The sequence below is a fragment of the Vidua chalybeata genome, chromosome Z (genome assembly GCF_026979565.1).
Source record: "Vidua chalybeata isolate OUT-0048 chromosome Z, bVidCha1 merged haplotype, whole genome shotgun sequence".
Taxonomy (NCBI): Eukaryota; Metazoa; Chordata; class Aves; order Passeriformes; family Viduidae; genus Vidua; species Vidua chalybeata.
This window is the reverse complement of record NC_071570.1, coordinates 32,709,387-32,831,282: the sequence shown is the minus strand read 5'-3', so window position 1 is coordinate 32,831,282 and position 121,896 is coordinate 32,709,387. Positions and strand designations below refer to the sequence as shown.

The window sequence follows — 121,896 nt, the reverse complement described above, 5'->3', positions numbered from 1 at the left end:
CATTAAGGCCTAAGCCAAGTAAAATTTTTGTATTCACAGCTGTAATCTAGCTTGATGTGAATTTACGAGTTTGGGTGAGTTTTCTTTCCCCAGAAAACAGGTATGTGTTCCATACAGCACAGGTGTAGTCCAAACACTGGGTGACACTGCTGCAGTGCGTTACCTTGAAGCTACAACTAAGTCCCACCTGAGATTTGCTATACTTTAGCCATGTTTCAAAAGTCTGATGGAAACCACAACTCATTAGCTACCTGCATATCACTGCATGCTGTATTTTTCACTCCTCTGTGTATCTCTACATAGATGGCAGCATGTACAGAGTTCCTAAAAGTGCATTCAGAGTTACTGCTAAATATCCCTGGAAATGAAGTAGCAAACACAGTGCAGATGCATGGAGAGCTTTACAAATAAAGAAAGGTTTCCAGACATTTATTTCTGGAACTGTACACCAGGTATTAAAGTACAACAAATACAAAATAATGCTCAAAAAAAATCAGTGTTTATGTACAAATATTAAAACCAATGCAACAACAGCGACTTCCTCTTGAACATCTGATACTAAAACATGTTCCGATTGTCACTTGATTTGTTGTTATGCACAGGGTAGTTATTTTAAACTGAGAATAACTGCTATCTATGTTTTATTAGGAAGACTATAACCATTCCTATTTTATTGTACAATTGATAGCATCTTCCTCCTTCTTTCAATGAAAAATAGGAATAATAAAAATAGTAACCTTGTCATTATCTTACAAATAACTGTATTTCATTTCCGTGTCTGTAGACGATGTGCTTGTAATGCTGGGCAAATGGCGTCCCTGTTGGTCAGTTTATCCATTAGTTTACATTCAAAGTTGAAATACTCAATAGAGACTTTGGTTAAATTAAGTAGTATCACTGTATCCTACTTGAACGGAAGTTTTCCTATATTTTCGACTCTCAGTTTTAATTGCACAATTCATTGACCTAATTGTACACAATTTCGTATTCTTCAAACAGTATTGTACATCCTTCAAGTAAATTCAGCAATTTGACCATTACAAGAGGAAGACTAAACACTCAAGAACCTAGCATGGGAAGATGACGTGTGACCAACTGTGGTATTGCTATAATCACAGCACCAGTTACACTTCTACATTAATCTGCTACCCTCTTCAGATTCCCTGTACATAAAAAGGATACATTTACCAACACTGCAATCGCCCATTATGGATTTTTTGGTTTGTTTGTATGAAGAAAACACGTGGCAAAGGACAAAGAACTCATCACAGTTTGTTACAAGAACTGTGCTTCACTGTGTAACAGCCAAGGCATTGTAATTTCTTCACATGGTTGCAATTCGGTTAACTCCATGCTGACTTTCAAAACACAATTCTTTTAATAAACAGTAACAAGTTCTCCATTTAAATGTTTTAAACTGAGAGAAAAAAAGTAAGTCCAGCTTTTAAAAGTAAAGTTCAATAAATAGCTATTTTACATGGATAAAGTCATAGTGGTACAAATCTATGGATGTCACATTAAGCATGCACAAAAATGTTACTATACACAGAAGTAGTCAGAAAATATTGAAAGAGATATCTAAAAAGATATGAAGAATTTACATATTTACGAAATCTTGCAAATTATTGCCTCATTTTAACAAGGAATTAAAAGTAAACAATACCAGCCAGCTAGCCAACAGGCTAAATAAGATCAGCATTTATATTAAACTACCCAGAAATCATTTTTCTCTCATATCATTTTCTGAATTTTGGTCAAAGTCTTTATTAAATAACTAAAGTGTCCATTCAACTTGCTGACAACCCAAACCTTAGACAAGTCTCTGCCTACTTTAAGAGCCCAGCAATGCATAGATAAACTGAGTATATTACTGCATCAACTAATGAAAATGGGCATGTTCATTTAAGTGCAACTGGTATAAGCATTCAGTCATCTGCATGATTTTTATACAGACCAGCCACTCACTGTAAACCCATAGATAAACTTGAATGTATAACAATGGAAGATTATGGCCAGAATTCTACAAAATTACTTAAAATGGGTTGATTCATAAACAAAGGAAACAAGGTACAAAGTTCAGCACAAAACACAGCAGTAAGAAGCTGAGAACTTGGCTAAAAATGTCAAGAGTACAACACAGGGCCAAGGCTACCCGTTATTTACTGTGTACTTAATAAAGTTAAGTATTTCAGATGTTTAAGTTAAGAACTGATTACAAAATTGTATCTACTTTTGTCCACTGTGCTAAACTAATTTGTTTTTAATATGATAAATGTGCTATTGCATAAACACTTCAAAGCAATCTTCATTATAATGCTGTAAAGAAAACTCCATATGCTGCATCTGAAACTTGGGATATCAATGCAGTTCACAGTATGCGTAATAAATACCCTTTTCCCTTTCAAATATTAAAGTCACTACTTTCTAATTACTCAGCACAACCTTGAAGCAACTATTGAAAATATCAACAATGCAAACTTAATTGCTTGAACAATGAAAACAAATTAGTGGCAATTAAACTTGTAATACAAACAGTGCAAAGAAAAAGTATGGAGGGACAGGAGTAATCCTACTGAAGGGAGGTTCAGGCTTTCATTAGAACACCCTGCAAGTTGTATGCTACAATATGTTACAAGCCAATACTATGCTTGGTTCCTGCAGTAATTGGAGCAAACATTTGCAAGACAAACGTCCTGAATGGCTAAATTGCACTCAAGGTTCAAAATAAAAAAAATGTAATGAAGTTAAATAGTTGCTTTTATGGGATGCATTTTTACTCATCCATTCCTATTTGACCAAAGAAGTGCAGTGCCATTTTGAATCCAATGACTTGCCAAAACAAATAAATGCAATCCATGCTAAATAAAAACTTTCAAGTGTGTACTTCAAGGTTATACTATTACTATATAAACTAGATAGTCCCTCAAAACTTAGTAACACTTAGAACTGCAGTGCTCCAAACAAATTAAGATGTCTTCCAAATGTAGACTGTTTAGTGGTAAATCCTAAGCTGTTCAGACTGTAGCTTTTAACATCAGCTGCCTTAGGAAAGTTAAGGTACACGATTGCATCACTCTTCAAAGTTGTGGACAAACCCCTTCCAAATACAATATAGCCTAAAACTCATCTGTATGAGCCAGTAAGTTTGAAGTACACAGATGTCTATGGCAGCATGATTACTTCTGTGTAAGGTAGCCATGACCTTTAATTTTGCAACAGCATTCAAGTGTAGATCTTCACTTTACTCATCTTAAGTCCCTTGTGCTAGCTTCCACATACATGAATTTGCTGCTTTGTAAACTGAAGTGCTTTAGTTTAGTATCACATGAGAGAAGGTTCCATTTAAAAAACATCCTTGTATGTTTGTGCAGTTTAAAATAAACAAACCCATCCCTGCCTTTATAAGGGGGGGAAAAATGCTACATTGAGCAGGGATCAGGATCGGTAAACCTGTAAACATTGTTATTCCACTGCATCCATTACGGCAAAAGTAACTTACACTAAAAAAGCCACTCCAATCCGTTCAGAACTTCTGTGCTGGTTTTGAAACAGTGGCCTCCGTCTACAGGCTTTAGGAAAAAAAAAACTGAAGCAGAGCTTAAAGCTGCATCACAGAGTTCTCTTAGTCCCAAACTCTGCCACATATCCTATGACATTTCCACATTTATGGACTGAAAAAAGAAATTACTCTTGATAAATCAAGATATAGTTCTATACATACAAAGACATCACTGATGTCATAAAGTTCAAACTTCCAGTGAAAGACTAAGCAAACCTGATAGTTCCCATCAAGTTTACTACTACTGCATAAAGTACCCATTTGTATTTGTTTAGTTTTCCACAGTCATTCTGAATGAAGGGCAGCATGTTGGTGGAGAGTGTGGGCATTGATAAAACCATTTGTCTCATTTGCAGATAGACTGCTGAAGTCAGCCACTGAAACAGCCATTTTGGCACTGGTAATGTGGTGTGTGTGGTTCTCAAAGTCCACACCAAGGTTATTTACAGAGACATCATTCATGAAAGATTCTGGGACAGCAATCCCCATTTTCAATCTTTTTGCAGGTCTTTCTGCCTCCTCACTGCACATGTTCATTTGGTTTAGCTCTGAATGATAAAAGCCAGTCTCAAATAAATTAAAACAATCACTTTCACCATTGCTAGGCAAGTTAAGCAATTCTTCTGTTCCAACAGGCACATGATTAACTGGTGCTCGGGGTAAGCTATCCATGGGAGGAAAAGCGTCATCCAGGCAGTTCACATCTGAAGTGTGGCAGACTGTAGCTACACTGTTTGTCAGTGCTGGAAAACAGATGAACACAAATGCAAATGAAATAGTTGTTTGCGTACTTCCAACAAAGGTTTTTTTTTTTCTTGATTTACCTGTCAACTCATTGGCAGTGATAGTGTTAAGAATGCTTAGCTGTTGATCAGGAATGGTTTCTGTTCGACTATTAGATGTTAAGGCTGAAGAATGCACTGCTCCTCCAAGGGATTCTGCTTCATCTACCAAACGATCCATGTAGTCCCTAAAAGAATATTGCATCCATAATGTATTATATAACTAGAAAACAAGACCTATAACTTATGATAGATTTAATTTCAGTTGCCATAGCCACTGAAGCTTTACATTGCAATGACAGAAGTGGGGTGGGGGGGAAATCTTCTGCATTTACGATTTACAACAGAAACACATTCCAAGAACATTTTTTTACTTACGTAACTCCTGGATGATGGTTGTATTTCTTCTTTCCAAATCTTGTTTGCTGAGCAAAGTAATCATAACGTTCCGACTTCTTCCACATATAGTAGAAAGCCACACACTCAGCAACTGTTCTGGTTCTTACCTAAAGGGCAACAAAAAGAATTGACAAGATTAATGCAAAGACTTAGGTTTTGTCATCTTCCCAATTCCCACTCCTGCAATATTGTTAGTTTTTATTGTTCTGGAACAAATCTTTGTAGACTTCAAACTGACCTATAGTTTAAGTACCACATTTGTTCTACTCATTGCATTATTGGATTTTTTTTTAAACTAGGTTTAAACTCTCTCTACATCTGAAGTACTGAGACACATATATATAAACATTTTTAAAACGGTCAGATATAACTTTTCTTACGATGGAAAAAGCTGAGCAAATGAGTGATCTAAGAAGAATGAAGTACTGAAGACTCTGGGTATGTATTCCTTTGGGGAAAGTCCAGAATTGCGGAGGCTTTGGCAACAGAGTTGTCAAATTGGAGCAGCAATAAATGCTTAAACAAAATAAAACTGTAGTCTTGTTGAGAAGGTAGTAAGGACCAAAAAGACTTATTTTGATCTACCACTAATTGTTTGTCTCTTTCCCTAAAATTGAAGTGCTATGTGAAATCAGATTCTTGGAGAAAAAGTCATTACTTCCACTTTTATGTACTTTTTGATACAGAAACATTTCACATCATGATCACATCACCCACAGTTCCAGTTTTACAACTCTATCCAATACAGTCTGGCAGTAAAATACATTTGAGTGTTTTCAAACATACAGAAACATCGGTGGTGAATGCAAAATGCCTTGGGGCAGTAGCCTAACCTTGCGAGTTTAGGTACAGACATACCAGGAAGGGGAGGAAATTAACAGATGTCCATATGCTAATGCATGAAGTCCCAGTTAACAAAGCTGTGCACTGCAGTGACAAGGGAACACATCTAGTTAAGCTCCTCCGCACACTAAACCTTGTCTAGCTGATACCTGCTATATAAAAGTGACATCACCTTATGCTGGATCCCAGAACTTTCCCTAAACTTTCTTGCCTTTTGCCTGGGAAAAAACCCAGTAGACTTTCTTAGACAAATTCTGGTCCGTAGTGACAGACACATCAACACATGTTTTGTTCCATGTTGGAAAATATATTTTGAATCTCTGATGTGTTAATGTTTATTGTTGAAGTCCATTTAAAATCTGAACTATCCAAATTATTTAGGATGGTATTGGGCAGGTATTGGTCAAGACCAGCAGACTGTTGTTGAACAGCAACCACAACCCTACAAAGTTCACCTGAAATACAATAAAAACACCAGACTCCTAAGGAAAAAAACCTTTAATATAGTATCAAAAGTATAAAGGAGGTATACAAGAAATTTGGAAACATTCATTTGTTAACTACTGGTTTTTGATAAAAGTAACAAAAAGGCCTGCCTATTCGTCAGGCACAGAGAAGTCAATCAGAAGCAATCCAGACCAAGATTAGAACTCATTTTTGGCTCAGAAAAGAGAGTATTATGGATGAGTATACCTTATGAAAACACAGAACTCAGCCTGATTCTGTAAACTTGCACCTTCCTGGTGACAGAATAAATTAGGCAAAGATGCATTCTCCCCTCCTATAGCCATGGTATAGAAATACTGTTCACTTCTAGGAAAGGCATGAATTTAAATTGAATTGTAATGCACATGCATGAATAGAAGTAATGTCAATTTAAGTTGATTTAAGAGATAATATATTAACTCATCTCACAATGCTTAGTACTTCCAATGACACTTGGAAATATTAGTGCAAAGAAAGGAAAAATTGGTTCCAAAATGCCAAATTTATTTTAATATAGTTCTTACTTCCCTCTTCTGTATGGCTGCTGACAAACATATTGCCTTCGCATAGTATCATACAATTTACCAACTCTTCCATTTAACTGTAGAATACTAACCTTGTTTTTCTGTATGAGATGAAAGTCTTTTCCATACATCAGAAGTGCATTTTCAAAGCTTCTGCATTCTTCTTCTGTCCATGCTGTCATCTCTTCTAGATAATTATAAAAGTAGCATGAGAAACTTGATTTCACTCATTAACCTTTTACAAAGAATAAAAATTTTGTTCCTAATGGATGAATATCCAAATGCATTCTAAAAAAAAGTAATTCAGTTATTTAGATCTATTTTATTTCTCCTACTGAGAAACTATCCTACCTGAAATTTAATGTTCTTTTTTACAAAAAATGATCCAGAAGAGTTTGATTTCAGAAATCTTTTATCTTTGAAGGCAAAGGATATTGCAAAGGTTTATTGTTCTTAATATATTTGTCATCAAAAAATAAGTATTTGATAAGCATCACAGAGGTGATAAGTGTGGTAATTTTTCTCAATATTCTTGTTACACAGGTCACAAGGAAAAGTGGTTGTTGGAAAAAAGAGCAAGGAAAATCCTGTTTTGACAGATGGCCCTGTTTTGACTGAGTGAGCATCACAGACACGAAGGCCTGACAGAGCTCAGCCCTGCCGTGCAAACCACAGGAACAGTGCTGGGCCCATACCCTCCCAGGCACTCAGCAGTCTAGGCCATGTCTTACCCAGAAGCTAACTACCAGCCTGGATGCCAGCCTTAATGCATGGCACTGTAAATCACAGATGAGACACAGGGTGGGGATGAACTGTCATCAGGAGGGCAATTCCAAACTGACACTGACAGCCAAAGGGATGCAGCATGAGACAGACTGCCCAGAACATACAACACCTTGCCTGATATCATAAACTCCCTGATGAGGTAGTGCACTCCTGGAAAAGGCATAATGCACCATGGAGGAGGGCCTCAGCACTAAGCCTAGGTCAAAAAGCTTTACAGGACAAACTGACTGGGACTACAGTTAACATGATCCAGGCTTTTGAAAAATAAGGGATATCGGGGAATCCAGAAAAAAAACCAAATAACTACCTGGTCCTAAAGGGCCACAGATCTCTTCTAACCCCTTCAGATCTCTTAAGGAGAAACTGCAAATTTATTTTCTACTTTTTTTTTTAATAATTAAGCCTACATTTTCTAAAATTGATTTTGGTTTGACAAACAACAACAATAATAATTCAAGACTCTTGTTAATTTCCTATCTTGATTGTAGCTTTGTAGGTATATATAAAAGGAGAGATTTTTTCAGATATCTTACATTCATAATGGTGATCCAAAAAGTTTTCACTCAACTAAAATTTAAAGCCAGTGGGGGAAAACGCATTCACACATTTCCAAGTATCTCTGGAAGCAGACACTGAAAACTAGACCTTTCTGCTCCCAGATGAAAAGTGATAATCACTCCACTGCAGAGCTGTTTTTTTCTTTCTTAACCCCATCAATTTTGCATTCCTTACTACAGAGTTCTCAGCCTTTGAAGAGGAGAAAATACCCCCATGTAAAGTCTCACTGCTAAGAAACTCGCCTTGGAGTGGTGTATTTTTGATTTCCATACTGAGAACAGTAGTGAGCTTCAGTGGGTAGAGTAGATCACAGTATAATGGCTACTTGAAGAGAGAGACACTGACAGCATTACAGAGTCATAGAATCATTAAGGTTGGAAAAGACCTTCAAGATCCCTTCAACTTATAGCAGAGCTCATAACCCAGTCCACTTCACACAATATATATACAAAAATCAAAGACAAAATCTCATCTTTGTTAAATGACAGACTCAAGGAAAGCTCTCCATGCCCTATGGAACTATACAATAGAGCCCGTTTAGGGCTGGCATAGCAAAAATGTTAGCACAGGGTAGGGGCTTATTTATGTACCCACCTATATTTTCCTGATTTTGGTACAAATGTTATCAGACTGTAATCAATCACTATCTCAAAGTGATACTAAATAGTGGGTGAGAACTGCTTTACAGCAGCAGAATCACGTCTCTCCCCACCCTTCTCCTCAATCTGTTTCATTGTTACAACAACTGTGGATGAAAGAAGGGAAAATCAAACTCAAACCCTCAACCTTTCTACAAACTGTAAACCTCTATAGCAGAACCTTCAATTGGCCAACTGTCAGATTATACCTAATTTGTGCTAAAATCATTATGACAGGGATGTGCTTGATAATGTGATTCCTACTCAAGGATTTTCCACACAACTATTTTTTTTTAAACCACGCTTTCCTGAAAAACAGGGATTCTCTTACCCTGAGATGCCTTTCCATTTGAGCAGTATCTCTCAATTGCTTCTTTAACGTTATGGCTACTTTTAAGAAGTTCATACAGTGCCTACAAAATAAAAAAAAGTCTTTAGAAAAAGTCAAAGTTTTCTAATATCCAATCTAGACCTTCAAAACTAATCTTCCAGTGAACATATGTAGTGTAAAAAAAAAATAGAGGATTTATTTTTACATATGATGAAAATTTAAAAATAAGAGCCAAAACCAAAACCGCCCAAAAGCTGAGGCAAGATTTACCTAAAAAAATGTAAAACACTATATGCAATTATTAAAAAGGCTAAATTTGTCAACAGTATGACCATCAGAAACATCACAGATCACAAGGCTGCCCACATTCAAACACTCAAGATTTTTAAGCATGTACTTAAAAATTTTAAGTAACGTCTTGACCCCATAATATCCAACATTGAGTAGTAGTGCCTTTATAATACAAAGCAGAAAGAGACCACGTGTTAATTACAGAGTGTTGTGTCACAAAATGGAACAGGATATAAAACCTACTTGTTCATTGTCCCGTGTATGTAGTCCTTCAGGAATTCTGCCAATCATTTTTTCATTTCCTGTTCTTAAGGAGGTTTCAAAAAGGTATTCTTTAACTTTACTTTCTGAGATCACATCAGGTTTCCAAAGTAAATGGTCTTCATTTTCATAAGCTGATAAAACAGAAATCCATTCATGCCATGTATAACATTTTTAAGGCTGTAACACTAAAAGCTATTTCACAAATACGAAGAACAGGAACACAGAAGTAATCAAATCAAGCCATACCACTTTTAAACAGCAGATCACTTTGGCTATTTAGTAATTTTCCACAAAAATTTGCCAAAAAATTATGTAACAAAATGGCAATCTATATGGCAATATCATGCTTTGTTTTTTCATTCAGTAGCAACTGAATGCTGTTAAGAACTTGGTATGTTGAATGCTTTCAGTGATTAGGATGTACAGTCCTCCACAGTACATTGAAATGACATCTGCAATTCTCAGCTTACTTCAAGGACAATACAACACACAAGAGCTGACCTGAACCTTTGTCAGTCTGTGCATATGTTTCAATACTAGATTAAACTATAAATCCTTCACTCTGATCAACAGATGTGATTACCATTGCACACCATGTTTCATGTACTCTCTTGGCAATATAGAATTTGAGTTACTTAATTCAAATTAATTAATACATAATCCTAATGGCTGTTACAGCAGAAAAGATGGAGATGCTCAAAGCTCCCCTAAAAATGCAGGAAACAACATTAGGCTAAGATGAAGAATAAAATGACACCTTTGAGAGTTTTTTAATGGCTTATCAACACAGATAAGCTTTCAGTCAGACATGTTCCCAGTGTAAAGTTTACAGGAGTGCAGAACTGCTTAATTCTGGTAGCTGGACTACATAGCACAAACGTAAGCCCCTATTTGCCATCTCTAGTTCTTCCAGGTGTGCAGAAAAGGCTTTCATAGAACTCTCCAGCCCTACTACGAAGCCCAGCCTTCCAGAGTGCTGGTGATACTCCTCATCAGTCTTCTTTATCAACCAAGACATCACAGTGCTTTTTACTGGAGTCCATTACTAATAACTTCAAAAGATGTTCCTTGAGCTCTCTGATCTGGCAGCTACCCCTTTGCTCTTGGCCATGCTATCAGACAACACTTTCACTGGCTCTCTCTACTACCAGTTAATTAAGAGAAAATCGTCAGATTCCCTCTTTGGTCATCCTCTGGTTATAAGAACTTCCTTAGTTCTTGGCTAAGGATAAGTCAAGATTTGGAAATAGTAAAAGAACTACCCACATAAATCCAGTCCTTCCTTCTCCACTTCTTGCAACCCATTAGCACCATGCTTGAATTTAAAAAAATTGGAGGCTTTCCTGTATCTTAAGCAACACAAAGATATTCACTTCCTAACACTTCCAGCTCCATCCCTACCAAATATTCTTCTTCTCTCTTGCAAAGGACTTTTCATCAAAAGAACAGGTGGCATTGTTGAAAAGATTTAATACAATTCACTAAAATAACATCCCCCTTAAATGTTAAAGAAACTTACAGAATATAAAAAATTTACAGAAAAAAAAACCCCACAGAATGCCCTTTATTTATTATTACATCACCCTACCCATTTCTTAATTTCACAGCTGTTCCACCCATGAGCAAATTTTTTTGCATTACTTGCCTTTTTAATTTCACAGCTATATCTGCTGTGTTTCTAAATAAACAAAACTCTATTAAATAAGGCTGGTTTTCTCCACTCTAGCACAACTGCAGTTTTTAACCTAAATTTGCACTGGAGTAACATCATATTTAAAACACCTCATTTTTAAGACACAGTATAACAAGACCTATACAAGGAAATTTAAAATAGCTTATTGCTTTGTTTTCCATACCGATTTTGTAACTCACATGGCTTCACTTGCCAAAAAGAACAAGTGAGGAAAGAGACTGTTTTGAACAACTTCAGTGTAAACTAAGTTACCTGCTCACAGACCAGCTATGGTTCTCCAACAAAAGTAACTCCTAACTCCTACAGTTAGTTGAAACCTGGTATTAGCAGACACTTCAGAGTTAAGCATCTAATTTTGTCATAAGAATGTCCTCTCTAAGTTGGAGAGTCAGACTTCTGAGATGTAAGTATACAGTTTTCAATTTTCTAGAACTATTTTAATGGTCTCTGAGACTTTAGCCAGGTAATTGAATTGATCTTACAAATTTAAATAACATTTTTCCATCAAGAGCTATGTATAAACATAAAATAAGAAATAAAACAATTATAAGAACATACCCTTTTCATCATCACTGCATCTGCCAAGGTAAGCTGGAATTTCAGCCTGATACTGTGAACCAACCATTATTTCCTGAAAATATAATAAAAATGAAGAGAAAAAGTGATCAACAATGTTTTGTGTATGCAAATATAAAAAACGTCATTAACCTAGCATGTGACATGGAATTCCTGAATGAAGGTACAATTTTAGGTACATACTAAAAATCTTACTTTTTACATCTTTTTTTAACAGCAAAGTTCTAAACTTTAAAAAAACATAATTATTACCTTTCTCAAGTCTTCAGATGAATTACCATTGTCTGCCTCTACATCTTCACCATCAGATTCCTTATCTCCATCACATGTGGTGTTTGCTTCAGAAACAAAGAAGTTTGCTTTCAGCTATGAAGAATTTTCTGTTCAAGCACAGAACTACAAGATATCATTTACTTTTTAAAGTAGCACCTGCTTTTATTCAGGGAGACACTTTTTGCGTGTCTTTTGATCCAGATTTCTACGAAAACCAAACCAGAATGAAGTCAGAACACTCTGGTATTTATATACTGCAGAACTGAAACATTTATCATCATTGCAAATGACACGATCTATTACATTTTTTTTGGTTGATTTTCTCAGTAAAAGCTTATACATAGAGAAAAAACAGAAAACTTCCAAGCCTGTGACGCAGCCTCAGGTTAATTAAAGCTGAAGGCATGCCTTTATTACCTGCTAAAACCTTTCAACAGAAGTTTTAATGGGCATTCACAACATTCCTTTAAACCAGGCTGCCTTAGCACAGAATGAAGATACAAGAGAGACATACAAAATGGAGTAAGTAAAAGAGAGCAAAAGACTCCTTATTCCTCTTATAGATTTTTTTTTCCTTTCCCGTAGGAAGAAATACAGCAGAGCCCTCCAAACAATTCAGATACATTACTCCATAGAATAACTCATATTTTAGAATCTGGAACGATGTGGCACTGGGTTCTGAAGCAGTTCTATTTTTATAGTTGTATAATCCCCAGCAAAAGGGAATCTACATTTGTGACACAATTCCACCTATATTGTATTCTCCAACTTCAGAAAAAACATACTCATAAATTGGGCTGAAATTTTAGCTTCATCACAGCTAAAACACCATGAATATCAGAGACAATATCCAAGACTAAATGGACTGAGGGTCTTCTTCCATAGTAATTACTAAAATCATCAGTCTATCTCTTTTCGGTTTTACGAGTAGCAAGCAAGGGGTTAATCTGAATGAATGGAACAATATGCTTGGACAATCAGGCAATTATTTTGTCCAACTAATGTAAACTTAAGGAAACTGTATTATGTATTAGATAATGCATATCTTAAAACTTAATGTTATCTTAGAATCTGGGAAATGGACAAAGACCAGAAAAAAGATGGAAATGCCAACAGCACAGAGAACTGACATCTCCTTCCCTGAAATGGTGGACACTTGATCTTAAAATGTCCAGCTTAATGTTCTAACAAGTAACATTTTGAAAGAAAACCGCGACAGCTGAGAACAAAGATGACTGTTTCCTAATCCTCAGTACAGATGAGGGGCTAAACATATTTCTCTATGAAGCTGCCACACTTAAAATGTCATATTCATTAACAGTTCCCAAGTGCTAGCATGTTTTGGAGTTTAACTGAAAAAGGGGCATTACAATTTTTAAGATTTTTGTATCTCTCTTTCAATACAAATGTCCTGCATTTATCAGACAGCAGCATGCAAATGGCTATGATTGCTGGTGACTGAGGCAGCACAATCCCTTTATTCCCCCCTCCTCTACAAAAATTAAATCCCCCATGGAATACCTTAAGGTGTTTGCCAAATTAGAACTGTGATATAAGTTCTCCACACTGCTCTAACTCTAGGACACCAGTGAACAAATGAGATGCAACAGGCAGTGAGGAATATCTCATTCAGGTTGGATAACTGAACCACTGGTTCTTTCCCATAACAGCTCCATGGATAGTGAAATTTTGGTGGTCATGGGTTTACAGGACCCATCCCATATAAAACTACTTTGGCTCACCCCATGAAGTCCTATGGAAAAGTGTTGAATGTGTGAAGGGAAATAATCACAAAGACACTGCGTCCCAGTTCACATCCACAGGCTGCACGGAGGAGTCACTGGCTTAAAAGCAGCAGCAAAAATTTTAGTACAGAAACACTAATTTAAAAGAATGTTCATATAATTCACTAACATATTGAAAATCATGAAGAGTGTTCCTCAATACAGTATTAACCATTGCCTATGAAGTAATTGTATTTATAGAGACATGTATTTTACTTGTGCTTTGAGCAGAGAACCAAATGTAAGTCTTTTAGGTACTCAGTAATGCCAACCAAAGGTAATGTTCATGTACAACATCCTGCACAACATCCTGCAAAGCACTGTTTCTCAACTCCTGGTACAGTGAGTAGTACTCCTCAATTTTGCTATTTTAAGGTACGAAGCTATATATAATGCTACAACTTTTTGAGTACTATTATAAAATTAGGTTTCCTACATCTTAGTGGCCGAGGAAAGAAGTCAGTAGCCTCATGTGAAGTAACTGATGGTGTCAAGTCATCAGCAGAGGACTGTGTTTCTTCATCGTCACCCGACAAGAGGTCTTTAGCGATTTCCTCCTGTATCATTAAAATAAAAAAAAATGAAACCTCAGAGTGACTATAGACTGGTAAGCACTTAGATTCAGCCAATTGTAAGCCTCATTAATTAAAATGAGTTACCTTCCCGTAAGAAAATATAGCAGACCACATGGTTTGCTACTAGTAACTCTAAGAATATAACCTTTCATTTCGGAGTCAAACATAGTGGTTCCCCTGTCTTCTATTAAAACAAATACACACAAATTAACTTCTGCAAGTATCAATCTCAGATGTTCCTCCAACTGCTTCCAGTAAGAAACACCAATGTAAACTGCCTCATGTACTTAGCATTCTGTTATTCATTGCATGGCAGATATACTGAAGCTTTAAAAGCCTACTACTGCCTCCTAAATTCTGGCAAAAAAAGCCAATCAACCGAAAAAAAAAAAACCTAGCCCAGTTTTTTGTAGACTTTTGCTGAGAAGATAGTTCTGATGTTTTCATAGGTTAAAGAAAAAATATTAAGAAAGAAAAGGTGCACACTTCCTCCACTCGCAGACATGTTTGAACCCCTCTAACAGAGATTTTGGAAGGAAAACAACTGTATTAGACAATAAGCCAACTACATTTTTGTAGCCTCAACACAATCGTGAATCCTAATGAGAATCAGATGTGCAGAGCCATCATTATATTCTTCTTTCTGTGGAGTTTATCATTACATCATACTCACAGGGAAAAAAAAGACATATACTTACTACTTGCATACTTTTTAAGCTCAGCTACAAGCTGCACATGCTTTGTGGCCAAAAATCAGAATAAAATCTCAGAATTTTAAGTTAACTTGTAAACCACAAAAGCTGAAGTTTCAGGGTTTTTTATTAGCAATGCAACACGTATAGTCACAACACATAAAACAATCTCTCACCCCCCATGGCTGATACCTTTCTAAAAGATACGCATTTGAAAATAAAATTCCAAAGCATTCAAGAGTACATTTTCAAGTTATTTTCATAACATTTTTTGGTACTTGATGTGTGGTGGAAGTCAGAGATATTTCTGGACATTGCATATATTATCAAAAAATCCCACTTCTTAACTAAAAAAAAACCCAAAACAACTAACAAACCCCCTACTTAAAAGTTCTTCGCATGTGTTTTAGAACTGTTGACATATTTAGTTTTCTTTTGTACTAATATAGTGACACTAAAGTTGCTGTGCATCATTATTAGAACTAGATGCCCAGTGTCCTTGAAAAGGTAAGATCCCAGAGTGACAATATATATCAAAGTTAACAAAGGTATGTATTTTGTAACATCAAGATCAATATGACATGTAATTTAAAGCCACCTGGATTTCTGCTTTTAAACAACAATTCAGGTGAAAATTATTCTGACTTACTTTATCTAGAGTCATATCTGGAAGTTCATCTGCAAGTTCACTTGGAGAGCTGTTCACACTGGAACCTGGCATAACTGGAATCGTAGGTTCATAGCCATAGAATGCTAGTAAATCTTCCAATGGCATGTTTCCTTCCTAATGCAAGAAGATTTGTAACACTTCAACATATTGCCAATTACTTGTAAACAGATCAGGCCTAAGAGAATAAGACATATTTTGAAGAACAGAAATAAAAAACAAAGAAAAACTAAGCTAAAAGCAGGAATGAGCAAAGGTTTAAAATATTGTGATTCTATAACAGTTACTGTGATAACAATTCATAAATATTCTCTTGGCATATAGTGAAATTCTGTCAAGCTGTTGGGGAAGACATTTTACTGGATGCAACTAAAGAGTAAATATTAAAAATGTGCTCCTTATCTGATTGATACTGTAGAACATGATTTGTCAATATTTCTTTAAGAGAAATATACAAAACCTTGAAAATTTCATTCCTACATAGCTACAGCTGCACATGTGAAAACCCCCACAGAAGTAAACCAATACAGCAATTTCTAAGCCCTTCCTTTCATCTCCTGCACAATGTATTTTATATTAACCACTGAGAATGTAGCAAGAGAAAGATAGCCAAGAAAAGGCAAAAATCAAGAGAAAGGCTTGATTTTAAATTTGTGTTTTCCAATAGCTTTTGATCAAGTGATTCTAGTAACTATCATCATACTTGCATCCTAATACAATTAATAAAACAATAAAAGTAGTGAAGATTTTTTTTTCATTACCTGGTTCAAGACATCAGAGTATGAAAAATATTTTCAAATATTTACACCTTTAGAAGTTATACCTCTAAAAATTTATTGTTTAACTCACACACTGATCAAATTCCTTTTTTTCTTTAGCCATGCAAGGTTTCATCTTGCAAAGACTTTTCACAATGGGTAAACAGAAACTCATGTCCAAGTCTTTCCAGGAGAAGGACTTAAAGTAATGAAGTATTTAAGATGAGTGTTTCTCAGTTCTTCTTTCATCTATTACAGAAGCAGTAAGAGAATTTTGTGGAGTAAAAACTCCATTTTAACCATTAGACCTGGCAAACTGCTTCACTACTACAACAGCAAGCTCATAATCAGCAAAAACCTAATTGTAAAGGCAGTAAGGCAAGAAAAAAAAATCAGGAGTACAAACACTGTGAACTCCATATGCAGAAAATTTGTTTTTACATGGACTACATAAATACAGCCTTGTATCTGATGCTAAAAACCACATTTTTTTAGCATAACCTGCAGTTATGCTAAGTGGTGTAAGTGGGTTTCCAAACAGTAATGCAAATAGCATCAATTTCTGGGTGTACACCATTTGGTGGGCATTTAGAATGCATGCTACACTGCCACGGATGAACAAGAGGTGTAAATATGAAAATCTTCTTATTAAGAAGTGTAAAATGGACTAGGAAAAGCCAAAGAGCACACTGATCACTTTGTACATCCACTGAATGCTAAACTGATTAAACTAAGACATAGAAATACCATTTATATAGCAAATCAATGTGACCCGTTATGCCTAAACCAGGATTGTTTGTCTGCATATTGGAAAAGTAAAACCTGACCAACATAATGAAACACAGCTAGATGTCATTTTAATAGTATGCAAAATGTACAGTTTCAACGTACAAGTGACCTTAGACAACAGGCCTCTAAAACCTATGTCAGTGATTTCTCTACCAAAGAAAATGTGCTACTAAATAAAAAAAAATATGAGACCAATACATTTAAGAAGCTAAGTTCAGCCTCTTCTGTGATGATGCACTGCTACATCTTAACCTGACATATTTTCAAACAAGCTGCAAATGCATTTTTGCAGAAAACTGCACTATACAATACAAATTGAAGGGCAGGTTGAAGGGTCTTTTCACTAGGAAAGTTACCACGTGTATGAAAAGTCAAATATGGATACAAAAGTACAATATGTACATTCACAAGGGAGAGAGTTTCTCTTACCTTTTCTAAATCTTCAATTTCAGAGCTGAAATTTTTGCTTTCTTCCATCATTTCCTCTTCTTCGAGAGTTCGCTCATCATCATAATCATGTACAAGCATTTCAGCAGATGGGTCAAAGTCATGATCCTCAGATGATAAAGAGCCAACTATCAAAAAAAAAAAATTAATTTGAGAGATTTTTTTTCCCCTATACCAACACAAGAAATTAAATCCCAGCAAAAAAATTGCATTAATTCTCTTACAAACAGGATCACAAATCTCAGTGGAGTAACAAATTTATAACTACTTGACAAATTCAGCTGCTTTAGATGACCTTTCTTCTTCATATTTTTAAGTAATAAGGACTGCTTTCTCTCTTGCTACAAACAGAATAGCAGGAAGAAGTACCTAAACGAGCAAAACTACGTTTCAGGAAATACAATCCCGAATTAATATTTTACTGAATAAAAGATGTTCAAAACACTCTTGAAATCGTCATTAAGATATAAAGCCCACACATCAAAAGATATCAGAAGCTGCAAGACTGTCATCTATAGACTCTGATTTTATTGATCTGATTTATATGGTAACAAGCATTGCTTTTCACTGGCAAACAGGTAACTTAGGCTATGAATTCACATCCTACTAATAGCAAAATAAAGTGAGACTCGCTTCCAATTGCTTTAGCCTCACAAATGGATCTTCCAATAAAATTAATTTGTAGCACTAGATCTAGAAAAATAAACAGCAGAATTTCAAGAGATACTATGGAAAATACACTAAAAATAACAAAATGCTCCTAATGGATCATATTAACTAACAACACAGTGTGATACCTCTGTGGTCCAACAGACACTTTTTAATTACTGAAGACAATACTCAGTAATCAAAAAAGTACTATTATTTTAAATGCACTTTGTCATGTGGAAGATTATCACTAGAGTAAATCAGTTTTCACGACTAAAATATTCTGCATCAGTAGTCACTGTTCTATAGTCAAGAATCACCAAATTACAGGGTTGCTTTGCTCTTTAATGTTCACTTCTTTATGGCTTTCAGGTTGGAGGAAAAAGACAGATTAGTATATTTCTCTTTCACTTCTGGTTTCCCCTTATATACTAGTGGTCTGTTGCAATCCTTAGCTTTCAGGCATCAAATAAAATGTTTATCAAGAATTATTTCTATCAAGGAACTTCTTCAAAAGTTTTGAAAGAAATAACTACAAATTTTCAACCCTCTTCAAAAAATAATAAAATATTCCTCTTTGCACTGCTTTCAGCCTTGAGACAGCTGTATATACCAACACTTCTGAAACTTAAAAGAATGCAACTTCTCATCATTTATGCTAAGTATTCATTCTGTACATGCAGATAATTGAATTTGTTCAGCTTGCCTAAGAAAAGCTGTCAAAGTTTGTAATATCATACTATAGAGAAACATTCAGGTCAAAAATGCTTTTTATTCCCATGCTATTCATATTATGGTCTCACAGAAATTTCAGCATAGCAGACAACAATACTACAGTTCCCATAATGACATTATGTGTTTAATCCTCCTGCTGCTGGCCATCACATCCTGCTCAAGTTTTAAGAAAATATCAAGTGCCTAAATCTAACATGCACTTATAAGGGCGTGATCAAGATTATTGCTTCTAATTGCTCTTCTAACTCATTTTCCATTTAAGTCAAGGGGAAGTTCTGTTCCACAGACTTTACATTAAAAAGTCACACTTCTCCTATAGTTCTGAATGCTCAAAACACCATTTAAAATATTCAAAACTATACTGAAAAATACAAGCTCAACAAATTTCATAATAGTTAAAAATGATGACAAACACTGCAGAATGCATTTACACAGAAGCAAGTATGTTCCCCAGGTATTTGAGAATAGCCCTGCTGATGTTAATGATGCTTGGTTAAATAATGTATTCCAAAGAACATTAAGAGCATTCAGTTACAGCCTTAAAAATTACTTGTTATGAGTTTAAACGTTTTCTGTTATTACCAAGAAGTCAAAAATTTAGACAAGCCTGTATTTATCAGCAACAACAGAAGCTGTCTCTCTCCAGGCTATCTGGCTTTACTGAGATGCTGACTTAAAAGTGCTACACAACTTTGATATAATTTTTGGTTCCGAGGAGCCAATTTCTAACTGCAACTGGGCTTAAGTGAAGGATTCCGTAGCGCACATCTCCTCTTAAAAACCTGGCAGGCGGTTAACAGCGTGCACACGAAGTCTTAGGAAAACTGCGAGGGGATAAATTTGGGAAGGAGCAGCAAGGACAGAACGGCGTGCGGGCGACAGGCCGGGTGCCGATAAGGTGGGCGAGGACGAACCTGGGCTCGAACTCCCAAAGGAAGCCTGCAGGGAAAAGAGAGCGAGATAAGAGCGGGCTCCCTGCGGCCCGGCAGCAGGCAGGGCCCTTCAATCCACGCAACAGTCGGAGCTGCCCCGTTTCCCCACCACCCTGCTTTGCCCCGCTCCCCACCAGCGTCAGCCCCAGCGTCCCGCCCTGCTGGCCGCTCCATCCCGCTCACCCTCGCCCATCCCTCCTTCCCTCGCTCCCGCCTGACGCCCTCCGGCCCTCCTCCTCCTCTGGCACAAGGCCCCCAATCCGGGGCCGCGCCAGGCCCGGCCGGCGCTCCCGCTCCCTCCGGCCCCGGCCAGGCGGGACGTGTCACGGACTGGACCGGCCGCCGCCTCGTCCCCGCTCCCAGCCCGCAGCTTGCTCCTCCTCCCTCCCTTCGGGCCATTCTTCACGGCCCGCGCCGCAGCGGCGACACCGCCGGCCCGTCCCGGCGCCCCTCCGCCTCCCGCGGGCCGCGCACCGGCACCGCGCCCGTCCCGCGGCCTGGTCGCGCAGGTCCCACCGCCCCGACCCCGCCGCCCCCGTCGGTCCCGCCGAGTAGCCGCGGAGGCGCCTCCCGGGGGTGCCGGGGCGGCGCGGGGCGCTGCGGGCGCGGGGCCCCGCGGGGTGCCGGGCGAGCCCCGCGCCCGGCCCGCTCTGCCCGCTCACCTCCGCCATATTGGGACGATGGGGCCGAGCGGCGGCGCCGCGCCGAGTGCCCGGATGGCGCCGTGAGCCAATGGCGGCCGCGGGCCCGCCGGACCGTCCGTGCGGGCGCGAGGGGACCGGGACGGGCCGGGCCGGGCCGGGCCGGGCGGGGCGGCGGAGGCGGGGCAGCGAGCGCCGGGGACCCGCCGGGACCCTCCTCTGGCGGCGCCGCCCCGGCCGGCGACGGCGCTCGGCCCGCCCCAGCCCGGCCCCGCCCGGAGAGGGCGCCCGCCCCGCCGGCGGAGTGGCTGCTGGAGCAGTCGGCGGAGCGCTCAGCGCCGGGCGGAGCTGTCTGGGACACCCCGGGCCGGGAACGCCGAGCGTGAGTGGACCCGGCCGTGTCACCTCGGTACCGGGTGCTGGTGTGCAGGAGAGCTGGCGTCACGCTGACCCCCACGCCATAAGTGTCAGGAACTTGAAACAGAGCTCCAAAGCCTTCAGCCTTTCTCGTGTGCGTTGACTGCTCTGGCAAACAGAGAAAGTAAAATTTAGTTTGCAGTGTTTTTGTCTAAAACGTGCCATGTCTGTTACATGCAAGTTATATCTACTCCTTTTTACAGAATCACAGCATTGTCAGACTTGGAAGGGACTTTAGGAAATTCCCTGGTCCAAACCCCTGCCACAGGGTGGGTGTTCATGGACTCAAGGACCATGACTCGCCAGGCCAGCCTGTTCCAGTGCACTGCTACCCTCAATGTAAAGTTCCTCCTCATATTTAGGTGGAATTTTTTGTTTTAATTTATGGTCATTACATCTTGTCCTGTTGCTGGGCACCACTGAAAAAAGTCTGGCACCATCCTGTTGGCATTTGCCTTGGAGATATTTATACACATCAATAAGATCTCCTCTCAGTCTTCTCTAGACTAAACAGGCCCAGGTGCTGTAGTCTGTCCTCATTAGAGAGATGTTCCAGTCCCCTCATGATCTTTGTTGCCCTTCACTGGACACTCTCTGGTACTCCTTATCTTTTTTGTACTGAGGAGTCCAGAATTGAGCACCATTCTCCAGATGTAGCCTCACAAGGGCCAAGTAGAAGGAAAGGATCAACCTTCCTTGACCTGTTGGCCATACTCTTCCTGTTCTCTTAGTGGCATTTTTTGTACCTCTATGCATAAAGTTGGGTTGGGCTGTCTTTAGTTTGATTCCTTCATCCCAGGCTATAAACACCGATGCTTTTAATTTTGGATTCACAATTTCCTGCTTCTGGCCAAATTTCCATGGCCATACTTGCTTATATTGAATATTGTTCTGCTGGAGGGGTGGTGTGTGTCACAGCAACACTCACAGACAGTAGTGCCCTAGGCTGCGTCCCGTATGGGGCATTTGGGAGGCTCAAGGCTGTACACAAAGTGAATGGCTGCTTTGGATGCGTCCTAAGTTCGGTTTGGAGACAGTGTAGAGATCTCAAGCTAATTTAGGTACTTGAGCAGGAGAATTCTACAATGTTCAACTCATTCTGCTGGCACCTGTTGCTCTGAGAAACAGAGTAAGTGAAATGCTGCACTGCTGAGTCTAATATAATTCCAATACTCAAGCTGTTCATATGCCTTCAAACTACACAGCAGCTACAATGTAGTCATACTGCTTTCAATGTTCCTGTGGTAGAATGCTGACAACATAAAAATCATGCGAATCTTTGCAGAAACACATATTTTAGGAAAGTTATCACAGTCACTGGCAGCTTCATCAGTACCTCAACCTCTGTAGCCTGATCAGCCTTCGTGTTTTTTGAAGTTACCTAGTAAAAATGGTCAGCAACAGACAGATGAGCTATGTCAGGGGACACTGCACATGCTCAAACATTCAGAAGAAAGAGTCGGTCCTTTCCACTCAAAAATTAAGAAAGCAGATTTAATCTTGTCAACCTCAGACTGATCCAGAATATCATTATAACCCACTAACGCTACTTAGCCTAAGTTTTGTTCCGTCTAAAAACAACAAATCCAGTTCCCTATTCTCTTGAGCCTCAGGTTGGGTAAGGCAAATAGCTTCTCATGAGCTCAGAGTGTGTAACATATACACAGGCCTGTTCATCTTATCAATAAAATTGCAAAGAAAATGCATCAGGAAAAAAAAATCTCAATTCAGGAAAGTACATATTTGCTACTATATACATTTTATTAATAGGAATGCTCTCCAATTTGGATGTAAGTACCTATTTCCTAACTCCTGAAGTAGATTACTTCAGAGTCATTTAACTGTTTAACATGATTAAGCTTTTAAATTGTGTGCAATTTTACAGAAAAATTGATTGTTAATTTGCTAGTTAATATATTTTATCAGATTTAGAACTGAGTTTTTAAATTATATTTAAAAACTGAGATTTTTATTATTAATTCAGTACTCTTTGATAAAATAGCATGAGCTCATAGCTCTATTACAGCATGTCATGATGTGTTTTCCAGAGCTGCCATGTAAGGTGCAGGAAGTATTCTGGAGAAACTACTGCTCAGAGCTGTGGACAGGGGGCTGCAAGGAAAATAAAAATCACTGGATTCTAAAGCATAACAGCGAAAAGAATTTTCACTGAGATTTAGTTTTGTACTTGGAAATTTTAGCTATACAGAAAAACATACAAATATTTGCACATTCCAATACTTAAGATAAAGAAAAGTAAAAAAATCTGGATCTTGAAGATTTGAAAAGAACTGCTGTGATCCTGGATCACAGTGAGGGTTGGATTGTAATATTTATAATGCACTTGTATTCTATGCTGTTACACGATGTTTTGCCTCCCAGTGGTTTTTACTGAGTGCAGATCAAGATAAAGAGTGAGGATGGTGAATTACTGGGCTAGAATTGTTCTTAATGGAAATGGAAAAGAGCAGGGATGTGATTGCATCACTGCTTTCTCAGGTTTTCTCCAGGAACAGGGGTGAGAACCTGAAATGCTTATAAAATGTAACTTGGAAACAAAATCTTGTACTTTGGTGGAGTCTGGTATGGCATTGGTGTGGAGCTTCTTCCGGAGCCCAGTACTATCACAAGTGTGTTTCTGCCCTCTGCCCTGCCTCCCTGAATAGAAAGGCAAGGTAAGATTGCTCTTTCTACTTTACAAGGACTTAGAATTAGACATGGCAGAAGAAAATATACCTATGCATATACAGAACAAATCAAATAATTGCATCAATGCAGATGTAGTTTTCCATAGCTATCATGCATTTTAAAACCCATGGAGTTCTGTATTTCAAGGTGTCCTTTCTCTTGAATTGGAATCAAGAAGATGGGACAAAAATCTGCCTAAACTGTACTTTATTAAGTAATGGAAGATGATACATTATATATATATGTGTTTTGGCTATATTTTATCATCTGATTTAATATCAAACAAAAAATTGTTCCAATTAATTGAAACAGTAAAGAAAGTGGAAACAAAACAACTAAAATTATTTATAAAAAACCTGAAACTAAAAACCCCCAACAATGCAATGAAACTGAGCAGTTATAGATGGGGAATTTTAAGACAAAGAGGGCAGAAGCTCTAGAAAAAAATCTCTTGATATGTAGCAATTTTTTCTCCATCACTCCTAAAGAAAGGCAAAATTTAGTCTTTTGCTTCCTGCACTCTTAGTGTGTGCTGTCATGAACATAGATGATCACATGATGATCAGAGATTATCATAAGCATATTTGTAGTCTTACTTTGTGTCTAGGTGGTGTGGATACGGTGCTACTTTTTTTACTTCAGTCCACACTCTTCCAGCAACCCATTGCCCAAAGCCCTAGAGTAATGTCCTCAAATAGCCTTTTCTATAGGCATAAGGAAAAAAAAAAGCAAATGTTCAGGAAATGGAGCTGGTCTTGGACCTTTTTTTTTGCCTGTATCTGTGCTAGTAAGTTAAATATGCTCAGGGATGTTTGCTTGACATTAAAACCACCAAGAAGCACAGAACTTCTGTCCAGAATACAGAATTTATGTCCAGACTTGCACATATCTCTGCACCCAAAACTTCTACTTCTGTCAGAGACCAACTGTTTTAGGTGGACAGTTGAACTTAGTAACCTAAAGGGTAATGAAAAGGAAGGCTGCTGGTCATGAAACACATGGGAACCATCCTAATAATTTGATGTCAGGGATGACCGATCATGTCACAGCAGTGTTCAACTTATTGGAAAAGAAATATTATAAAAATACAAGGCACTATCTCCCACCAATCTATATTCTTTGAGCTTTCGGAGGGGAGGATGAAAGGAACCTCATCTGTGTATTAGGCATATCGCTTACTACTCATAATCACATTTCTTGTTGTGCAGATGCTATCAATTTGAGGATTTTATTTCAACAGAGAATGGATGTTCTGAGTAAGTTTAAAATCTCCTAGTTGTTTGTCATCGATTAACTCAGTTGGCATCTAAATACTGTGCAACTGCCTGCTCGTTTTCCCCAGGTAGGGAGAAAAGTCAGGAACAAAAAAAGTAAAATTGTAGATGGAGATAAGAACAGTTTAATTATTGAAATAAAATAAAATATAATAATACAAATTATAATGATATCAATAATACCTTCATCATCAACAACAATAATGAAACAGAGAGAGAGGAATAAAACCCCAGAAAGGCAAGAGATGCTCAAATGTAGTTGCTCACCGCCCAATGACAGATTTCCAGCCTGTCATCCTGCAGCAACAATCAGTACCTCCCAGACAGCTCCCCCCAGTGCACATCCTGGCCATGTCCTTCTGTATATGGAACTTTGGCCAGTTTGGGTCAGCTCTTCTGGCCATGCTCCCCCAGCCTCTTGTCCATCTGAGCGTGGGACACTGAAATGTTCTTGGCTATGGCAAGTATTTAATGATAATAAAAAAATAATAAAAATAGCAAAAACCAACAATAAACAACAATTTAATTTTAGTAGTGAGCAAAGGAGCTTACTTTTGATGAAGCTTACAAAAATGGAAAGATTTATAGCAAGATGTTTTTTCCAGACTTACAGATATATGACTTACACGTGCAAATAATTACAGCACTGTTAATTACACAAGAGATGTGCACAAGAGGTGGTATAATGTGAATACTTTAATTTAGGAGATTTTTACAGAGGTCATCCAAGGAAGGCTTCCTAACAGGGGTCTACCTTAGGCTGCAACCTTCAGCCCTCCTTAGATTTTAACACCTCTGGGATGGATAACCCTGGTGTGAAAGAAATAAGCCCTATGCTCCGTTAAAGGCACAGCTTTCCCAGGAAGGTCTTCTTGCTTAGAGAAAGCATCCTTCTGATCATCTTCATGCTGACATGGGACTACCCTTGCAATATAACTGAAGACAACTGTTACTCAGCTATGCAAAGAAAAACAGATGATCAAGTACCTCCTCTGTATGTCCTACTATTGATCAAGGAGGAAGTTTTTAATGAAAAGGTAAGTATGTCATTCAATTACAAACAATTGTCAGCCTAATAAGAAACAGTTTCTCCTCAATATTGCACATTGCTAGTTTTCATTTTATAACACTGGCAGATGTGTCACACATTATGAAGGAAAAAACCCATTGTGTTTTTCAGTGTCTCTCAAAATGTTTTAAATGCATACACAATAGACATCACAATTTAAAAAATATTTCCAAGAAACTTATCTTTACTTATTAAAGCTATGTTATGAGCCTTTCTGGCAACATTGCTATAGTGTAGTAAGATATCTTTGTTTTGTGAGAATTGGGGGGGAGTATTTCCTAAACAGGAGGCCTGGTACTTGTGTTTTGAGGGTGTTTTGCCTATTTCTTTTGAGACACTTTGTAATAATTACAGAATCACAGAATCCTTTATGCTGGAAAAAACTTCTGAGATCATAGGATCCAACCTTTGATCACCACCTTGACAATTAGAGCAAAGTTCCATGTCCAGTAATTTCTTGAACACCTCCCAGCTTGGTGTTGCTCAGGCAGGACCTGCCTTTCCTTGACCCGTGCTGGCTGGGCCTGATCCCTTGGCTGTCCTGTGTGTGCTGTCTGATAACACTTTAGATGATCATCTCCATGACCTTGCTGGGCACCAAGGTCAGGCTGAGACGCCTTTAGTTCCCTGGATCCTTCTTCTGGCCCTTCTTATGGATGAGCTTCTCATTTGGCAACCTCCAGTCAACTGGAACGTCCCCAGTTAGCCAGGATTGATGATAAGTGATGGAGAATGGCTTAGCAATCTCTTCTTTCAGGTCCCTCCATGAATGACCAAGTTCACAGCAAATATCATCACTGTCTTTCAAAGAGTTCACAAAGATACACATACTTTCAAAAACTTTGTACTGTTCACATTGATGGGCAAAACTTGCAGAAAATCCTTACAAAACCAGTTTTTTTTCACTTCACATGGATATGCAAAGTTTCTAAATTAATCCAGTAATTAAAAAAGGGAAAATTGGCAAAAGTTGGTGCCAATACAGATTTTGTAAAGAAAAAAGGGCTAAAGTAAATAAAATTGGATATGAAATGAAACAGCATTAAACTGAAATCTGCTTATATTTAGGAATTTGCAAGATCCTGATATCGTACCAGTTATCTGGTCTCCTTATTTCAAATTTAATATGCTTTATTAAATGTTCACAAGGTAGCAAGGCTACTTGCAGGAAAAACACAGAAATTTCACTTTATAGAGAAAAGAGTAGGGTAGAGAGAAGCATCCAATTACTCACTTGGTATTGAATGTTTAGTTCATAACTCCTTCAACGTAATTCCTTTTTTAGCTAAAGAGTTTATTGTCATTAAGAGTTAGTATTTTTAGTTTTTTTTTTTTTTTTTTTTAACTTAGAACAGTGAATATTCACTTGCTATTACTTCATGGGTGACAGGAGATTAGTACATTTAGAATTCAGATGTTTAGTATTTTGGAGAAGATGTACACCATGACTTTCCTTCAACAGAAGAAATGTAATGTAGGCAGTGTTCATATGGGACACATCTGAAGAACAGTTGAACCCTTTTAACCTCTATTTATTATCTCTCATAACGAGGAAGGAATACTACTTAATGGAGATAAACCATTCAATTGGCTTCAAATAGCCCTTAGCTTCATACTGCACAGTGTTTATGGAATGTGTTATTGGAGATGAAAGCTTCTACTGCTGAAGGGGAAAAAAACTACTAGTCAGACTATTTTCAGTTACAATATATGTGAAAAACTTGAAACAGAGAAGCTGCTATTTTAAAAGCTTGGCCTAAAAGAGTTTGTGTCTCTAATTAGCATAAAGAAAAGCATGGCCTCCCAGTTTTTGTCCTGGCTTTTCACTAGTGTCACCAAGATACTGATTATTTGAGATAGGAACAGACTGACATTATCTTGAGACAGGTAAAATGATCAATTTATTTCTATAATATAGGTCAAATTTATATAATTCAAAATTAATGGTATTTTAATTCAAAATGAAAGGTATTACTTCAAAATATGGACTGTTAACTACAGCTTTATTGAAGTCTTTGCCCAACATTCTGCAATGGTAATTTTAATATACAAGTTCTTCAGAAATTAAGGACTCAATAGACACTTGTGTTTTAATTTCCAGACCTGTCTAGTACTTGCGTATTATATGAAATGCATTGGATGCAGAGATGCTCAGAACTCTTGAAAAATCAAATAACTAGAGGTTATACATAACATAATGCAAATAATAATAGCCAAATATTTAATATAGTCAAATCCCATTGTCTTATTTATGTAGACAGACCCACTGAAATCTGGAATAAATTGGTAAAGTCAACTTTCTTACCTGGAAGGCATAATACATAAAAATAGACAAGCCCAGATACTTTACACTAGTGTTCATTACGTTACTGCAAATGATAATGACTAGATGTTGTTGTACACTTTTGTATACTGCTTCCATTCTTTTAATTTTCCTACTTAAAATAGAAGTGAACATGCAGCTGAAAGATACTTAAAACTTTGCAGTTAGGATGGTTCATTAGAACTGTGTTTGTATTGAGGAACTCTCACTGTGTTTAGGAGCTAATTATACGAATAATCATTTGCTGAGAAGAACATACATTAGAATTGGGGTTTTTATTATTAGCATTAGGTGGCCATTTGCTTTCTAGATTTTAAATATTGGGCTCCCTGCATCAGAAGCTTTCTGGATCAAATTTGTATTAATCAGATTTAAACCTCTTACATGGAAATTTTTATTTTGGCTTTCTGCATGATCCTTTGGTTCAGATTGGTTGTATATTGGGCACATTGGGTTTTTAAGAAAAGATGAAGTATTTTGTACATCTTCTGGAATGACACAAGAATGTGTAATAGTAGGAAAGTAATTATGTTTCTATATTTTTCTGTAGTATTTCCTTAATTAGCAATCTGAGTGTGTACTCTACTCATGTAAGTATTTTGTATTCCACTACTATAAATGAGAGCACATTTCAAGTACCTACCAAAATACATTTTTGGTCTCATACTTCATCTCATTAGCTGAGGTGGTGGGGTGTCCTTGTACAGTAGGGATTGTTTCAACTGTATAGAGTTCAAGGATAGTGATATTGTAAGTTTGAGTCCTGATGAGTAGGAATCAAGGGGATGGCCATCAAGGCAGATATCCTAGTGGTAGCCTGTTCAAGACCACCTAACCAGGATGAAGAGGCAGACAAAGCATTCTACAGGCAGCTGGAGGATATCTCATGATCACTGGCTCCTGGTAGTGGGATCTAACAAGAGCCAGTGATCTGTTGTGGGAGACTTTGCTTTAACTTGCTGGATCTCTGCTGGAAACTCAGCACAGCAGAGAAGAGGCATTCTAGGAGGTTCCTAGACCACATGGAAGACAATTTCCTCACACAGATAGTGTGTGTGAGCCAGTGAGGGAAGACCTCACTCAACCTGCTGTTTATGAATAGAGGGGGATTGGGGGTGATGTTGTGGTCAGAGGCTGTCTTGGGTATAGTGACCACGAAATGATAGCTTTCAATTGGTGAAGGAAGAGAAATTATAGCTTTCTTGAAGGAAGAGATGGCATCAACTAAACTTTTGCCTTGGCCTACCAGAGGGCAGACTTTGGCCAGTTCAGGACAGTGGTTCAGAGAGTCCCTTGGGAAACAGTCCTTAATAACAAAGGGATCCAATAAGGCTGAACATACTTTAAGGAAATCTTAAATTCATTTAAAGAGTGACTCATCCCTATTTGCCAAAAGACGAGTTGGAGGGGGCAGAGAGAAAGAAGACTGGCCTGGCTGTATAGGGGGCTTTTACTGGAACTCAGGCTAAAAAAGAGATTTTATGACCTTTAGAAGAAGGTCAACTCGGGAAGTGAGCAAGGATATTATTAGGTCATGTAGACTGAAAGTTAGAAAGGCAAAAACTCAGCTAGAACTTAATCTGGCCACTCCTGTGAAAGATAATTAAAACGGTTCTCATTAAAAAAACAACAAAAGCAGGACCAAGCACAATCTCCATACCTTATTGGATGCAGAGGGAAACATTGTACCTAAAGATGAGAAAAAGGCTGAGGTAGTTAAAGCCTGCTTTGGGTCAACCTTTAACAAGAAGACAGTTATTATCAAGGCAAACAGCCCTCTGAGCTGGTAGACAAGGACAAGGAGCAGAATTGAGCCCCTCTCCAGTAGAAGTTAGTTAGTGACCTGCTGAGCTGCTTAGACATCAAAAGTGTAGAGGGCCAGACGGAATCCACCGTCTGGATGGACAGCTCACTGAGCTGTTCTCCCTCATTTACCAATGGCCCTGGCTAACCTGTGAGGTCCCAGGTGACTTGAGTGGACATTGGCCAATGTGACACCTATCTACAAGAAGGGTTGGAGGGAGGTTCTGGGGAGCTACAGGTCTGACGCTGGTGCCTGGCAAGGTTATGGAACAGATAATCTTGAGTGCTATAATGCAATCTACATGGCATGTGCAGGACAGCTAAGGGATCAGGCCCATTCAGCATGGTGTCAGAAAAAGTTGGTCCTGCTTGGTCAACCTGATCTCCTATGACCAGGTAACTTGCTTAGTGGATGAAGGAAAGGCTGTGGATGTTGTCTTCCTAGAATTTAGTAAAGCCTGTGATACTGTCTCCAATGCCGTTCTCCTGGAAAAGCTGGCAGCCCATAATTTGGACCGGTGCTCTGTTCACTGGGTAAAAACTGCCTGGATGGCTGGGCCCAGAGAGTGGTGGTGAGTGGAGTTCCATCCAGCTGATGGCCGGTCATGAGTGGGGTTCCCCAGGGCTCAGCACTGGGGGAACTTCTGTTTAATATCTTTATCAGTGATCTGGATGAGGGGATTGAGTGTGTATCCTCAGTGTTAAAGACAACACCAAGTCAGCCTGTTGGAGGGCAGGAAGGGAGGGATCTGGACAGGCTGGATTGAGGATGGACTGAGGCCAGTGGTGTGTGGCTCATCAAGGCCAGCTGCTGGGTTGTTGGCTCATAACTGGGCCAAGTGGCAGAGCACTGCCCTGCCTTTCCTGCTCATGGTTTCAGGTTTGGCATCCAGCTATGCAAATAACTAAGGGATACAGGGAATGCTCTCACATCCTTCCTGGGAATCCTTGCTTTTGCAGCACAGGCAAATTAAAGAACAAACAATTTCAAGGATGAGGAGAATGGAGGTTTCACTGCAGTCAAGACTGTAATGAATATTGAAATCTTGAACTTAGAAAAACACTGCTGGTGTTAGAAATCAGAACTGGGGTTTAGCTACTCAGAGTTGAGCTGAAGATTAATGTTTCAGAGCTTCTGAATTGTTTCAGAGCTTCTGTCAGTTTAAAGATGAAATTATCATGTGCTTTTTCTACTTTATTTTCTCAGTTGATGATTTTTAGTCAAGTTTCTGTAAAAAAAAAGGAATTGTTGCTTTCTAGTGATTTTTATCAAGTTATGAAAAATAATTTACTTTGGCCACATATACATGCCTGTAAAATACACTTAAAAGAAGAATCCTGAAGTTTGAGACAATTTTTGTCAAAAGTCAGTGCATAATCTCAGTTTCTACAATAACTTAAAACTTGTGGAGGAAACTTCCAAAGAAAATCCAGAATCAAATGCAGGCGCTACAAACACTTGCCTGCGTTCTTTCTAACTACATCTAAATATAATTTTGTAAATTTACTTTTTTTTTTTTTACCTAATTATTTTAAAAAACAATTTTGATTGCATTGGTAAAAGGATTTCAGAATTGCAAAACGGTGATTTAGGCATTTAGATCCCAGGCAGTAAGAATCTACTCATCACTTTTCTCTCAAAACTGCACACGCGGACCTCCAGGGTATTTCCACACGTGCGCTTGTACAATGAAGTACATGTCGATTTAGCGAAGATTCTATTTTGTTTTATTAATCGGTGGTTATCGGTTTTTACTGGCCTCGGGCCCCACCGGTGCCGCGATTAAACCGCGCTGCGGGTGCGGGCGGCGCTTGGCGCTGCGGAGCGCCCGCTCTGTCCGCAGCAGCGGGCACCGCGAAGGGACCTGCGCTTCCCGGTGCCCGCTGCACCCTGCTTCCTCATGGCGGGGATCTCACGGGCACCAGGCTGATCTAGGGCCGCGCTGGGTGGGCGCTCTCGCACACATACGCGGCGTACGGACCTTCCAGCCGAGCTCCCGCGGCGCCAGCCCGGACCGGTCCGATTGACCCGCGGGCCGAGCCCGGCTCTCGGTTTGAGCGCGCCTTGCCGGCACCGCCTCGACGCTCGTTGCTTTTGCGCCGCTGCACGGTTAATTACGGCGGCGCCGGGGACTCCCGCCGCGGGGGCGGGGCGCGCTCTGGGGATTCCCAGTCCAGCGCGGAACGTTCGGGATGGTTCCCGTGACGTCACGGCGGGGGCGGAACCGGGGGCCCCGCCCGCTCCTCCCCGGGCTCCCGCGCGAGGCCTCGCACGAAGCGTGCGCGTGCGCTTGGGGAGCACTGCGGCGCGGAGCGGCGCCATTTTGAGGGAGCGGGACGAGCGGGCGGTGTGCGCGCGCCCGGGGTGGGGAGCGAGCGGGGCATTCGGGACACCCCCGAGACACCCCCGGGAAAGGGCGGACACAGGGCAGCCGGACACAGGGCAGCCGGGACGCCACTCTCCTTCCCCCGCCGTGCTGCCCCGACTGCCCTCGGGGCCGGCAGGGGGAGCCGCCCCCGCCGGCGGGAGCGGGGCGGCCGGCGGGAGGGCAGAGGACGAGCACTCGGCGGAGCCGCAGCGGGACGTCGTGCACCCCGAGAGGCGGGGTTCTGTGTGTCCGCGCACCCCGGAGCAGGGTCTGTCTGTCCCCTCACGCCGGGAGAGGAAGCATACCCCGGGCGGCGCACCTACGGCGGCTCCCGCCGCCTGTCCGGGAAATGTCCCTGGCCCAGGTCAGCGCTTCCCGCCCGGGTGCTTCCTGTATATCTCTTCAGCTTTCCCAATAAAACGAGACATGACCCTTTCTTTCCCTGTTTTCACCCCTCCTCTTTACTCCCAGCCCCCACTGCCTGTCACCCGTCGCTCGCCCAGTGTGTTTTTCTCCCGGGGTTGAGAGGCAGGAGGATTTTGCTGATAGGCTGCGCCCTCCGTCAGACACTCCTGCCGCCCTCTCCGCGCAGTGACTGGAGGTGTAACCGAAGCTTCCGCTCTCGGGCTCGGCTCCCTGACTCCATCTGTGTTTGCTCTTTAGGATCCAGGTTTCTGTCTGTTTTTTGTTTTTAAGATTCAGGCTTTTGGGTTTTGTTTGTTTTGTGTTTGTCTAACGCCAGCCCGGATTTCATAAGGGAAAGCTGTTTTTTCTGGTTCTTTTTACATTAGGTTGCTTGAACGACAGAGTCAGTCCTGGATGTTTGCAGCCTTTTGCTTCAGCTGGCAGAGAAGAAAAAAGGTGGACCCTGACCTGCAGCAGTTGCTTCCTGTGAAAGGAAAGAAATATCGGACACAGTTCTGGGATTATTTGTGCGTGCTTTGTCCTGAAAATGCCTCTGAAACAAGCAGTTGTCACCTAGGAAGAGAATTGAGGAAGTCGTGAGGTTTTTTCTTCTACCAGTGTCGAGCACATTCCCCTTGGATTCTTTTGTCCGCGTAGCATGGATACGTAGCTAAATTTATGAAGTTCTGAATACTTCAGCTGCCAAAATAAAGTGCTTTCCTCTTTTTACATACTCTTTTTCTTCTCGGCAACATTCTTTCTGAGTCAGAGGTTTAACCAGTTTTGTTAACTGGCCCCGGGTTAAATGTGGCCTGAGTAACTATGGGACGTTGCTGAAAAGTTTAATGGCAGATTTTTTTTACCCACTTATTTCATTTTTTAGATTTTCTGACATAATCTTCTCTCGTTTTGCAGTGAGACCGATTTTATAAATGAAGAATTTAATAGATGTATGTTTATACTTTTTTCTTTTGTATTTTATTTAATATTTTTGTTGAAAAATGTTGCCCAGAAGCAGTACGGAGGTATCCAGATAACTGTTTACAAATGCCTCTGCTACCGGAAGGTGGGAAATGTTCTACAGTTCATATGTGAAATTCGGGGTTTTGACGTCACAGTTTGTGGAGTAAAACCTATATTTATTTCACTTGGAGCTGATGCTGCATATAGTGGTATCTGCATGCAATAGGCAAGAGAAGAAACTGACAGAGAAAAGGAAAGGTTTTTAAGACAGACATTGGCAGAGTTCGTAAATACCCTTGCAGTATCTGTAGGCGAGAAGGATGGGTAGCTGATTTCTGTGAGGTCAAATCTATGTCAAACTGCCACGAATGTAGTACCAACAGGAACTCGGGATATTATCTCAAGGAAAACAAACTGGAAAATATAAATCACGCAGCACTAGCACCTTGTGTGGTCCTCTTGGATTAGGTAAGTGTCGTAGTGTTCATAAATCAAATTACATTTGAAAAAAACATTTTATCGGTAGAACAGTTAAGCCTGTAATTTTTACTGGTTAGAGGTTCTTTGGTGTTTTTTAGGTGGTTTTTTTTTTTTTTTTTTTTTTTTTTTTTTTTTTTTTGAGAATGTTGAACCTGGTTGATTTTTACTTGCTGGCTTTTATAATTAATGGAATAATTCCTTAAGAATTTGAAGAATACAGGTACAAGGAGAAATATGTAGATAAGAGTGTGATTTTTATGTGAGATTAAAAAGTAGCTATATCTAGACTAAATCCATAAGGTATTTAGCCTTCATCTTAATGTTGTAATCTCAACAGTGAATGTTATTTCGTTTTGACAAAGTCTTCTGGATAGCTTGCTTGTGTTATACCTTCCAGTTGTGTTAGATATGTTTGCAGCTTCAGGGTAGTAATAATATAGAGGGTTTTTTACTCTTTTTTTTTTTTTCCTTTCGACTATTCTTTGTCACATACGAAAGCCAGAGGGTTTCTTTTTACCAAAAATTATTTTGCTGTCTATGCAGATTAGCTTTTTTCTGTGTTGATATTATAAGATTGACTTCAGTGTATTTTCCTGTTCTGTAATGGGAATGAATTAGACTGACTGGTCTGCAAGTATAGCACTTCAAAAAAAGCTCCTTCTCCTTGGAATGAATCAAAATTAAATCTAGTGGTGAATTGGCTTATTTTCCTTGCTTTTTTTCAGATGTATTGTAGTTTTCTTCATCCCACAGTGATTGAATAGTTTTTAATTTTGGCATTAATGTGTTTGTAATAATTTTTTGTAGGTTTGCATTCAACAGAACTGCCTGAAAGAAAATTAAGATGGACAGATCAACATAATTCAAAAGTCAGTGGTGATTTTACTGAAGTTCTCTATTCCCTACCCCACCCCGGTGATTCATAAGGCTTTAAATAATTAAAGCATTATTGGGTAGACTTTAAACTGAGCGTCTTGTAGAGGTTGCACATTTACCTCAGTTGTCACCTTTTAAAATACTTTTGAGAGCTTCTACAATACTGAAGTATTAGTAGTAGTGAACTAATTAAAAAAATGCTTTCTCTAAGGGCAGTGTAAAGATATTTGGGAAGATTGCATGTGTTAAAACCTTGTAGAAAAAGTGTAGTTAAGTATGTGAAACTGTATTTAAAAATTCCTGCAGTGTATTTTAACTCCTGTAGCTTGTTATTTTGACTACAAATAAAGTACTTGCAGCTACATAAATTTTGTAAATTCTCAGTCTTACTAAAGTTCTTATCTCTATGTTGTCAGTATCTAAAAGTTGAACTAGCTTCATTTTTCTCCTTTGGATGCTCTTGCTGCTTTGTTATTTTAACTTCTGTTTCAGTTTTGTTGTTTTGAAAATATGGAAACTATGGAACTTGAGTAGGGGTCTGTTGCTGTAATTTCTGGCTATGGCTTGTGGCTCTTCTGTATTGAGTCTAGGTGTGGTTCGGGTTGACTGGTGAGCTGAGCCACTTGTTAAAGAACCAAACCAATAGAAAAGAATGATCTTGTATGTTCCTTTACTTGTATGATTTTTTGAAAGCATTTGGTAGATAGAGAGTCCTGGTGTGAGTGGCCATTTCATTTGATTGTTGTCTACTGTATGTGCATGAGAGCAATAGAAATTATTCACTTCTTAACTCATAGAAAAAGTGACATGTTGCTTGTTTTTTCAAGCTATTAATTTTCAGTGCTGAGATACTTTTATTTCTTTTCAAGATGCTCTCACTGAAATCAAGTAGTTACATCCCCCACTTACTATTTTGGGTGGCATCTTTTTCTAGACTCTTCTCCTTCTGGGAGTTTTAAGGAGTTTGCTTTTTAGCTTCATTAATTTAATTCTATATTTACACCTCTCTGTAGGATAATTCTTTTATTCCTTTCACAGTACTTAGACTTGGGAAGTTGTAGTGTTTCACACTTAAGGGGAAAGGAGCACCCAAGATTCATAAATGCTTGTAGTTGAAAGGGACAATACAAGTTGGAGGGTCTACAAAAAAATCACCAGGTTTTATACATAAATTGCACACTTGGTATTGAAATGGGTATGTCAGTCCCTTTTTATGGATAGTTTCCTTGCCCTGAAGCTAAGGTTTTAATTCTTTATGTAGATCAGTTATCTTGCATGGTTCATTCTTTGAGGCCTTTCTGGAAATGGCTTGGAGGGTTTTGGGGGATTCCTGGTGATCTCATTGTCCCCCTATTGTCAACAGTCCATGCTTCTGTGCTGGTGCTATCTTTTGTTTGTTGTGTCTCAGTGGATTAGAATGAGGATGTTTGTCCCAGAAGAGTGCTGTCCTACTTCTGCATGACCCCTTATCCGGCCACATCCCATTTACCACAAACTGTTGGTTGGCTCTGCAGTTATCCAGCTATTGGTGTTTGAGATACACATGTTAGCCCCTTATCCTCAGGGATTCTGTAGAAGTGTATTTTTTTCTTACTTGTGTGCATATGTGTTTGACAAGGATTCAGGAACGTTTTACAGCTGTGCCCTTGTACCCTAAACAAAATTCATACCTAGTAAGGAGAAAATGCCAGATGTGCTGGTCCACTTTAATTTTTTCCCTAGATTTTTGTTTTTCCAGTGTTTACAGTCTGTTAAATGCTTTGCAGACAACTATAATGTCATTTCTCCCAAGAGCTTATACTTTAAACCTTAATGTAAACATAGCTTTTGTAGTGGGATAACTGTCAGCAGGTTATGTCTTTTACTGATGTGTTTATTCTGGTAGGTTCATAAAATGGGAACATTTGTACTTGTTAATTCTTCAGAATGGTGCAGGTTGCTCTACTGTGTGAGAAAACTGTTGGTGGAAACTTGAGAATAAGTACCCTTTAATCCAGCAGCAAAACTGAAACAGAATTACATTGGTAAAATGATAGAGGAAAATTGTGCAGATATTTAGCGTTGTACAAGTTAATGTGCTTTGTGCTGCTTTTATTTTGTCCTCCATTCTAATGAGGTTATTCTGTTTAACATGTGTGGATAGAACTGTTACCGTGACAGTTCATCAATAATGTCTGAGGAAGTTGCTTTTATTTCTTTGTTTTTAGTAGTAGGAATAAATTCTGTCCTGCAAAGACAGCTATTTGCAGACCTTATTATAGACAGACATGAATGAAATTTGTTAAACTTTTTGTTTTGTTTTTTTCTTACTCTGTGTTTGAGTTACTGAATGTGGTACCTGGTGATGATGCCCTATGGGATGCTATCAACTTTTCCACAGTCTCCTCCTTTTATATCTTAGGTAACAGTCCAGGAAACAGCTGAAATGGGGAGATGTTTATCTGCTTTATATGCTCAGCATAGGGCAAGACTTCTACCTTTATCAACTGCGCCTTCTTTCTTGTGACAATTCTCAACTGCTAAAGAATTCCTGGTGATTTCCTGCACAACATATGCTGACTAGGGCAGTGATGTAATGTAATTCAGCTCACACTTTAGCTTTTGAATTTGAATGTTGTTAAAGGGCAAGAAATGAGCATCTATCAGGATTTTGCTAAATGGTCAGTTACCATTTACTGGAATCATTACGCACCAAAGTGTGTTATACTCTCGAGGAGAAACCTGGCTGCAGTGAATTGAAGTTACTCAGTTGAACCTGGCTGTAAAACTGAAGTAATTTCATGTTATGAAATAGCTTGCATTTTTTTTAAGTCTTCTTGGTACAGTGCAAAAACAGAAACTTTTTTTTTTTGTTAAAAAGCCATCATGATGTTATCCAAAGGACTTAGCAGCTTCATCTGTATCTAAAACACTTCTTAGAAGTTGTTTTGATTGTTCTGACATTTATATTTGATTCACAGGTAATGTTAAAACCTGTTGCTTGTGAACCATAACTGTATAAAGGAAAGGGGATCATATAATAAAAAGTAGCGCTCATATTCTAGATACTTATGCAAAACACAGTGTGCTTTAGTTGGCTCATTTTCCCATAAAGAACTTGAGCACAAAGTAGAAATGAAGGTGGATGATTTTTTTTTTTTTGGGTTTTCTATATTTTGCTAAGTCTCTGTAAAAGTAAGTATTAAGTCTGTGGCTGTACTAAAGAACGTGTTGGCTTTAATTGGTTAAAAAATGGACCACTATATTTTGACTCTGCATACTCCTCATACATAAGCTTAAGTGCTCAGATCTAGCAGAGGACCTTGCTCCTTCCTTAGTGATCTGCAGGAAATCTTGGTTTTTATACTTCTTTTTAAAACATGAGGCAAAAAGGTAAATTATAAATTGTATGGAGATCTTCTTTTGTTCTCCGGTATTGTCCAGTAGTAGAATATATATGAGGACAGTTCTGTATTGGATGGTGGGGGTATCAAAACTAAAACTAGAGGTTTTGCTTGCTGCGCAGTAGCATGATTGAGAAATAAGAGGCTGCAGTTGAACTGTTTCAGAATTTTTTGTTTAATTGATGGGAGAGACCTTCAAAAGTTCAGCTCCTTTTCCTTTCTGTTGAAGGTGTGAGTCTTAGGCAATAAATTTTAGAGAACCAAAAAACTTGAGGGAATTACCATACCCAAGCCTAATCTTTTTTAAAAATAGTTTTTCATTGAAATGCCACAAAGAGTGACGTGGCACTCTTTCCCTTCAGAGTGTTAAAAGTTTGACTGTAAAGATGTAAACTTATTCTGTTGTTGTGGCTGTTCATTTACACAGAGAGGAAAGAAAGAATCTTCAGTTGAAGTGTTTGTCACGCTTTTGCAGCAATTGATCAGTAGAAATGCTTCTAGTTTCAAGAGCTCATAAAGCTTGTGTGAGGGTTTGAATGTTATTTTCTGTTTTAGGGACATACAAATTTTGAATAGCAAAATAACTTGAAGTAAGCTTATTTTGATTTGTTGGAACTACATGAATCACAGAATAGTAAGGAAGGTATTGAATAAACTGTGTCTTTGGGGAATGAAAATTGAGGTTTATAGATTTTAAATAAAAGTATTGTTTAGACCTTATATTTAGCAACTTGATTTCAAATTAGTGCTACTCTTAACTAGAGATAGCAGAGAGGGATAACAGAGAAGGATCTGCTATCACTGGAAATTTTTCTTTTGACAGAAGATGTATTTTATGGCAGAAGAAAAAAATTTTGGTGGTGTGGGTTATTTTGAAGATCTGCTTATTATGAAAAAAGTAATGAATGATCTTGTATGGGGAGAAGGAGTGTGTAGGCTGATGAATGAGTCTTGTGCATGTAGTTTCTTTGCCTAATTCAGACCAATACTTGGTAGTTTTCCTTTTGCTAATGATAGAGAGTTGAAGCTAAAATGTGAAGCTGGCCCATGATGGGAGGACTGGAGGGCCAGTATTCTAACTACCTTGTTGGACCCTCTGAAGTTAATATGTATGCTCTTGTTTGTCTTCTGATGAAATAAGAAATTGATATGTATGCTGGAGCTCATTATCAAGGAAGCAAAGCAGTAGCAGCAAATTGAGACACTGCGCATAACCTTTTATTTTGACGCTGTCATAACAGCACTATAGTGTGCTTTAATTGTCACGGCTTGCAATCTTCTTGTATCCCATTTATAAATATTATGCTAAAAATTACAATGACAAAGTGAGGATGGTTTGTCAGATGTGTGTAGTAGAGAAGTGAAGGGTCCCCTATGTAATTTGTGGTGTGCTGTACTTACTGTGATAGTAATCTATAAGGCATTAGATTAAAACTCATAGGAATGTGCCACTTAGATATGCATGCATACTAACTTTAGATTCCCTTGGAAAATATAAATGTATATATCATGTCAGTGCTTTTAACATTTATTCTGTTTGAGGTTTTCTCTGTGCAAATCAATTGACTGAGCTTCTAAACTGGTCTTCAGGGAGCATCAAGAAATTTGTATCTCTTTTCTAATTTTTGTGTATTCATGGCTTGCGCCTTTCCTCCTCTTCCCCTGTTGTTGCTAAATTTGAAATTCCATTCACAAGCTTCAAGTATTCCTAGCTGTTTGAGTTTATATTGCCTTTTATTTTAATGGTCTTCTGACAATTTCTCAAGTTCCCAAGTGACACAGAAACTGTTTCTTGAGAAATGATACAGACTACACAGTGAGAAAGCTTAAGCATAGAACCTGAGGATACAGACTTGTTTTCCTGTTGTTTTCCTTGGCTTTTGGTGATGGATTCAGCTGACAGGGTTGCTTTGGTTTTTTTTTTGGGGTTTTTTTTATTTTTTTTTTGTTTTTTTTTTTTTTTTTGTTTTTTTTTTTTTTTTTTTTTTGTTTGTTTTTGCTTTTTTGTTTTGTTTTCCAATTTTGGCTTTATTTTAAAATTTGCTTTTCCTAAAAAATTCTGGTCAGCTCCATTTAAATAGGGTGTAGTTATGGTATGGTAGGTCCGTTCCAAAAGCAGACAACTTTTAGTAGATTGAATTTTTAAAATGTAGAAGTTTTGGCTATTTTACTATATTACTGGCTGTTTTTTTTTTTATTATAGTAATGTCACTCGTTCATCTGTTTCTTCATGTTAGAACATTATGAAAAAGCAAAGCTGTTTTTATTTAGACAGATAGCGTTACCAAATGTGTCTTATCTGTAGTAATGAAACCTATTTTAAGTACTGAAAATGAGTTTCTGACCTAGAGAAATACTTCCATTTTATTCACTGGAAGAGACTTCCCTGAGATTGGAGATCTGTTCAATACCAGTGGGACTGTCTCTTCCAGCTGAATACTGGTTAGACAAGTTAAACAACGCCCTTAAAATTGGGTGGGGACTGTCTCTGGTCTCATCTCCTTGTCATCTTCAAGTTCTGCTGTGCCTTTTTTTCTCCACCCTCAGTGAAGAAAGAATCAGGTTAGGGAACACTTAAATATTAAGTTGTAAGTCCATGGGGCTTGACAGGATGGTTCCATGATGGGTGTTCCGTTCTTCCATGAGTGCTGATGTTATTGCCAAGCCATCTTTGAGAGATCTAATGATCATTGGGAGGGGTTCTTGAGTAAGAGAAGAGAGCAAATAATAATTTTGTCATCTGGAAGGATGAGAAGGAGAATCCAGGGAACTACAGGCCAGTCAGCCTCACTTCAGTCCGTGGGAAGGTTGTATACCAGCTGATCCTGGACACGTGTTTCCAATATGTTCCATGTAATGGACAGGAAGGTGAGTGAGAGCAGTCAGAATGGCTTTATGCAGGGGATGTCACACTTCAGCAAACCTTTACAGTGAGGTGACTAGCTTGGTAGACGAACAGAGAGCAATGGATGGTGTTTATTTTGACCTCAGTAAGGCTTTTCACATTGTCTTCAATGACATTGTCATGGGAAAGGTGACAAGTATGTGTGCAAAAGTGAGCAGTGAGGTTGTATCCAGAACTATCTGGATGGTCAGGCACAGGTCCTCAGGGATGCAGTCAGTGGCACAAAGGCCATTTGGAAGATGCTGTTCCAGTGTACCCCAGGGTTCAGTACTGGAGCCCCTGCTATGGAGCATCTTCATTGAAGTCCTGGACAGTGGGGTAGAGTTTACCCTCAACAAGTTTGCAGCATAATATAAGATAGGGAGAGCTGGCTGATGCCCACACTTGATGTTTGGTCTGCTGTGTGGAAGAATGTGGATAGAGGATCCTCATGAAGCAAAGGGAAAGCGTGAATTTTCTGGAATTGCAGCTGCATATGCCGGCTACAGAGAAGGACCTCAGAGAAGGACCTGGGGGTCCTGTTGAGCAGCAAGCCAACTACGAGCCAGCAGTGGGTCCTTGTAAGGAGTAAAGTGAAAATCTCTCTGGGTAACATTAGGAAGAGTGTTGTGGGCAGGTCAAGGGGAGTTCGGCTTTGTCTTGTATGTAGCCTTGGTGAGGCCACATGTGGAGGACTGTGTCATCCTTCCAGGATGTGTAGCATTGTTATAGGCTCCCTGATACAAGAAAGGGTGAGGTTTGGTGGAGAGTGTTCAGTAAATGACCATGAAAATTATAAAGACACCGAAGTATCTTTCAATGGGCAGAGAGGCTGATACTTGGTTTGAAGTTCTAGGGAGGTAAAAGTTGGCCATTCGTCTTGGATTGAGGTTTAGAGAGGTACAAATTGGCCATTAGTCTTTCAGAGTTATCTTCGGGTGTTATATTTTGATTTTTCAGAAGGTCCTTTCAAAATCTAAAATTAGTAAGCCATTAAACTCACTTCTCATGTAGAACTGTGTGAAGATGCAAATGATGAGGGAGACTTTAGTTTTGGTAATATTATTGATGGGACTAGAGACTCTAGGTACAAGAGAACTGAAATCCCAAATGCTTTGATTACATCTGCTTTTTCTGCCCTGCCATCTTGCAGTATTTCAGAAGGTGATTTCTTTTGCCCTGCCATCTATAGGCTCTTTTGTCCACTTACACAGACAGTGCAGAGATTGCCTCCAGCTCAATTCTCACAACAGTCACTTTTCCAATTCCTGTATTGTGCAGAGTATACTCTATAGCTATTTTTAGTGTTGTGTAAATCTTAGAGGGAGATTTTTTTAACGCTGTAAAGATTTGATAAATACAATTAAAACTAGAAAAAATTCTGGGTAGAGGATTGTCTTTAAAAGGGACCACAAGTGATCAGGTGAATTTTGTTTTTGTGTAACCAGTTTATTCTAGACCTCAGTAGCCTTTGTTTTGATGATATATTTAAGGCCAGATTAAATACTTTTGTCAAGGAATTTGCTAATCTACTGTGTTGTCAGAAGCAGTGCAGAAGATGTGATATGAGTTTCTATTATGTGAAAATAGTCTGCTTACACAGTAAATTTTCCAGAGTTTGAGCTGAAGACTTTGTTTTATTTTTAATTTTTTAAATTTTATTTCTACTTTATTTGTAATTTATTCTTAGTTTAGCTTATTTTTAATTGTATTTTATTTTTCATTTTAGTTTTAATTTTATTTATTTAAAAGCTTTGTCTGTGTTAACTGTTTTCAGTGTTTTACAGATGCCTGGCATTTGGGAAAAATAGTCTAGGTCAGTCTTCATGTCTTATCCTTTTCCTTTATAATCTTTGGCAGCACAACTTGCTTCCTAGTGTAGTGCTGCATTTAAGTGAGATAGTACATGCACACCATTCTGTCTGTAGTAGCTGTACAGTTACCCTGTACTGAGTCTGATATGTGACTGCAGTATATTCCCAATGCTACGCAGAGATACAATCCCAATGCTACACAGAGATACATTCTGGAGGAACAGATGCCTGCTCCCATTCTGCACTGTGCTTAGCCTGTGGTATTCTTGGGCTTCTGTAGTGGTTGGAAAGTAGTGCCACATACTGCCAGTCTGCCTGCTTGGTGGAATTGCCCCAGAGTGAAGGGCATGAAATCCATGACTAACATGACTGTGGTGGCAGCAGTCCCAAATTTAGCACAAATGGTGTGAGAATGAGCAAGCATTTTTTTTTCTGCCTGTGTCCTCTACCTCCCCCCTGGTAAATAAATAGAGCAGAAAAAAACAAGTGTTAAAATAAATTAATTTTTACTGCATGAAGTTACAGAACTTTATTAAAATGCAACAAATTGTGTTTATTAAAGCCAAGATGTACTCTATAACACTATTTCAGCTAGTTTGTTTATCTGGATCTTCTTGATCTGTGTATTATGAACAAGCTTTGTAAATGAAACTTAAATGTTAGTAAGTAGACAAGTTTGCTTGTCCCAGGAATAGTGAATGGTTGCAGATAAGGTGAAAATTTTAATATTAAGATGAAGTTTGAGGAAGCACTTTGCTAAAGTAATCAGAAAGCAGGTTAATCTGAAAGTTCATGAATAGAAGGGTGTTCTCTGCTTTTGTATTGTGTTGAATTCTATTTGTATTATTGCAGGAAAAACCCAGAATTTTACTTACATTTTAGTTGTAATGGGTGTTCTTTGTGCTTAAGAGGTTAGTTTTTTAAACTGTATATTGATTTCAAATAGCAGGGAAGAGAGAAGAAAGTTGCTGTAGAGATATTACATTTGCATCGTTAGCTCTGAAAATAGGGAAAAAGTGGATTAGCTTTTACAGTGTTACCTTTGTGTAATGCATCATGCTGCATGTTAAACTCTTTAGTTACAATCACTGGGGTCTGATTTAGCAGTGTCATAGAAATCGACAGTTTCAAATACTTGTCTAAGTCTTAAAGCTATTTCAGAATATTCTTTTGATCTTCAGGATCATGTGTCTGTCCACCTTCAATCTACTGTAATTGATACTCTGTGGTTCTGGTGGTGTTTTGGATTAACACATCTCCTTTCTTGCTGAAATTTTCTCCTTTAGATGTTCATAACCACTTTTTAAATATATCTTATGTCTTCATTTTGTGAGGCAAACTAAGCCAGATAGTTTCCTTAGACTTTTCATGTCCCTGATCATTGAAATAGTTTGTTATTGCACCAAGTAAAATCTTGAAACCCTGTGTTGTTATTCTTAAGTGTAATTTAACTTGTTCTCTGTGAATTTAAAAAGAAAAATATAGTAGTGTGACGAAAATTGACTATAGCCTTTAATATCTTATTTTTTTCATTTAATTTGGTAAGCACAAGATAAACCAATGGTACTTGTTTTAGCTTAATTTTTGTTATTTTTGCAGGTTTGGGTGTTGACCCTAGGTGTTGTTTCTTAGCCTTTTCCCAGAAGTCTTGACTCCTGATTCATGCAGTAGCTTTCTAATTCCCTTTTCATAGTCTGTTACTTATTTTTGTAAAATGGAGAGTATACATCAATTTTTCCCAGATGCTATGCAAATAACATGAATTTGTTTAGAATATAGGGTTTCCTACAGGTTTACAACTGGTGAGAAATAGTTTCTGTCACAAAAGAAACTTGTTGACTCAATCATAAAAAAGTCCAGCCCAACCTTTTCTGTGTGGTGGTTGAGTGTATTTGGTGCAGTGTTCTTATTTCAGCTGCAAATGAAGCTCAAAGTAGATGACTGAATAATATTTATGACAAATCTCTTCACTGTACATTATCTGGAATCAGCGGTTTGTTATTCCTCGGCAGTCACTGCCTTATTATTGAAGATCATACTTCACAAAACTTGAGAATTAAATTTTATTTAATTAAATATTGGATTAATTACTGCATGTTACTTAAAGCAAAATTCTTTACAGACTTCTTTGAGATCCCCCACTCCAGATGTGAAACTTAAGAACAGGATTTCTTTCTTTGCTCTAAATTATTCTATTATCCACAATACAGCAACACATTACTTCTATCTAAATTTATGGGCTACAGAAGACTTTTGTTACTGAGGTCACTAGGGTCACTACACATTATTTGAATTGGTCACAAGAGACTGTTGCTGAGATGAGACAATAGTTTGACCAGTCTGACTAAAGACTTAAATGTATTTGAGTGTTAATAGTATGAGGACAGCAGTATTTCAGTATCTTTTCTTACCTTTCTAGAATTGTGCAGCTCTGCTCCAGCAGCTGAGAGTCTGAGCCAAGTTAGCTTTTGGTGCAGTTTGGTTGAAGAATGGCAGATCTGTGCTAATACAGAATGGTGGCTTAAACATTCATTATAAATTTTGGGCCTGCTCTTTTGTTACCAAGAGAGTTTCTGAAAGCCCTGGAATTGCATTTGAATCTGTGGTGTTTACCTCACTAAGTTTACTTCTGATAGCTGTGTTAATGCTGGGAGTGCATCAACTGCTTTATTAGTTGTTACTGAACAGTATTTGTGTGGTGTGTATGCAAGAGAAAACTTGCTAGTAGATATATAGTTTCAAGTAATGTAATAAAAGCAATTTTATGCTACTGACATTCATTCTGTTAAAATACTTTAAATGTTGTTTTTGTTTAATTTAGAAGTTGTATATAGTATGTATCTGAATAATGGTTGCAAATGCTTTCGTGGACACAGAATGCAGACGCATATCTGACTCTTTGGGATAGCTTAGGTAGGGGACCTGAATAGCAGCGAAAGAAGGTAGAAAGAACCTTTTTAGTGTTAGAATGTGTTGCAGAATGATTTGCTAGTTGTTGGTCCAGCTTAAGTTGGAAAACAAGCAAGAAACACACTAGTGTTGGCAGCCAAGCTGATCACAAAGGGTTTAAGCATAGTAAATCCTACCTTTGGCAGTACAGGTGCCTTGCTGACATCCCATTCTTACATTTTGTGATCTTGAAGCGATACGCGGAATAAATAAATAGACTTCACAACCTGAGGTAGTTATAAAGTGTGTGTGTATGTCAGTGCCTGGCACAAGTGAGGTATCTTTCCAAAAATGTGCCCTGAGCCTCAGTCTGACCTACACCTTTATTCACAAAGGTGTTCCATATGCAATACATTGCGCAACTTTGCCATACATATTCAGCCCCTCACCCCGCCTGTCCTCGCCTCTCATGCTAAATAGGTTCACGCCCTTCTAGGCATGCGTGGTTTGCCATGGTGGTCTTGCGGGGTCTCTGGTGGTCTCTTGAGGCTGAAGATTGTGGTCTTCTTTATGGTTGAACTTTTGAACTTTCCTCCTTTGCGCGTGCACTTTCGGTCCTTTGGTGCTTATCTGAGTACACCTGTCAGTCTTGGTAGGCTTGGGGACACAGGAGCCTCTTTATCTGGGTTCTTTGCATCTTTGGTCCTTTCTGGTATTGTTCTTTGTACAAGAAGCTTCAGAAATTTGCATTTTCTTATGCCCTTCGTAGCATGGCAGAGGTTTTTTAAGTAAAAGGTTAAAATTCAACACATAACTCTATAAGCTAGAATGTAAATGCTTAATTCATTTTGTTAACTGAAGTGAACTCCAGAAATCTCTATTTCAATCTGTTTTCAGTTTATCAAAAATACCTTCCTGACAATGAAAAGTATTCTAGAGCTATCAGTTATGTGTCAGATCATTTGAATAGAGATCATGCTTATAATAATTTTTTTTTCATCTATAGGGCAAACTTGTCAACATCAGTGTGGCGTTCTCTCTTTCTCCTGGGGCAGCTCTGACGCTCTCTGGCACTGCCTCCCTCCGGACTTCCGGGTTCGCTGCTTCTCTCCTGTGTGCCACTGGCACTGGCACGCAGGTCGGGGTCTGCTGGGTTCTGTCGCCCGTGCTACAGGATCCGAGGTAAAGAGTGAAGGAATGTCCAGATCACCCACAAGGAGAGCAGGAAGGCTTTATTGTTGCTGAGAGCTGCAGTGGGGGGGTAGTGACCCGCACTTCCCACTCCACGTGGGGGAAATGGCGGCGGAACCCTTGAGGGAGCGGAATGATATAGGGGATGTGATAGGGAGGGCAGACGCCACCCCCAATCCATGCAAGTGACGCGATGATGACGTAGGACAGCGACCAACCAGCATACCCTGCAGGGGCGGACACCGAGCCTCGTGCTGAGTGGGATTGTGGGAATGGGGCGGTGGACACGGAGGTTCCCGGGGCTGGACGGGGGAGTGGTTACAGGAGTGGCAGAGGGGAAAGAAAAGCCCAACAGCAGGCAGCATAGGGCCAGACACCGTGGGGAGGGGGGGGGGAAATGACACAGGGGAAGCACGGGGGTACACAGGACTTGGCTAGCTAACACAAATAAGAACCCCTAAAACCCAATCCCAGGAAGCAACAATTCCCTCTTTTTCAAAATATAAAAAAGAATGGCTGCTTGATCTTCTTCGCTGCCCATCTGACTGCTTCTTCACTCGGCTTCTGCTCTTGGCGTTTCAGCTGCTGCAATGGCTGCCCTTTGCAGATGGAGAGGGCCTGCTGCAATGATGCTGTGGTGTTTCTTCCCTGGGTGCTTGGGGATAGGGGAACTGGGACAGCTTTATTACAAACATGGGGATTTGGGCCACACACAGACTGGGGTGGCAGGAAAGTTTTTCTAGGGCTTTGGGGAAAAGCATTTATAAGGAGATCGTAGGGTCCTTTTTCTTTTTGCATCGCCTGCGGTTTGATGCAGCCCCCCGATTGGTGGGGTCATCTGCTGCACTCAAAGGCACCCTGATGTTTTGAACTACCACCTGCACAATTACGTGATAAATCACAGCTCCCCTTAAGGTGCTGTGGCCTGCCTTATTTTTATCTTCACACGAGGCAGATGCGCGTTGTTTTCTCAGTTTTTTGGGGGAATGGGGTCTCCCTCCCCCCATCTCCCCCCTCCCACTGTCCCTGGGGGTGCCGTGCCCAAAAATGGACATTGAACAACAAAATGTCCCCTCCAGTCACAGTGGAAGCATTGGCGTCTTGATGGAGGCTGCCTCGGACCAGCATTATTTGGAGGCACAGCATCCAAGGCAGCCACATGGGTTTTGGGCCTTTTAGGGATCTCATGCTGTGTGTTATGGATGCCGCTTCCAGGACAGACTTGTCCTGGATCTCTGATCCCTCTACATGCCTCTCAGCTGCCACCTCGACCCATTCCACGGAACCCAGAAAATGCTCAGAGACCCACATCGGCTTCCCCGTCCCCCTATTTCCCTCCCTCCCAGGTCTTCGGGAACCATGGGAATGTAGAGGCAGGGGCTCCGATTCCCCCCCCCCGCCCCTTCCCTCCCACCCGGATGTCCAGGGCCCATGGGAACTTGGAGGTAGGGGTTCCCATCTCCCCCCCCCCCACTCCTCTTCCCTCCTGCCTGGCTCTCTGGGGCCCATGGGAAGATGGGGGTAGGGGTTCCTGTCCCCCCCCCCTTCTCTCCTGCCCAGCTCTCCGGGGCCCATGGGAAGATGGGGACAGGGTGTGGGGAACAGGACGGGGGCTGCCTCCCTCAGGCAGCGGGGCGGAGACGGCAGAGCTCTCCTCGGTGGGGGAGGGCAGGGTCAATGACTCAGCAGGGAGGACATGCAAAGGACTCGAGGGAATGCCCACACCAGGGGGAACAATGGGTGAGGGAGTAACCTGACCTCCCGAGGGGGTGGTGCCCACACCCACAGGGAGGCAGGTGGGGGTTGGGTTAAAGGCGGGGACACCGGGAACAAAGGACAGAAAGGGATTGTGGGAAGAAGAGACCCTGCCATGTGGCTGCCCTCAATCTTGGGAAGACAAAGGGATCGAGCACGTGGCCTCGGCCTCCTCAGGGAGACAAAGGAAGGGGTTCAAAGAAGCAGAGCAGCACGGGGCAGCTCTAGAACCGGGATTTTCAGCAGGGAAAAAAGGATTGGAAAAGGGGTTCAGGGCCAGTTCCTCAGCAAAGTGGCCAATTTCGCTAAGGCACGGGTGCCGGGGGAGCTTGGGGGAGCCAGGAGCATGGCCCACACTTGTGGGGCTGCCCTGCGCCTTAAAACGGTGGAGTACCCTCCCCCGCCCACCTGTATTAGGGGAAGAAGGGGTAGGAAAGGAAGATGGGGAAACGCGTTCAGGGAAAACAACATTTTTGTACAATGGCTCTTTCCCCTCCCTGCTCGCTTCTCGTGCAGATTCAGCTTTCACCTCTTCTGAAATCCGCAAATGGAGGGTGGCAAAGGAATCTTTCACGGAGGGATCCCTGCGTTTGATCCCCTCCGCCAATTTTGCTCCCACCTGCTCCCAGAACTCCTTTTTGCGAGCGTCCCCTGTGGTTATGTGTGGGAAGGAAAAGTATAACCACCTTACAAACTGTTTAACTGAACTTTTGGGGTAGGGGCCCTTCACCAATAGAGTTCCCTTAAATAGGGTATAAAATTCCTTCTGGTCAGCAGATAGCACGGTCCCCATGCTACTTCTACCCACACAACCTCACCCCGGTGCAGAAAAAGAGGGAAGAAAACCCAAAAAAAACCGCAAAAGACCCCAGTGCCCACCGCTCACCCTGCGTGCTGCACATTCCGTACCCTTGGAAGCGCGGTAAAGCCCACCCAAGTGAAGGAGAGTATAGCCCGGGTACCCTCCCGTAGCTAGTACTCACCAAACCGGGATCTCTGCAAACAAAGAGCTAGCACCAGGGTCCTCGGTCCTGGGAAATTTCTCTTCTTTGGCTCTTCATGGCCGTGAAGAGTTTCACTTCCCGTCCCACGTGGGGAAAAGCATCTGCGTGCTCCCTCGTGGGTGGCAGGGAGTTCACTGACCTACTTCGGGGGGTCTTCTCTCCCGTTTTCAGTTGAACACAAAGCACAGTTCCAGTGCATCTCTGTGCCTGCATGGCGGTGCTCCATGTGGACTATGCACGCTCGGCTCGGCCGTGGCAGCCATTGATCGGTGGTGTGGCCGCGCACTGGCGGTGACGGCTCTCCGCACAGCTGCCGGTGCTTTGCAGCGAGTCTCTGTCTGTGCAGGGCGACTCCGCCGGCTCAAGCCCCACTGTTAGACACCATCTGCGGCATTCTCTCTTTCTCCCTGGTCCGGGGCAGCTCCGACGCCCTCTGGCGCCACCTCCCCCCAGACTTCCAGGTTCACTGCTTCTCTCCCGCGTGCCGCTGGCACTGGCACGCGGGTCGGGGTCTGCCGGGTTCTGTCGCTCGCGCTGCGGGATCTGAGGCAAAGAGTGAAGGAATGTCCAGATCATCCACGAGGAGAGCAGGAAGGCTTTATTGTCGCTGAGAGCTGTGGTGGGGGCGTAGCAACCCGCGCTTCCCACTCCACATTGGGGAAATGGCGGTGGGACCCTTGAGGGAGCGGGATGATATAGGGGATGTGATAGGGAGGGCAGACGCCGCCTGCCAATCAGTGGGAGTGATGTGATGATGATGTAGGACAGTGACCAGCCAGCGAACTGCAGGGGTGGACACTGAGCCTCGTGCTGAGTGGGATCGTGGGAATGGGGCGGTGGACATGGAGGTTCCCGGGGCTGGACGGGGGAGTGGTTACAGGAGTGGCAGAGGGGAAAATCCAACAGCAGGCAGCATGGGACCAATAACCGCGGGGGGGCGGGGGGACGACACAGGGGAAGCACGGGGGTACACAGAACTCGGCTAGCTAACACAAATAAGAACCCCTAAAACCCAGTCCCAGGATGCAACAATCAGAAACCTAGCAACTGTAAGAATGTTTATGAAACCTGGTAAAATACGGAACCAGTAACTTCAAGCTGGGTAAGCTATGTTCTCTAATGCAGTTTAAAAATACCTTGTCCTAACCTGCCCTTTATTTCTCAGTTTAATTATGGCTGAGATGTTTGTGCCTATTCAAAGTTAGAAAGGTTTAATAATGAAAGAACTCTCTGTTCCCATGTCTTATTGCTAGACCAGGCATACATACAATTAGGTGAAAGAAAATGTTTTCTTGACTTTGGTGTGCAATATCCACAGGAGTTGTGTTTCATGTTAATGCTTAACTCCAAACCTCTGAGTTTGGTCAGGTAATGTTCTAGAAATACGTCTGTGCTTTTATTCTTCCTGTTTTTTTAATTAAAACTATTTGGAAGAATTAGCCCTAAAAGTTTGTCTTTTATGGGTTTATTGAAACTTACACATATATTTTTTTTTTGGTGACTTGGCTCGGAGTATTGTGTAGTTTTGGCCCAGGTCAATGTCTTTACCATTTAAGTTTATTTCTTTCTAAGAAAAAGACTGACTTTTCTGACAGAGCAGCACTATCAAAAAATTTTAGAGCTTTTTTAGCTGAGAACGTGAGGAAGACTTGAATATGCTTCTAGCAAAATTTTTGCATGAAGAAATAGGCAGCCAGTGTCAGTGAGCTGTGGGAAGAGGTCTTTACGCAAAATACCTTTTCCAGTGATCACCCAGACTTTTGTGCAAAGGATAAAAGGTAAGTATGTTAGTGAGTTAATAACAAACTCTTCTTGTGGCAGTTGCATAAATGATGTTAGGAAGCTTGACTAGTTTTCTAACAACAGTAAGATAAATCTATTAAGTTACATTGTTAGTGGATTTTCTGTCCTATACTTAATAGCTGATGCACCAATAATTGATGATACTTTGTGGAATCTTTATGTTCTTACTTGGGGTAAACCTAATCTTACTCATTGTTTTTCAGACTATAAGTGCTTCAGTCTGAAGACTTTGTTGTTGTTGTGTCAATCTTTCAGTACTGAAAATATGTCTTGATACTTTCTGAAGATACCATGATTCTTCTGCTTGAGGATGAGAACTGTGTCTAAGTGAAGCAGAATAAACTTTTTTCTTGCTGAAATCTGCTCAGATTTGTTGTTTCTTAATTTAATATCTCTTGGTTCATTTGTAAACATATGCCCTTTTGTATACTGTTGCTGAATGGGATATATCAGTAAAAATGAACATAGTTCCTTTTAGAAAGAGAAGTCATTTCTGTGATGGTTCATTGACTCCAGAATTTTGTTCATTTATATTTTACTAGTTTGATATAACTGGAAATACTTAGAAAATTTCTCTGTATTTTTTGTTGGTGTAGGAGTGAGTTGAATGACTTCAGCAGAGTAATTTGAAATTAGTTATTTGAGTGAGGCGTACCTTTAACCGTGTCTCTATTTAACTGAAACAATTTTATGTCCTACCTTACAGTTTAACTATGGTATTGGATGTACCCAAAAACTTAGCTATGAGCTCACGTCACTAAAAACAAACAGCAGCTCAACTTAAATACAGTTTTACACTTAAGTTAAATCTCAACAATTCTATTAGACTTCCATTTAGAAGCTGGAACAGTCCTGCCTGTTGATAGAAATCTGCAGTAGCCTGCAATATTCTGGTTCAGGCCAGAGAACAACCACAATTATGAGTTACCAAGTTCAGATTCTACATTTCTTACTAATACATTATAGCAGCCATAGATTAAAGTGAATTATGACTGTGCTCAGTAACAGATTTGCACTCTGCTGTTCAGAGATGTGGAATCCACGTTTATTTGGGCCTCCCTATAGAATGTGTGTGGGTGTTTATTATGTTTTCACTAACTGGATTGCTAATAGCTTGTATATCATACTTAAAAAAATTTTGAGTCATTGACCATTTTGCAGTGACTAGCTGCAGAGCAGCTACTTTGGTTGCCCTAGTGTAATTCAGGAAGTGTTTAATCAATTTCTTTCCTGTCTGTGCTACAGTTCAACTTCAGGTAATATAGTTAACATTACCTTTCATTTTCTTGCTCATTGAGAAGTATTTTCTTACCTGTGAGAAGAGTGTAGGGTAGAAAAAATATTTGTGGGTTTTAATTGTAAACCATTACATTCTTTGGACCATTTTCAAACTAGAGAATTTTACTGGATTTTAACACTCTGGACATGTAGACTCTGTTTCCATTGAAGCTAGAGATACTGAGTTTTCGATAAGCCCAAGTATGTAGGTTTTTCATAAGGCCACTGAGACTAACTGTAAGGGATTAATTTTAAAAAGTCAGCTTCTAGGAATCTAACAAAATAGCTTGCCAAGTCCCTTCTAGATAGCACTAGAATGTATTTCAGTATTAGAATGTATTTCAAGCTAGTTTTGCCGTAGTGTTCTGGATCAGACCTTACACAAGATGCTTCATCCCATTTATAGGAGGAGATAAAAAAATGTTACATTTATGTTTTCATAATTCCTATTATATATTTTATTTATGTGACACTTTAGTAAGAAAACACAGATTTGATGCTATAAATGAGATGATGATAGATTCTAAATCAGATCTGTGAGGAAAATAATATGGGAAAACAGAAGGGAAATACTGAAGAAAAGACAAGAAATGTAATCCCCTTGTAACATAAGCATCTGAAAGGACTAATTTCTTTTCTTCTTATTACAGGGACTTGCCATGAGGTGCTAAGCCTTTTTTCGTTGATTTGGAGAGACTGGACCTAAATGGCGCAGCATGACTTTGCTCCAGCCTGGCTTAATTTTCCTACTCCACCATCATCAACAAAGGTATGTTTTGTATTGTTGTTTTGAAAAAGCACTGTCATTATTAGGGAAGTCTAAATGTCATAACCTCAATCAGAGTAAAAATGCAAATCTCTTCATGAGTACTGTGAAGATAGATGACTCCAGTAGAGATTCTTGCTTGAGCAGCTTAGTTAATGGAAAGAAGCACATATCTGGCCTTGGCCGTAGTTGGTTTAAGATTGCCTTCCTCAGATGTTTAAAATTAATTATTGTATTCCATGATAGAAGTACCAAGACAGAGCATGTACTTGATGTTCTTGCTTCTGATTTTTAATTGTGTCCTGTAAATTTTAAAGGAGTATTATTCTCAAGTGAGCCAAGTGATTAAAAATATGCTTTTTTAGACTTTCTGAAATGGCTCTGCAGTTGATAGTGGAATGCTTATTGCTACTGGTGGAGTGTGGTGCTTTCATATTGTTAGGCACCTTCACTCTGGTTGTTTCATTTAGACAGTTACTTTATGTAATGGGACAGCTTGGAAATGGGAAATAATAATCTCTTAATTGTTAGAATTAGTAAATATTCCTGGAAGTCTTGAGTTTGTCTATCTCAGAAATGTTTTTTCTACTCTTTATTAATTTGTGCAAATGCAGAAGCAGAGTCAGCAGTGGATATTAAAACTCCTGTTATCTGCTCCCCTATGTGTAGACCTATCTTCATTGTAATTAATAGTTTGAATTCAATATTTATGTCTGCTGCTATGAGAATTGCTTTGCTTTTCTTTAATATATAAAATTTGTGCAGTCTTTCATCTCCATGGAAAATGCTTAGCCTTGAGAAACTTATGGTAATAGGCTTGTGGTGTTGTTAAATGCACAGATAGATGGCAGTGTTAATTGTATTCGTAATGCTTTGATTCTGTATGTCTACACAAACATAAGCACATTTTTTTTTTGTCAGGTCACTGAATGTCCTTATTTATATTGCTCTGTTTATATCTCTTCTACCCTGAACTAGCTAGATTGTTTGTTTAGTATAGTCTGGTTTTGGGAACATAAAGCCTATATATTCCAGGACACATAGTGTCTGAAAATCCAAATTAAGAATCAGTCTCTTTGTTCCCATTCTCTATGATTTCTGATACATTCAGCTCTTTTGATCTGATTTTTTCAATGTAATATGTTTTAAATTGGAAAAGTATTTGGAGCTTAATTTGATATGGTATCACAACTGCAAAACAATCTTCACTACATATTTAGAGAGTCTGCTGCAGGAGCTTTACCTGCATGCTTTATGTGCCGGATAAAACAAAGCTTTATGTGCAGGATAAAACGAAGTTCCAGAAGTACTCTAGCACCACTAGAATATATCTGAGGTATGGGTTGTATTTGTCACCTCATTTGTGAATTGTGTGAAATTTTGTTGCAAGTGTATTTTTCCTGTTCTCTTCCATGATTCTTTGCCTCATGGAGTTTAGTTCGATTTTCTTCTCTTTCAAAAACTCCATGTTGTATGTATTACTCTGTTGTAATATGTGTGTCATTGTTGGAATGCGCCTTATTTCCCTGTATTACCTGCTCCCTTAATGATGAGCATTCTGTGATACACAGCACATTCGGATTTTAAGTGCTTGGAAAGTCTGTCTGTAGTTCTTAGTTTACAGAATAAGACTTGTGATTCCTCCACAAGACAGGTTGCAAGTTTTGTGGCTCCCTGTCCCCTCTATTTCGTAAAATAGACTTATTTTCTGCTGTATATCAAAAAAGCAGAAGAGAGCAGCAGGTAAGAGGGATGGAGATGAAGAGGAAGGAGTGAGGAAGGCAAGGTGTCTCATGTTTCGTGCAGAATGGAGCTGGGGTGAAGCTATGGTATCAACAACATTTAGACATTTTAAACATTTGAGAAGTAGAAACTGAGCTCTGCTTGGTCAATTTTTATATTCCTGAAGTGTAATCATTTTCAGGGATTACACTGACAGGACCCTGGTTTTCCCCTTGAGCCCTTGGTAGCTGAGATGTTTTTCCTTGCATAGCTCAAGGCTGGAATTATAGAAACCTGCTACCAGGAAACTGTGATTGTGAATGAGCTTTGTAATGTGACATACAAATTATAACTTGATTGAAATCCATCTCATCTATTGCTGCTGATTTCTGTTTTAACAGCAAGCTTTCCTCATCTCTCTGTCAACTACACAGCAAAATCCACCTAAATAGGTGTGTTTTGGTTACTCAGTGGGTTTTGTTCAGGTCTGGAGCTAATGTGTTTGCGTCAGTGCTGTATTGCAGATGGGCAGGTGGAATGGGAAGGTGTTGTGAATAGTGAAACCATTTTGGGACATGGGCAAAACTTTTAAGAAAGTATTGCTGTGAAAAGGGTATGGGAACATTGCAGATGGATAAAATCAATTTTACAAGTTCACTTTTACTTCTTGTTAAGCAGTTAGACGTCCTGTATTTCTTAAAATCTATGTTATCTCTTCCCTTTTTCTTGATTGACTGAAGCGAGTCAGATATTTTCTCAATTTACAGAAGTTGCCAATAAATTTCCTTTCAATTAAGAAACTTACTGTCATCTTTGCCTCGAGAGACTTCATAGATGGGTATCTCCATCAAGTGGGGAAAATGCAAACTGCATGATCTTTGCACACTGTTTATAAGTGTCAGATTCGTTATAGCATGTACAACTCAAACACAATATATAAAATGCTGTCAGTTATACTTTGTGAAAATGTTGATTGTTTTGAAGTTACTACAAAAAAAAGAAAGTTAAATTCCAAAAGCAATATTAAGAGGTTGTTGTACATAAATGAACATGTAAAGTATCTTCTAAAATTTCACCTGAGATTGGCAGATCTAGTGCTTCCTGAAATTTTTGGCAGCTTAGTCAAAATCTATTGAAGGATTTTCTTTCACTTAAATATTTAGATTCATTGGTAATTTTTGAAGTAGTTTTATTTTAACAATTTTTGCAGTTTTCTGGTTTTGCTCTCTCCAAGGAGAGTTTGTCAAGTAATTCATGTTCCAGGTCTCAGACTGGGAGCATAGTCCCTGTATATTGGACTTCTAAAAATTGACAATCTAGAAATACCTGCCTTGATTTTTAAATATATACTTATTTGAGTTTGAGTTTTAAGCAGTGAATATTGAACAGCACCTTGAGCTCTACAGGGGCATTTTCCATAGAGCTTTGGGTATCTTTTTGTGTGTGTGTGATTTTCTCTGTGGTTTAGGTGGGAAGAAGAAAGTAATTTTAAAGGTACACCCAGAGAGAAGTTTTAAGGAAGACAAGGATTGTGTAAGGAAAGATGTTACTTGGTTTAATCCCTTTAGGTATGAATTCTAGTTAGGATGTGATTTGATTTCTTGGTGCTATTCTCAAGATAAGATTTTAGTTTACTGCTTCTTACTGATGTATTAAAGATTTATTTCTTTAAAATTTCTCTAATGTGTCCTTATAAGCTGAAAATTTGAAGTATCTTTGTGAATCTGGACACTTCTGTTTCTAGATTTTATTAGTGTTTCACAACTACTTATATTTGCCTTTTTAAGTTGTAATGGTAAAATTAATGAATTAAGCTTTATTTAGGTATATATAAATGCTGCCTTGGGTGGAAGGGATTCCTTGCTTTCTATGCAATGCCTGTATTTAGTCTCTGAAAATCTAGATTAAGATCCCAGTCTTCTTCTCAGCCTTCCAAATTGTGATCTTCTGTCCTTTCTTATATTTTAAAAAATTTTTCTTCTGCTGCAACACATATCACTTGTGCTCTGTTTTGCTACCAAAACAAAGTAGGCACTTCCTACCTTGTGTCACAGGCATGTGACTTAAAGGCTGTTTCCGTGTCCTGGAGCAGAAGATGCAGCTTCCACTTAGTTAGCCTGAGAGATGGTGACACAGCCCTGCATGTGAGGACTGCTGAATTGTCTGTCATTCAAAGTTCTTGTAGGAATGAATTATATATACCGTGAACAATGTGCATGTTACAGTTCTGGTGATTAAGTTGTTATTGATCAGATCTCAGGTCTACCACTTATGCTTCTTTGCAGTCATCACTGAATTTTGAGAAACATTCTGAAAATTTTTCGTGGACAGAGAATCGTTATGAAGCAAATCGCAGAAGACACAATTCTTCGGAAGGGTTTGATCCTAACACTGGAAGGCCAAACGGAGGTATAATTCATGGAACACTGCGAATATGTTAGTGTCATTTCTTTGTAGGCACTATCTAGAAAGGAAGTCTGATGATGATAGTTCATCTGTGCTAAATTCTTCTTCTGCAGTAAAAGAGTGGTAATGGAAAGACAGATCTGGGAGCACTAAGGATTGGTTAAAATAATGAGATTCCAGGTTTATTTCTCTCTTGAGTAGAATAAGTGTTGAATTAGTACTCTAGCCAGCAGCATATAAATGAGCAGTCAGAAAAAGAGATTGACTTGTAGCACTGGCTGGCTATTTTTTCTCTTTGGCACTGTTTTGTGAGAGCCTTCCCTGCTGCTTATGTGAATGAAAACTTGTTTCCTATGCTACTGTATCACAGTGTATACAGCTTGTGGTTAAACTTTTTTAACAGTTCTGCAGAGTAAAATATTATTTTTAATGGTTTGTAATTACATTTCTTTAAAATTTAAAAATCCAAGGGCATTTTGGGCGAAAAGAGAAGAATGGTTGGCGTTCACAAGGCAGAAGTGGTCCAGAAAATATAAACCAACGTGGAGCATACCATGGTGGAGGTTCCTGTACCCACAGCAGCACCTTCCATTGTGGAAAAGGCGGGGGACTGCATGAAAGCAGTGTACTTGATAATGAAACTCGAAAAAAGGAAGACAAAGAAGTACCCAACCAGTTTGAGGCTGAAGATTTTGTAAGTAAATTGTAATTATAATTAAAAAGGTTTCATTTTGTCTGCAAGTACCATTTTGTCCATTACAAGTCACTTCATGAGTTTTCATGAAGTGAAATCATGATCATCATGTAAGGCATTTTCTGTAGGTAAGGGAGTGTTAGTAGTTTGTCCAATAGCTTGTTTCTCATTTTATATCCAGATTTTTCACTATATGTTTATTATTGTTACTTTTGTATTTAAGTGAAACAACAGTTGGATTCCCATCTGCTGTGGTATGCGTACATATTAAATTCTATACAGTTACCTTATTGGAATCTGAAACAGTAAAAAAGTAATTTTCATGCCTGTAGCCTTCTGAGCTCTCATGCTTTAACCTACAATTAGGATGTAAGGTGAAGGGTGATCTTACTCTTTGAAGAAACATACATTGCTGGTTTTTTGCTTTCTCTGCTGCTCTCATGTAATGACATTGGCTGCTGCCTGAGATAGTTCGTTGGAGAAGAGAAACAAGTGAGCATTGTCCTTTTTGGTTCATGGGGGAGGTGTTTAGTCTGTCAGCAGAGGTCATTCTGCTGGTGTTACTGTGATTCTTTAGTTCATTCATCCCACAATTCAAGGGTTACTTTTTTAATAATGACAAAACTTTCTTTCAGCCATCTTTAAACCCTGAATATGAGAGGGAACCAAACCAGAATAAATCTCTAGCTGCAGGTGTCTGGGGTGAGTATTTTTGATGTTTTTAAATGCAGAAACGTAGCAGAGATCTGACTGAAGTTGTTTTATTTGAAACACGAGTCTCTTTTTACAATTGTAAAGGTATAGATTGAGAAGACTTCAATATTATTACAATGTAGGTTTCTTTTTGTTAAAGGATAACACTTCCATATGAGTATCAGTCAGCTAGTCTGTTGATGTTGCCACAATTAATACTCTTTCCCAGAACAAGTATACATCTTTTTTTGTAAAGATGTCAAGAAACCTTCACCTTTATTTTCAAGAGGAAGTGTAATGAAGGTTGGTCACCTAAATTAGTGATACTGATTGCTAGCTGAAGGCTTTGTAAAATGTGTTGGAAAAGAAACCTGGGAGAGCTGGAAGAGTAGGTTAGCTTGCAGAGATTTAAGGTCTCTTTCTGGAAGCAAATGTCTTGTGCTGTTGGTTGTGTTTGTGTATTATTTGTATGGCAAATCCAATTCTGAGCATGGGCATTGAGCAGACCTGTAGTAAGGATTGTTTTCTCATCCTCACCTGATTATGTTTGGCTATCAATTTACAATTCTAATGAGTTTTATGTAGTCAGTTGTTTACCCCTAAGAAGGTGGTAGCTTTAGATGGCAGGGGTTTTAAAGTAAATGTACTCAAAATAAGAACATTTCTCTTTAAAAAAATAATTAAACATGAAAACTTTCACTTGTCTACTTAAACAACTGCTAATAATGAGCTTTTAAAGGTATTTTCATTTGCTGATGCTTTTTCTCATACTTAATAAGTATTTTTTGCATGCCAAAGTAATGTTAGATATAGGCCAACTCCTCAATGTAAATATCTAATTGCTGTAAACCTTGCAGTATCATAAATAATTGGACAGCTTTCTGGTTTTGTGTTAGCAGCTTTCATGTGATAATCTACCTTTCAATAAAAGAGTCTTGTTTTTTAATTGAAAAACTGAAATTAAGGTTATTATTCCCTTTAGAAGGAAAAAAATATTTAGGATAGAGGAGTGTTACAATCCCTTCTAATATCTGTTAAAAATGTAGGCATCTATTAGGTTCCATTTTACTTTGTGTCTATGTGATGGGAGCCTGTATGTATTATGAAAAATCTTGTCATGAGGTTTAATGAGAATGAAGCTTGAGGTTTAATGAGAATAATAACTATTTTGTAGCATCTACCTGCTAAACAAAGCAAAAGTCATGTATTCTTTTAAGATAGGGTTTTGTTTTTTTTTTAAACAGAGGATTTAGTGACTAGAGGATTTTTTTTTTTTAACAGAGGGTATGTGAAGTAGAATTGCTTGCAGGGAGAGGAGATAATCCTTGAGAAGGCTCTTAATGTTAGAATGCATGTACAAAAAAAAATTTTTTTATTCTTGAAAATTTTAGAACTGTTTTTAAGGGATGTTCCTTAACACTGCTAAATGGCAGTTTCTCTAGTTTGGCAGCTGTCTAGTTTGTATGTCTCCTAATTTGTTCTCCCATGAACGTGGAAATTTTGTCCTGTTATGACCATCTGAAGCATGGAGCTAGAGAAACTGGTCATTGCCATGGCCTAATGTGTAGTGCATGTCATGTCTCATGTTCATAGAACCTCAGTGCAGAGCTCTAAACTGAGCTATTAATAAATATATAACTAATTATTCTTTAGGAAACCTTAAGGGGAATATGAAAGCCAGAAACTCTTTTGAAGTTTGTGTAACTATCAACAACTAACAGTGTTTTGATTTTAGTATTGCTATGCAGCAGTCTTTAGAAGTGTGTAGCAGGCTTCTTTGAAGGATATATTTTCTTTAAAAAAGTGCAATTCCTGCATCACCAAGTGAAATATTTCTAAAATTATGATTGTAGAAAATGGAACAGAACCTGTGTTTTTCCAGGTTTGTACAGTATGTTATTTGTGGAACTAATACTGATTTAAGTTCCTGAATTATGCCTGTTTGCTCTGGATCGTATGGCTGTCCAGTACCTTATGAACTAAAAACTAGTGAGGTTGTGTACACAGGCACACACACACATATCTATATACATACACACTTTTTTTCTTCCAGAGTACCCTTTAAATCCTAAATCTAGATCTCAGAGAATGCTGGTCATTAAAAAAGGCCGTACAAAAGAACTGCGGATATCTGGATTCCCAGTAGTGGGAAATCTTCGCTCACAGCCAGTAAGGAATGGAACTGGCACAAGTGTTTATAAAGGATTAGTGCCCAAACCTTTCACTCCACCTGCAAAGGTGAGTATTGGATACCAGTGTACGAAAAACATGCCTAGAAAAATCATGCTGTAATTCTGAATGTGTTTATTTCATCCCTGAGAATACTGTTCCTAGATTATCATGCAACACTTGCAAAATGCAACACACCCCAAAAATTAATAGAAACAACTTTTTCACATTTTTCTTTTTAAATTATTATTTAGCCTCTCTTTGCTTCTCATCTCCCACTTTTGAGAAGTGCAGCAGCTGTACAACTGAGATAAAAATTGTGATTTTAACTTATGGAATAGCAGTCCCTTTTGTATATATGATTTCAACAGAACAAAATTAGGTATGTTGTGAAGAGGTATAGTCAGCATAATAATACCTTCAGAGTTTATCCCAGTTATAGACAGAGATGACATTATAACCTAGTAGTGTCATTCTGGTGTCTTTCCAAATGCATAATCACAGACTATTCTGAGTAGGAGGGGACCTACAAGAATCATCAAGTCCAGCTCTTAAGTGAATGGTCCATATGGACTTCAAACCCATGACCTTTGCATTATTATCACCAGACTCTAACCAACTGAGCTATTCTCACTGGCTTCATCTCTATTTTTTTGTTTCAGGAATTTTTCTGTGCTCTTGAGAGCATATGAGATTAGTTCTTAACTCTGTAACATTTTGAATCTAAAATAATGCTTTCAGCTGTTGAAGTCCCATATTTAATTTTCAATACCTCAAATATGAGGATCTTAATTGTTTTGAAATTTTAGTTTTTATATAAATAGAGCAGATGAATTGCTCATAAACAGCCTCTTTTCCACAAGAAAACAGATGTTTGCACTACATTAAGGTTGCAGTTATGACTTGCTTTTGCTTAATCATTTTTCTGAAGATTCTTGAAAAGAATCCGTTTGTAGTTAATGACTCTTTACATTTCTGTTTATTCTTCTGTCTAGCCCACACAGTGGAAAAGCCAAGCAAAAGAAAATAAACTTGGGAATGCATTTCCTCATGAATCTGCGTATGGTGTTGGCAGTTTCTGCCCTTCCAAATCAACTGTCAAGGCATTTTCTGTAACACAAAATTCAGTGAAAGAGGTAAAGTAGTAGCTATAGTTAAATCTATAAAACATTTACTTTGTTAAAGTGAGGATGGGCAGTAAAGTTTATACAGAATTGCATTAAATTATTTTTTTTTTGGAGCTTAACGTGCGGGAAAGATGGAATGCACATCACCGGCCTTAAAATACTGCAGTTTCCTTTGTAGGTTTGATTTGGAATAAAAACCCACATTAGGAAATACAGTCTAATACGTTTAGACTTCAGAACTGCTAAAGGTATTACATGTTTCAGAAGACAAACTGTTAGGCAGTGCTCAGTAAACCTGCATCTCTGGGTTTACATCGACAGACTGTATATACCAAAATACAGATCTTCCCTCTGCTTTTGACTATGAATATATCTGAAACCTGAAAGAACAGATACCTGTGTTTAATTAAAAATTTTCTAAATGAATGCACTTCTAACATTCTTTCTTTTTCTGACTTCTTGCACTAGTGTAATCGGTCAAATTCTTCATCCTGTGTTGATAAATCTGGTCAACCTCGTTTAACAAAATTGACAAGAATGCGGACTGATAAGAAGAGTGAATTTTTGAAAGCATTGAAAAGAGATGGAGTGAAAGAGGAACATGAAGATGAGAATCATGATGGGCAAGAGAAGGTAATTTTGTTCACACTTACTGTAGATCCAGTAGATTTCAGACAAACTATAAACTACTTTTTATTTTGCTGTTAACAGCTGTTAAGTAGCAGTCTTGAATCTCTAGATGAAGGAAAGGAATTACCTTTTAATGAAGTTAAAAACATTGTTCCAAGTACTACTCTTCCTCCAGTGCTACTTTGTAGTTTCTTTTTGTCTTTCTGCAGTATCTGTTAGTGCATATTCATGACTTAAGTACTTGTGTGTCTTTAGCAACAATTAAAAGGATAAATTAGGCTTTGTAAACTAACCTAATCATACATGAATTTATGTTGGAAAAGACCTTTGAGATCGAATCCAACCATTAACAGTACTGTCAAGTCTGTAAGTAAGCCATGTATTCAAGTGTCACATCTAAATGTCTTTTAAATACTTCCAGGGATGGTGACTCTAACACTTCCCTGGACAGCCCATTCCAGTGCTTGGTAACCCTTCCTGTGAAGAAAGTCTTCCTAGTGTCTAATCTGAATGTCCCCTGACACAGCTTGAGGCCATTTCTTGTGTCCTGTTGCAGTGTTGGCCAACTTCCACCTGGCCAAAGCCTCCTTTCAGGCAGTTGTAGAGAGTGTTAAAGTCTCCCCTGAGCCTCCTTTTCTCCAGGCTAAACACCCCCAGCTCCCTCAGCTGCTCCTCACAGGACTTGTGCTCCAGACCCGTCCCCAGCTCCATTGCCTTCTCTGGACTCACTCCAGCTCCTCAGTGTCTTTCTTGCAGTGAGGGCCCAGAGCTGGACACAGCACTGGAGGTGTGGCCTCACCAGTGCCCAGCACAGGAGGACAATCCCTGCCCTGCTCCTGCTGGCCACACCATTGCTGATCCAGGCCAGGCTGCCATTGGCCTTCTTGGCCACCTGGGCACACCCTGGCTCATGTTCAGCTGCTGTAACCAGCACCCCCAGGGCCTTTCCAGCCACTCTGTCCCAGCCTGTGGTGCTGGTTTGGGTTATTGTGACCCAAGGGCAAGGACCTGGCGCTTGGCCTTGTTGAACCTCCACCCAATGGCTTTGGCCTGTTGATGCAGCCTGTCCAGATCCCTCTGCAGAGACTTCCTGCCCCCCAGCAGATTAGAATTCCCACCTGTTTTGGTGTCACCTGTAACCTGACTGAGGTGTACTTGTCAAATCATTGATAAAATGATCAGTACTGAGCCCTTGGGAACCCCACCCATCACCAACCACCAGCTGAATATAGATAGCTCCACTCACCACCACCCTCTGGGCTCAGCCATCTAGGCAGTTTTTTACCCAGTGAAGAGTGCAGCTGTCCAAGCCATGGGCTGCCAGGTTCTGCAGAATTCTCTGGGAAACTGTGTCAAATAGAGGCTTTATTGAAGTTTAAGCAGAACACATCCACAAGATTTTCTCCATCCACTAAGCAGGTCACCTGGTCACAGAAGGAGATCAGGTTGGCCAAGGAGGACCTGTCTTTCCCAGGCATGTACTGGCTGGGCCCAATCCTCTAGTTATCCTGCATATGCCGTGTGATGGCACTCACAGTGATCTACCCCATGACCTTCCTTGATACCATGGCAAGTCTGACATGCCTGTAGTTCTCTGGAATCTCCTTCCAATACTTTTTGCAAATGAGCGTCACATTTGCAAAGTCCAGTTGCACTGGACCTCTCTGGTAATCCAGGGCTGCTGGTAAATGATGGAAAGTGGCTCAGTGAGCTGCCAGCTCTCTCTCTACTCTTATGTGAATCTCACCTGGTCCCAACAGACTTGTGGAGGGCAACGTTTCATACCTTGGCTGTTAGTTATCCTACAAAACAAAAAAGTTGGTTCTGCTTCTCAGACCTTTCCTTTATAATTAGTGTTTAGGTATCCAGAAGTTCTTTATTCTTGGTCTAATCATAGGACCAATAGCTCAATATATGCATAAACCACTGTTTTTTACTAATTGAGAACTGGCTGTGTATAATATGCATGAGGTTTCTTTCAGTTTGAATTCATTTATGCAGTGTTTGATACTAGAGAATATTTGTGTCAAATGCTACCAGCCACCAACAAGTTGTCATAGTCCAAGTGAAGAAAAGTATTTTATTATTCAGAATGAGGTGATTACAAACCTGTTTACTGTAAATGAATGGTTTAAAATGTCTTATTTAAACAAAAAAAAACATAAATTAGAAATCAGCCAGATAAACAACTGATTTTGAGGAAGTGATATTAGGCTTCTGAGATATTAAAAAGGAAACAGTGCCAGTGTACATTGCTCATAAAAGTGAGATTGACTTTTCTGACCCTGATCCTATTTCAGGCAAAATGCAATTTGCTGTAATGGGACTGTATAACTTAGCTGTATGTGTGAGTTAAGAAAAGCCTGCATCTTTCATTAGCTGTTCTGTGACTGAGTGCCCTGAGATGGTTATTGGAGATAGCTTTGTTCATGTGTTCAGAAAATACACAAATATTTTGATTTAAGATTAGAAAGATCTTAGGAACCATCTAGAGATTCAGAATTATGAAATAATGTGGCAAATTGTACTCAGCAGCTGAATCACACTTGCAAGAAGCTGTTTTGTCCTATATATTAGAACTGCTTAGTAAATTTATAAACTTTTCTTGGTATTATGTGACATCTTCTTCAGGCATATAATGCAACAGCTGAATGTATGTTTACTGGGATATATGTTCTTAAAAATATCTTACTGTCTGTTCTAATATTTCTGAAAGCAGACAGTATATGAGTGGGAGGGAAATGATGGTGGTCTTGATCCTGTGCTCTGAAGTATGATTTCTTACAGGTGCAGAAAATGGCATGAATTCTCCTGCTATAATATATAATATAAAGGGATTTGTTGTTGAAAAGGTGTTAACTAGATAATGATTGTACTCTTCTTTGTTTTTACAGTTGGTAAGACTTCCGAGGCTATTTGGCTCATTCATAAAAATGAATTACAGGTTGCTGAATGAGTAGAGTAGAAATACCTCATGTTTATAGACTAAAGACTTTTTAATCTTTAAGTAAACCTGAACAGTTGGCTTTGTAAATAAATTTTCTTCCTGATTACTATTCAATGTCTAGTAATTTACAGTTGCTGTTCTCAACAGCCTGAGAAGCAGGGGTTGAGTGCGTGTGTGTAAGTGAGCTTGTCTGAATTTTAAGAGCAGTATGCAGTCTTTCTGAATTCATGGCAGAGAATTTGCGTTTGAGATGGGTGTTATGAGCTGTCCCTTAGACTAAGTAAACTTGAGAGCTCATACACTTTCAGGCTTCTTCTGCCACATACAGCTCTGATATTTAATTAGGAACAATAAAAATTCAACAGCCTGTTATTTCTGTAAGTATGAAGAACAGCTGAAGTACATTTGAATTTTAAGATATGTCTGAAACCTTGCAGAAAAAAAAAACAGGGGAAAAGCATGTAAGTTGCTTTCTGCATTACTTAATCAGTAGCGTATCCTAGGAATTCTGTAGTATGCAAGTATTGCAAATGCCAGAAGGGTGAACAGAATTACCCGTGAAGTACAGAGTCTCTCCATTTAAACTTAATTTAAACTAAACAGAACTACTGAATTGCAGCACTTCTGGTTATTTACTTGTGGATGGAATTCACTTTTACATTTTGTAACGTAAAATTAATTTTGTATTTAGGATGATGAGTCCTTCAGCTTGCATAACAGCAACAGTCATTGTGAGAGAGATATAAACCGAAACTTCGAAAATGAGATTCCGCAGGAGAATGGCAATGCTTCAATTACACCTGAGCAGATTATTCAGTCTTCAGCTTTCCCTCAGGCAAATGTTCTTTCAAGCTCACTTGAGGCAGAGCATAGGTATGTACTGTATACAACATAAAGAGTATTCCTTCATGGTAACTGAGCATTTTCATAAATTCTTACTAGTTCAGAAGTCAGAATCTGAAAACTGAGAACACGTAAAATATTTCTTGAGTAATGTAAAATTTATCTTTTAGATAATATACTAATTTAACATGAGACATACTTTGTTTCTTAAACCTGTGTACTGACTTACATCTAATTTTTAGTAAAGAAATTTTTTTTTCTTTCTTAATAAAGAACATAGCAAACTACATAGTGACATCATCCCTCTGATTTTGGTCTAGGTGTCTGGGAGGAACAAGGCGTGTAATTGCTGTTTGTATTAAAAATATTTTAAATGCTGCATCTTATATAAAACTTCAGTGAGCTTTTTGTCATTATTAAAGTAGTTAATTATTTTTTGTAGCTGACTTTTTGACACTATTAGTGTCTTGTGATTAGATATTACAAGACAGTCTACTGGAAGGTGAGATAGTAATTTCATGAAAATGATTGAAACAATTCTATTATCGCAGTAATCCAACTGCAGTAGCATTTGGTAGATATGAGAATGATGCTGCTGGATAATTACAACCCAGTCTTCTGTCAGATTCTTATGGTTTAGACAGATTTTTTTTTATTTGTGATAGAGTCTATACATTGGACTAGACACTCTTCATTTTGTAGTGCCTGTAGAAGAAACTTTCATTTCCTCTTACTCCTCCTGAGTATGAAGAGTACAAAGCACCCTGCTCTGTTCTTTTTTTTCCACCATTGGCAACATCACTGCTGTAAGTGACACCAGGTGGGATGAGTTCTGTCACTGGAGTGTTGTGGATGGTGGCAGACTCCTCAGGAGGCGCAGACAGCAGGAGAGATGGGGAAGTGGTGTTGTATCTAGTGGATGGGGTGGAATATATGGAACTTGCAGATGGTGATGACATGGGTAAGGGCCTCTGGATAAGGATTAAGGAGCAAACAAGGAGCAGATGATTGTCCTTTAAGGAACACCTCTAAATCAACTGCCGCTGTCCTAATGGGGGACTTCAACTTGCCAGATATTAATTTGGAATACCAAAAATGGAAAAAGGTGCTTACCATTGTAGGGAGAAAATCTGCGATTTTCAGAAAGAGAGAATGTTCTTCATCCAGAGGATAGTTGTGCACTGGAACAGGATTCCCAGGGAAGTGATCACAACACCAAGCCTGACAGAGTTGAAGAAGCTTGGGGAAGCAGAGTTGACGAGTTTGGGGAGTATTCTCAGTCACAGGATATGATTCTTGGGGTTGTTCTGTGCAGGACCAGGAATTGGATGCCATGTTCCTTGTGGATCCCTTCCAACTCAGGATATTCTGGGTCTGTGAAATCTGTGGCCACTAGAGGCTCATGATTTTTTGACTGGAAGATGGGAATCAAATCTAACTCCTAGTTTTTCAATTCAAATTACTTTAAATAGCCTTGTTAGGATTTCTGGGCAAATGTCTTTCTTTTGTGGTATCCCAGAGAGGCTGTGTGTCCTTACTGCCGCAGTGCTTTGGCTGTGAGTTCAGCATGCATGTGGACAGGTGTTATGGTTAGCCTTTTTGTGGTAAATTGCACTATGCGTCACCACCTTAGCTCTCAGGTTACTTTTGCATACCTATAACAGTATTGGCACATTTGGTACAAAAGGGCTTCCTCCTTGCTGGGGAAGTTTCCAACCTGCAGCAAGCCTATTGGTATCAAGTTTGCTAATTCAAAGTAAATTTTTTACGTAGTTCACACTTTTAACCATTCTAGAATGGTGTCAGTTTAAAGGGACAGTGGTGCTGCTAACATCACAGAATGTTGCTTTAAAGTTAGTTAGCTATTACCCTGAATTTTACTTACATTAACAGAAGCTCTGTAACTATTTACTTCACTGAATGCAGTGCTAATGTCTGAGCTTGCTTGCAGTAAAATTTAACTAACTGTCATTGAACTGCATTTAACATTGTGTTTTTCTGTACAATGTATTCTCTTAGAGTTTTGGGTGACTTGCATATATTTTTACTGCATCCTGATGATTTGATTGTTCCTGCCTGTTATGCTTTCCGATTTGGTCCAAATGCAACAGGGGATACAATTTCCATTTCTGTTACTGTCCAATTGACTTTTTTTTTAGCACAGTAGTGCTTTTCTCCTTCTGCAATTCCAGGCTTTTGTTACGGTTCTAGAAATGGTAATTGGTGGCTTTGGTTACCTACAAATTTGCCCAGTGCACATCCACTGTATTGGGATATAGAGTTCTTTGTGGGGAGGGTTGTGTTGAAGGACATTTTTTGCTGATATCTGCCTAAATGAAGTGCCTAGTATATGGTGTCAGCTGTGAGTTTGTCTTACTGTTCTAATATAGTCACTGTTTTTTAGCTCTTAAGTGTCAGCTTTGGCATACATTTTAGAAACCTCTTTGTTTTTTGTGAAATAGCTTTAGTCTGCTTTAATGTTTAAGGTCAAAAGATACCTGGTTTATCTGAAGAAAGTGCTAATCCTTTTGGCAAAAACTTTGCAGCAAGCAAACTTAATAACTTCATATTAAATGTCATGGTGTCTTCACCCTCAGATAACCCCTGTTTTCACACCATCTTCAAATGTGAAACCATTTTCTTCCTGCTCAGATACTGCCATTCTTCTTTAGGAACTAGCCAAAACATGCTGATTATTGCATCTTTGTATATTTCAAGCTTAGTTGTGAGAGGAGTCTTTTCTTCTCCTCATTTCTTCCCCTTATCCCAAAATCCACTCCTAGCTGTTTGAGCTGAAATACCAGCATGTGCTGTTGGCTGAGACTCAGTTGTGAAGAAGCCTGACATGGCTCTTGACATTAGCATGTGGTATAAAAAAGAAATCACATGAGGCCAATGCATCCTGAATTGGTTTCCATCGAGGGACACCACCAATATTCCTCATGCTTTGCTCTGCTTTGTTATTCAGGAAAACCTGCGGAGTCCCTCAGTGTGTCTTTCTTTTCATACTGTTCACAGAGGAGTGAATACATTGCTACTTCACTAACAGTTTTAAGTTATGTTAAGAAAATGCATCTTACTCTTCTGACACAGGTCTCTTGCCTTAGAATGAAGGTATAGTTTTTACCACATATGGTGATAAAATAGGGTCATCTTTGAGGGACCTGAGAACTCATCTTCTGTGCTTTACATACCTTTAGCAAGAATTTGAACTCACACTTCCATAAGAGTTTATTTAAAAAAAAATACTGTCGGATTAATCAGTGCATTTGTTACAGTCTTTAGACATGTATGTAGGCAGAGCTTGAAATGTTTGAGTGTGTGTAGCAAATTCCTAATGTTGTCCTTAATTTAAAGGTTGTTAAAGGAGATGGGCTGGCAGGAAGACAGTGAAAATGATGAGACATGTGCTCCACTAACTGAGGATGAGATGAGGGAGTTCCAAGTCATTAGTGAACAGGTAAGACTAAGTTAATTTTCCATTATAAACCTGTAGCTGGTTACCCTAGATGCCTACCTTTGAGGAGGATCTGCAGTAATCTTGATCATTAGGGATGTTGCTGTTCCACTGCCATTTCAGTACTGTGTTTTTGGAGGTATAGTTGCTTCAAAAAAATAGGGTACCTAATGCTGACTGTAGCTCAGGCCAATTCACAAAGTATCAAGGGAAAGGTAGGGCTACTTCTGGGTAGTTTAGATATGGTTGGTGGTAGAAGTGCACAGGCTTTCAAGCTCCTCAGCTTAGCCTAAGGAAAGAGAGTCTTCTTTCAAAGTTTTTGTGCAGTTTCCGTGCTACTCTGAGAGCTGCATTTTCTATTTTGGGAATTGAGAGACATTTAGTTTACTACTAATAAAGTATGAAAAGGTAATGTAGACTTGATTTTTCCTTTTTTTTTTTTTTTTTTTTTTTTTTTTTTTTTTTTTTTCTTTTTTTTTTATTCTCTTTTTTTTAATTAGGAGTGTTGAATATACCTGGTGGGGTCAGTGAGAAAGAGTCAGAAAGGAGAATAGTGTGTGGTGCTAAATCTGAACATTTGGTAATTCCAATATTGTTGGAAATACTAATAATTTGATATTGGAATATTAAACTTTCAAGTGCTTGTCTTAGTGCACACCTTCTGCATGATACTGAAAATGCAATAATTCCTTTCTTTTTTGCAGAATCAACTGTTTCCTTTCTTCAGTGTCTTTGACTTTCCAATTGCTGAGATACCCATTCCTCTCTGCAACATCTCTTCTGGGCCCCTTCCCTATTGCCCCTTGCCTGTCTTAGCAGAGATGTTTGCAGCACTATGGGAAAGGGGACTGGATTGCAGGGAGAGACCATTTGGGAGAAAGGATCTCTGGGGCAAGATGTATGGGGACATGGGTGAGAACAGGGTGAACTCTCACTGACTGCAGGAGTTCAGCACAACTGGAGACACTGGGATACAGGTGGCTGGCCAGAATTGAAGGCTCGCAGGGGAGTTACCCTTTCTGTGTACTTATGAAAAGCTGTGGATCCAGCATAGCCCAGAGGTGAAGATGCAAAGAGTGTTGAATTGCAGCCGATTGTTGTGTTTGGCATTTTCTTTCTCTAAATGTGTCATGTTTTCACATTTCAGTTACAAAAAAATGGCCTTCGGAAAAACGGCATTTTGAAAAATGGCCTCATCTGTAATTTTAAATTTAGCCCCTGGAAAAACAGCACTTTCAAACCAGCTCTGGAGAATGAAGATTCTGAGACAAGCAGCAGTGATACATCAGATGATGATGAGGTGTGAAGACTTCTGTAACACCTATAGAAGTCCATTTGTTCTCATGAAGAAATGGGGATGTTTTGTTCAAAAATGAAAATTGTAATTCGTGTAGTAACATGCCCACTACAGGAAGCAAGGAATGTTTTGTTGGGTGTGTTGAAAATCACTATAATTTCTCTGTAAACGAATGTTATAGAATGAGGCCTTGTGTTGACCCAGCATTCATCACTGGGCATCACTGAAGCATTTCTGACTAGCAATGTGACAATGTTACAAATCAGACTTTCTCACTTAATAATAAAAGCAAGGAATTGTGTAATGTCTTGCAAAGCTTCTGTCTTAAAATGTATAAAGAACAAAAGGGCAGCCTGACACAGTGTTTTGCTTGCCAAGTCATTTTTTTCTTATAGTGGAAATCAATGGGTCCACTTTGTATGCAGAAAGGGCAATGTAGCATGTTGGCTAAAATGAGCAAAGTGCACTAAAACTCTTTTCCTTAACTGAGGTGTTGAACTGTTCTACAAATAACTGCTCTTTAGCCATTTGTAGTGTTGTTGTTGTTATTAATGGCAAAAGACCCTGATGTTACAGTTCCAAATTTCTAGAATTAACTTTAAAATTGAAAGCTTTAAGGGATATAGCAAGACCCTTATTCTCACAGTGACTTGTGGGAAAATAAGCAGTTTGATTTTACTATTCAACATGTGGAAAAATCATTACACTGACTGGATATGTCCACTACATGGGAAATAAACTGATTTACAGAGTATTGTCTAAGTGCATAGCATCATGGGTATTGTTTTTAAAACAGCTAAGTTTGTTTGAATTTATATTACATGTACTCTGGCAGAAATCCAGTTGTGCATTTCAGTGCAAGGTAAAAATACTTCGTCACCAGATCTTGCTTTTATAGCAGCAGAAGTATATGTGTACAATAACCACCTCTTTTGCTTACTCTGTGTCAGACTTTATCATCATGATCTCACATTTAAAAAACCAGTATTGTATTATTTATAGTTTTATTTGATTTATTTTAGTTCTTTAAACGTTCTCCACAGTTGTACAAAAACTGTGTAGCATTAATTCATAAGCACAACTGCTCTTGGGGATGTCACATATGTTTATAATATAGCACATATATATATATAGAGAGAGAGAGAGAGACTTCCCTGTCAAGATGTTTTTGAATTCTGCTACTTCTTATAGTAAATTATTTGCAATTTAGAACTGGAAAGCAAAAATATTTATAAAGTTAAGATTCTGTCCATATTTCTTTAGGAAAATACTTTTTTTATAAGGTGGCATCAATTTTGGGCTAAAATTGGTATGTTTCTCTTTTTTATTTATTGTTAATTTAAATAGATATTTCTTTTCAAGAGGTCAGTTTTTGTATTAGAAGAGGCTTGCAAATGTTGATTTGGTTAATTTTGGCATGGTGTATTGAAATAGTCCATTTCTAATCTCAATTTAAGAGGATAAAAATGTTTCTTTTTTAAAAAGAAAACTGCCATATCTGTAATGATGTTTTTTCCTACCTGTATGCCTTACACACCTTTTTCCTTTCCCTCTCCTGAATTTTTTTTAATAGACTTTGACACATGGGTGTAGTTTGTTCACTTTTTGGTTTTCACATACTATAAACAGGATCTTCTGCCTATCTTAATTATGTAGTGATATGTGGATGCACTCTCTTAATAGTAAGTGAAAATGGTTTTTCCTTGGCATTTCTCAAAGTGGGGTGTAGGCTTTGCTCCCTTCTTTATTCCGTTTAGTAATAAATGTCACCTCAGTAATTAACTCTCTGAGAAATTAATATAATTATAGAAGAGCTGTGTTAAAATTGTATAGACTTTGGAAATTTACAAGTTGCAATTCTATTTAGAGGAGTTAGACTAGAATTCTATTAGAATTAGTTATTCTATTCTATAAAATACTAGTTATTCTATTCTGTTAGTTAGAATTAGAATTCTATTTAGAGGAAGTAGGAGTACTAGTCATACTTGGTACTTCTTTTTTGCTAGTTTATATCCTGAAACTGGTAATGGAAGCACTGATTATAATGAGCTGTGGGAAAAGCAGGTAGCAGGAACTGGACAGTGGTTTTGCTTTGTAGAGTGAAACACTTTTATAGCCTTTGTAACTTTTCTGTCTGCGATTTCTCCTCTTGTGTCTGCTGGTATTTTTGGATTAATTCCTGGTCCTGTACAGTGGCCAGTTCTGCCAGTTCAGAGACCCCTCAGAAGTCTGTGTGGCCTCTGGCTTAACTGGTTACCTGCCTGCTCTGTTACTTCTGTTTGCCCTTCACAGCAGTGTGGGAATGGGTGAGATCTGATATTTCCACTGAGGAACTGGATTCCCTTATGTTATATTTGCTTATGACAAAACTGAGTAGAGTATCTGTCATCTTCTGTGTCACCTTAAGAAAGTCACTTACTGTGGGAACTCTTTTAGTTTTTTATTTTCCTGGGAAATGTCACTCAAAGCAATGTTTGGTTTTTTTAGTATACTTCCTTAAAATATATGAAAGCACTTTTTTGTAAGGTTCCCCTTCCTTTTTTTTCTGTGCTTGATGATGTAGAGAAAAAAGAAATCAGATTCTTTAGTATTTAACAATGCAACTTTATCCATCTTTGACTTTGTTCCTTTCCCAGGGCAATTTAAGTAGTGCATTGGCCTTTTCGTTCTCTCATACATAAACCATGATCCATTCCCAGAATAAGTCCTCTCTTGTTTTTCTGCTTGAGAGGTGTCTGCCTTAAAGGATTGAGAAGTTGGTGACTAAACTTGCCCATTTCCTTAGTGGGCACTAGTAAGCTTTGGAGATACTTTGTCAGTGCTGGGCTGACAGAGCTTGACTTCAGTGATGGTAATCATAGGCATGCAGACATGATTTGAAGTCACTACCATTTCTCTTCATCTTTGTGGCTTTATTGGTGGAGGACCATGTTCCCTGGCAGGGAACCTGGTTCCCTGCTCCAACCCTCTTCAAAAGCAAACAGGAGTGATCAGTCACTCCTGATTTTTTCTAATCTGCTGTTGATGGAGAATGTACTCTCTGCCTGCTGCTGGCATGGAGGCTGCCTGAGTTTATGGTGGGAAGCTGGGGATCCTTTACCTCTTCCAGAATGACAGAGGCCTCCCTCATTGGCTTGTACAGGGCCTTTCTATCTCTTAAGGCATGAGAAGCTAGTTATCTTTGTTGAAAAGAGTACTAAAACTGCAGTAAAGTTGTCCACTGATTCATGTTGGACCTTGTCAAAAGACTGAAGAAGATTTTAATGGTCATCCCAGTCTTTGAGAAGTGTTACCAAGTGTGAAGGAAATTAATTTTTATTCCCTTATGGCTGTGGGGGAAAAACATCTGCTTGAAAGGAGATGGGGACTTTAGTATTTATTTTTAAAAGAATGTCTATTTTTCAGTAAATGCATTTAAACTACTGGCTGGAAGTAGAGTTTAGTCAAGGATGCCTTTGTTTTTCCATTTTTGGTTTCCTGCTAGGCAGCAGCTGAGGCAATTTACTCAGCTGCAATGAACTTTTGATCTGATTAAGGATTATTGCACTTGAGCACCAAGAGTTACTGGCTCATTAGGATAATAGATATGCTGACTAGCTGGTCATCTTTCCTCATGCTGTTGTTCTTGGTAATCAGTGAATTTTATTGCAAACTGAATGAGGTTTGTTTTGTAGCCTGGATTTCTCTGCAGCCTTCCTTAGAGGTACCTGGAAATGCATTTGCTCAACCAGCACTGGCAGTGATCTGCAAAGCAGTCTGGCTCTGGATGGGGCACAGGATAGTGCCAAAAACTTGCACTTCCTCAAGAGATTTATAAGTAAATTCTGAGGTCTGACTCTCTTACTGGCTTGCTATCTGGGAGAGATTTTCAGACTGAAGAAAAACTCATTCCTTCAACCAGTGGGTCAGTGGAGTTTACTGCTGAGTTCAGTCTGCTTCCATCGCAGTCCCTTGTCAAGATCAGATCATCTGATGAATGTGGGAGGTCTCACAGGGCCTATAGCAGCATGCATTCCTTAAATTCCTGAAAAGATACCTGACAGTAAGCTAGCTATGAAGACTTCATTCTTCTTGGTTATTCTTAGTATGCAGCTATTTATTTCCCTGGCACTAGCATGATTTTTGTAGAGAAATGACATTCCATACCTGCAGAACAAGTGATCATTTAGTTTTTTTTCCTCCTATTAGGCAGATGAGAGATACAGCTTTGAAGTGAAAGAGTACTTTTGGTAACTGATGATTGCTGATGCCCAGGCAGGCATCTGCTTAACAGACTGATGGAGCTTGGGTCAATATGGGGGAACTTGAGTTCCCCTTAGGAGATGTGGGGAGAGAACTCTTTCTGTGAATACTAAGCAAGGCTGAGTTTCAGCATGGGAAGGAAAGGGAAACAAACTCCTTTCATTCTGCCAGGAAGTGTCAGATTTGAAAACTGTTGCAGGAAATTCCACACGCTTGAGAACTTGGACCAGCCTGGTGTCCTGAGCTGTTTTGTTGTGCTAGTTTAACCAGACTGGTGGTGTGCTGTTCTGGGTTGTGATCTTCTAAGCCTATAGGTTCTGAAACAGAGCTGTGTATTAGGTACCAACACAGGGCTCCTGCTGGCTCTGAACCCATACAGTACCCAGTGTTGCCATAGTGTTACCACAGTTGTGTCAGGAAGGTGGTGCAGCTTTTCCTCCAGTCAGCTTCTCGATGTAGCCAGTGCAGGAGATGATGTGCAGCTCTGATCCAGCTTACTCCAGCATGGTGGCTTTAGTATTGTGGCTTCCTTATTCCTTTTATGTGATAGCTTCAAGTCTTGGGGCTCTGTGCTATTGTAATTCTTGTGTATTCCATCTCCCATTGCTTTCTGCTGAAGACTGCTGAAGTGGAATCATTAGCCAGTCAAGGAGCCTCCTGTCTGGGCTTAAGTGATTGCATCATGGATAGGTGAAAAATAGAGCTTTGAGTTGTTCAGCATATATGTGCACACACTGTGTGGCATAGATGTGTTCTATTAGAATTTGAATGTAATACAATGGGACATTGTAGAATTGTTAGCAGTAACTTATTTTCTGCGCTTGCCATTTGTACTTTGTTGGTGTTACTGGTGGCTCTTGTCACGAGCATCACATTTTTTTCCTCCCTTAAATTATAGCCAGGCTGAAGGGCCTCTTCCTCAACGACTGGGTTAATTTTTTTATTTTCCTACAACATTGCTTTAGGTACCAATTCATGCTGTTTATAAGGATAATGAAAATGAAAGCTGTCTGAAATGAGCTGATCTGTAAGGAATTGATAGACACTCTAAGCAACCTGCTGAGTCAAGCCACTGTTCATGCAAAGCTTCATTACCAGAAGCTTAGAAACACTACTTTTATGCATTGGAAAGCTGTTTCAAAAAGAAGTATGAATGTAAATTACACAGATATTTTCCTAAATCCTCACATGAACATTTGTTTTTCTTTGCTTCAGATTTTTTTATTGTCCACCTCCAAAGTGGGCATGCACAAATAATCTTTGTACAGAATAAATACATTTTTGTAATTGAGATAAACAAATTAATTATTCTGAAAATGCAATTTGTAAGTATCTTAATGCTCCAGATAAATTATAACTTAGTATTATTTAATTTTTAGTCTTTCATTTTATAAACTGCTGAAAAACAAGCACATTGTTGTACATGAAACTAGTACTGGCTGTGGTTATGTTTACCTTATGTATCCACTGGAAGAATCTCTTCCTGGTCATTTACTGCTAAATATACTGTGGGACCAGTCTTCCCTGGCTGACCAAGCCACTGAGCATGAAGCTGCAGGCTGGCAGAGCCCAGCAGATGTGCTGAAGGCAGATACAGTTGTAGAGAACTCAGTGGCAAAAATGGGGGAAAAATTTTCAGTGATAAGGGTAAAGGGGAGCAAACAGTGTCATAATTTTGAAAAATAAAGATCTGCAATAAGTTTGTCCTGATCATGTAGTTGGAAAGTGAGTCTTCTGATGACAGTGTTCTCCCTGCCTGTTAGTGGCTGGTTTTGTTTTAGATTACAGCCAACATTTGTTGCATGTGATGATCCTGGGTGATGCTGTTTCATCATAAGAAAGTTAATGTCTTCACTGTAGACACGGTTCATGTAGAGGTTTGATGTGATTCTCTTATTTCTTGTTCATTTTTTTAATGAATGTTGTGAGAACAAGCTGGTCACAATATGCCAGGTTTAGCAATGAGCAAGCAAGATCCTGATTTTAGTGGATGTTCATGCAAATTCTTACCTTAACCTTGGTAATTTATTTGAGGAAAATGGACCATACTGCTGGCTACAAAGTTAAGTTAATCTTGAAGGACTAGGCACAGGAGTACCAGAGGAGGGGAGTAGTTCTGCGTTTTATGCATGGCATGGATGATGTGTTAAGTAAGTCAAAACCAAATACTGAGTTAGTCAGGGGTCCTGCCAGGTGAGTGGTATGTGCTTGTGCAATTAAAAACATAACAGTAACACATGCCTGCGAGGGGTTGAAGATTACATTGCTTGTGCTTCCTGGCTTTCAGCAAGGTTCTCTGTTTATAATCTTTGCCTTAATTTTCTTTGAATACATTTATTGTGCCACTTAACAAATCACAGAATCACTAAGTTGGAAGGGACCTTTTAAGACCATAGTTAAACCCATGCCCTAACACCTCAACTAAACCATGGCACCAAGTGCCACATCCAGTCTTTTTTTAAACACACCCAGGGATGGTGACTCTACCATCTCCCTGGGCAGACAATTCCAGTTCTTTATCACTCTTTCAGTGAAAAACTTTTTCCTAACATCCAACCTATATTTCCCTTGGCACAGCTTAAAACTCTCATTCTGTCAGTTGCTGCCTGGAGAAAGAGACCAACCCCCACCTGACTACAGCCACCTTTCAGGCAGTTGTAGAGAGTGCTAAGGTCACCTTTGAGTCTCCTTTTCTCCAGGCTAAACACCCCCAGCTCCTTCAGCCATTCCTCACAGGGTTTGTTTTCCAAGCCCCTCAGCAGCCTCATTGCCCTCCTCTGGAACGCTCAAGCGTCTCAACGTCCTTCCCAATCTGAGGGGCCAGAACTGGACACAGCACTCCAAGGTGCCTCTCTGCATGGGCACTGTCCAGCCACACTGTCCCCAGCCTATAATGTTGCAGGGGGTTATTGTGGCCAAAATGCAGGACTCAGCATTTGGACTTATTGAACTTCATCCTATTGGATTCCCCCAATCCATCCAGCCATTCCAGGTCTCTCTGCAGAGCCCTCCTACCTTCCCACAGATCGACACATGCTCCCAGCTTAGGGTCATCTGCAAATTTACTGATGGAAGACTCAATCCCCTCATCCATGTCATCAATAAAGATATTAAACAGAACTGGCTCCAGCACAGACCCCTGAGGGACACCACTGGTGACTGGCCCCAGCTGGATGCAGCACCGTTCACCATCACTCTCTGGGCCCGGCCATCCAGGCAGTTCCTAACCCAGCAAAGAGTGCTCCTGTCCAAGCCGTGGGCTGCCAGCTTTTCCAGGAGTGTGCTGTGGGAGACAGTGTCAAAGGCCTTGAAGTCCAGGTACGCAACATCCACAGCCTTTCCTGCATCCACCATGGGGGTCACCTGGCCATAAAAGGAGTTCAGGTTGGTCAGACATGACCTACCCTTCATAAACCCATGCTGGCTGGGTCTGATACCCTGGCCATCCTTTAGGTTCTGATGACATTCTGTATAAACTGTTCCATAACCATACTGAGGTCAGACTAACTGGTCTATAATTACCAGGATCCTCCTTCCCACCCATTTTGTGAATGGGTGTCACATTGGCCAGCTTCCAGTCCTTTGGAACCTCACCAGTGAGCCAGGACTGCTGGTAAATGATGGAGAGTGACTTTGCAAGCTCATCTGCCAGCTCCCTCATCACCCTGGGATGGATCCCATCTGGGCCCATAGATTTATGGACATCCAAGTAGCTCAACAGTGCTCTGACTGCCTCCTCCTGGATAACAGGGGGACCATTCTGCTCTCTAACACCATCTATCAGCCTAGGAGGACAGTTGTCCTGAGGACAAGCCATCTTCCCACTAAAGACTGAGGCAAAGAAGGCATTAAGCGCTCCCAACCTTCTCCTCATCTGCAGTTACTGAGTTCCCTCCTACATCCAGTAGAGAGCAAAGGTCAGTCTTACCCTTCCTTTTGCTGTTACTATATTTGTAAAAACATATTTTATTATCCTTTACAAAAGTTGCCAAATTAAGTTTGAACTGAGCTTTGGCCTCCTTAATTTTTTTCCTACATGCCCCAGCAACCCCCTTGAATACTTTCTGAGAGACCTGACCCTCCTTCCAAAGATGATACATTCTCTTTTTATTTTTAAGTTCCTTCGAAACCCTGTTGCTCATCCAGGCTGGACATTTGCCTCATTGTCTCATCTTTCGGCGCACAAGGACAGTGTGTTCCTGTGCCCTCGAGATCTCTGTTTTGAAGCACACCCACCTTTCCTGAGCTCCTTTGTTTTTAAGGGCTGTTTCCCAAGGAACTCTCTGAATAAGTCTCCTAAATAGGCAAAAGTCTGCCCTCTGGAAGTCTAATGTAAGAGTCTTATTGATCCTCCTGATTTCACCCAATATCAAGAACTCTAATTTCATGATTGCTATGCGGCCAAGCAGCCTCCAACTACCACATCTCCCACCAGTGCATCTCTATTTGGAAACAACAGGTCTAACGTAGTCCCTGCCCTGGTGGGCTCATTCACCAGCTGCAACAAAAAGTTGTCCTCCACACACTCTGAGAACTTCCTGGACTGCCTGTTTTCTCTGTATTAAGTTCCCAGCAGACATCTGGTAGGTTGAAGTCACCTGCAAGAACAAGGGCTGGTGATCCTGAAACATTCTCCAGCTGCTTATAGAACAAGTTGTCCACCTCTTCATCCTGGTTGGGTGGGCAGTAATAGACTCCCAGTAGGATGTCAGCCTTATTGGCCTTCCCCTTAATTCTTATCCATAGGCATTCAATTTCATCACCATTAGTTTCAATCAATACCCATGGCATCAAAAGCCTCCCTAACAAAAAGGACCACCCCTCCACCTCTTCTCCCTTTCCTGTTTCTCCTGAAGAGCTTGTAGCCATCCAGTGCAGAGCTGTGTGAGTCATCCCACCACGTTTCCATGATGGCAACTACATCACAGCTCTGCTGTTGCACCCTAGCTTCCAGCTCTTCCTGTTTGTTACCCATGCTGCGTGCATTGGTATGCATGCACCTCAGCTGGGCTGTTGATTTCACCCCTAAGTCAGGCTTACCACCCTTGGGCCTGCTTCCAGACAGCCCAGCTGCATCCCCTTCCCCCTTCAAACCTAGTTTAAAGCCCTCTCAAAAGTGGTCCTGATGTTAGTTTCCTGTCATATGAATAGGAAAATTAAAACTGAAGAAAATATGAGAAAAAAGCTGGAGCTTCTGTAAAATTGTTTTAGGAGCAGACACAATTCTGCTAAATTATTTTTAGGAGCAGACACAATTCTGTGGGGTCTGAGATTCAGAGGGCATCCTCTAAGTAACCCAGGGTGTAGGAGTGCGCCTATCTAAAAGATGCATCACTGCGAGAGTGGGGTAGGAGTGGGGAGAGAGGCCAGAGCTCTCTGAAGAGGGGGAACCGGTACCTGAATGAAATGGAGTAAAAAAAAAAAAAACTATGCACAATCTGGCCTAGGTCAACACTGGGCAGCTACAAAGGCAGATGGCCTCACCTTTGAATTTTTGGTAGATTTTATGATGCAGAGACAGCCAACTGGTAGCAAAAGAACTTGCCCAGAAGCTGCTCTGTTTGGACTGAGGGAGCAGGACATAGACAAGATACCTTCACTCACTAGGACTCATTGGCTTCTTTCCCCTATGCCCAGAGGCAGATAGCGGCTACAGGTAGAGCTTGCTTCATTGAGTGAGGGTAGAGAGATAAGGCTGAAGCAGAATCTACACTAATGAGGAGTGGAAAGCAGTTTTTGAAGAAATAGTGATAACCAAGGGTGAAGAGGACTCTGCAGAGGCATAGCTCTCGTGTCTGGGTGGTGGAAACTGCTGGGCAAAATGAAGGATGGTCAGCTTGGCTGTGCTGAGTAGAGGGGCTTCAGCAGTGGATTCAGCAGCTTGGCTGCAGCTGTGCACCAGGAGCTGGGCCTGATCTACCTGGTGGGGCTGTAGGGGCATGCAGGGGTAGAGCTGTGAGGATAGACAGTGACACCCCAGCTCAGAAGCATGCCTGGGGGAGGAGAAGTTGCAAGGAGAAGGACCAACCGTATGAAGTTGAACAAGGGCTGGTGCCAGATTCTGCACTTTGGATGGGGCAGCCCTGGATGTACAGACAGAATGAAGAATGAGAGGCTGGAGAGCAGTGCCATGGAAGGGGCCCTGGGGTTCTGGTCCATGGCAAGTTGAACATGAGCCAGCAGTGCCCTGGCAGCCAGGAGGGCCAAGCATGTTCTGGGGGCATCAGGGACAGCATCACAGCCAGGCAAGGGAGGATTGTCCTGCTCTGCTCTGCACTGGGGCAGCCTCACCTCGAGTGCTGGGGGCAGTTCTGGGTGCTACAGTGTAAGAAAGATACTAAAATACTAGAGTCTAAAGGAGAGCAACAAAGATGGAGAAGGGCCTTGAGGGGAAACCATGTGAGGAGCAGCTGAGGTCACTTGGTCTGTTCAGCCTGGAGGAGACTGAGGAGAGACCTCATTGCAGTTATAACTTCCTTGTGAGGGGAAGAGGAGGGGCAGGCACTGATCTCTTCTCTGAGTGCCAGTGACAGGATCCAAGGGAATGGCCTGAAGTTGTGTCAGGGAGGCTTAGGTTGGATATTAGGAAAAGGTTCTTCACCCAGAGGGTGGTTGGACACTGAAACAGCTCCCCAGGGAAGTGGTCACAGCAGCAAACCTGACACATTTCTGGAAGTATTTGGACAATTCTCTCAGGCACATGGTGTGACTCTTGGGGATGGTGCTGCACGGGGCCAGGAGTTGGACTCAATTGTCCTCGTGGGTCCTTTTAAACTCAGCCTTTTTCTGTGGTTCTTGACTGATGGAAGGTGGGTGCTTACTGTTGCATAGGGCAGACTGTATCTAGTGCAGGCATCAAATACCTGCAAGGGGATGAGTGGATGTCTGAGTACTTTAGAGGGTACCTAAGCCCTGTCAAAGAGTAAACATGGAAGCATGTGGAGGAAATGTTGGTGAAATTCACTGGCTGAACAGTGAATTTTGCTCAGTGGTTTGTGGATGGGGAGGCAGGGAAGCTGAGCAAAGGACCCTGCTATTGCCACTATTTCACTGTTAATTTTTAAAAAAAAAAGATGATAGAACTCCTCTCTGCTATATGAGGTAGCTATTAGGATTTCCCAAACCAGGATGGACAGATTTCATTAACCAATATGTAGCAAGTCTCAGCAAAGCTGAAACCTTTTTGGTGACCTCTGAAACGGTGGCAATCTTGGCAGAGCTGCGGTGGGACAGGGGGCATGGTGTTGTTGGCTTTACTGGGAGGTGATCTGAAGGACCTGATGGTGGGGGAGGTGGGTGCTGAGTGGGTTGAGCCCCTGCTCCAGAGGTGATCAGGGAGCACTGTGGACCTGGGAAAGGTATTTCATAGCAGTTGTAAGGTTAGGGGTGCCCAGCAGCAGCAACATTCTGGCTGCTGTTGTCATCATGTGTTAATGCATGGCGGGTATGAGGAAAGATCCTGCTACTGTTGAGATTTCTCCCTGAAATTTTCAAAATAATGGGATAACATATGTAAGTCAGTGCTGCAGAGGGCACTAGCATCCCGTCACTCCCTTCTACTTGTGTATTAATTTCCTGGGTCTTACAATGTCATTTGAGCAGAAGCGGGGTTTTCACAGTGGTGCCTGCAGGCCCTAGAAGCCAGAAGAGGGTGCTGGAGATCTTCTGCTTATTCTGCTCCTGCTCTGCTCATAGCTTTCACGGAACTACTATTAATATGGTTTTGTTTTTCTCAACTAGTGTACCTAAGTATTCTAGGATTTTTTTAATACTTTACAATGGCAGCACCTAAATGCAGAGACAATTACACTGTTCATGGAACTACTCTACTTTGGTACAATACATGCCTGTACTCATAAAATGCATGAAATGGCAGTCTGTTGTAAGTTGGAATTTGGCTAATCATGTTCTTAAGCAGAACAGCCTGCATGGATAGGTCTGTTGTAAATCAAGGAGGAAAAGATCATTCTGACATATTTTTAGCTACACAAACTCTGTGCACACAAGAACATTCATTTAAAGAAAAGATGGAAGTAAAATCAGTTGTGTTCTCTGTTCTGCTGTGATTCTCCCCTGAAGTAAATCCCCTGTTTGAGGTTTGCAGGCTGCCTTATGTGCTGCAATGATGCTATTTAAAAGTTTGTAGATAGGCTTGGGTAAAGCTGGTATTTTTTCAGTTGAAACTTGGCCTCTTTTGAGATGTGTGCTTGCCAATTCACAATAGGACAGGTACTTTTTTGCTTTAAAAACCAGTTAAAATGGACAACAGAAAAAAGCTTATTCTGATTCTGTTAATCACTAAAAGCTGACACTAGAGGACAGAAAGAATTGAAACATGCTCTCATTTTTGTATTTGCAGCTAGATTGCTTCTCTTCAAGCTGAGATGAGATGGCTTTCTATATTCTACAACATGCAGCTCACTTGTAGGAGTTTTCTTTTCCAGTGGATTTTTATAAGAAGTTTTAATCTCTGTCTTGCCCTGCAGATGCTTGTTGGAAATGAGCCATGAGCATTTATAATAGGTTTTTAGCTTTTGGACAAAATTCTTCAATTTTGAGGGGCTAGCAATTTTGAGGCACCTTTAATTGGAGATGTAATTGCCTCATTCAGAGATAGAGAGCAAATCCCTTGCTGTTCAGCAATGGGAGTAACAGATACAATGACTGAAAACAAGACTTCATTACTTGATTTTCAACTTTTAATTAGAAGAAAATTTCCTTTAGCTATCCATACCTAAGGGAGTTAAGCTATAAGATGTGTTAATGTGCCAGCCTGTTCTTACGGATATGAGGTGATACTGCCTCTCTTCTCAGGGAGATGGGCAACACTCCTCTCTAGTTTCTTCTTTAATCAAACTACTGGAGAAGGAGATGGTGCAGGTGTTTGTGTCCTTGGTTAAATGACCTTCGGTCTCTCAGTCACATCTGTCTGTAGCTGTGGACATGTTGTCTGGATCTGTGGGGCTAGAGATCTGCTTAAGCATTTTTATAAATAAAAATCAAAGGCTGCATGTGTAATGGAGGTCAAGCATTTACACAGCACAAATCTCTTTTATGATAGGGATTTGGGAATTCATATAGGTCTGAGTGAAATGAAGGTGCCCACTCTTGTCTCTGTCTCCTTGGAAAACAGCAGATATACATCCAAGAATGGGAAAGTAAATCCATAGACCTTTTTTTGTGTTACTTCTGTGCTGGAGGAATTAATCCTCCACCTGCCCACACATGAGTTTTTGCTCTCTCTCTCATGCAAACTCCACTTTGTTCACCGTTCAAATCAGGGCCCAGATTTCCACATCTTTGAAAAAAGCCCAAACCAAACCACACTTTCACAGGGTAATTTGAAAGAAATCCTCTGCCCTCATCTTCTTCCAATTCTTCGATTGCTTTTTTTGCCCTCTAAGAAGCGCTTGGGTATTTCAGTTCTCCCTTTACTCAGCAGCAATACTCCAAGTGTTTAAAATCTGAGGATTTCTCCCAGTCATGCCAGAGACAGAGCAGATTACATCTTTCACAGGTTGGTGGTGGCAGCAATGGTGCAGAGGCTGGGGTGTGCGCGGTGGGTGAATCTTGCTGCTGTAAGCAGATGGCATTGCTGTGCTGCAGTGCTTCAGGCAGAGCTGTAAGGCAGAGGGAATTCTAACAGCTCCAGACCCATAAAATAATTTTCATTGCCTCTAAGACAGGCCCAAATAATTCTTTTTTATAGGAAAGAACATTTTATAGTCTATCTTTCTTTACTGGTAAAGGCAGAATACATGAAGCACACTAAAATATGAGGGATCAGGTTGCTGAGACAGCAGGTGCTTGAAGGAAGACACTTGGGTTTACAGTGGATGGACAATAGTGAAAGGTGAAATATAGGAGAGGTAACTAACTATCTCACAAATGTCACTGTATGATGTGATGTAAGTGTGCAGCTGGCTCTGGAGGTGAGAGTTTTAAGTAGGAAATAGAATTTTCTTCAGCTAAAGTATTGAAGTTTTCTTCTTAAACTTTTCATGACCTTCTGTTGGAGATGGTGTAGCAAAAACTGAAATCTATTAAAAAATAAATGGTAAGTTTTCTAATTATTTTTTTTCTTATCCCATAGTAAACTCTTAAAACCAATGCATCTGAGTGTGCCTGTATATGCATATATCTAGAATTCTTTAGCTGTATAAGGACTCTTAGAACTGGTTGTATTTCAGTCCTTAGTTCCTTTTTGAACCATCTAATTTATTGTGGAATATTTCTCTTTTTTCTGCCTTCTCTGCTAAAGGACCTGCTGTTTAGAAGTTTAATGCTGTTGCTGTAGGCTCTAAGCCCCAGGTACCCAAATGTACATAGGTGGTTGTAGTGGGCAGACCTGCAGCTTTTGCTGAAGATGCCTGACTCCACAACCTGAGAAAGTTCAGAGGAGTGCCTGACTGCAGCTTGTGCTGCTTTGTGTAAGCAGAACATGTCCTTATCCTCCCTCCAGGCTGGGATTTACTTTTGAGAGTAATAACAAGTTACTGTCTATGTTTGTTATTGATTAAAATCCTGCCTTGATAAACCAAACTATAAACTCTCTTCTAAGGCTTGAGCACTCACAGGTTATTTTTAAGTGTGGTAAGTATGGAAGGAATAAATCTAAATGAGGATCTGGACTAGAAGATTTGGCTGTTACTGTGCTGTCTCCTTCCTGACCTACCTGTTCCATCACCTGCAGATGGCACCTGTGCAGGTATAATGCCTGCAGGTGTCTGAGAGCATCTCTTCAGTGGCTATTTCTTGTGTTGGCCAATCGTTTTTCTTTATTACTTAACCACACATTGGCTTTTAAACATGTCAAGCCGTTCCCCTCAGAGCAGGGAGGCTGATCTGTCCCTCTGCCATGCCTTTTCCAGGTGTGAGGAACATTGCAGGGCATGAGGCTGCTGCTGGGGTCACTTCTGGGGTGCACTAATGCCGGTGCACCCACCAAGCACAGGAGAAATGGTTCCACTCTTCAGGACTTTTCAAGAAAAGCAGTTTTCTTTTTGCTGGAGTATGTGATTAATATTTATGTTTAAGCAGTGAATTGACTTACTATGTGGGGAAATCAGAGGCAACCTTTCTAAAGGTTATTTACCATATGCCTAAAAAACATGGTGTGTAATTGAGAAACAGAGAACTCTTCTCACACAGTGTTTGTACATGCAGATTAATATCTTCTGGGGTTAAAGTGAACACTTAGTCCAATGAACTCATCATGTTTGTTTGTTGGTTTTATAGAGCTTACAGTGTGCTTGGGTTTACCTTTGGGAAACAAAAGCATCAATCAGCAGCTCTTGGCTTTCGTGTATCAGATTTTTCCTAAATGGAATGCAAGTACACTTTTGTAGTAATTAGCTTTGTGTTGAAATTATTTATTATATTCTTTCTAAACCATCACATGAATAACATAAAAGGGTAGGGGCAAAACAATTTTTTAAAAACCAATATTTCTATAACTTATTACCTGCAGATCTTAAATCTTCATTTTCTTCTGTTTATTGAGAAATGCAAGTAATTGACTTCCTGTCTTACTGATTTTGAGCATTTTCATATTGATTTAAAGAAATTTCACTTTTCTTTCTGGATCTCTGTAGTATTTCTATACACAGCTTTTATAAACTGTGAAGTTCCTATGCATCAGATAATATTTAATTTGCAGCCATGCAGGGACATGATTAAACCATATTTCTTTTCTACTGAAAATTAAAATTTTCTTGGATCTAAGGCTGGCTGGCCATGTTTATGTAAGTATGCTGATTTGTATTTTATGAGTCTTAAAATCTTATTTTACTCTGGTTCTACAATGATCAACAAAAGAACTGGGTGGAGTTTATCACGTAATTTTTGTGAATATTATATATAGCTAAATAGGACTTACACAGCTTTCTTCAGTAGGAACTGACAGAACTTCAAATTTCAGAATGGTGGAATGGTGGAGGCTTTCAGCGACTGCTGGAGGTCATCTTTCCCAACCTCTTTGCTCTCTGGAGCTGGCTGCTCGAGATCATGTCCACATGGCTTTTGGATATCCCCAAGGATGGTCAGTGGGTTAAACTTCACCAAGATTGCTTTTACCCTGGGAGGGGTGGGGTGGGGGTAATATGATCCTGGGCTTGCAGTTCCTACCTTCTGCTGGAGGCCACCCCCAGGGTGGTGCCCCTGGGCTCCAGGCTCTGTGGTGCCACTGCTGGGGCCGTGTGTCACGGTGGCTCAGCGGCAGCAGTGGGGCTGTGCATGGCCCCACGGGCAGCACCGTGCCACACTAGGGCACAACCCGTGTGACCTCTGCCAGACACCGTGTGCCCTGAGTTCTGCTCCACAGAGCTGCCCAGGGGAGGATCAGAGCTGCCAGCCCACCCTGCTGCTCTGAGATTTTCCCTGTTATTGCTGCTGTGGGGACAATTTGAAAGCTTGTTTGTTCCTCAAATGTGATTGCCCATAGAAACCTGCAAAGCCACCCTGGACTTTGCAGTGTCTCAATGCTGGCTGCTGCCCTTCTGGAGCCCCAGCAGTGCTGGGGAAGGGTTCGTTGCCGGTACAGAGTTGTGTGATTGTGGTCACCCTGCCAAGTCTTTCGTGATTGCTAAGTGCTAAGTAACTACTGACAGTGAAGACTGCCTGTGTTCACTGCTATCAGTCCATCCTCTGTGCAACAAAGGCACACAAAGCAAGGGAGGCAGACTGGAAACACAGTGGATAGGAAGGCAAAGGAACAGGCTTTGTCTTTGTACAGTACTTGGAGGAGAAGTTTTAGCAGGTCTGAATACCTGGCATTTGATCACCTCCTCTTAGAGATGAAGCTGCTCTCCAGAGTCAAGATATCCAATAGTTCTGTGTTGTCAGGAGTGTGAGGATTGATCCTTAAGGAGGAGGAGATGCGGGGAAGCAGGCCTTGTGAAGAACTGTGTATCCCATGCCCAGCAGAGTGGTAACAGCTGCCAATGTGATCGCTTTGAGGGCAAGGAGAAAAAGGTAGTTGTCTTTTAGATTCCTCCAGATTCTTAAAAGTTTAACTGTGAACACAGGTATGTTTTTGCCAAGACAAACAAGCAAATGGATATTTAGGAAAACAAAACAAAATAAATTCTGGAGTTTGGGAAAAAAAAAACTTATGAATGGCTGGAATCAGCAGCAGGTGAAAAGCTTGTGTATAAAAACAAGCTAAATACCTGATAATGTCAAACACTGTTCAAAGAGGGCATGGGAGAGGTATTGCTCCCAGACAGCTTGCAACTATTTATTCAAGGCATAATTCCCTGGAATTAAAAGCATGAAGAATTTTGTCTGCAAGATGTGCCACTTGCTTGAAAGCAGCACTAGTGGCTGACCTAAAATAGTGAATACCACACAAATTGAAGAAGTATATAAGTAACTGGAAGGACGTATTAGCTCTGCATTTTTGCTGTTCCAGGGTGTGAAGAAAATGAGCCTTCCTGACATTCCTACAGCATTTCTTCCCATTTTTTCACAGAAAGCTACATCAAAATAGAGCCAGCTCCAGGTTATTCCAAGTGAGGTTGTAGGCAGGTATTGGGAAACTGGAGGCAAAATAACTGCCCAGATGTGCAGGGGTGAAACCCCAGAGGGAGACAGTTTCTGGCACCTGGGCATGTGGGGCTCCCTCCTTCCTGTGGGTTTGTAGTATTGTCAGCTGATGCTGGGGAACATTGCCAGGTAAATTGACTGGTGTACTCTCGTGTGCTTATTGTTCCTGTAGTTCCTGTTTCAGTGGCCTTTGTCTTGCTTAAGTAGTGAGGTAGGTTTAGCTGCCTTTCTTCTGGTTTCCAGAGTAAATCTGGCCAACTGGTCTGTAATAATTCAATTTCATAGACCTGGCTTATAAAGATCATAAGCTCTTTTTAAAGAGTTAAAACCTTTCTCACGGTAGAGGTAAAATTATAGTTAAATATTTCTGTTCATTAAAATGTACTCATAAAATGGAGCTGTATTCACAATTTCCTGAACAATCCTTAATATGGTATCACTGTAAGATGGCTGTATTTTATATAGCAGTGGAGTGAAGGGGAAAACAGGCAGCAGGTTATTTCCACAGCCATGCTGGTGTCCCTCTCTCCTGTTGTGCACTCTTTGGAAGCAGGTCAGACTTTCCTGAAACACTGGTTTTTTTTTGTGAATATCTTTACAATCTGGACAGACCTGCACAGAACTATTATTAGTAATTTGGTCAGTGAGAAAAGGAGAGATCTGAGGTTTTAGGGGTTAAGGTATAGCAGAGGTGGAAAACAAGCAGGTGACAATTCTTCTAATAGACATGTATTTGATGCTCTAAGCACTGTGCAGGGGAAGCAGTGCCTTGCTCTCTGTGTACTCCCTTCCATCACAGTCAATCAGATGTGCATGAAACCTAATGAACTCTTTTTTAAACAAGTCCTTAGTCAGGAGCTAGTGCTGTAATAATTACATCCTAGTTCCTCAAGGGCTTGTTGAAGTAGTTACTGATTTAAGGATATCTTTGGCTTGAAAGTACTTATGTGAGGGAGTCTTCAGAAAGCAATTAAGTAGCTCTAATCTTCTCAAAGGCCATGTTTGTTTGATTGTAATATAAATAATGCAGCATTTTAAGGTCAGACTCTGGGGAAGGTTGTTCCTTGTATGTATTCTGGTAAAGATGAGCTAAGATTAATGTTTGAAGAGGATACACCTTTGGAGGGTTTGCTATATTTAGGACTTGGTGTCAAGTTCTAAATCAATAACTTATCTGGGAGCTCGTGCATGGATTTCATGAAGCGTGCTCCTGCAGAGATGGGGACAAGCACTGCCTACATATGTTGCTCTCACAGTGAGGCCTCACCATGAAAAGATGTTACATAATGCATGTGAAAGCTACAGCTCAGTGGCTGGGGTGGAAGAAAAGATTTCAGGCAAGTGCTAAGTATGAAGAAATCATGGCTTATCAGAAATGGATGAGCTCCCACTGTGCTGGATGTTGTGTTCAATATCTTGATGCTGAAGTTCAGGCTGATCCTGAAGGCCATGTACTTTATACTGGAAGTGTAGAGTGCTTTAGATTATTTGCCTGTTGTAATTATTTATCCAACCAATGGCAGAGTTTCCCCCAGTGCCATTTAACAGAGGATATTAATGCTTAGGGTGATTTCTTGTTCCTTCACATTGCAAGTCTGGCAGTGCTGGTTTAGGAGATCTGTGGGAGGTGGCACATTGCCAGTGCCCACCAGAAGGTATGGTTTGCAGGCAGATTACATTAGATGTACTCAGAGACAATCAACTTCCTTTTGAAACATTGGGAGTAATTTTCCATACCTTAAATTAAAGAAGCTCCATCTACGTCAAACTCTTGATTTCCAGGAAAGATGAAGATTGTTCAGCAGGATTATATCAACACCAGATTTTTTTTTTTAACCTAAACAGTATCTGACTAAATGCAAAAGCCCTAGCAGAAACTGCTGACCTTTTGCATGATTACAGACTCTGCCCTGCTGAAGAACTGTAAATGAATCATCCTGCAGTGAAATATAAACAGGATGCTGTCCTTCCATTGCCGCTTTGTTTACCAACATGTGCTCATCAAACTGCAATGGTATCAAATTAGGTGATAACAGCAGTTGGTAGCAACACAAAATCAAGGGTCAGAGCTGTGGGAGTGGGTATTACCCCCCTTCCCCACCCCCTAACTGCAAGCATGGACCAAAGCAGTGGAGATCTCATCCCCTACTACCAGGTGCGAATAGTCCTGTTTTGAGACTGGTTAGGGTAAAAGTTACTGGTGATGTCTGAAGTGCATGAAGAGCTTGACTTCCCTTCCTTTCATTCAGGTTTCACCTGGAGCGACAAAACTCAACCAAGTCTCAGAGTGAAGTGAGAGTCATTGCTTCTCTTTTCTCCTGCCAGGTTTCTTGCCCACATGAAAGTGAAGCAGCAAGATGCCAAAGTAAGAACATGAAATGGAGTAGCTGTTTGGCTCACATTGAGGTTGGCTGTTGTCATGGTTGGACACTGGCGCAATGCCAGCGTCCCCATGAAAATGCACTTTTTCTAAATAAATGCTGTGAGATGTTACCAGGAACAGAGCAGAGCAGGCCCAAAGCTTAATAACAAAGGAAAAAAACTTTATTAAACTACCACTAATACAGAAAACACATAAACTAAATCCAGGATGAAGACCCTTTAAAACACCCCTCCTCCTCTCAATTCCAAAAACACCCAGCCATGAAACATCACCCGGGATTCTTGATCAAATTACCACCCTTCAGGTAATCAATACTCAAACTATCAAGGGGGAGAGAAGTCTCTCTTGCACCACAGACCCCCCAGGAAACACAGCTGCCCCCCTGTGTTTCCCTGTCACACATGGCAACCGCCCGGAAAAAAAAAATCTGCCAGTGTGACACTCTCCATTCCATGTCACAGTGCTCTCAGCACCGTGCATGGACAGACTGCTCATAGGGCTCCTTTAAGGATGCTTTGCCACAGACCCAAAGATACAACAGTTCAGCTTCTCATCTTGGGACTACAGTCCCCCCCATTTTCCCCTGGGGCCGAGGGGTCCAAACAGGACTCATCTTCTTCCCGAAGACAGAGGGTATCACCATTCCCTCTTCAGCTTTCTTCGTTTCTCGCCATTCTTGTGCTGTTCAAAGCTGAAACAGGTCTCCCTGGGTCACCACTGCATCCCCCTAAAATGCAGTCTCCATTGCAGGAGATTTTGGTTCAGTCCATGGCTAACAAGAAAAGTCCAGCTAAAAGCTACTTCATCATCTCCTCCCACCTAAATATTTCTTCTTCTAACATCTCAGGTCCCGGACTATCTCTCTTCCACTACAAATCAAGGAGGAGTAATACTTTTAAAAAGCCCTCATTTCCTGGAAAGGGTTAAACGTTCAGACTCCCTGGACAGCTGATATCTCGGTCCGGTGTTCCGCCTCCCACGCTGGACATTCCCCCCCCCCTTCTCCTTCTCCTCTGCCGGCAAATCTCCAGGTGCCATCAGGCTCTCTGTCTCTTTCCCTCTTGGGGGGCGGAACAAAGGCATCTCCGCTTCTCTCCACCCTTCCGTCCACAGGAGCTGGCTCAGTTCCAGACCCTCAGCCCCTCGGCCTACCTGGACAAGGCCTCATGGCTTCCCCTCTCCCACCCAGCCCGTGGCTGGGCAGGGGAAAGTCTGCACTCTCTGATGACCAGAACCAAAAAAGACAGTCCTCCTGGGAGTTCTTGCTCTTAACCCCCTGTGTTCTCAGAGGCGTGTCCATACTTTCAGTGGTCACTCCAGGTGCCAATATCCAAACCTGACCACTGATTGGTTTGACCCAACTTCCTGGAAAAAAAATTCACTTCCATGTCAAACCACGACACTGTGTATTCCTATTTTGTTCCCTATGATGCTTTTTTCCATGCTTTATATAGGTGGAGCCATGGAAATCCAGATTTGCCCTCTGTTTTCTGTAACAGCACTAGGAAAGCAACCCGATGCTAGATTGGAGCAAAACAAGTAGCTGCTGAGCTTAGATGGTTCAAGAAGTCCTTGGTAAAATTAATGTAAGTAGATTGAATACACAAACTCTGATTTTGGGAATCCTATAGGTACAATGTCCACAGAAATTATCACTATGGTGCCATTCTTCTTGCACTCATGCTTCTGTTCCTGGCTGCTGGGAAGGCAGGGTGCCCAGCTGGACCTCGTCCAAACATGAAATTTTTCATATGGGTAGATTTGGTGAGTTTTAAATTCATAAAAATGACCAGAGTTTTTTTATACTTAGTTGACTTCATAGTATTTTTGAAATCTATCATGTTTGTGTCTAGTGTTACTAGGATTTAGAAGGCGGCACTGATTTTTATGTTCTGGGCATCCTGCAACTATATCAAGGTCTGCTTGGTATGAAAGCCAGCATGAATGCATAGCAAAATGGTAGCACAGTATGAAGGCAAATAAAGAGGAGAGAGACCAGTGAAGTCCATGGAAGAAAATTATTTGGAGATGCTTTAGAGAGTAAAGAGTGCAAGGATACGTCAGTGTCTGTACAACTGAGTTCACAAATTCAGCTGCAGTAGCTCCTGGCAGTCTCTGTGCCTTTTTCTCCTTTTACTTTACTGCTGTTTACTCCCTTTTGGACAGTCTTGTATTACATGACCTCTGTTTTCATAAGTCAAGATGATTGAAGGGAGTTTGAAATATGGTTGTTGGTCCCAACCCACAGGACAACCAAAGAGTTCAAAGATTATTGATGATCTTTCTGAACCAAAATAGCTCATGTTTGGTTTGGCTTTTAAAATTTGAAATCAGATAATCCTGGCAATAGTGCCTTTAGGGTTCTTGCATTTGAATTTGTTTTTTGCCCTGCTACTTTCCTTCTTGAAGTAAATTTAACTACAAAAGACAGCTACTCTAATTTCCAAATTATGCATAGAGTTGAAAGGGATAGCAGGAACTGGGCACAGGATTAATCTGAAGTAAGTAAGTAAGTCTGAAGCACAGTGATAGGCCAGGTCATGCAAGATAAGGACACATGCTGATGAGTCCTCCCCTAGTCCTGCCTTGTTGTGCGTCTACTTGTTTAGTTATGGACTTCAGTTTGGTTGTCACAGCAGGTGCACTGAAAGCTCTCTGGTCTCTAAAGATATCTCAGGGTGGATGTAAACAGCTGAAAATCCTGCTTGTAGAGTTGGCACTTGCTCAGTCCATGGAAAACTTGGGAAGAAATGGATCTCTTCTCCACTGCATTTATAAAAATTATCAAATCTCTGCAGGAAACTTCAGGTTATTTTGTTTTAACTCTGCCATCCTTTCTGGGATAGTGGGAGCAGGGGAATTCTGTATATTTGGGTTTTCTTATTTATGTAAGTGAATTCTAGAAACCACATTAAATTCTGTGTAAAATATCAGCTATGCTAAGATTGTCTGCAGGATTACAGGAATTAATCCTGAAGTGTTTGCACTCAAATTAGGTCTTTTTTTCTATTTTTTTTTTTGAAAGTTTGTGTGTTCAAGGGAACAGGTGTATGCCATAGACTCCAGCTAGCAAAAGAGGCTCTTGCCATTTGTGAGAAAGAAAATAATGTTCCAGAAAGACTCTTTTTGTGACTTAAAATGTTCAGTTTTAATAAGACTTGGAGGTCTTACAAGACCTCCAAGGTCATAAGGCCAAGTCTCATGTACCTATCAAAGGATAATTTTGGATTTGAAAATTTAATGATTTGTTATGGGATGCTTCTCAAGGACTGATCAATGAGCCCTAATTTCTTCAAAAGTGGACCTAGGGAAGGGAAATGACACCTTATGCAACTGCAAAGACAATTCCACTGAGGTTTGGAAAGGACCTTATTTCTGTTATGTTAATTTGAAAATTCATTGTGTAATTTTTTTCCAGATAGGTCCTGTTGTGTTTATCAATGCTTATGTGTGCTCTGTGATTCCTGTTGTCTGTGGTCCGGGTCTTCTATACCAGAAAACAGGAACATAGCACTGATTTAGATAGTGGGTTACAAAGGACCATAAGGTTTTGCAATCTGGTGCTGCTAATCATGCACATTGCAGACACCTTCAAAAATGTATTTTTTAATAAGTTTTGCCTTTTCATAATTCTTTCACAAAAATGACACTTTGCTGAGAGGCAGTAAATACTTTACCTATTGCTGTATGCCTCTGCTTTGTGGCCGTGGTGGTTCTGAAGTTACCTATATAAAATACTGCCCAGGAAAATGCTAGCTTTGTGCTGATCCTTCTGCCTGGGAACCTCTGCTGCTGCATGATTAACCATCCTCCTGGATCAGCCAGACATTGCTGTTTGGAAAACAGCCCCTTATCTTTCATCCATTCATTGGCCAAAATTATCTCTGCTACTCTGAGTTTATGATACAAATGGGGGTGTAATTTCACAGCACTGGCAGAGCACATCTACCAGATCACGACTATCAGGAAATGGTTTTAGTTCTGGAGCATTTGCCTGCTGGCTATATGGTCCTCCATGCTCCAGTGCCCCATGAATTGGCTCAGATGTCCTTGATCCCTTGGTAAGCTGATTCAGCACATTGAATTGGGGAAAAAAACCCCAAAGTCTATGTGATTCTTTCTGAGAAAAGTGAAACTCTGTCGTCTGCTGAGTGTGAGATGTTTGCTTGACCCATCTTTTAAAATGTTTCCCTGGTTTTCAGACAATTGTTTTGCATGTGGTTCCTGCTGAACTTTTTTTTTTCTTCCGAAAAGAGGTTGTTGCTATGGCTCTGCAACTGTTCCAAATGCTTTCACGTTAGCATGAAGAGTCAGTGTAGCATCTCATAAATCACCAATATATCTGAAACCAACTGAGCCAGAAGGAAGCATACTAAATGCACACAAATAGCTTGTTGTTTGGAAATGATATGGTTGATGGAAATAAAATGGTCTTTCTTGTGCATCTTATCCTGACAAAGCTCATGACTTGTTTGTTTTCTGCTGTTTTCAGCTAATGGACTCAAAGTCAGGCTTTTTAATATTATGCAATGAAGTAGTTAATATCAAACAAAGTAAAGACAGTTCAACTATTTTTTATATGCTTCACTTTTCCAAAGCTCTTTGCAATTTGTGCAATCAGGGTTAATAGGAAAAATGTGTGGTAGGAAGTCAGCGGACATAAGGACAGCAGATAGTAATTTCTTAAATGTAATTGTTTGTAAAGAGGTCAGTGAGAGCTTGCTCTCAAACAGTGGAATGGATCAGGACTACTTGATATTCATCCTTTGATTTTCCATAACTTCCCTGTCAGTTGCCTGATGCAGTCTATTGTTATGGGGTTCCAGGTGATGACGTGACCCTCTCTGGCCCTGCTCAAGCCTCTCAGTGCCTGTGACTGATCCTTGTGCTGAGCTCAGCAGGACAGGGAGCGGATGGTGGAGAACATGCAGGGGTCAGTGCTAGTGACATCTTCTTTTCTGAACACAGGATTGAAGTCCTGCTCTCCTGGTGGCTGGCCCTCCACAGAGCAGAACACTGAACCACAGCCCTTAGGCTTCTTAGTGAAACTGAAGTATTGCAAATGTTGTTTTTGAAAAGGTTACCTTGATTTGCAAATGCTACTTGCACTCTTCTCTTGTTTTCCTCAAGTTCTGATACATACTGGGCTCAAGGTGGAGTGTTAATCTTGATTTAAAGCTTGCACCCCCTGGGTCTCTACATTTAAAGGTTTTTTTCTTGTAATGCACTATTTATGCTTTTTCATCTTAATGTACTCTATCTGAGCCCTTAAATTCACAATAACTTCTCTCACTATTAGATGTCCTTTAGTTCCCACCTGTACACTGGAAATTATTTTCAAGCCTGATTTCTGAGTTTCAGATTCTTGGTAGATATATCAGGGTCTCAGAATTTCTTTGCCCACTTTTATTTTGCAGTTGTTAACTGAGTTCAAAGTATATCTTTTCTGTTTTGGAGATGATGAACTGTTTGGTTCATGTGTGCTTCTAATACCTTTCTAAGGTGGGTGAATGAGCAACTTGTGTGGGTGTTTACCATTGTCTGTGTAGCTATCAGCACACAGCCCTTTAATTAAATCAGATAACAACTAATTGCCCAGAGTAGGTATTTTTCTAATCTATCACCCCTAAGGATACTTTTTAATTATCATAAGAGCAAGACTTGAAGATGCTGGAGCAGCCTTGTCTCCTAGCTAGCAGCAGGTCACCGGTCTTGCTGTGCTGTGTGTGCTGCTGTGTTCCAGAGATGGCAGAGCTTCCTTCTAATTCTCACTTTAAACGAGAAGGAAATTTTTATCTTGCTCAGGTAAAATATAAATTAGTTTATATTTCTAAAAGCCATGAACTAATTATAAATAAAAGAGCTGACAGCAGTTGCCATGACTTCCTGGACACACAAGCTTATTCTTGAGATGGCACAATGAGTTCTCATCCACAGAACAAGAGAGTGCGTCGGGCCTTGGTCTGTTTTGATGAGATTTTGCTGAAAACATGGGAGGGAACATAAGAAATTAAAGGACTGGGAGGAAGCACAATAAACACAGGTAGGGAGAGAGGCAAAATATGGGAAAATACCCTCTAAGAAGGGGAATCAAGCTCATATTGTAGAAAGGCCACCTCCTCCTTCAGCAGCAAAAATTTACTTTATTTATTAGCACTGTTTAATAATTTCTATTAGAAGAATTTTTATTTCTTTTTAACTAAGTTTCTTATTACTTCAGTAGATTTTGACTGCATGGGCTGAAATAATTGTGAGTCTGTCTCAGGTTGACTAGTGTCTGTGTTTTTGAAGGGGGTTGATGGAGCATGTAGAAGGCTTCGCCCATGGCTACCTGAATGTTACAGGCAGGCAATGTTGGATGGGAAGAGGTATGAGTGGCTGGGGATAGCTCCACCTTTCCAGATTTCTGTTTTTCCATCCTGGCCTCTGTCTCTGCAGACTTCCAGTGGGTGATGGTTAGCTTGGTTTGGGAAATAAAAATACCTTTGTGATGAGCAGGAAGAAGTGAAGCAGTGGCTGCAAAATGGTGTTAAAGGAAAATATATAACTGGGACAAGAATATTTTGTCTGTGGTAGAAAAGGGGAGGTCACAATTGGATGAGGTCATGCAGAAAGGTCCAGGATACTCCTGTAGAGCCTCGGAAGGGGCAGTTGAGATGAAGAACACCACGACAAAGTTCAGTGTCAGAATAACAACAAAATTATATTGTCTGAGTGTGGTTTGAATAGTTGTCAGTAAATATCATCCACAGGGAGAACCAGAAGTACTAATTGGGCAAAAGCATTTGTAGGGAAAGGGCTGGTTTAGAGCATCTTCCAATCATATAGTTCTGGGTAAAAACTTCAAAAATTGCCCACAATTTTCCCTTTTTTTTTTATCTTCATTTAGAGACAAAACTTATATTCAGATTTTTTTTTTAAGTGCAAATCAATGTTACCCTAAAACATTTACTTTTTATGAAAGAATTAATGAAGGAAAAGGGCAAAGTTAGAAAAAGATGTATTGAAAATATTAAAACAAAACAAATAATAAAGCAATAGTAATTTTCAGAATGCCAGCTTTTACACTGAAATCAAGCTGAGAACCAATTCCAAAGCAACAGATTTGTCTTGGCTAGGTAAAAACATTTGTGTCCCAATGACATTTTGAATGCAACTTTAATTCTGGTGTTCTTTACTTTTCCCATGATGGCTTTTCACTGTTAATAATAGTTTTCTGCTGCTGTTCAGTGTGATCTGGAAGGACACTCTGCAGGTGGAGTTCCAGGGGCTGTAATTCTGGTTTTGCTGAAATTGTGTGGCTTGGCTGGCTTCAGCTTTTCACAGCAAAGGTTTGCTTATCTCTTTTGTCTGTGAAAGACAGAAACAGAATGGAAATACAGAGTGGAGGTGGAAAAGCCTGTGTGGGAGCCTCTGGTCCAGGGCAGGATGACTTGGCCCTGATGCTTGGCTAATGAGCTCCTTCTGAAAAGGGCAGAAGTACCCATGAGAATCCCATGGTGCACTTGCAGCTGGAGCTGAACAGGCAGGAGACTACTTTCAGAGATGTCTGAAGACTGTTGTTCCCAAAGTTGCTTTGCCATAATAATTGGTAGCAAAGCAGTTTTGACTGAGCACAGGCCAATAACTGTATGCAGCCCAGCATTCAACTTGCATTGGGTATTTTAATGAAATGTTTTCCCAGGCTGCCAAACTATGTCCCTTCACTAATAACATATAAAGCAATAGGCTTCTTTTATAAGCCTATGTTTTTATTTGTTCTACTGAAAGGACCTAGTTTTGACATATTTAATTATGGTAAGAGCCCAGAATAAAAGCTTGCAAGTCTGAAGGATACTTCAGCTCTTCATAAGCAGCTACTCAATATCTGCTCTCAGAAACTTACTGTGGTGTGGTTGGTTTTGGTTCAGTTAATACTTCAGTGTGTGTATGCTTTCATCTGCTAGGCTGTGGTTCCAGAAAGCCCTGATAAGGCATGCAGCTGCTGAATCCCCAGATATATATGTGATGCTTAACTGTGATGCATTCTTTACTTGCCTACAGTTTCATAAGTCTTGGACCAATGCTGTATAGCTGCTTGAGTATAATGTGCACAGAAACCACTGCACCTTGCTGATACTTATTCACCCTTGTGTACAGCAGCTGATTAACCTTGTAGAGCAATACTAAATTTCAAATGAGCATGTGAAAGGAAGAAAAGTACTAAAACTTAAGGAATAGTTCTAAGGCAGACTATGACAAATTTATATCAAATAGTCCAGTCATTCTGTTCCTCCAGGAAGTAATTTTTTTTGTTAAGAAAGGGATTTTGTTAGCTTTGTGTTCTTTCTGTCAAATGGAACATATCTAAGCTGAAGCTGCTGAGATGCAATGAATCTAAATCATAAACAATCAACTCACAGTTTAGCTTTTCAAGCTAGGAGAGAATCTCTGAGGAAAATCTGTTGAAATTCATATTTATCCAATCCATCTGGCACTATTGGCATGTCTTATGGCCGCTTTTATTGGAGATTGTTGTGAAATTTTTACTTTATTGTTTTCCTTCTTCTTTCCACACATTCCCTCCCAACTCCCACTCCCACACTGTGACCTCACAACAAAGAGATTAACCAGTCTCTACCACGAGTGCTTTGGAACAAAAAGAAAGTACGTGTTTTGCTTTTTGAGGAGAGAAGGTTGGCAATGATCCTTGGCTCTGATTTTGCAAGTGCAGATGAATGTAGTTGTTTTCCTGGAATTTTGTATGTATGGAGTTAAAAGAGCTACTTGTGTGAATAAAATTAAACACTTACCTTGGTTTACAGAATTGAGGCTATGCTATCAGACATTTGGGTGTTTGTTTGCTTTCAACAATTAATTACAAATGATGGAAAACTGCTTTTAATGTGCTATTAGGCAAAATGTCATTAAGATTGGTAATCTATAAAAGGCATTTAGGTCACGGATAATCTCCAGACTGAAACTAGTTCTCCAGCATTTTAATGACTCTGCCCCTGGTGTGTGTTGTGGCAGTTCCACTGATTCTATTGGGTTGTTCTTGTTTCCTTGTCTTGCTGCTGCTGCTTCTGAAAGAGACTTCCAGGGAGATCACAGGTGACAGCAGCATGGGTAGAGCTCTAATGACGTGCTCTTAAGGTCACTGAGGTAACAGGGCATGGTAAACGTATTTAACTTCCAATAATGGAATAATAACCATGAGGACAAATAACTTGTACTCAGTAGCCTTGCATTTAACAGATATTGTATCATTCTGTTATGTTAAAGATTTCTCTTTCAGGAGTGCTGGAGGAGACATTGTAAGATAAAAAGCTCTTGTTCCACTGGATTACTACAGAGGAGAGAAAATGCAGCCTGCTTCCTGATTGTGTATAATAAAAATTGAATACTCTGGACTGTAAATCAGAGAAGATACCATCATAGTGTGCAGCCCAGATGAGAGCTCAGCTACAGCAGTTTCCTAGATTGCTGCATTTCTTTCTTATCAGCCTGTAACACAGTAGAATGAGCAGATGCACTGACACTGCTGAATAATATCACTTATATGTTCATCTTGCCAGCAAGAAAAAAAGAGAATGTACAGCTGCCCTGCTATCTTCACCCTGTTAAGCTCTAAGTAAGGAACCAAGAGTCAGAAGTGACTAAGGTTTTCCTGCACTGGCTAGTGTTCATGTTAATGGAGGTGCTGCAGAGGTATATAATGTTGAGCCACAGGCTCCAGCTCCCCATGTAATGAGCAGGAGAAGGGTGTGGGTGGGGATCCTTGCTGTGCGCTCCCATTCCCACTTCAGCTAAATAATGTGGGCTTCAGCCAATATATGGACATCAGTAAAACAACTGATATGTGCTGTGCTCTGCAAACAAAATAGTAATCAAGTCATTACAAAAAGGGAAAGGTATAAGACATTTCAATACTGACCTTGAAAGAGACATTTTCTTGCCAGATGTATAGTGTGGTAGGTGCCAAATAACCTGAAGGATGGGCATACCCAGAAATTTGTCATCTGTTCCCCAAGTATAGTGTTTGATTTAATGAGCCATTATCTCTCCCTGCAGACTTTGGTTAGCCAAATTGCTTCTTTTATGATTAATGCTACAGTGCCCTTCCAGGACAGCCAGCCTCAAATATCTTCTCTGAGTTGCCTGCCAGATGCAGTGCCTCTGTCTCTGTGGGGTGACATCTTTTTGTGGACCTCTATCATTGTCTTCCTCAGTTGTTTCTTTTTCAGACTCAGGACTCTGAAACAAGAAAACCTCAAACTTTTGCTTCTATTTGGAAATAATCCACACCTTTGAACATCTTTGTGTCCCTTCTCTGAACCCTTCCCAATTTTATTATGGGCTGCTGAGAATGAGAATAATGGAATTGCACACAGTGTTCAATTTATGGATAAACCCTGGTTTTATACAGGGACATAATGGTCTTGCTTTTGGTCTCTGTTCCTTTTCCAAGAATTCTTATTATTCGGTTTGCACTTTTGGCTTCTACTGAGCACTGAATTGTATTTATGTAACTATCATAATCTCAAAATTTTGCTTGAATGGTAATGATTAGCTTGGAAAACATTGTCTTACGTCGGAAATTAGGATATATTGTTTTTTTCCCTTAAGACTGACTTTATTATTGTGTCCTGAATTTCTGCTGTGTTATTATCTACAGCAATTCAGTTTCATGAGATTCTCTTGAAATTGTTGAAGATTGCCCTTTTCTACTAACTTGAAAAATAAACATCAGCAATATCACCACATTGGTGTTTCCACATCATTCTAAATTTGTTCTATGCCACAAATCCCAGAGCAGAACCTTGGAGAATGCTGCCTGTCACCTGTCTAGAAATCCTTGGTGAATGACCTTGCTGACAGTGTTAGAAATGCAGAGAGTTTATCTGACAGTCATACACAGACCTCCACACAATTGCATATCTGTCCAGACAACTCAGAGAGGTTTGTAGAGGAGGGTGTACATTTGTGAAACAGTGCTGATGTTTTCCAAATCGTCTCCTCTCTTTTCATGTTTGGTTAGTATACACCCATCCTCCTTGATTCCGGATATTTTCATGCTTCACAAAACAGGAAGGCATCCTTTACACTGTGAGGTCAAGGAAATGCTGAGCTGGAAGGGTCAGTTTTGGTTACTCAAGCGGTGAGAACTCCTGCTTCTTGAAGTGCATCCTGCTACTTTTCTCCTATTCCTCAGGTTTGTATTGGTTTAACCAGTGGAGTCCTACCTACATAATTTATCCCAAGGTCATTAAGCAGACTGTGAAATAACATGGATGCCCTAGGACACAAGTGAGGGGACGGTCCCTCCAGGGGGACAGTTCTCCTTTCAGCTCAGCTTACAGTCAGCTCTTCTGAAGCTGCTTGCACACTTTAAGGGTTCTTGTAATCATCCCTCCTCCAACTGAGCATGTAGTTTTCCACAAGTTTTTAGCTGGAGTTATTAAAGTTTGTTTCCTTTACTTGCTTTTACTTTTCTTCCTAAGGCAAATGAAAACTTCAGCCTTGCTTTGCCTTTGATACATTTGTATTTTGCAGTTTCTCTTTCACTCTTTCTTTCTTAGATGGCTTTTCCTAATTTGCTCTAAAACCTTAAATGCCATTGAGGTTTGGCTAATATAGGTTGTTTTTCCTAGTTCACTTGGCCTCCCTCTTCTTTCAATGTGGACCTTTTTTTCCTATTATCCACTCATAATGTGCCTTCACTGACTCAAGAAGTTTGTAGAAAGTATTTGCTATCGAAGCCAAGATTCCATAGAGGAGAGCCTTCAAAAGTTTTGAGAGTCAGTTTGCTTCAATAATTTCCTTCAATCAAGCATGCACAGAATCTTTTAGTTGTGCTTCCACTTTATTTGAGGTAATTTAAATGTTCTTACCCTTAGTCCCATCTTCTTTGCTGCCTATATTAGTATCTTCCTTAATCAATATTTTATTTCTGATTTCAATGTGTTCATCCCTGTAGTATTAGAACTTTTCTGACTTATGTAGTTGAACTTAGACAGTTTTTTAATTGCTGTTCAAATGTCACACTCAAACTCGAAACTTCTCACATTGTTACCGTGCATATTTACTTCCAAAACATTGTTTCCTCTTCAGTCTTTTCTCTTTCTTGCCAGCATCTTTGACTAACTATGAAATGATTGATACCCAACTCATTTCTTTGTACATGTGAGTGCATGTTTGGGTGTGTGTTGATTCCTGCCAGTAAACTGCTTTACTATGCATTAGCTTGGTCCAGTAATAATTTCTCAGAATTCAGTATTTGTTCATGTTCCATGCTAATTTATAGAAGTTCAGTTTTGAGTAATACACTTCCTCAGGCTTTGGACTATGTAAATATTTCCCTTCACTGTAACTCTGAGTTGCTTTGGAGGATGGTGAGATTACATGGAAAGCACATGTTTTTCATTTCACTCTAAAAGGAATTAAGCTTTACCTAGCTCATATATGATGTGAACTAAAATTTATTCTAATTCTTTTCCCCATTTGAGTATGATCACACTTGCAGTAAGGTATCTGTGGTCTTGATTTAAAGAATTACAGAATTGCAGAACAGTTAGAGTTGGAAGGGACCTAGGAGATCATCCTGTGCCAAAGTGGGGTCACCCAGAGCAGGTGACACAGGGACACATACAGGTGGGTTTTGAGTGTCTCCAGAGAGGGAGACTCCACAACCTCCCTGGGCAGCCTGTTCTTGTGCCACTCTCAATGTAAAGTTCTTCCAAGTGTTTTACTTTATGGACATTGCTTCTTGTCCTGTTTCTGGACTCCACTGGAGAAAAAAAAAATCTGGCACCATCCCCTTTGCACCTGCCTTTGATATATTTATGTGCATTAACAAGATCCCCTCTCAGTCTTCTTGAGAGTAAACAGATCCCTCAATGTCTTCTCATAAGAGAGATGCTGCAGACCCCTCATCATCTTTGTGACCCTTCTCTAGACCCTCTCCTATAGCTCCTTGTCCTTCTTGATCTGTGGAGACCTGAACTGGGCATAGCACTCCATTTTTGGTGCCTTGGCACAAAGGCTTCATCAATGTGTATTGCATTTATTCCTGTTAGAACGAGTCACTGTGACAGTCCAAGAGTTTGGGTTAATCGCTCTCCACTGCTAACTTGAAAAAAAGGGCTATTGGCTTCCCCATCAGATTGTACAAGTCAACCCCATGACATGGAACAATGTATTTGTTTGATGTTGTTTGCCTCAGATTAATTTAAGGTACAAAGCAAAAGTATTTGATGTAAGCAATACCCTAGCTGGCACAGTGTTTAGGCTCAAGCATAAAAAGAGCAAATAGAGAGCAGAACACATTGAAAGATGTATGACAGCTGGTATTAATTGAATAGATTCAGGGGATTACATAAAATTGAGCCAGCCTGAGAAAAACTGCTGCTTCAGTGGGTATGTTCAGTTCTGCTCAAGGGTGATTTGACAGAATGACATGCTAATAATTTTTGAACAAGAAAGTCTAATTCCTTCTGCTTGTTTTGCCTAATAGTGGGAAACCTCTGTGCTCTCATAGCACCAAGCTTATAAGGAGGACTCATTCTTCTCTGTCCATGCCATACAAATTACAACCCCAAAGTTAAAGTTCACAGCCACCCTTGCTAAAGAAATGGTAACCTCATTCTACAATATTTCTAAGGTAATTCATGCTTTGCTAATAATTTCCATCTCCTCCTTTGGTCACCAACTCTGTTATCCATAATCCATTCCCCAGGCATTGCCACTGACCTCAGTTATTAGTACTTACATAGTAGCACATTGATGTATTTTCTACAGTGCACTGTCACAAAAATGAAGTAAAAAAGAGATATTAAGAAATATGTAGGTTGCAAGATTAAATATTTACAATGTAAGGTACACCAAATTGAGCAGTGTTTTGAGCAGCCTTATTTAGCACATGCAGTACGAAATCATAATCTTTAATTACAAGATGACATATCCTGCTTTTGGCCCAGACACTCAGCCTTCTCTTATCAGACACTCTTCTCAGTATGGAGGACCCAGCTGCTGTGAATCCTCACTGAAGATGAAGACAAGATGAAGCTCGTTTTTCCAGCATCAGCCCTATTTACATTGCTTTAGGGGATGTCTAACAGGCCAGTCATGTCCTGGTCAGGTCCCCTGTCTCCCATCTGATATGGCCTTTCTAATTGGCTGGTCCAAACTTGGATACTTCCAGTTCAAGTGAGGATCAGCAAGGTGGTCCACTGGTGACTACCACCTCTGCCTGATGCCTAAGAGTCCAATTTCCCAGCCAGACCAGAGAGCACCCTGACCCAGTCTCGTTGAAGGCAGCAGAGAGGTCAGCTGTTCCTGGGGCAGCAGCTGGAGCTGTGAGCAGCCACAGCATATGAAAAAGCCTCTGGTGTGTAAGCTGCTTCAGTCTGGACAGATTTTCATGTGAACTGCAAAAGCATTCTAAATAATCAAGGTTAATCCTCTCTTCTTTATCTCTGTCTCATAATTGGCTGTGATCCTAGGTGTCTTCTAAGAATGATTCACCAAGTTCTAGTGATTTCTTTTATCCTGACCTCTCTTCGCAAACAAAAATAGCTGGTTTTACTGAAAAATTCCAGAAAAACTGTAACAGATATCCAGTATTGGGGACTTAAGTTTGAACAGTCTGTTTAGGAAAGCTGAAATGGGGAGCATAAGCATGCATTGTTTCCTAGAGGAGGGTTAGTAAGGTAATTAAGCACATGGTGTGCTAGTTTATGATGTTTTCTAAGGAGAGGAACAGAAGCTGATACTGGGATTTTGGGACTGCTATATAAACAGTGGTGATGCATTCTCTCCATTCACATAAGGATTTTTCTAACACCTCATTAATTTATTAAAACTGGATAGCAAATTTTGAATAAAATAATGGCAATGATCCCAGAATAATTAACCACAGATGGCAAAGTCTGTTTAGTTAAAAACACACACACAAAACAGGATACCATTTATTGAGACTGTTGTGTTGCTGTTGTCTCTGAATGTACATGTTGACTTATTAATGATTTTTGGGGCATAGTGAGTGATTATGTCTTCTTGCTAAGATTAGTATTTATTTTCAGCAGCTGCTGAAAATTGTTGTTTTTTGTGATACTGAGTAAATCATTTTAGGTACAGGAAACATTAACAGTGAACCATCTGTTTTTGGATACATTAAGATCGCATTTAAAGATGACATTGATTAATCACATTCAAATTTTGAACCTTTAAAAGGAGAACTTACTTTTTAAACCATGATTGCTTATGTTAACATTTTATGTTTTCCTCCCTTACAGAATCAATAGTTTTTCCTCTGCAAAACAATAGGATTCTGTCACTTTGAAGTTTCAAGCTTCCCTAAATCATATGCATTCCTCCAATCTCTGGAACATGTAGTAGTACACTTAGAAGGATTATGATGGGCAGGTGCAAAAGTTTTTCAAAGTATCCTTATAACCCTAATAATTTTTAAAAATGTGATGAAGCATTTAAAAAAATTCAATGCATACTTTTTTAGGCCAGATGTTCCCCTTTGTTAGGGTGCAGCATAACCCTCAGGATTTCCTTCTCATCCGGGCTTGTTCTCCAATGGATGAAGCCAATGGGTGCCTTTCCATTTCTGCAGGTGTGGCACAGGATCCAAAGCTTCTGAAAGCTATTCTGTGCAGATTTCAGAGCTGGGAGGTATTTATAGAACACGCATGTCATGTGCACAGCATGCCTGAGTGTACTAGCACCCGTACACTGGTGTCTGGCAGGGTTTAAACATTCCAGGGCATGCATTCCCTGTAATCCTGGAGGAAGCAAGTGGCAAGGGTCTCATAGAGATGAAGATATAACAAGCAAGACTAGACGAAGGTAAAGCTTTTAGCCACGCAGATCATCTGAACACTCCCTTTGTTGCCAGTACACAAAGCCAGTTTGGTAAGTTAATTAATTCCTCTTAAGATACATAGACAGAGCAGATCTTTGGAGATTCGCATCCCTTTTCATTAAGTGCAGAGGAAACCTTGGAAAGCCTGTCAAGATTAGACAATTAGGTTTTAGGTGACTGTAGGCAGGATGAATGTCACCCATCACAGAGACGCTCCACACCTCTGACCCTTGCTGAGCTTGGCCTTCTATGACCTTCTACTGCTCTGGGTGCAGGAGGATGATATCACTGGTTTTATCCTCTAATGTTCATTCCCAAAATCTCCTCCAGGGAACAGATTTGCTTTCTCAAACCAGTGAGGAGTAAATCTAAGACTCTGGTAACCTCAATAAAAATGGTGTCTGGTGGCACGTTCTCCAATGCACAGATTACTCCAAGAGCTGAAGACACAGGCTTCCCTTCTTTGGCACGTGGGGAATTTCTAGTGCCTCAGTACCAGTTGTGCATTATAACTGTGTATTTTAAATCTATGAGCATGAGATTACTCATGCTTTACAGAGAAACTACCAATGAACACGGTGACAGATGGCTGGTAATCACTGAAGCAAACCTGAGTAATTTTCTCAAGCAACAGGCCTTATTTCTGTGAAGAAAATGGGACACAAATTAGGGCCTAGCAGATCATGTCCTGCAAAACAGTGTCCAGTTCAGAGCAGAGAACTAAAACTGTAGCAATTTTTTTCTTTAAAAGGCAAACAAACTCTCCATTAAAGCAGAACATTTTCAAACTCAGAAGATTAAATAATTTCTTGCTGGGTGTTTTAATTGCAAAAGACTATTAAATCACAATGATCACAATGATATACTGTGAATAAAGATGTTGCTATCAAATTCCATGAATAAATATTAGGGGAAAAATTGTTTATGCTTTCCTCACAAAATCTCCTGAAAAATGTAGTTTTGGAATTTAAGAACCTATACTCTCTGATCAGAGAGATTGTGGTTTTAGTGAATGCAAGGTATAGGACTTAGAAGGCCTCTAGCACATGTAGTTTAGCATATTGATACTGGAAATTACATAGCTACAATCTTAAAACATGAAAGATTAACCTAAATAAGAGTCACAGAACCACAATATTCTGCATTGAAAGAGACCCACAAAGACAATCCAAGTCCAGCTCTTAAGGGAATAGCCCATACAGGTATTGAACCCACAACTTTGGCATTATTAGCACATAGCTTTAACCAACTGAGCTGTAAATAGAAGCAATTTTTTGGCCGCTGAATGCAGGCATGGAGAAAACTGCATCATGGCATGGTGATCTAATCAGTACAGAAGACCTTAGTCTGGAAATCAGTGTACCCAGACATGCTGATTTTATAAACAAACTTAGAAGTCTAATGGTTATAGATTGGTCAAAACTCCATTCAGAAGTGATCTGCAAAACCCTATGTTTCTAAGATTTTTCACATGCAAGTCAAAAGTGGAAAGTGGTTGTTAAAAAAATGCCTTAGTATGAGAACACATATCAGAGAAACCTGACAGCTCTTTTCCTGTCTCTTCAGCCTTTGCTTGTCTTATTTTTCTTTCCCTGTTGTTTTTTAAATACCAGGTTTTCCATGAGATTTGTTTCAAGAAAAAGGATAACTTTCTAATGCTGTTCTTTCTTTATTGAATTCAATTGTTCCACCTGAACAATTTTACTTTTGCTTTTAATGGGAAAGGCCTTTATTTTTGCAATGAGAGTTAATTACATGTAATTTTCTTTGTCTTGCACTTATAATTTATAGTGTTGAGGAAAAAAAATTCTTATTTTGGAAAATGAAGATACATATAATCATTACCCCCCACAGCTGAACATTACTTTGGAACAGAAAAAAAAACAAGGCAAATCTTTTCCAGCTATAATAAATTGCCAAAGCTTGAAAAAATTTTGTTCTGTCAATTTTTTCTTTGCCTTTTTTTTTTTTTTTTTTAATTAATGAGCTCACCTTTAAGTGGTGTCTTTTCAGTGGCTCCCATCACCTTGTAAGAGTGGTCTTCAGGTATGTCAGCTCTTAGTATACCACTGTGCCTGAATTTCCCAGTTTGGTACAGGCAGCAAGGGTACCTAGAAAATGCATCCTGCAAAGGCTGCCCAGAGTGCCCAAGATTTTCAGAATCTGTTAAATTATTGATTTATCAAATTCAGATTTGCAGAAGTGTTTCTGGCAATTAGGAGCCCTGAAAAGGATTGTCCTGTATTTAGAGGCTCCAGGTTAGACCAAAGCAGGAGAGATCACTCTGTAATTGCTCTTTGTTTTAAGCATCCATCACTAATATTGCTTGAAATACATTAGTAAAAAGGGTGAATTGTTACTTTGACCTAATGCTCATGCTAGCATTTGGTGCTTTTTTTTTTTCATAAAGGGGCTACTTATTTCTGACAAAAATCATAGTAGTAATAGGAGGAAACCCTGTAATTTTTTTTATCAGCAGCCACAAATGATCTGGCTTATAGTACATATTTTTGAAAAGAATAGAGCAAAAATAAAGATAGGAGTACAATTCTAAAAAATGAAACAGAAAGATTTGTTTTGTTACTAAAAAAATAATAGAGGATGGCTAAGCCTCATTTTCACAAGGCCTGCCAAAATTTAGGACTGAGTGAAGTGTGAATGTCTCATTTTGTTTCTCTCATCCCTTTAATGAAGAAACATGAATAATGGCAGCTTGTAAAAGTCCTTTGTCAATGTGTTTGTCTCCATAAAATTAAATGGAGTGTGATCTGGTCTGGACTGTTAGGGTAGCACTTGGGATCAAGTATTCCACTTTGGAGGCAGCCCTGAAGCCTAGATAAAGTCCCTCCTTCCAGTGGGAGGCAATGGGCAGAAAGCTTGACTGAAAAAGGACCATGGTGGTGGCATTAAGGATTCAGTTCAATATTAAAGTAGGTAGAAGAGCAGGGCTGCAGGATCCCTGTGTGTACAAGGAGGAGAGGAGGGAAGAAGTGTGAGTAGGAAGGTGCTGGAGGGTACCCAGGGAGCTGAATTGAGGGAATTGAGACATTCAGCAAGATAAAAGGGCAAGATGGTGAGGTGAATCAGAAATGGAAAGACCTGCCTGGGGAGAGAATGGAGGGTTGGGACCATGGGGACACTGCACCCTCATGGCATAGGGGCTTTTGGCAGTAAGAGTTATAAAAGTGAAAAGCCCTGTAAAGAGAGATATGGTCTTCCCTGCTTGCCACCAAGGTCATCTGCACAGGGGTCTGCCAGCCTGTTTATCTGGTAGCTCTGTAGTTCAAGCACAGTGAAAGCAGCAGTCTTTGGAAATGATAAAGCCTACAGTCTGGCTGTGACCATAAAAGAGTCGAGATTTTGGATCTAATGTCCAGGACAGGGTTTTTGTACTCTGACTTGGAATGTGAAAATAAATATTTATAAATGGATTTCCATTAGAACAGAGATGAACCAGTAGGCTGCATGTTTTGGATTTTGAGCTGGCAAGCAGTCTGTTAACTTGCTATTCTTGTCATGTGATTTTTCCTAATAGAGTATCTTGAAAGCTGATTGCATCATCTCCACTCTTGCTGTACTATAAACTGAGGAGATAACAGAGAAAATGCTGAGGTGCTGAGTTGGTCACAGCTCTGATCTTGTAATAAAGAGATTGTATTATTATTTACAAAATAACTGATTCATTCAGAGATGCTCTGAATGTATTCTTTTGAAATATGACGCACCATACGTTCAGTGATTTAGTTTCTATCATTTCCACTGTGTTGCCTTAGACGTTATATCTGATTCATTAAAATATTGAATTCTGCTTCTTCTATTTATTATATTTTTTTGTTGCTTGTCTACATAAAATAGTCAAAGTAGTACTTTGGAGGCAGCTGTAAGCCAAATTGCTGATAGAAGTAATAAGACCTGTCATAAGCCACCATCCCTAGGATTTTCAGACAGGATGAGTGATCTCTTTTATGTATTTAAAAACTTAACTGATCCAGCTGCCACTGAAGTCAGCAGGAGGCTTTTTCAAAGAGAGCAACAGAGGGCTGAACTCCCTCTTTATGTATTGGTTTTCATAATGCTGGATTTTACCCCTCAAACCAGAAGAGAGCAGGGCACTTTGATTTTGATTGATCAAAACCATAATGAGAAGGGCTGTTGGTTTTGAGGCTGTGCTGCTTGATCTAGCTTTTGTCTGAAACTATCAATCTGTAATCCTTGTTTGAAATAACTTCATAGCAGGAGCTTGGCTGCTGTTCATGTATGGTTGTGCAAGGGTTGTGTTGTGGCTGGGACCAGACCCATTATATATCCTAGGTCTTTGGGAGCCAGGAGAGAACTTTTACCTTCTCTTTCCATTGCTGAGCATTCATCCTGGAGTGAACAGAGAGCTAGTTTTCTCATAAATATATCAAACGCTTGGTATTTAGGGCAACAAATACATAAACACTCTCCCCATCATTGAAGTAAGATTTTCAGTCAGTAACCATTAGTTACAGTTAATTTTTAAAAGGTCCTTTGCACATGCCCCAGCATTTTGTCCAAGCAGAAAATGTTGTATCTTCTTCTTGGCCAGGAAGCTTAAAGCACAAAATGTTGTTATTTTATTAAATATACTACTGGCAAACATATGCCAAATATATTTTTGTTGTTTTAGTCAGCCATTTGTAACTTAATGGTGATACTTAAGAACTCTTTATTTTATTGCAGAATTCTGTCTCTCTATCCTTTCTGGTTAGACTCATAGGTATTAGAAGCAGAAGCACATTGCTAGCTCATTTTTTGTGCCTGTAGCCCAAGGCAACTGCAGGAGGAGATAAAGTCCCATCAGCATTAACTTTTTTTGCCATGAAATTCTGCTCCCAGACAGTGTGGGAGAGCTAATTATGGTGAACATATGGATGTACAAGGAGATAGAATTTCCATGCAAAGCCAGGCATTAAATGGGATTGGAAAAGACTTTTTGCATGGACATTGGGAAGTTATACATCCTGTTTCCACTCTTGGCTCAGCAAAAGCAAACCTCTAAGGGAGGGGACCTCAGAAAATACCCTGTAGCCTGTTTGGTAGTGCCTGCTGTTGAAGTGGCTTAAGTGGCTTATTGTCCCCAGCTGTCTGTCCTGCTCCATCTTCCAACTGATCTTATTCTGTGATTCTCCTATTGCAGGGATTGTGGAGTAGGACATCCACTCTCAGCTCCAGCCAGAGCAGGGGTAATTTGGATTTGCCTGATAGCAGTTCTCTCTGTGTCCCTGCCCAAAGAGGAGTAAACTCAGGAGGTGGGCTGCAGGCATCAAATGGGTGGGTTGTGTTTGAAAATGTGAGGAAATATGTCATATTGTATATCCTGGAGGACCAGAGGAGTAAGCAGTAGGTTAGGAATTGGCCTGTAAGATGTCATTTTGTGCCAGCAGCCATGAATCACCAAATCCAAGAATGAAGTTTGATCTGTGCCATCTATGTGGCTCTCTGGGAAATTCTGTCCCAACAGACCACACAGCGGTTAAGGAAAACATTTGTTAACATTTTGTGTTCTTAAGTGCAGTTATACAGCACGCCATATATTAAAAACTGTGCTGTTTCTTACTGGTTTCAGCACAGCAATTTAGCTTATGGCTTTGAAGCTGGGAACAATGTCACATGAAACACTAGGTTCCGAGTTCCCTTGAGCAGCCCTTGTTCCACCACCCACCACACCCAGGGCTCTGAAGCTGTTTCATTATAATCCCTTTTTACAGCAGCTCCATTCAACTGTTTGAAGTCTGGGATTGAATTCTGCTATATAAACTTTTTCCCTGAGGGCATGTTTTTCCTTCTTCAAAAGGAAGAATAAAGGTTGTAATATTTTAGTGGGCTGTGATTATTTCTGGTGCAATTTGATGTCAGCAAGACTGTACTTAGGCAGTCTCTGGCATAAAGATGACAGAAAAGTGATACTTGAGATGGCTTTCAAGTTTCAGTGACCAAAAAAAAAAAAAAAGAAAAAAAAAAAAGGAAAGAAAAAATGGAGGTTCTATTTAATGCTTAAATGAATGCAAATTTAACTACCAGGAATTTAGGCTGATTTCTGGGTCAACACACTTGTGAACTAGAGTGGAAGCAGACTAGGTAAATACGTGTATAGTGGCACATAGTCCATAGAGGAGATGATGCTGATCCTTAGAGGTATCAGAGCAGGAGACAATGACATTGGAAGTCACAATTTGCCTTTGAGTCTCTGTGCAGGATATAACTCATTAGTAATTTGCTCCTGTTACAGCACATCCTCAGTATCTCACTCACCTTTGTGCTGTAATTGTGGTGGTGGTATCTTTGCTTGCTCTCACACAGACAACTGGAGGCAACAGGTGCAACTTGCCCCTTCGCCATATCTGCCCTCACATTGGTAGGAGACAGTACAGAAGGCTCCTTGTTTTACGGGCTGCTTCACAGGCTGGTCCCAAGCAGATTGGGTGGCTCTTGGCTCCTCTTTATGTTGTCCCACAGCTTGTCCTGTTGCTCTGGAGAGACTGCACGAGCCTCCCTCTGCAAGGCAGCTCCTCATGTGTGCACCCCACACAGGCCGTTCATATTCACTGCTTAAACCTGCTCAAGAGCCATCAGCAGCTCACCCAACCAAGCATGGCAGGCAAGATAAAGATGGAGCCATGACCTTGGGTTGCACCCATACTGTATCTTAAGCACGCTAAACTTCCTGCAAGATGAGAGCTGCTGTTGTCAGTAGTGCTAAAACGAAAGTGCAAAGTGTTGACTACTTTGTCTCTGGTTTAATTTTACTGAATCTTCCCATTCACAGGTTGCTTGGCCCATGTAAATGAAGACAACCGTGAACACTAATAAAAATGTATTTGCTCTGGACACCTTGTACAGAAATTCTTAAGAGTGTTTTTGATCTTAGTATTTTTTGGTTTTGTTTTTTTGATTGTTTATTTTAATAACATCTAAAATTATTAAAAAAAAAAAAAAAAAAAGGAAAAAGAACCCCTAAAGGGAAAAAAAAGACTATGAAGATACATAGGGGACCAGGTTAAGACTTAAATGATTGGGCTGACAAAAGCAGTACTTTTATTCAGTCCAGATCTCAGACCCCCCAAGTGTGGGACACTTTGGAAGACAGTGTGTGCCTGCAGCTGCATCCTCCACGTCTGCACCGTTTCAGCTGGCCACCAGTGCAGCATCCTGGCTGCCAGCTGGCTGCACCATGCAGGGGTGCACTGCTGTTCCACTTAACACCCTTCTGAGCAGACAATGCAGATTTCACGTTTTATTTTCTGTTTACTCATTCAAACTCATGGTTAGGCAGATGCTAAGGGTATTATTATTTCATGATGCTGATCCTCATACATAAATATTAGATCTAAAGAGCAAAATCTGGAAGTGGGGTGAAAAGGTCACTTAGTTTTCTGATCTGTTCCTGTTCCCCTTTGAAGTTACTAGGAATTTTGTCACTGTGTCACTGTGGGAATAGGAACAGTTTCTTTTATGATCAAATAAGACTGGCTTTCATAGAATTAATTTCTGAGATCTGAAAATATTGTACAAATAATGAACATGTATATATGCCAAAGCTGTGTAAATTCCCATATACTGCTTGTAGGAAAAGCATGTATTTGCCATTTTTGTCTAATATTATCACATTATTTATTATCTCATGGTCACACATGTAGTTAAATGTAGTTAAGTGTGTCTTGACATACACATTTTGCTGGCTGCAATGGACATCATCTTGAAAAAGGATCTTTTTTCAGTCGTGTAATACAAACTACTGAGAGGTGGGATTCACGTGTGTTCTGCTGTTTGGTAGTTTTGCATTGGCTGCACAGCAGTACAATCCTATCGGTAAGAGACGGGATGTTTCCCTCTAGTTGCCAGCTATGGCATGGAATATGCTACAGACCTCTGCTGAGGTGAATCCAGGTCAGCTCTGCCTTCAGAGGGTGATGCTGTATGATAGAGGCTGTAGCTGGCTCCTCAAGCGGGGAGGATGTGTAACATAAAAGAAAACATATGGGAAAAACCTGACCTACTATTACTTGCAATTAAAAAACTGACACACTTGGGTATTTATATTTTATTATATTTCTTAGAGTACCTAATTTGTACGCATTGAATAACTGAAAAGGTGGCCCTGAGGGATGGAAGTTTTTCCATGGTAAGAAGGGAAAAAAACACTTTTCTATCCACAGCTCTCCAGAAAAATATCTGCACAGTTTTGTCTTCCGTTGGTTAAGAGTCAGTATATCAATCTGTCAAACAAAAGAGAAAGGAAATGTAATACTAGAATGAGTTATAACACAAAGTGGTAAATATAGCCTACACCCAAAGACAGAGCCCCCACAGTCTTTGGGAAAGATGGCAGTTAGGTTCAGATACCACAGCTCAGACTAATTTTCTTCTTACCACCCACATAATAGAATTCTGCGTGTTTGTTTCCTGTATTTCTGTTTTCAGTCCTTCCGATTATAAAGACCATTTAAAATTGAATTTTATTACAATATATCATAGCAGTACCATTCACTTGATGACAGATTTTAAAAAATAACTTACTATTTTTTTTTCTGATCAAAGAGCCACCACAGGAAATTCGATAAAGAACCAGTGACTTTGTTCCCTGGAGTCAGCAGCACATTAATATTTTTCATATATGTATTTGCTGTCATCAGCCACAATTCTGTTTCAGATCAAGGGTAAGGGAGCCTTTTATAATGTGGGAGGGCAAGCTTAAAACAGGTACCATTTGTCTTGCTTTAAATCATCCTGGTTTTGAAAATCCCTTAAAGCTTTTCATTTTCTTTATGACCAGAAAATATTCACTTCATCTCCATGTTCAAAGTGATGAACTCTGGAAAAAAACAAATTATCATATGGTGTTAATTCTCTATAAGCAATCACATTTCCAGCAGTCAGCTGGCTTAAATTAAAGCATTATTAAGCTTTCATCTGTAGAAAATTATATGTGCACTGCTTTGAAAATGTAGAATAAACTCAGCAGTTTATTTTTCTTGAATATAAATGCCTTTCTTGTATGCCTATATGTGAGGATTTTTAAAATACAATGGGATTAAAAGAGGAGAAAGGCTCAGTGAGCCTGCTTAGGCCTATCAGTGTTTACTGACTGTTCACAACACAGTGCCAGGCACCCAAAGCCTCTGGGGCAGGTATTTGCACCCCTGGGTGTGTGAATTAGCAGAGCACTGTCAGTCTGAAGCCTTTTGCAGAAGGGCAATTATTGTGCTGGGATTTACAAGCTCCCAGCTCTGGCTTTAAAGGAACATCATTGTTTTGGGGAATAAATTCTTGTAGTGGTGGGATTTGAGGATCTGGTGACTGTTTTGAGGATTTTTCAGATGTAGGGCTGAAACTGAATCAGTATCCTGAATGTTTTTCTCCAGCTTAGTGAGGTTGAAAATGCTCCAAGAACTATGCACTGCTCTCTGTTGAAATAATTCCAATATATAAACATTAAAGAACGGGGTCTTTATTGTTTATTAGATGTACATTTGTTAGATAAACGTGGATGTGTGAGGAACTGTTGTTACACTGCACCACTTTAAGGAAAGGTCTCATTCTTCACGTCTGCCCTCAAGCAACAGTGTGGGGTTATCTGTGCCAAAATGAAATGTATAGCTACATGCTACAAAAAATTGCAGCTGTCTTTGGTGTGCCAGCACAGGCCATACAACACTGCTGGTACTCATGAGCTGCTCTTCTGGGCTAATGGTGTCACAGAGGGGATGCTGCAGCTATGCTGGGCACCTCTGCTATGCCAGCATTTTCCTCTGTTTTCATTAATACAATGTGACATCCATTACTGCCTTTGGGGGAAACAGAGAAGGGAAAAACACTGCTGTCTCAGCAGATGCACTCTGATCTGGCTCAAAGGGGGAATGGGGTGCTTCCCCTCAGATTTGGGTATGAGTAGTGGTGGAGTATCTCAGCCAGGGCCTGTGACCTGTTTCTCCTCAAGTGCTTGAACCTCTGCAAGTCAGTGCACTCTGAGCACTGTAGCTACCAAACAGCCTTGTCTGGCTTTCCCACAAATCTCTGCTCCCCGTGAGCATCCCATGCACCCCATCAGTGGTTCTTTTCAGGCAAGTGAAGCAAAAAAGTAACAAATATGGGACTTTGGCTCATTTTAACAAAACTTCATTATGAAATGCAATATGAAGACTGTGAGAGCAACACTTGTGTGGCCACACACACGGTGAGTTGCAGCTCTTGTGCTGTACATTGACACCTGATTCTGGAAAGGAAAGAGCATCTCTACAGGGGCAGGTAGGAAGATACAGCCACACCAGTCAGTAGGAGCCTTGGGTTTATAATGAGAAGGAATTGCTGAGGGAGTTGCAGCACTTGTATTTCATTAGTCACCAGTTCAGCAAAGTACAGGGACAGGTGGGTTCAGCTGGAGCCAGGCTACTGTTGAACTGACCTCCTCTTCTGGTGCCCCCACAGTTTTTTAGTTTGAAATTCTTAATGATTTGATTTATTCTGTTTATTCCCTTAAATGCTTTAGACATTATGTCTCAATTTATGTTGGGAAATCTTCCTTTGTTTGTTTCCTGGGATCATAAACTGATTTAAATTATTTTAATCTCGCAGTGACCTATGTAGTTTTATGTTCACATAGACAAATTATATCAAGGCTCTTTCCTTTGGAAGGACTGCTGTGATTTAATTTTTGTTTTCTACCTTATTTTCTTGAAAAACTAGGTCTCCAAGATGACGTAATTCTTCACCATATGTATGTGCATGTTTGGAGAGAGATATAAAGACAATTTGCATGGAAAGATGTATCAGTAGAGATGAGTGACATGCTGTATGTACTCATAGCAGATCTGGGTTTTCTGCTTTCCTTCTGCCTCTGCTATCAAAATTTGCTATAGTCACAGCTTTTTTTACATTTGTAGGCTGGCAGTGATAGGAAGAGTATGGGAAATTGCCTGTTCTCAGTGACTCTTTATGATTCTGTGGCTAAATGGTATGATAATTAATGTCACAACAGTGGATTTGAAAAGGTGAGTAACCAGAGTTCAGAACTTTTCCGAAGTGGTGATTTTAAAGGGCAACTCTCTTCTTCTAGATTTGAAATTCTGCTAGATTGTAGCTTGGCATTATGTTAACACTCTGGATGCCTGGTGCCTCTTCAGGTTCTGTATCATGATATAGGTTAAGTCTTTTGTAGCAGTGGGGGTTTAAACCTGTTTTGCAGTAGGTTCTTGTAACACAACACTGAACCTTTGGATTTAGTTTTATAGAAGCATTTCAGAGCACTTTCAGATATGAGCAAGTGCATTTTGCCACCACTGGTGTGAGGCAAGGGCTAAGTTTTTTGTAGGAAGCGTGCAGAGCAGCCTACTATTTTACAGGTGAAAAAAATTCTGGCCCTTAAGTGTAGAATTTCCTAATGTGGTTCTTATTGTGATTAACCCCATCTCCTTCCTCCCATCTGGTTTTGGCCACATTTGTAGCTGTTTAGTAATGGAGAGGTCCACTTGGAATGGAGCCTGGGATTTTCCAGGCTGCTAAGCAGATCTTGCACCAATGCATCCAAATGCATGAGACAGCTCCTGGCCCTCTCTCATCTCTCACCATAAGTACAGATATGGCTATTTGTTACCAATAAATAATGGAGACCCTGAGCTATTGCATGGCCCTGAGGGCATGTAGCAATGTGTACAGCTCAGATCTGTACAGCTCTTTTCTACTTCCTGGAAGCAGGGTGGTACTGCTGGTTGTGGGGACAAGTACCTATCTCCAAATCATGCCTGGACACTGGTGAGAGTGATGCTCTTTGGAACAGGTCAGAGTGTTTTCACAGCAGCCCTGAGGCTGGTGAAGGTGAATGAAATGTGCATGTGTAAGCACTAGCAGAAACAGAAAAACAAGGGTTAATTAAATGAATAGGTTAATCACTACAGGGCATTGTGGAGGTAAATTCATTCAAAGAATTTGATAACAAGAAGGAAGAAAGAATAAATTAAAGCCTGAATCTATGGTAAAGAGATGAGGAGAAACTGGAGGGGTGCCACAAAACATCCTGATAAAGAAAACAACAGAACAATGGGAAGCAGGAATTTAGCCTTTAAATTAAATATCCTGTCAGATCCCCGGGGTTCAAAAGGCAGATACAGAGGAGAGTTTGTTGTCACTAGAAGCAAACCTAAGAGCTGTGCCAGGACTTGGCAGCCAGTGGTACTGCACAGCCACCTCACACACAGACTGTTTGAATGGGTGCCTGGGTGCAGATGACCCATGGGACATCAAGGAAAACTGCAGTCACTTTATTTTTCCTGGGATGGGATGAGCTGAAGTGTCCTCACAATCCCACAGAAAGTGAATCAATGTCTTTGTCATGGTTTGACACTGGCGCAATGCCAGCGCCCCCATGAAAATGCACCTTCCCCAAATAAATGCTGTGAGATGTTATCAGGAACAGAGCAGAGCAGGCCCAAGCTTAATAACAAAGGGAAAAAAAACTTTATTAAACTACTACTACTACAGAAAACACATAAACTAAATCCAGGATGAAGACCTTTTAAAACACCCCTCCTCCTCTGAATTTCTAAAACACCCACCATGAAACATCACCCGGGATTCCTGATCAAATTACCACCCTTCAGATAATCAATACTCAAGCTATCAAGGGAGAGAGAAGTCTCTCTTGCACCACAGACCCCCCAGGAAACACAGTTGCCACCTCCTGTGTTTCCATGTCACACATGGCAACCACCCAGAGAAAATCTGCCAGTGTGACACTCTCCTTTCCATGTCACAGTGCTCTCAGCACCGTGCATGGACAGACTGCTCATAGGGCTCCTTTAAGGATGCTTTGCCACGGACCCAAAGATACAACAGTTCAGTTTCTCATCCTGGGACTACAGTCCCCCCCATTTTCCCCTGGGGCCAAGGGTCCAGGAACAGAGATCATCTTCTTCCTGAAGACAGAGGGCATCACCATTCCCTCTTCAGCTTTCTTCTGTTCTTGCCATTCCTGTGCTGTTAGAAGCTGAAACAGGTCTCCTTGGGTCACCACTGCATCCCCCTAAAATGCAGTCTCTATTGCAGGAGATTTTGGTTCAGTCCATGGCTAACAAGAAAAGTCCAGCTAAAAGCTACTTCATCATCTCCTCCCACCTAAATATTTCTTCTTCTAACATGTCAGGTCCCAGACTGTCTCTCTTCCACTACAAATCAAGGAGGAGTAATATTTTACAAAGCCCTCATTTCCTGGAAAGGGTTAAAAGTTCAGACTCCCTGGACGGCTGATATCTCGGTCCAGCATCCCGTCTCCCACGCTGGACATCAACCCCCCCCACCTTTCTCCTTCTCCTCTGTAGGCAAATCTCCAGGTGCCATCAGGCTCTCTGTCACTTTCCCTCTTTGGGGGGGGAACAAAGGCATCTCCGCTTCTCTCCACCCTTCCGTCCACAGGAGCTGGCTCGGTTCCAGACCCTCAGCTCCCTCGGCCTACCTGGACAAGGCCTCATGGCTTCCCCTCCCCCACCCAGCCCATGGCTGGGCAGGGGAGAGTCTGCACTCTCTGACCACCGGAACCAAAGAGAGAGTTCTCCTAGGAGTTCTTGCTTTTAACCCCCTGTGTTCTCAGAGGCGTGTCCAAACTTTCAGTGGTCACTCCAGGTGCCAATATCCAAACCTGACCACTGATTGGTTTGACCCAGCTTCCTGGAAAAAATTCACTTCCATGTCAAACCACGACAGTCTTCTATAAATCTGGAATGTAGGAGCCTCTCAAAACATCATCTTTTAAGAAAATACCTTTGTCCAG

At 40.1% G+C, this 121,896-nt stretch overlaps 2 protein-coding genes across 7 annotated transcripts; one reads left to right on the top strand and one right to left on the bottom strand.

The window, feature by feature from the left end:
* Positions 1-413: 413 nt before the first annotated feature.
* On the bottom strand, positions 414-20,796 carry MIER3 (MIER family member 3). Of its 2 annotated transcripts, none has more exons than XM_053931897.1 (13): positions 20,693-20,796; positions 20,013-20,037; positions 17,698-17,843; positions 15,704-15,838; positions 14,224-14,344; positions 11,983-12,068; positions 11,713-11,785; positions 9,441-9,592; positions 8,907-8,988; positions 6,686-6,780; positions 4,720-4,847; positions 4,384-4,529; positions 414-4,302 (listed from the first exon to the last, which is right to left on the bottom strand). In XM_053931897.1, exons 1-13 carry the CDS (start codon positions 20,699-20,701, stop codon positions 3,845-3,847), a joined length of 1,656 nt encoding a protein of 551 aa, XP_053787872.1. In that variant the 5' UTR covers positions 20,702-20,796; the 3' UTR covers positions 414-3,844. The 2 variants fall into 2 exon arrangements, with proteins under 2 accessions (XP_053787872.1, XP_053787873.1); XM_053931898.1 differs by having other exon boundaries at positions 6,686-6,777.
* Positions 20,797-33,839: 13,043 nt separating this feature from the next.
* On the top strand, positions 33,840-72,852 carry GPBP1 (GC-rich promoter binding protein 1). 5 transcript variants are annotated; one of them, XM_053931571.1, is made up of 14 exons: positions 33,840-34,450; positions 35,270-35,331; positions 47,315-47,490; positions 51,878-52,036; positions 53,990-54,108; positions 58,113-58,236; positions 58,704-58,927; positions 59,563-59,629; positions 61,674-61,858; positions 62,785-62,925; positions 63,385-63,549; positions 67,185-67,366; positions 70,694-70,796; positions 71,941-72,852. In XM_053931571.1, exons 5-14 carry the CDS (start codon positions 54,046-54,048, stop codon positions 72,097-72,099), a joined length of 1,413 nt encoding a protein of 470 aa, XP_053787546.1. In that variant the 5' UTR covers positions 33,840-34,450; positions 35,270-35,331; positions 47,315-47,490; positions 51,878-52,036; positions 53,990-54,045; the 3' UTR covers positions 72,100-72,852. The 5 variants fall into 5 exon arrangements, with proteins under 5 accessions (XP_053787546.1, XP_053787545.1, XP_053787547.1 ...); XM_053931570.1 differs by lacking the exon at positions 51,878-52,036; XM_053931572.1 differs by lacking the exons at positions 47,315-47,490; positions 51,878-52,036.
* Positions 72,853-121,896: the final 49,044 nt, after the last annotated feature.

What these genes read in the sequence shown, in the direction of transcription:
- MIER3 (XM_053931897.1), bottom strand. An exon ending in CTTTCCTCGGCCACTAAGAT is followed by an intron (nt 12,069 to 14,223) that starts GTAGGAAACCTA and finishes TTGTTTCTGAAG; the next exon opens with CAAACACCACATGTGATGGA. An exon ending in AACCATCATCCAGGAGTTAC is followed by an intron (nt 4,530 to 4,719) that starts GTAAGTAAAAAA and finishes ATATTCTTTTAG; the next exon opens with GGACTACATGGATCGTTTGG.
- GPBP1 (XM_053931575.1), top strand. Translation starts at nt 54,056, where the DNA reads ATGACTTTGCTCCAGCCTGGCTTAATTTTCCTACTCCACCATCATCAA. An exon ending in AGTTTGAGGCTGAAGATTTT is followed by an intron (nt 58,928 to 59,562) that starts GTAAGTAAATTG and finishes ACTTTCTTTCAG; the next exon opens with CCATCTTTAAACCCTGAATA. An exon ending in TCTAGCTGCAGGTGTCTGGG is followed by an intron (nt 59,630 to 61,673) that starts GTGAGTATTTTT and finishes TTTTTCTTCCAG; the next exon opens with AGTACCCTTTAAATCCTAAA.